The following is a 144,179-nucleotide window of genomic DNA, read 5'->3' as shown; positions in this document are numbered from 1 at the left end:
GGATTATTTCTTCATCTTTAATTTCAGACTCAAATGTAAAGCTTCCTTAGGATGGTTTATCAGGATGAACAGAAGCCTTTCCCCCTGACATTTAAAAGCCTCTAAAATGTACATTCTAGAAGACAAATTCCCCCTAACTTACATGGCCTAGAACAGATTTGGAAACTGGAACAAACTTCTTTATTCTGAGTTTTTAGATAAATCTTTTGTGTCCGTGGGGTCAGATGAGCAACTTTTCCTCCTATCTAATCACACATGCTACCTCAGTGGATCTTCACATATGGGCCCTACACCAAGAGTATCACCATTCCCCAGGGAACTTGTTAGAAATGTAAATTCTAGGGCCCCAGTCCAGAAACACTGAATCTGAAACTCTGGTGGTGGGACCTGGCAATCTGTGTTTTAACAAGCCCTCCAGATGATTCTGATGCTAAAGTTTGAAAGCCATTGTCTTAGATGCAACTAATAACCAGGAGTGAGGTTGGGCCATGGAATCTAGAGTCTGGTGTCTTTAAAAGCTTTGCCATCTCCTAGCTGGGTAACTTTGGCCTAGTCACTTAACTTCTGTGGACTTTAGTTTCCTTTCCTCTAGGAGATAAAGTTTTTGAGTCAGTTGATCTCAAATTGTAGTCATTTTATTCTATGGCTTTGTGAACACCTGTAAAGATAGCAACGGCAAATTCCTATTTCGTTAACAGGGCAAAACTTCAGGGATGGCTAGGCACATTAAAAGGGCTAAGCTGACTGGGGACCAGGTGCATGTCTACCTCTGGTTTCCTCTGACTTTGCTCAGAAACAAATCCATCTGGCCAGATGTTGGACACCTGGCCTCCGTTAATCAGAGGCTAAAGTTCTGTGTTGAGAGAGGCAAAGCAAATGATCTGTGACATGTGGGTTCTACTGAATCAGGCTCTCTTTAATCTGCACAGAAAGATCTGTTTGCAGACAGCACTAGCTTAGGAAGGCTGGTGCAAAAGCAATGATCAACACAGGTTTCCACAGGCAGATGAGTTACCCAGATAGTGACTTGGTGTTGCCGTGTCATAGTCACTTATAAATTCAGTAGAGGAGCTTGTTCATTGTGCTCTCAATTCAAAGAATTTAAACTATAAGGTCACTCTGAAAATGAGTGCTGATTCTTCCAGAGAAGTAAACCATGTCATTAGCTGCTTGTGTAGTCAATACAATTCCTTTGGAACACAATTCAGCTTCTGTTCTTTTAATGCATATTCATGCCAACACTATAATTCTTCAGTTGGGATAAATGTTCGCACAAGAAAACAAAATTAATTTATCCATAGCTTTATCTGAGTCATGTATAACCTCCTCTGGCCTTCTCTCCACTGCTTAGTTCTGAGAACTGCTCCAAAGTCATCCTGAAGATCAAGCGTGATTGCTGCTGATTGGGGTTAGCAGTTTTCCTAATAGCACAGTTGCAGTCAGCCCACTGCATTTGCAATCTCTTACCTCCATCCCTGTGGTGCCATGGGGCTGAAGCCAGTTCCTGAGATGGGTAAGCTGCCCACCATGCATTATGCCCATCCCCTAGAGTCCTTCCTTCACTGCTCACCTCTGCCTGGAGACCTCAAAGGCGATAGACACAGCATTTGTACTTGGAGCTCCATATGGTAATTCATTGCCGAGTTTTTAAGAAGTTTACATGAGTGAGTAAGTGGAACATGTCTGTGCATATTTGATTTTTGAAATCTCTGTCTTATCAGGGTCAGCTGAGGGAATATTGATTTAAAAACTCAGCTGGGACTTCTGTGGACAGGGGATAGTTTGAATTTTTGGTGTCAACAGTTTTTTGAGCCTTCTAAACATCTCCCCACTTTCTTATACTAGAGCCATACACAGATCTGTCCACACCCACCCTGGCTGTAAGTGAAGGCTGCTAGGCAAAGAAATAATATTTCACTTGAGAGGCAAAGTAATGTTAAGAGGAATAGTATGGGCTTTGGATTTTCAGAAAATCTTGGTCTGAGTCTGACTTTGCCTGAGTTTGCTTTGTACTAGATTGTTTACTTGTGTTTTCTTACACAACCGAGGCTTAGTGTCCTTATCTGTTAAATAGTGACAAGAATAGCATCTGCCTGTTAGGGAGGATTGAATTCAATAGTGGATAAGAAGCACAACACAGTTTATGGGCTATAGTAATTCATGAATACTGGTCTCATCAGGTAGAGGTGGAAATGGGGTTGGCAGACCTGCCCTAATTTTTATTTGAGCACTTTAATCTTTGGCTATGTTTGTTGTTTGACAGAGAAAGTTGCAAGCCCACGGCTGTCTGGATCCATCTTCCAGCCTTTTGATAGCAATCACTTTATCACGACTCATTTTAAGACCCATTTCATTTTTGCTCTGAATGCAAATACAGTGTCAACAATATAATATGTAAATCCATCAGAATTTGGATATTTATTAACTTGATAGTTGCCTCATGGTTTATAAGCATGTAGAAGTATAACAAGTTAGTATGGCATTTAAATGATGCCGCCATTTATTTTAGTGGGACACGCTATGCTAAATGGCTATTGCACCAAGTAGTTTGTGAAAATAAAGGCAGTGAATTGGGTCAAGGAAAGAGAGTTTTGTTGTGTCTGTTAATACCATGAAATATGAAACTTGGTCCCCACCTTTCCTAACTATGCAAGGGTAGGGCTCTGAATAATCCTCACTGGGGGCTGGGCGCGGTGGCTCACGCCTGTAATCCCAGTACTTTGGGAGGCCGAGGCGGGCGGGCAGATCACGAGATCAGGAGATCGAGTCCATCCCGGCTAACATGGTGGAACCCCGTCTCCACTAAAAATACAAAAAATTAGCCGGGCATAATACAAAAAATTAGCTACTGGGGAGGCTGAGGCAGGAGAATGGCGTGAATCCGGGAGGCGGAGCTTGCAGTGAGCCGAGATCGCGCCACTGCACTCCAGCCTGGGAGAAAGCGAGACTCCGTCTCAAAAAAAAAAAAAAAAAAAAAATCCTCACTGGGGAGAGGGAAGGATTGGAGCTGAGCCTTATTGTTTATTATAAACTGAAATAGAACTGTTTAAGTCATATTTATAGATTGTGTATAATTTCAGCTCCCAGCAAATTGGTCAAGCGTGACTGTTGCATCAGTTGCCTTTAAACTTTTCCCTAAGCCTTGAACTTCTGCAAATTCAGAAGCTGATTTTTGGCAGACTCAATGACTGTGTGTTCATAAATGGGGAACCTGGATTCTGGGCTGCAGCTAGCAGCATGCCACCTGACTGTGAATGAGGAGAGGAACAGCATTCATGTATGGATCAGTAGTTCCAAAATGTTCTAATATGACATTGAAGTTCTTTCAAATGTCAAAAAATCCTGGGACCTGAACTTCTAATATCTACCTATTTAAAAATAAATTTATAACAAAATGTTAATAAAAAGTCAGTAATGGCTTGAAATGACTTTGTATTTTATTCTTTTAAATTATTATTTGAGACAGGGTCTCACTTCGTCACCTAGGCTGGAGTGGTGTCGTGTGAACACAGCTCACTGCAGCCTCGACCTCCTGGGCTCAAGCAAACCTCCCACCTCAGGCTCCCAATTAGCTGGTACCACAAGCATGCACTGCCACACCTGGCTAATTTTTAAACAATTTTTTTTGTAAAGACAATGCCTCTTGGCCAGGCATGGTGGCTCACGCCTGTAATCCCAGCACTTTGGGAGGCTGAGGTGGGTGGAACACCTGTGGTCAGGAGTTCAAGACCAGCCTAGCCAACATGGTGAAACCCTGTATCTATAAAAATACAAAAATTAGCCAGGCATGATGGTGGGTGCCTGTAATCCCAGCTACTCAGGAGACAGAGGCAGGAGAATCGCTTGAACCCAGGAGGTGAAGGCTGTAGTGAGCTGAGATCGCGCCACTGCACTCCAGCCTGGGTGACAGAGTGAGACCCCGTCTCAAAAAACAAAACAAAACAAAAAAAGCAAAGACAAGACAATGCCTCTTCATGTTGCCCAGGCTGGTCTCAATCTCCTGAACGCAAGCAATCCTCCTGCCTTGGTCTCCCAAAGTGCTGGGATTACAGGCATAAGTCCTCATGCCTGGCTTGTATTTTATTAATCAAATGTGTGTATGTATGTTTGAAAAATAGTAACCCATTTCTGGATGAATATCAGCTCCAGACCACCTGAAATGCCTAGGCCAAGGATTGGCAGGCCCTCTGCTGTACCTTTGTGCCCTCATACTCTGGAGGCCCAGAGATAGGGAACAAGAGTACTATCTTCCCTTGGTCCTGAAGAAAAGCTCTCGAGGGTTCTCCTGCCAGTGCCTACATAGATGAGAGCATGCTGGGACTTGGGGAGGGAGTTCAATCAGTGAGCGAATGCTTTGAAGGGTGAAGTGCAGTCCTAGATCTTGGCTACAAGGAAAGTGTCTAGCATAACTGTCCTTGAGCAAGTGAAGCCTCCTGTTTGGAGAGTGTGTCAGGAGCAAAGGTTATATACTCGGAACCAGAGGCATGTCATAAAGGGCTGTGTTGGTGGTTCCAACTGAAATTGCCCAACACACTTGGGAAATGGGGAGCTCTCAGTATTCAGTTGTGGCATTAAAGAAGACTTTGTGGAGGAGATTTCACTGGGGTTTAGAGCAAATGATAAGATGCAAAGATACAGAAATGAAGCAGGGAGGAGAAGGGAGTTCTAGCACTGAAATTTTCATTACCCTTTGCCCACTTAGAGACTGTTTTCACTTCCCCACTTTCCCTCCTTCCCTCTCTTTCCTGCCTTTCCCCTTTATCTCCCACGTGTCCATCCTGCAAGCTTGTTGTCACTTGTACCACGCTAGTGACTCTAGCAGAGACTGTGAGGAAGCATACAGCAGGTAGATCTTCCACAAGAGTATATTAAGTCAGATGTGGTTTGCTCCTGCTTGGCTGGGAGAACAGGTTAAAGTAGGATCCTGGGCCTTCTAGACCATCCAGGGGCTAGTGTCCATAGGCTCAATGCTCAGTTTTTAGGACCCCTGGCACAGTTGTTCTGGAAACCCTCTCCTGCTAGATACTTCTTGATTTTGCCCCACAGTTATTGCACTGGGTGCCACCTGAGCAGCTTTTAGAGCCAAATCGGAGATTAAGATCCAAACCTCGATGGCAGCCAGACTGTGCCCTGACCTGAGCTCGCGGGAGGAGTCTGCACTGTGCCTGCTGCCCTTACCCAGACCTCGTCCAGTCTGGAAGGAACCTCCTCGCCTCCTCTAGGGCTGTCTGCACAGGCCCACGGAAGTCTGAGCAGGAATGGGCCTGGGAGCCGGTAGCTAGTGGGGAACAGGAAGCATGCTTGGGGCCCTGGTACACCATGTTCGGTTGGATTCTTGGCTGGGATTTGCCATTCAAAGCCATCAATTTTACTTCATGTGTTCCTTCAGTCTAGGGCTTGAACTTTCTGGGAAAGTAGTACAAAAAATGGTACAAATGAGGTTGGGGGATTATCTGGGGATTTCAACAATAGTTGATTCCCTTTAAGAAGGATAATCTGGACTTGAAGGTATAAGGGTTGCAATTTCAAATCTCATGCAGGCTGCAGGGGGCTGAGTGAAAACAGTGAATACAAGAGAAACGTATACACAGAAGGGGATGTGTCTCTTCTTAGGACTGTGGAAAATTGGTCTTCTCATTGTGGCTTCCTCTGAGCGCTAGGCTGGAGCTGCCAGATCAGCAGGGAATCTGCAGTGAGAGGCTCTCAGAAAACACCCCTCTTCTCTAAAGACAGAGCAGACTCGTCGTTCGATGCTGTCTTGCTGGGCTATCGTTGTGACTGTGACCATTTTGGGTGTTTGCATCTCTGTTTACCTCTGGGATTTCTCTCATTCTTTAGGAGAATTCATTATCCTCTGTTCTTGCAGAGAAAATCTCCTTAGGCAGCTGCTGAGAATAAGTGTTAAGTTGTTCGTAGTATTTCCATGGCTACCCCTGTCCCAAGTAGAAGACAAGCTGGGGTCTCCTCTAAGTAGACAAAGGTAGGGTGGGGTGGAGGAAGGATCAGGAGCTGTGAGTCAGACAGACCTCGTCCAAACCCTGCTTTTACCACCTTCTGGGTGTGTAGATGAATCTCAGGTCTCCCAGAGTTTCTGGTTCCTCCTCTGCATTGCTGAAGATTGGTAAAGATTGGGAAGAACAAGGCCTGGAAAGCACGGGTTTAACAAAGAATCGGCTCTCAGTCTATCCTTATATTTCTTCACTTGAATGGCTTCTTATAAAACCTCTTTCTAATACGTTGCCTTCTTTCAGCCAAGTCTTGTTCCTTGTCTCCTATATACTATTTATCCCCTTTATCCTTGTGTCTCCTCAAATCTTCCACCTGACAGCTTCCCCAATGATAAACATCTTGCATCAGTGCGGTGCATTTGTTGTAATTGATAGCCAATATTGATGCATTATTCTCAACTGAAGTCCATCGTTTACATTAGGATCCACTTTGTGTTGAATGAGGTTTTGACAATTGTATGATAACACATATCCGTCATCACTGTATCATATGGAATAGTTTCACTGCCCTAAAATCCCCTTGTATTCCACCTATTTATCCCCCTCTGTTTCCCTACCTCCCCTGCAACCCCTGGCAACCAACGGTCTTTTGACTGTCTCCATGGTTTTGCATTTTCCAGAATGTCAGATAGTTGGAATCATATAGTATGTAGCCTTTTCAGATTGGCTTCTTTCACTTAGTAATACGCATTTAAAATTTCTTCATGTCTTTTCATGGCCTGATACCTCATTTCTTTTTATCGTTGAATCGTATTTTGTTGTGTGGATGCACTACAATTTGTTTATCCACTCACCTATTGAAGGGCAACTTGATTGCTTCCAAGTTTTGGCATCAACTATGCCAAATTATAAATAAATAAAGCTACTATAAATATTTATGTCCAGGTTTTTGTGTGCAGGTTTTGATTGGCAGCTAGAATGACTGACCTAGCTTTAAGAATGATCTTAGCTTCTCCGATTATATGTGTTTATTTTAGCATGGTTTGCATCATCTACTACATAAAGAGATTTCTCAGTTCTCTGAGCTAATGCTTCCTCGTTTAGAGAGAAACAATCATTGTCATATAACTGCAGGCATGGTGGCTTATGCTTGTAATCCCAGCACTTTGGGAGGCCAAGGCAGGAGGATCGCTTAAGGCTAGGAGTTCGAGACCAGCCTGGGCAGTGTAGTGAGACCTCATCTCTACCAAAAAATAATTAGCTGGGCATAGTGGCATATCCCATAGTCCCAGCTACTTAGGAGGCTGAGGCAGGAGGATTGCTTGAGCTCAGGAGTGTGAGTCTGCAGCGAGCTGTGATCAAGCCACTGCACCCCACCCTGGGTGACTGAGTGAGACTCCTTCTCAATTAAAAAGAAAATTTAAATGAAAGTCATATAACTTGCAGAATTCTGGAGTTCGGGAACCTCTCAGGGCCCAAGTCCACACAATGTCCTTCAGCTTCCAGGATTGATTAGACTTAGGGGACTCTATCACTCTCACAGCAATTAGCAACCATGGAGCTTTAACCCAGAGAAAGATCTCACATGGGGGTTTCTGGAACATGGCAGGCCATTCATAGCATTTGGCCATAGGCTAGCTCCCTAGTGACTTTCAATCCCACTCTTCCTTCTCCTAAAACTGGCTCAAGCAAGGAGAGCTTCTCACCAGCTAATGCACCCCAGAGCACTGCTCAGGTTTAGGTGAACAACTGTGAGAACTGTTAGGGAGGAGTTTTTACTGGTGGGGGACCTAATCCACATGTAGACCAAGAGGGAAATGCCTGAATCTTGTTTGTCCCTCCCTATTTAGGCAATAGGGCTGTGGAATCGGTTTCCTGATCACTCTGCTGACTTAGCCCTGCCCTTTTCTTTTACTTGAGGGCTGAGATGGTAAGATTATCATTTTCTTTTCTTCTTTTTTTTTTGCACTCCTAGGTGTGATCTTGGCTCACTGCAACCTCTGCCTCCCGGGTTCAAGCGATTCTCCTGCCTCAGCCTCCTGAGTAGCTGGGATTACAGGTGCCCACCACCACACCCAGCTAATTTTTTGTATTTTTAGTAGAGCCAGGGTTTTGCCATGTTGGGCAGGCTGGTCTTGAACTCCTGACCTCAGGTGATCCACCTGCCTTGGCCTCCCAAAGTGTTGGGATTGTGGGCATGAACCACTGCACCCGGCCATTCTCATTTTCTGTTTGCTCCTATTTTTACATAGCCATTTCTTCTCTTCTAACTTTTAATTGCCTCAATAAAAAAGGATCTTGCAGGCCAGGCATGGTGGCTCACGCCTGTAATCCAAATACTCTGGGAGACCGAGGTGGGCAGATCGCTTGAGGTCAGGAGTTCGAGACCAGCCTGGCTAACGTGGTGAAACCCTGTTTCTACTAAAAATACAAAAAATTAACCGGGCATGGTGGTGTGTGCCTGTAATCCCAGCTACCCAGGAGGCTGAGGCAGGAGAATCACTGGAACCTGGGAGGCAGAGGTTGCAGTGAGCTGAGATGGCACCACTGCACTCTAGCTTGGGTGACAGAGTGAGATTCCACTCAAAAAAATAAAAATAAAAATAAAAAAGAATCTTGCTAGAAATAACTCCCCTGGATGGAGGTATTAGTAAACAAAATTAGCTAATACATGTTGTTCCAAGCTATTAGGTTTTTCTATGTCTTATTATTTTTCATTCTTTTCTTTTCAATAATTTTAGTTAACTTTAAATGAAAATAAAAATATGGTACCGAGGTCAATTGGGATTGATTTTCTTGGTTGAATTAAAATGCCCCTTTCTTGAGTTGCTAGTATCAGAAATAAAGGAGCCGAGGTGAGCAAAGGCAAAAATAAAATGAAGCAGACGCCTTTTTCCAAGTGTATAGATAAAAGAGACCCAGTGACACACACATTCTAACAAGCTATGTGTGAAAATGCACGTATATATGTGTCTACATTTATAAACCTGGATGTCTAGGTGTCCTACTCCATTTTGTGTTGCCATAAAGGAATACCTGAAACCGGGTAATATATATAGAAAAGAGGTTTATTTGGCTCATAGTTCTGTAGGCTGCATAAGAAGCATGGTGCCAGCATCTGGTTCTGGTGAGGGCCTCAGGCTGCTTCCACTCATGGCAGAAGGTGAAGGGGAGCTGGTGTGTGCAGAGATCCCATGGCCAGAGAGGAAGCAGGAGAGAAAGGGCTGGTGCCAGGCTCTTTTTAACAACCAGTTCTCGTGGGAACTAAGGGTGAGAACTCACTCATCCTCAAAGGAGGGCATTCATCAGTTCATGAGGGATCTGCCCCCATCACCCGAACACCTCCCACTAGGCCCCACCTGCAACACTGGGGATCAAATTCCCACATGAAGTTTGGAGGGGACAAATATCCAAACGATAGCACTAGGTGCAGTTTACCACTTGGAAACACCTACGTAGAGGGACCCAGTCAGATTTGGAGTAGCGGGTGGGTGTGAAGGTTGTGGGGGCATAGGGTAGGCCAGAAGAAGCAGCACTCAGAGACCTGGATATGGATTCCCAGGGCAGAGGGCAGAACGGTAAACCTTGCCAGGCCTGCCTGCGGAGCTGACAGTGCTAGATCAGGGACTAGCTCAGGTGCAGGTAATGGGGAAATGCTTCACGGCCAGGCCCTGTTCTTCTCTGGCTAAATAAGGCAGTTAGAATAATTTGTGTGCAAGTGTATTTAATTTAATGTCAGAGTTGAAGCCAAGATTAAGGTCCCCAACCAGGAAGAATGATTAACAAAATTCAGGCACCAAGAACCTGCTTACTTTTCATTGTGAAGCATAGTGATGTGCAAATTCAAGACAAATTGGATGTCCTAATTATAACTCATAAAATTATAAATACTGACTGAGATCAGGGTTTAGGTTTGAAATTGATGGCAGTGAAATTCTCACCTGTGCCCACTGTGGAAGTTTAACTACATTCTCTATATTGATAATGACAGCATTTAGCACGTAGTGGAAGAAAAAAAAATCGTTTGTCAAAGGCATAATATCCTTTAACAGATATCAGTATTGCCCCAGTACTTACTGTAGAAGACCTCCACATAAACAAATACATGACTAGAGTTAACACAGAGGAAGAGTCTGGGACTCTAATGAATTTGGTATTATTCCTTCTCTGGGCATTGATTTCTTCTTGGTACTATAGCTGATTTTTCAAACTTTCCCCTTTTTGGTGTCTATACATTCAACTCTAAGGAATTACATAGGAGAAAATATTGTTTTTAATTTTATTTTATTAATTTTTGAGACAGGGTCTCACTATATTGCCCTGGCTGGTCTTGAACTCCTGGCCTCAAGTGGTCCTTCTGCCTTGGCCTCCCAAAGTGCTGAGATTGCAGGCGTGAATCACCGTGCGTTCAACTGAAAATATATTGTGATCCTAGAAAAATTCCCATGAAGCTTTGTTATACACAGTCCTATGGACTAGTTCCACGTGGTCTCCATTCATCTATTTTATGCCCATAGGAGGAGTGGGTTGGGACAGGTTTGGTGGGCATGAGGTAGATCCAGCTTGGCAGTGTCAAGGCTGGGGCATGAGGTTACCTGCGGTGAAAGGATGCATGGGGCAGGAAATGGACTTCTTATTCTGAAGGAGAACAAAGGGCAAAGTTGTGTTAATACATCCAAAGCCTGATGATTGAGTCAGCAGAAGCCAAGGTTCAGAGCAAATCTCTGGCAACAGAAAGTAGCAAAGCCAGGAGATGGCAGAGTCTGGCAGGAAACATGAGAGGTAGCCTGAGGAAAGCATGGAGATTGCATACAGAGCATGTGGGTTTTTCTGTGGCCCTAAGTGGGCTTGCTTGGGCACTCTAGTTAAGTCCAGTGGGCTGCGAAAAAGCAGTGAATCCCTTGCAAAACTGGAAATGTTAAAAATGTATCAGGCCCAAGAGTGGCTTGATCATCTGGCATGAGAGGAATCAAGTAGTGGGTGGTTGCAGGTTGTCTCACAATGTCAGCAGTGTCACAGGTCTGGGTTTTGCTTCTCTGTGATTCTCCTGACTTCTCTCACAGCTCTCAACATGGCCACCAGAGCTGTCTTCTGCAGAAGGCTGAGGAGGGAAAAGGATGTTTCTTTTTATCTGGGAGAAAGCAGCACCTTTTCACAACTTCCCCTCTGATGCTGGGAGCCAGGATTGGGACACAAGGCAGGTCCTGGCTACGTGTGATGGTAGGACAGCCAGTGCCTGGCATTTTGGGCTTTTATCATCCAGAAAGGAAGACGGTCCAAGGAAATGGCTATTGTAAGAGTGAATGACAGCCACAGCATTTCAATGTTCTGGAGCCTTTAAGGTCTTGTTTAGAAAATACAAGGAAATCGCAGCCACACTGCAATTTCATGTCACAGCCAACCTTTTCAATTGCTCTCCATCCTTGTTGAAAGAACAGTTATTGATTCACCAGAACTATTCTTGAAACCCTGAATGCGAGGCACACAGGAAGCTTGGAATTTCCTCTTCCGCCACTGTTTGTGAATACTGGAGGTGGCAGATCCTGGTTGAGAACTCTACTAAGGAAGAAGGAAGGTTTGGGGAAAATGTTGGTATCAGCACAGCATGTGTAGGTAATGAATTATATTGCTCATCGGAGAATCTGTTACATGTCAGCTACTATGTGATGAATGTTCAGTGCATGAAAAAAATTTTAGATAGAAAATATATTGGGTCCACTTCCAGAGTCATCTTTCCCATGGCCTTCTCTGAATTCAACCAGTGCTATTTGGCGCTGCCACGTGATCATATGTGTAATAACTTTAAAGCAATAAATCCTGGAGCAGGATTGAAATGTACTCAGTGTGCTGGATTGTTCCACAGTCACCTCTGGCTATGTTAGGAACTGTGTTTTTCAGAATCCCTTCCCTCTATGGATCCTAAATAGAGTTGGCCAAAAGAGACACTTGCATGAGGTTTGAGAGGCAGAAGAGAAATAGTGGTCGTTTTTCTCTGGATCCCTTTGCAGGCTATCAGATGGGCAATGCCCTGTGGGTCCCAGCCCGTCTTTGCTCTGTTCGTCTCCATGTCCAGGTCTTCTTTCTGATTGTTGGCCCAGCACCAGCCACTTGGCCGTAGACCTGCCGTGGCCAACACTCCCTACCCACACATCCCAGCTCTCCTACTGTCATCCTGTTTCAGCAGCCCAACAGCACTTGGCCTTCCTTCCCTGATCTCTAGCAAGCTCTGATCAATACACTTGGCCAGGGCTTCAGGAGGACTGGACAGTGAGTTTTCTCTGATACTCTCACTTCCCCTTCCAGATCTCTGCCTTCCCAGCTTCTCCCACAATTGTGTCAGGTCTAATCCCTATCCTGTCTCTTCTTCCACGATATCCACAGTGACTCTACTTTCTTGAATACATGCTGATAGATACATGCTGTTATTCAAATCTGCATAGATTTGGCCTTCATTTGTCTTCTGTAACTGCTGTTTAGAGCCCCATTTCTACCAATGTTGGAGGCTGGGGTGGGATACTATTTAAACTTGCCAAAGCAAGAATATTCTGTTTCTTATGGTTTAAAGTAGTCATTTCTGGATTAACTTAAGCTGTCTTGCATCTCCCTCCTGTTTTCCTAAAATGCCTCTGGGTGCAGGGAGAGACCTACCCATACTCCTGGTGGGACAGGCCTCTCCCGGCATGCTGGTCTCTGCTGTGGAATACAGAGGCTGTCCTCGAATGTTCCGCACCATTCTTTCTTGAGGTGTGTCTAATTGCACTTGTCCTTTGGACCAATATGCTGAGACTTGCTGCTGAATTTCAAGGCCCCTGATGTTTTGCCTCTATTGATGAGGGGGCCACCCTCTCTGGACTCAATTCCTGACCCTAGGCCTCCCCTGAGCCACCTGTTCTCTCTGCATCTCCATGTTGCCCTCTGGGACACTCCTGGCTTCCTAAATTTCATGCCAAGGCTGTGAAGGAATCAGGGTGCTATCTCAGGACCACTTAGAGGGTGTCTGCAAGTTAGGGGGCATCTGTAAGCAGGGAGGAAAGGTTTTCTAGAAATCACTAGAAAGTGGAAGAGAAGAGGTGATGGGAATAGAGCCATACCCTGGGGCTTGAGATAGAGGTTTCTGAGGTGGAACAGTTTCAGGAGCTAACAGCCTCATGGATCTGATCCAGGAGAGGGGAGTGAACTGGAGTATGTGGGGAAGTCCAATAATTGGAGTCATCAGACCTTGTCTGTGTGTCTAGGAGAGAGTTCAAGGAAAGCAGCGGGGAAGCACTAGGGTTTGCAGAGAAAGCAGAAGGGAGCTTAGGAGAGTAGAACAATTGTGAACTCTGTAAGCCAGCCTCCTGAGTTTAAATGCTGGCTCTAAGGTCAAGAGTGGATCCTTTCTTGAGCCTCCCATTCTCCAGGTTTTAAATGGCTAAAATGATATCCCTTTTGTGGACAATTGTGAAATATTCAGCATATAGCAGGGACCGGGTGCATGGTAATCCCCATCGTTAGCTGCACTCACTACTCATCATCAGCTGCCAACTGTTAGAGAGAAAGTAGTGAAAAATGAGCATATTTCCTTAAGATGCCCCTCACTTCTCCTAGCATTTCTAAAATCCAGATGATGTATATATTTGTTGTATTTGTTTCCATTTTTGGTCTTTTTGTTCCCTTACTAAACCAATGGTTCATCTTACAATTTTTGATACCTTGAATCCAGGAAATATATTCCTTGTTCTCCTCCTTATAGATACAAGGATGCCGGTACAGTTTGGTGTTCTTTTTGTCTCATTTTGCCACTAGATGGCAGGACCATTCTATTATTCCTGCACCCCACCCCCCACCCCAACCCCATCAGTGGAATGAAGAATTAAATTTTGTAACAAAAATATAGCTAAAATTTTGAAATGGAAAAATAGGGTAATCTTGAATGGACAGATATCAAAATGCAAAGTTTCAAAAACAAAGAATGTCAGAACTTTACACAATAACACTCTGCTGCCATCATTTCTTTAAACATCTACTTTACTCCATGAAAACATAAGCTCCTTGCAGCCAAGGGCTGTGTTATAAATCTTTCTATGTTCAGGACTTAGAAAGTCCAGTCCTGCTGCCAGCCCCAGTGGATTTAAAAATTGAACCTGGAGAAGAGAAAGGTCTTCACGAATTCATTACGCACATCAAGCAAGACTAAGATAGCTCTTAAGAAAGATTGATGCCTCTTTTATGAAGAGTTACAAGAAGAGATTAGCTGGAAATAGTAGCAAGAGGGACTCCAGTGAAACTTAAGAAAGAACTTCCTGATACAGATGCTGTGAACCCTGGGAGTGGATAACCAAGAATGATACATAGTGGCCCCCTTCCTCCTTTCACTGGTCGGGAGGTATGTCCTAACGGGAGGATTGGACTAGTTGATCTCTCAAGCTTCTTTTAATTCTCTTTGTGATTGTAAATGTGTTTTCCTCACTTATTGCAAATTATTGCTGTTATTTGCTCCACTGGTGAAAATCTATTGTACAATTAATTTTTTTGTAGAGACTTCAAAGCATTTCATAGCCGATCTTCATTATCATGGGCTGATGTAGATTTCTGTAGAGATAGAAAAACTGAGAAGCTCTACTGAGCAAGCTGGGGATCCTTCCCACAGTCCAGGATCTGTTCTCTTGCAAAGATCTTATGAGTTTTTTAAACCAAATAAACAAAGAAAACTTGTTTTGCTCTGAAGGAAAAAAAAAAAGACAAACAAAACGAACAGCGACTTTGTCTGACCTTTCCATCGCCTGTAAGCCTCAGAGCTGTTGGCCGTGCCTTGTGATAACTCTGATCTTTCGACTAAAAAAGAATGCTAATCTGCTGGGCTTTGCCAACCTCCATTTGTTACCCAGTTGCTAAGTGATCGCTAAAGATTAGCCAGTCACAGGTGAATGGAAATTTCTACCCTGTGCTTTTTTTTAGAGATGAAAAATAGCTTAGGGCATTTAAAGAAAAACAAACAAACAAACACTTGTATGTCTTTGGTTCTTGAATTGTTTTTAAACAGCCTTTCTCTGTCCCAACAAATCCAAAAATTGGAAGAGGCAACAAATGTTTTTCTGAAGTTCTGAAGTGCCCTTAACCTTGGCTTTTTTCTTGTTCCCGTCATCATTTCTTTAGCTGGGGTGAACTGTCTGATGATGCAAAAGCCAAGAGACAAACCACCAGCTTTATATATTGTATAGCTTCTCCAACTCACTCATCAAATGGGGGCAAAATAATAGATAGTACTGATCACTAGGACTGTTGTGAGGATCAAATCAGACAATAGTATGAGAAATGCTCAGCATAGGGCCTGTCCAGAGAAGGTACCCAGTGCATACTGGATCCTTTACTAGTGGTGTGATCACCATCACCCTTGTCGTGTGCCAGGTTCTCTCTGTGCTTCAGAGTATTATTATTCCAAAGGGAAATGCACATTGAATTTTCTCTCTTAAGAACTACTTGCAGTAGAACACCCTTTGACTGGGGTAAGAACCCTTGAGTAACAGAGGCCACTGTGTCCGAAAGCTTTACCTGTGTATAGGTGTGCCACAGTTGCATGAACCTCACCTTGGCTTGCTCATCTAAAAAGTGGACCAATAAACCTTGCAACTGACACACAAGTTTAGAAAGGTCAGAAAACATGGTGGGTAGATCTATTCCAGGTTCCCTTGCAATTACCAAAAGGATTGTAACTTTCAATCCTTCATTAATCCACATGTAGCACTGCACAGAGCTGATTTTTTTCTCTTTTTTTTTTTTTTTTGAGATGGAGTCTCGCTCTGTTACCTAGGCTGGAGAGGAGTGGCGTGATCTCGGCTCTCTGCAAGCTCCGCCTCCCGAGTTCAAGCAATTCTTCTGCCTCAGCCACCTCAGTAGCTGGGATTACAGGCATCCACCACCACACATGGCTAACTTTTTGTATTTTTAGTAGAGATGGGGTTTCACCGTGTTGGCTAGGCTAATCTTGAACTCCTGACCTCAGGTGATCCTCCCATCTTGGCCTCCCAAAGTGCTGGGATTACAGGTGTGAGCCACCACACCCGGCCCACAGCTCATTTTGAAGGAACTCTACCAATAACCTGCTGTTTACAATTTTTACATGATAAACAACATAGTAACAAACATCCTTATATACATATCTTTTCATAATTTTAAGACTCTTGAGGTAAGATCCTAGAAGCTGGGCTGAAGAATTTGGTTCTCTTTCCATGGGTCGGGTCATTGGAATGTTCAGAGGATGCACCCGGTAGCAGATGCTCTTCATCCCTAGTTATCAGGACTATGTCAGGAGGAGGGGGAAAGAGACATGAGGATTTTGTTTGCCTCTATGTTCCTTTTACTTCCTTGATAGTTTGTCTTGGTTTATCCTATTTCTTTTTCTAACCCCGTGGCTTCTACTTTTGGCCAAATATTACTGGAGTATGTATGAGAGTAGAGGGAGACGCAGACGGGTCGGGGATGCAGGGAGTGGAAATATTGAGGGAATATTCCTTTTAATCATTATCTTTATTTTTATTTCATTCCAGCTTCTCAATGTGGATCAGGTGGGTGGATTTTTCTAATTTTTAAGACTATAAATCTTAAACGAATTTCTCTAATTTTTAAGACTCTAAGTCCTGTACTAGCAACAACATGGATTTTTCTACCCTTCCTTAGAGTGCTCCAGATTATGTGGGAATTTTATTTCTCTTTGTTTGCAAGAGAAACTCCTAAAGAGCTCATTCCTTAGAAAAGCATGAATTTCCGCATGTCTCTTTAACCATCAATTTAGCTGCTCTCAAAGAAATCTGAAGAATGCTTTGCTTGTGTGTCTTTTTCCTTCTGTGTCCACTTTTAACTAAATGTCTCTTTCCAGTGTCTCCATTTCTAATTAATAAGAAGGGAGTTAACTGGACTGATTATTCTTTGTCATCCCATTGTGGCCAGATCTTTGAACAGTCTATCTCTTGGGCTTCTAGACAACCTGCAGATGGCCACTTTTAGGTTCAGTATCTCTCTCATCCAGTCAGCTGTTGGTTGAGTGTGTGGTAGGGTGTGTATCATATGGAATGGAAAGATCCTCGGATGCTCTAGAATTCCGAGTGAGGTGAAGGGCATTCAGCGGACCTTGGATGCTCTTACTCAGGGATTTCTTTTAAATTGGCAAGCTAGTCCAGGGGCAGTGCCAGCACTTTGGGAGGCCGAGTTGGGAGGATCACTTGAGCCCAGGAGTTCAAAACCAGCCTTGGCCACATAGCAAATCCCCATCTCTACAAAAAATATTAAAAAAAAATAGCTTGATGTGGTGCGTGCCTGTGGTCCCATCTACTCTGGAGGCGGAGGCAGAAGGATCACTTGAGTCTGGGAGATTGAGGCTGCAGTGAGCTATGATTGTGCCACTGCACTCCAGCCTGGGCAACAGAGTGAGACCTTGTCTCAAGAAAATAAATAAATAAATAAATAATAAATTGGCAAACTAGGAGAGAAAAAGCATGGTAAGTATAGCCTGGTATTTTTGTAAAAAAAAAAAAAGCTTCTAAAAAATGTCTACACGTACATTTACCCCATGACCCAGCAATTTAGGTATTTGCCCCAGAGAAATGAAAACATATGGCCACCAAGGCTTGAACATGAATGTTTATAGTAGCTTCATTTTTGATAACACAAAACTGGAGACAGTCTGGGTGTCCATCAATATGAGAATGGAAAAGCAATTTTGACATAATTATACAATAGAACGCTACTGCATTCCATTGCAAAATAGTTTCTTTTCTACAAAAAGAAATGTGTTACTGGTACACACAACCTAGATGAATCTCAAAAAATTATGCTGAGTGATAGAAGTCTATTCCAGAGTCCACACTATATGACTCCATTTATATAAAGTTCTAGGAGAGGCAAAACTAAAAAAAAATTTAAATAAAAAAGTCATTCCTCTCAGAGATAGAGATGAGGCCTGAGCAGGAAGAGGTATTGGTATTTTCTGGGGTCATGATCATTTTCACATCTTGAAAGGGGTTTGGTTACACGGGTGTATGCATTCTTCAAAACTTAGCAAATGTACACTTAAAATTGGTGCATTTCATGCTATGTGATTTTGCCTCAGAAGAAAAAAAATGTAAATAAATCTTGAACTGTAATTCAACTCTGATGTGTTCAGCGTACGGATGTATTTAAGTATACTTATGGCTATAATTTAATTTGAAATTCACCAAGAGAAATAAGATGGATTGATCAATGGATAGAGACATGGATAGATATGTAATAAACTAAGAACAGTAAAATATTCATAGTGAAATCTTGGTGGTAGAAATTCAAGTGTTCACTGAAAATTCTTTCAGTTTGCTATGTGTGTGAAAAGTTTTCCAATAGAATGTTGAGGAAAATGTCTATTGAAATATGATATACCATTCAATTAACAACAAATAGTCATGCACGTGTCATATATAAAGCATTATGATATGTACTAAAGATGCAAGAATGAAGAAAGACAAAGCTTTTGGCTCGGAGCTTTCACAGTTTCATAAAGGAGACCAAAGTACCAAATTGTTAGGGGAACAAACATGTCAACAATTTTCTGGAATCGTCTAATTTCAAGTACTTTACTTTTATTTGTTTTATGTGTAAAAGAAATGCATTTTATTATTATTTAAGTTTCTGTTTCTATTTTTATATATTTCAGGGGTACAAGTGCAGGGTTTTTAAATTTTCATTTTTTTAAAGCATAGTCTTTGTCATCTAGGCTGGAGTACAGTGGCACAGTCATGGCTCACTGCAGCCTTGAATTCCTGGGCTCTAGTGATCTTCCCATGTCAGCCGCCCAAGCAGCTGAGACCGCAGGTGTACACCACCATGGCCACCTAATTTCTTAAAATTTTTGTAAAGACAAGGTCTCACTATGTTGCCCAGGCTGGTCTAGAACTCCTGGGCTCAAGCAATCCTGCTGCCTTGGCCTCCCAAAGTGATGGGATTACAGGCATGAACCACTGAGCCTGGCTGCAGATTTTTTACATGCTCGGATTGCATAACAGTTACATCTAGGCTTTTTAGTGTACCCATCACCGGAATAGTGAACATTGTACCCAAGAGGTAATTTTTCAATCCTTAGTTTCTCCTACCTTCTCACCTTTTGGAGTCCCCAGTGTCTATTATTCCACTCTGTATGCCCACGTGTACCCACTGTTTAGCTTCCACTTATAAGTGAGAACATACGGTTTTTTTTTTTTTTTTTTTTTTTTTGAGACAGAGTTTCACTCTTGTTGCCCAGGCTGGAGTGCAATGGTGAGATCTCGGCTCACCACAACTTCCGCCTCCCAGGTTCAAGCGATTCTCCTGCCTCAGCCTCCCGAGTAGCTGGGATTACAGGCATGCACCACCGCACCCGGCTAATTTTATATTTTTAGTAGAGACGGGGCTTCTCCATGTTGGTAAGGCTGGTCTCGAATGACTTTCTGTTTTTGAGTTATTTCACTTAGGTTAATGGCCTCCAATTCCATCCATGTTGCTGCAGAAGACATGATTTCATTCTTTTTTATGGCTGAGTAGTATCCCGTGGTATATATGTACCACAGTTTTTTAATCCAGTTGATGGATTAAATTGGACACTTAAGTTGATGGACACGTAGGTTGATTCAATATTCAAGTACTTTATTTTTAAACGTAAGGAATTCTTTAAGTAAATGACTCCATGTTATTTTGATTGACTAATTTTGTAAGTGTTTTTATGTGATCAAACTCACAAGTTAGGAAAAAAATCTTTCATCAAATGCTGTCTTCTAATTTTGTTTAGGGAAATGTTTTTCTCATAACCATACCTTGCCTGTCTGTTGCCTCTGTGACCTATTGACATAATATTTAAAATTTACTTTATAGCAAGGAAAAGGGCACTGAAAATGCACGGAAAAGTCAATGAAAGTCAGAAGAAAAAAAGGTTAATATTTAAGGTTGACTTTGGATGGAGTTAACTTCAACTTTCCCCCACCCTCTTCCTGCAGAATCTCCTCCTTCCAGCTGAGGATTCTTTCTAAAACCTGGTTATAAGGTGTCTTGCTCACAATTGTCTGTGGCTCTTTACTGCATAAAGAGTCTGGCCCCACGGCCTTAACTGCTGTTCCAAGTCCTCCACAGGGTGGCCTGTACCTGCCTCTTCACCCACACCTTCTGCTGTGCTCACCGCCTCTAATCCCTTACCCGCTAGCCACCCTCACCTGTGTGAGGTAAGCTTCTGATCTAGGTGGTCCTTCCTCCTGTTTACTTACTCTCTGGATTAGTTCATTTTTGCATTACTATAAAGAAATACCTGAGGCTGGTCATTTATTTATTTATTTATTGAGACGGAGTCTCACTCACTCTGTCGCCCAGGCTGGAGTGCAGTGGCGCCATCTTGGCTCACTGCAACCGCTGCCTCCCAGGTTCAAGCGATTCTCCTGCCTCAGCCTCCAGAGTAGCTGGGATTACAGACGCCTGCCACCACGCCCGGCTAATTTCTGTATTTTTAGTAGAGACGGGTTTCGCCATGTTGGTCAGGCTGGTCTTGAACTCCTGACCTCAGGTGTTCTGACTGCCTCAGCCTCCCAAAGTGCTGGCATTACAGGTGTGAGCCACTACACCTGGCCTGAGGCTGGTAGTTTATAAAGAAAAGAGGTTTAATTGGCTCACGATTCTGCAGGTGAACCAGAGGTGTGGTGCTGGCATCTGCTTCTGGTGAGGGCCTCAGGAAGCTTCCAATTATTGGCCTAAGGCGAAGTGGGTGTATCACATGGTGAGACCAGGATCAAGAGAGAGGGGAGAGAGGGGCTACACTTTTAAAAAACAACCAGATCTCGCGTGAACGACCTGAGCGAGAACTGGCTCATCACCAAGGGGATGGCACGAATCCGTTCCTGCGGGATCGGTTCCCATCATCCAATACCTCCCACCAGACTCCACTTCCATCATTGGAGGTCACATTTCAACTAAGATTTGGAGGGGACCATATCCTAACTATATTAACTTCCAATTTTCATCAAAAGCCTACCTGTCTAAGAAGAGCTCCTAAACATTCCCTTTCCCCTTCAACTTGGAGGAATTGGGAATGACAAAGAGAAATTAATCGAAAGAAGAATTAATCTCTCCAATCAGCCTTGGCATTTTCTTTCTATCTTTGATATGTTGTTTTTTACATTGGTTTTCAGAATAAGCTGTTTGTAACTACTTCCTCCACTGTATTGTGAGCCTCTGGAGGGCAAGGCCTGGGTCTTACTCATCTTTGAGTAATTTTAAAGCCACTAAATAGGGCTCTGCACATAGTGAGAATTCAACGTATGCTTAGTTGAATCTAATATTTCAGAAAAAGTGTCAACATCTATTCTTTAAGATAGCCCACAGCAGTCTGAGTGTGTTATTCGTAAATCCATTGGCCAGCGTCATTTCCTCCAAAGTGCAGCATTTTTGATAGAACCAAAGGCTCATGACTGACCTTCAGAAAGACATTTTGTATTTCACCATCAAAGAGTGGTACAGGTTTTATTAGACTTCCGTAATCCAGGTCTCGTTTCTCAGGCAACTCTGAAGCGTATCACACTTTATCTGAGAGGGTCACAATTAGTGAAGGAAGGGATTGGCCTTTGCAAGTTTGTGTTGCTCACGAACTTATTAAATTGCTTGATTTTTTTTTTTCTTCCTAGCTTTGATAGATTGACTTTGCCTCTTTTACTGCGTGCATAGTGCCATCTTGTGGCCATAAAGCTTATAACACTCATAGTTATGCCACAGTGCTTCTGTTCCATCTTATTTCTGTAGTCCAGAGGATCTCTTAGTGTAGAAACACATGGATTATTACTAGGTGAGCATACATATAGTTTACTGCTAAGCCAATTCAACCTGGTACATCTAGCTGGGGTATATCTAGAAGCATTTAAGATGCTTGTATTTTGTGCGTTTTCCAACTTCTTTCACTGAAGTATCCCAATCCAGTGTTTTTCTTTGAAAAAGAACCCATGTAAACTAGGGAAACAATAGATGTGGTCCTTGGAGAGGCTGGAATGAGAAACTCAAGATTACTTTAGAAGGGTCCAACTCAAGAGGGGTTGCAAAACCAAACTTCCTGCTAGAAGAAGCTGAAAGCCGTAGACGAGGGGCAGGGGAACATATAGGGTATGTCTTAATGTATAGCCTCGGGTAAAAAGAAAGAAGAATAAAACAGATCTTTAATACAGTGAGTAAAATCTCCAACAATCCAAGTAACCAGAATATAGGAACTGAAAGAGATTTTGAACCACTGCAAATAGATCGTGTCCTGCACTGAAACCTCTGTAGTTTTCCTCAGAATCCCTCAAACCCATTGAGAATCCATCAATTCAGACTTAACAATGAGAACTAACTTGGGCTTGGGATGCAGCAGATTAAATGTTGTCAGTTAAATGAATCATGGGCAGGTTTAGAAAACCAGTCTGAAAATTTTGTTTGGATTTTTGCAATTGTCCTGCTTAAATGTACCAAAAACCCTTAACCTCTGAGACAGGTAAATTCCTCCCACCACAGTTCACCATTCTTCCTATGACTGGCCCTCTGTTCATTCAGTCACCAACTATTTCTTTTGTTGGTTGATACTGGAGTAAGTATGAGGTGACAAACATCAAAAAGGCCCATTCCTGCCTTCATTTATCTCAATACCCACTGACAGTATGCAGGGGAACAATGCGGGGTGCAAATCAATTCTTCAACAGCTTTATGACCCTAACTTCAGAGATCCTATCTATTCGAACAATGGAAATGCAAATGGTCAGTACCTGGTGCTACCTGACTTTTAGCAACAATAAAGTGGGCCAAAGTGCAGCCTGATTAATGTTTAATTACAAATATATTTCTGTTCAGAACTCAGCATGCAATCCTCGTCAACACTGGGGGACCGTTTCAAGTCTGGTAATAATTGAGAAGGAAGCAACCACTACTAATAGGCCTAAAGGAACAAGGAGAGAGCGTGGGTCCAGGAACTCAGAGAGGGAGTTGCTCTATAGAGAGATGCGTGACAGAGGGAGGTAGAGGGAGAGATGCCCTGATCTCATTTTTCTCTTTCTCACCAATCTCTAGCCAAGACCATCACTGGCCAAGCCCATCTAAAAGCCAGAGGCAGCAAGCAGTGCCCGTCGAAACATCCATAAAAGGTAAGCTCCTGGGTCTCAGAGCAGGGTGAAGAAGAGCAGAGAGTGAGTATGAAGAGGCAAACGGAAAATACCTGGCCCAGGGCGTATCTGGATTTTTAACAGAGACACACATTCCTCATCACATGGTTTTTCAATCTGGATAGGTGGGTTTTTGTAATCTGTGGAGCAATGTGAGTCCATTCCCATCCACTGATGGACTTGATACTGTATGTTTCATATCATGCCAATAACGCATTATAGCAAGTGGGGCAGGGGTATGATGGAAGGTGTGAGGGACAGAGACAATGCTGGAAGCTTCTTGATTAGCATGAGGGTAGAAAGAAAGTCAGAGATTGAATGGCATAGCAAGATCCACAAAGTGCAAGCTCAAGGTTCACATATATCATTTGTGAAATAGTAGAATATTTGAAGGTTGACTGTGATAAATTAAAGATGCATATTGTAATTTCCAGAACCATTGTAATCACCCAGTGGGTTCTTCCTGCCACTGCACAGACAAAACCAATTCACTGAGACCATGACATTACAATAAAGAAAGAGTTTAATTGAAATGGGCTGGCCATACCACGTGGGAGATTGTTATCAAATCAATCTCCCTGAAAATTCGGAGGTGAGGGTTTTTCAAGGATAGTCTGGCCAGCAGGGGGATAGGGGAATGGATGCTGCTGATTGGTTGGGGATGCAATCATAGGGGTGTGGAAAACGGTCCTAGTGCACCAAGTCTGCTACAGGATGGGGGCCACAGGAGCAGTTGAGCCAAGAGTCGTGGGTATCCAGTCGTCAAAAATGCAAAAGTAGCAAACGACATCCCAAAAGGCCAGTCTTATTTTCTATTATAATAATGTTATCTGCCAGAGTAATTGGGGAAGTTGCAAATTTTGTCACTTCCCGAATAATGGATGGTAATTGTTTACTCCTACACCTTAGCAGACTAGAAGCCCCTTTCATCCTCCTAACCTGGTGGGCTTTCATTAGTTTTATAAGGGTGGTTTAGTTTTAGGGAAAGGTTCTTCTCATTTAAACTATAACCTAAATTTCTCCCAAAGTTAGCTTAGCCTAAGCCCAGGAAAGACCAAAGGCAGTTTGGAGGTTAAAGGCAAGATAGGGTTTGGTTAGATCAGATCTCTTTCATGTTGTAATTTTCTCATTGTTATAATTTTTGCAAAGGTGGTTTCACTCTGAAGTTCCCCCCAAATCTTTACACAATGATAGAAATGTTCTAGATTTGTGCTGTCCAATTGGTAGCCGCTTGCCACGTAGAGCATAGCCCTAGAGTGTAAGTACAAATCTAAATGGGAAAAAACTGAATTTTCCCTAGTGCAAACAAGGAAAACTTTCCCTTGCCATCTCTCATCTCTCTTTTCTTAGAGTATTTAGTTTAAAAAACTTGCAGTTGTTACTTCTTTCTCTATCTCCTTTGCCAGCTTTATAACCAGGGATGTCCTTCTGAAGGACCTGGGGCTATCTCTTTGAAATGTTAACATCAAGGAAGCTAGTCTCCCTATCTTCCCATCTCCATGGGTGCTCGCTCCAAATTATAACTAGCTACCTATCAGAGAGATCTAAGAAGTTTTATTATTTCTTTGAATAAAGGCAATTAGCAAACACAATAGCCACCTCAATTACTAGATGAGTTTAAGATGAGCTATGTAAGACAAACGGTGCTGTCAAATCCTCTGACTTGAGGACAAGCTATAGTTTATCTTGTGAACAGGTATGTTCTAAATGGCTACATAAAAAGCAAGAACTTTTTGTCTTTGCAATTTCTTTTTTTTTTTTTCTTTTGTGAGATGGAGTTTCACTCTTATTGCCAGGCTGGAGTGCAATGGCGCGATCTCAGCTCACCGCAAACTCCACCTCCCGGTTCAAGAGATTCTCCTGCCTTGGCCTCCTGAGTAGTTGGGATTACAGGCATCTGCCATCTGCCCAGCTAAGTTTTTTATTTTTAGTAGAGATGGGGTTTCTCTGGTCAGGCTGGTCTCGAACTCCTGACCTCAGGTGATCCGCCCGCCTTGGCCTCCCAAACTGTTGGGATTAAAAGCATGAGCCACTGCGCCCAGCCTGTGGTTTCTTTTCTCTCTCTCTCTTTTTTTTTTTAGACAGAGTCTCGCACTGTTGCCCAGGCTGGAGTGCAGTGGTGTGCTCTCGGCTCACTGCAAGCTCTGCCTCCCAGGTTCAAGCAATTCTCCCGAGTAGCTGGGACCTACAGGTGCCCGCCACCATGCCCGACTAATTTTTTGTATTATTAGTAGAGACGGAGTTTCACCATGTTAGCCAGGATGGTCTTGATCTCCTGACCTCGTGATCTGCCCGCCTCGGCTTCCCAAAGTGCTGGGATTACAGGCGTGAGCCCCTGTGCCCGGCCTGCAGTTTCTTTAGGAGCTACCTGTGATGTGCCTCACCTTCAGGGCTTAATGCTTATTCAATGATAACACTGTTTTCTTTCTCCTTTACTTTGTGGAAAGGTTTTTTAGGTTGACAGGAAATTTTGTTGTTAGTTATATTTCCTCAGTAAGAGCAACCAATTGAAAAGTAAACACAAGCGGGTGTAGGTGAAAGGTCAATAGAGGTGCTACAGTGGAATCCTAAAGCATGCAGTACACAAAAGAAGTGAGGAAACAAGAGTGGAGAAAACCAAAAAACCAACAGAAAACCCAGGTGAACAAAGATAAAACAAATACAAAGATGGAAGCTTAAACTTATCCATATAAATAATTGTTGTAAAACCTTCTGATAAAAGTCAGAAATTGTCAAAATGGGAAAAGCCAAGACCTACCTGTATATTGTTTACAATAAATGTACTATAAAGGCACAGACAGGTGTCAAGCAAAAGGATCAAAAAGATATACCACGGAAGCACTAACCATAAGAAGGCTGGTATGGCTGTATTAATGTTAGGCAAAGTAGATTTCAAGACAAAGAATGCGTTAGAAGAAAAACTTCAGGCAAATTAAATTTTACAAAGTTGGCTGGGTGTGGTGGCTCACGCCTGTAATCCCAGCAGTTTGGGAGGCTGAGGCTGGTGGATCACTTGAGGCCAGGAGTTCGAGACCAGCCTGGGCAACATGGGGAAACCCCATCTCTACTAAAAAAAAAAAATGCAAAAATTAGCCTGGTGTGGTGGCGTACACCTGTAATCCCAGCCCAGCTACTCAGGAGGCTGAGAGGAGAATCACTTGACCCTGGGAGGCGGAGGTTGCAGTGAGCGGAGATTCTGCCGCTGCGCTCCAGCCTGGGTGACAGAGTGAGACTCCATCTCCAAAATAATAAAATAAATAAATATATAAACAAATTTTACAAACTTTAATTGAGCAAAGAATAATTTGCAAATTGGGCAGCACCTAAACCAGAGTAGATTCAGAGCCACGCTGGCGCTGCCACGTGGTCAGAGAGGATTTATGGATAGAAAAAGGAAGTGAGGTACAGAATAGCACGACTGGTTACAGCTCAGGGTTTGCCTTATTTGAATGCAGTTTGAACAGTTGGCTGCCTGTGAGTGGTTGAAGTATTGCGGCCGTGATTGCCTCAGACAAGAGTAGGTTACAGTCTGTTTACACATCCAGTTAGGTTATAGTTCACTAAGTATGGAGAAAACTTCAGGCCAAACTTAAAATATGTAACAAGGGCCAGGTGTGGTAATTCACGCCTGTAATCCCAGCACTTTGGGAGGCCGAGGCAGGCGGATCACCCGAGGTCGGGAGTTTGAGACCAGCCTGACCAATATGGAGAAACCCCGTCTCTATTAAAAATACAAAATTAGCTGGGCGTGGTGGCGCATGCCTGTAACCCCAGCTACTTGGGAGGGTGAGGCAGGAGAATCATTTGAACCTGGGAGGCGGAGGTTGTGGTGAGCCGAGTTTGCGCCATTTCACTCACTTGAAACTCCGTCTCAAAAAAAAAAAAAAAAAAGGTAAAGAATGTAAGGAGGCAGCTTTAGGCTAAAGGTAATTAGCAGTTATAAACAGAGATGAAGAGAGGCATTTCATAATGATAAAAAGATCAGTTCTTCAGGAACACAGTAATCCTAAATGTACTTGTACCTAATAACACAGGCAAAAAGTTTCAAAACACAGGAAACAAAAATAGAAAGAATTAAAGGGGGAAATAAGCAAAGCCACACTCGGGAGACTTCAACCTCTTAGTAATTAATGGAAACAGTAGACAAAGTAATTGGGAATGATATAGAGGATTAAAATAAAACATAATGAAACTAATAAATTTTGGTCCATTAAGAAAGTCAGATTTAATGATCTGAAATGTCTCATTTTTAGGTGATGTTTGGTTAGCAACGTCCTACTGTAGACATTTTGATGTGGTGGTGATTGGAATATGGTCTGCAGAGATCAACCAGAATTAGCTCCATGTGCCACTGGGAGTGGGAACTGAAGTCACGCAGGAATAAACCAGTCTTCATGCTTTAGGATGTTCTGATGTGCCATTGTCGTGAAATCTTCATTCATGAGACATTCCAGTTTATCGGCAGTGTCGACTAGAATATGCTACAGCCCCCAAAATACGTTTTTAGTATAAGGATTATTTTGAGCTGATTATTTTGAGAAATAGCAGACGCAGGAGAAACTCTGAAGACAGAACGTAAGTTTACCTTTGTAAAGGGATTTACATTTATAAGGGAAATGTCCATTTGTAAGGCTGTCTCCCTCTGTACCAGAAACACAGGATGACTATAAGTGACAAAGAGATTAATTTAAATCTGCATGACAAATCTTACTCAAGCTTACCAGACTTTTCCTGGTCACCTTCCCATAACTTGTTTCCCCTGCCCAGAAGCCCCTAATCCCCTTTCCTATGTTTTAGCCCAAGTTGGTATATTATTAAATTAAATTGGGCCTGAGGCTGCCTCCATACCTTGAGTCCCCACATGACGAACTGCAGCCTAGCTTGGTACATAAATGAACTGAAAGCCTAATTTAGGAGTATATTTTTGTAATACATAGCTGAGCGTCAATCAATCACAGCAGCTGAGTTTCAGCCAGTCACTGGCTGCCAGCTGATCAGCCCACCTCCAAATAACGCAAAGGCTCAGCTGTAACCAATCAAGCAGCTTCCCTACCTCACTTCCATTTTCTGTCTATGAATACGGCCTGCTCATTATTGTAGAAAAGAGTTCTCTGAACCTTTTCTAGTTCCAGGGCAGCCCAATTTTGTGAACCTTTCTTTGCTTAAGTAAACTGTTAGATTTAATTTGTTTAAAGCTCTTCTTTTAACATTTTACACCCAAGTTCTAACCACCCCTTTGAGCTGCTCATTCCAGTTACTCCAAAGCATGCATGAGATACACGTTAACAGACTAATGTTTGTTTTTCTCTTGTTAATCTGTGTTTTGTTAGAGAGCCCCAGCTGGGGACCTAGAAGAAAATTTGTTTTTCTTCTCTTATAGCAGCAACTCTGATCTTTTCCCTTCTAAACTATAACAAGCAATTAAAACAGCCTCTCAAACATTGGTAGAATGATTTCATCTCTTTGGGTTAGATATACTAGCCTTCTTCTGCCAAACCCAACAGATTTCTCCAGCGTTACTCTGGGCAGAGAGCAACCTTCACTTCATTAGGAACAAGGTTGCCAGAGTTGGACAATGAAAATGCCAAGTACCCAGATAAATTTGAATTTTAGATAACCGATAACTTTTTTTATTGCAAGCATATCTAATTAAATAACAAAGTCCAAGAAACACCTGCCTTTAAGGCACTCTCCCTAACAAACTCAGTTATATTCCTTGTAAAATATAATAGAGAAATAAAAATCTATGGGGAAAGGGTCACTCTAAAGATAGTCTTTTTATTTAAATATTTTATGATGATACATATACAAATATAATCTTCCAAAAAACAAATGTAAAACTAATACAAATCACTTTTTCAGGAACAAAGAAAATCATTTAGAAAATGTGATTATGCTATAAGAGGCAGGTTAGGTTTCCAAGGCTGCTGAAGGTGGAAGCTTAAGACCAACTTTTCTTTGAGTACATATGTGATATTTACATTTTCATATACTAGTGATATTCCTGTTGCATACTTGGCAAAATAAAACTGATAGTAAGTCTACAATAATAAAAGAAACAACAATTACTAAGTAAACAATTCTAGATGATGGAAGAGTAACCTCCATTTAAGCTACAGACTTAGATGTCTAAAAATATGTGTCCTGATCTGTACACAGTTAGTGGGAGCACACTATATAAGTCCTTTGCATAACACCATTCAACAATATTTTTTAAAGTCTACAAAATTTTAAAGTTTCACTTCCCTAGCAAAATATCTTCAGTCAAGAAATTAGTCTTTGAAAATTATGAAAATTGTTGTGGGAAATATTTATACAAATTATTACTGATAATGCACATATATTTTGAAACACTGTTTCTAGAAGCAATAAAATATAACCTATTTAGGAGATAACCCAAATGATTTGTAAAAAAATTAACTTGTAGAAAAGGGAAGGATGTTGTGTAAACCTCAATTATTTGAGGTTTTTATAATATTGAGTACTTATGTACTAAGTCACACCCAGCCAGTCAATAACTGAGAACTCAAAATAAAATAATAATTTCAAAGAATTACAGAAATACAGGGCCTTTTGAGATTTTTGGCAATTGTAAACAAAAACGAATGGTTTTTACAATTCAGTGTAATTCTACGAATATTTATTTGGCACCCATGTTAGGCACTGAGGCTACACAGCAGTGAAACAGGCCTAGTTGTTCTCACAACTAGAGAACATAGTTGGTTAATGTAGCTGCACTGAATTGTAGCTGTTTAGAAGATAATATACCCTGAGGCTTTTTTTAAGTATACTATTACTATAAGAAGTAAAATTATTTTATACTTATAAATTTTGTTTTGGATTATTCAACTGAATTTGGAGTGTTCAGAATTTTCATGGCGGTTGAGACGAGGAAGAGGTATAATGCTATTTTTTTTTCCTTTTCTTTTTTTTTTTTGAGATGGAGTCTCACTCTGTTGCCCAGACTGGAGTGCAATGGTGCGATCTCGGCTCACTGCAACCTCCGCCTCCCGGGTTCAAGTGATTCTCCTGCCTCAGCCTCCCAAGTAGCTGGGATTACAGGTGCCCACCATCACGCCCAGCTAATTTTTGTATTTTTAGTAGAGACGGGGTTTCACCAGGTTGGCCTGGCTGATCTCAAACTCCTGACCTCAGTTGATCCACCTGCCTCGGCCTCCCAAAGTGCTGGGATTACAGGTGTTAGCCACCATCCCTGGCCAGTATAATGCTATTTTTAAGACTATACAGTATGTACGTGCACACACACACACGTCATGTGCACAGAAACATACAATGTGTATTCTTATCATCAATGGTCCAATTTAATGAATCACACACAGATTAAAAGGGTTCAAGTCTTAAGGAAGTTATGAGCACCATAACTGGTGCTCAGACTGTGCATGTATCTTCGGATCAATGAGTTGTTGAAAATCTGCTAGATGCAGTAAAGTACAGAATACAGAACATCAATGTTTAATGTTAATATGGTAGGCAAAGAGACCCAATCAGTTTCCTGGGTTGCTTTACTGGACGGCTGATGAACTAGATACTCCGTTCACTTGGTAAATTCTCAGAAGCCAGATTGACTCTCTATGTATCTTGTTTTATCAGGATTGTTTGCATAGCTTGCTAAAAGGCACGTAAGCAGCAGCATCATCTCTATGTCCTCAGTAAATCGTGGAACATTTCTAAAATACACTCCTGGAAGCAGAGACAGTGTGGTCCTTTGCATATCAGTGACTGAGAAAAATTTTAAGATCAATGTGTATGTGTCTCTGTGTGTAAGGCTCATGAAAAATCAGGTACATTGGAAACATGAAATTAGTCACTGCTAATTAAACTCTGGGTCAGTTTGTGGCTGACTGCTGTTTAGGAGTAAGTATGCTGTACAGTGCTATGCTTGGTGACTCTGGTGGAAGATGTGGTTATGGTAGAATTAGAATGACCAGATTCCTCTAAACCAAAATCTGGCAGAGGGCCAGGGACTCCAGCTCCAGACACCATGGTGTTCCTAGCCTTCATAGAATTTTCAGTGGGAATCTGGTAACTGGATTGCAGAGTGGAAGCAGGTGCTAGAACTCTTTCTGTCACTGTCACATTCTGTCCTACTGCTATATTAGGCATGGCCAGAGTAGGCTGCACACCTGAGCTGGGGGCAAGGAAGCTCTCTCTTTCCCTCACCATGACGTAAGGTGCATCTTGAAGATGCTGAGTGCCTTCCAGAGGATTCGATCCACCCCCATGAGGCTGTATTACTCTTTCAGTGACCACAACTGTACCTTCATTAGCATAAGGCTGATCTACCAAGGTAGAAGCTGGAGCATACACCCTCTCTGTCACAATAAGGCTCTGTGGCTGGCTAGGACCCAGGATCACAGTGGTTGGTGGCATAGTGGACCCTGTGACATAGGAAGTTTCTGTTGCTATCACATTTCTAGAAGCCATTGGGTCAGGAAGAGGTGTCGCTACCTTTTGCGCCTGCCTAGAAGACACAGATCTTTCAGTGACTATTTCCTGAGTTACTTTCTCTGCATTGGCTTCTTGCAAAGATTTTGGAACTGGGAAGCTACTGCCAGAGGAGTAGGTATTCTCTGAATTAACCATAGTTTGCTCATAGAGTGAATGTGAAGCTGTGTTCATACTTGTTTCTGTGGCAGGTTTTTGTCTCTGCTCAATTTCCATATTTATATCTATTTTTTGACCCAGGCAAACTTCAGCTAGTGTCTTGAATTTAAGTCCCAAATCATCTAAGAAGCGGTCATCTAGCTCTCCTTCAATAAAACTGCAACAACCAATAGAAGCATTCAGCGATTCAGTTTCTTCCTGAGAATAAACCAGAAGGCAATCTTTGGCTGTGTAATTTTCATCTTCCTCAGTGTAAGAGGCCACTTTCTAAAACGAAAACAAAACAAAACAAACACAAAACAGACAAATAATTAGCAATATAAATTCATTTTAAAACAAGACTCTATATTCCTGTTCAAAATGCAGTAATGTGAATTTAATTACAAGGAACCATCAGGGAAACACAAATTGAGAGAGATCCTACGACACAACTGGACTGTATTCTTAAAAAAAATTAATAACAGGGAAAAAATAGAAAGGCAGAGGGGACTGTTTCAGATTAAAGGAGACTAAAGTGTCAGGACAACTAAATGGAATGCAGGATCCTGAGAAAAACAAAATTGCTATAAAAAAGAATAGTGTGAGAGTTGGCTAAATTGAAATATGGACTGTGTCAATATTAAAGTTCTACATTTGTTAACTGTACTATAGTAATGTAAGAGAATGTGTGTGAATGTGTGTCAGTGAGAGAGAGACAGAGAAAATGGAAAAGCAAATAGCAAATGTGGCAAAATGCTTATTGGGTTCAAAATTTCTATTATTCTTGCAAATTTTCTGATAACTTTGAAATTACTTCCAAATCAAAAGTTAGTACATGCATACATAACCAAGAATGACTGGAGCAGGATTAGAGTGGAGAGAGGGAAAACTTATCAAAAGAAAACAAACAGGACGCTAGAATTGAGCTTAGCAGTGAGACAGGAAAGGCCAAGAAATGGTTTTGCTTGACACCACCCACATCCCTGCTAAGCTAATACTTGAAGGTGGGCGAAGGATGGTATGAAAGATGGGAGGTTAAAAAGGAGCAGAAAGTGGGAAAGCGCACTAATAATTTGCAAATTTAGAAGAGGGGGACAGAAGTAACTTGCTTTCCTCAATGGAAGCCCCTCCCCTTACTCCTCTCTAGGGCCCTTCAGATGCCTTATATTCCAACTCTGTCCATTCTCATGGGAGCAAAGGGCCTTGTTCTCAAGAAAACCACCCAGTCCTACTTTTTAAAAAATTATTCTTACTATGTCTGTAAGATCTGTAGTAAAGTTCTTTATTTTATTTCTAACATCCATAGTTTGTGTTTAATCTCTTAATATCCTAATTAGTCTGGTAAAATGTTTATCAATTTTATTGACCTCTTTAAATAATAAGCTTGTGGCTTCAATTTTTTTTCTTATTACTTTTTGCTAAATATTTCATTGATTTCTGCTCTAAAATTCATCATTATCTTATTTCTGCTTGTTTTGGGTTTAATTTGCTCTTCTAACTTCTGAGGGTGGAAGCTTAGGTCACTGATTTGAGAACCATCTTCTAATATAACCATTTTTGCTACAATTTCCCTTCAAGCATCACTTTAGTAGTACCCCACAAATTTTCATGAAGTATAATTTAATTTGCAGTCATGTGTATTTATAAATATTTGAGTATATTTTATATATCTCTTTGTTACTGATCTCTGGTTTTAATTTTTTTTTTGTCAAAGTACATTGTATGACTGCAGTTCTTTAAAAGTTATTTACATTTATTTAATGTTCTAGAATACAGTCTATATGAAAAAGCATGTGTATTCTGCTTCTGTTGCATAGAGTGTTCTGTCAGTATCAACTAGATCCATTTGGTTCACAGTACCAAGTTTTCTATATGCTTACTGATTCTGTCACTTGTTCTTTCATTTACTGATAGATCAGGTTGAACTCTCCAACCATCATTATGAATTTGTCTGTTTCTCTTTCAGTTGTTTTTGCTTTAAGTTTTAAAAATTTCTGTTATTAGGTTCTGACATATTTAGGAGTTTCAGGCCTCCTGATGAACTGACTCATTTTTCATTATGAACTATCCCTCATTATTCCTGGTAATATTCCTTGTTCTGAAGTATACTTTATGTTACACTTTTTTTTTTTTTTTTTAGACAGAGTTTCACTCTGTTGCCCAGGCTGGAGTGCAGTGGTATGATCACAGCTCACTGCATCCTTGGCTTTCCAGGCTCAAGTGACCCCCCTACCTCAGCCTTCTGAGTAGCTGGGACTACAGGTGTGTGCCAGCATGCCCGGCTAATTTTTTGTATTTTTGGAGAGATAGGGTTTTAACATATTGCCCAAGCTGGTCTTGAACTTCTGGGCTCAAGTGATCTGCCTGCCTTGACCTCCCAGAGTGCTGGGATCACAGGCAGGAGCCATTGTGCCTGACCTCTACATTATACTTTTATTTTCAGTTCTGCTTCTAATTCCTCAATTCTAGCATGAGCTTCCTTATTGCATCTGATCATCTTCCTGGAACTTTTCTCATCATTTTTTGGTGGACGCTCATAATAGCAAAGCCAAGTACTCTCATAGAGAAGGTAAAATTTAAATGGACTTAATAGACTGTGTTTTTTAGGTTATATATTCTCTGCCTCTCCTACGGAGCTCATCCCTACCAAGCCTGCTCCTGCAGAGGGATGGAACTTTCTGACCCACTGACATCTGTCTTGGTCATATGACTTGCTTTGGTCAATGAAATGTGAGTGTAAAAAGGTGGAGGCTTTGAGAGCCATTGCCTGGTTCTGCCTTGTTCTTTTCTTTGGGTCACAAGGACGGCAGCTTCCCAGGTACAATCTGCTCTCTCAGTGTGCATCTTGATATGAAGACATCATGAAGGAAAGCAGAGCTGAGCTGACTGGCAAAAACATAACTGTAAGTGAGAAATATGCCTGTGTGAGAACTAAGATCATGGGGTGACTTGTTACTGCAGCATAATTTAGCTAACACCGACTGATTCTGTGGGTCCCACTTCTCTTTCCTTATTGCCTATAAGTATTCCCTGAAAAAAGAAAAAAAAAACCCAAAGTCTCATTTAGATCCAAGGCAATGATTACCCTAATAATATCACATTCATATACAAATGTTCCCCCCACCCCCCACCACCAATACATAAACCTCATCCTTACATCAGTGAAATAATTTCTTAAGAATTCTTCGTTCAGTGCAACAGCAGCTGCCTGAGCTCCGGCCATGTCTCTGGAAGCCCCTGTGGCCCTTGTGGTCTTCGTGGCTTCAGTGGTCATGATAGCACCTGTGGCCCCTGTAAACTGGGTAGCTCTACCAGAAAGCAGGCTTCTGTGTTCTTCCCACCTTCCATCCATTTCAGACATCTCATGTTGCCCTTTGGCAATGGAAGCAGAGCTACTTCCTTTTATCGTGGTTTCCTTGGCCATACCTCCTACTCCATTTCTTCCTACTAGACTGTCCCCTTGATCCACTGGCAGAAATGATGGTACCACCTGTGAGAGCAAACACAGCTGAGAACTGAGTCAGGAGGATGGAGGGAATCCTTCATCCTTGGTAGAAGGATCTGAGTCAAGTGGGCATAGGAAGGTATAAGCTATTTCCACTGAGGCCAGTTAGAAAAAGTATTTTGAGTTGAATAACTTATGTAAGTCTTATGAAGATCTCCTTTCTTCTCTCTTCTTGTTTTATAGGTGGATAGAACCCAAAGAGAAAACAAAGCCCAAACAGTCACAGCTCCTTTACTCTATGGGACCAATGGCATTTCAACCTCCCTCTACAGTTTGATACCTTCTTCTATAGTTATAGAATTCTTAACTTTGTTTTGACCTGGATCCATGGCCACCCAAAATAAAGACTATATTTCTAAGCCTCTGATGCCACTAGGTATAGCCACCTGACTAAACTGTGGTCAATGTGAATGAAGCAGAAATGGTGTACACAAGTTCCGGGAAGTGTGCTTAAAAAGGGTTCTTCACTTTTCTCCCATCTGCTGGTTAGAATGTGGGGAGGGCAGCTAGGTAGCTAGAACTAGGACATGAGGACAGTGTGGGAATGGAACTCAACCATGGAAGAAAAACAAGGAAGAGGGAACTGGGGACCATGCTGCGGATGAATCATCACGTTGATCTTGGAATGCCCATCTTAGGATTAAGCCACTGTTATTCTGAGTTCTCTGCCACCTGATGCTAAATCCTATCCTATTAGAAATGGTGCTCATAACAGATGGTGGTGAGAGGTCCAGGGTGAAGATGAAATAGAGAGACAAAGGGATATGGCTATGAAGTAGTTGGGAAATGGGGTTTTGCAACATTTTACAAGTGTCATGGGGGTTGTGGGCTTACCTCTGCAAACCCTATGTATTGAGGGAAATGGAAATGAAGCAGTTCCTGGTTATGAAAACTGCCCATTTAATGTTGGGACAAAAAACTTAGATTCCTACACACTCTTGCTCTTCCTGAACCTTGCTCTACATTCTCTACAACATGGGAAGTGTCAAAACAGAGTAAAACTATCTCAATTCTGCCCCGGCAACAAACACAAAATATGCTGTCATTTGGACTCTTTGCTTAACAAAGGCACATGAGTGAAATCCATAGTGATCACTTTACTCACTCAACCAAACATGTAAGAAACACTTCCCTAGGCCCCTTTAAAACCCAAGAAGAAGACAAGTCATATTGACATCTGATCCACTGACCTTGTCTTCAGGTGGTGCTCCTTCATTATTCCAAGGATGCAGCATCTCTATGGTGCCAGGTATGGGGGTAAAGCCTTTGGCGCCCTTTCCGCAATGGCACATCAGCAGTAAAAGTGGTACCACTGTACAGACACAAAATTGAACACAGATAAGGTTAACCTTGATATATTTCTAAATTTATATTGCACAATTTTGGAATTTGCATGTCCCTTCCTGGAGTTGTCTTCACTTATTTACAGCTCTATTTTTCTTTTCTTCACCCTGATTCAACCTTACCAAGCTTGTTTTGGGTGAATTACTCCAAAACCCGAAGGCAGGATGAGGAAGTCTTACAGATTCAAGGCCTTGTTCATCAAAAAGAGGCTGGCTGTGGTTGCTGAGTGGAATACCAAGACTAGGTTCAGATAGTATCCAAATCATCAAAACCAGCTTAAAGATTAAGTTTTTTAAAACTATGGTCCAATTAAAAAAAAAATCACTGTTGCAAAAATATATGTACTATTGAAAACAGTAATTAGAAATAATAAAGTGAAACATATAACAATTTCAGAGCCCTCTTCTTAGATTTTATTTTACCCCTAGGAGGAAGCAGAGACCAAGGCTGACCCCTTGATCAATGCAGTAAAGAATTAAACACACCTGCATGCCCATCTGCCACTCCCATTTGGCAGCTTCCAATGATGAACTGGCTACTGCCTACATTCGTTTTTATGTCAAACAGTCAACAGCACATTAACTACAGCTACTATGATTAATAAGAAGACTGAAATCAGCCAGTGGCAATTCAACAATTTTAACAAACATTCATCAAGTGTCTATTATGTGCCAAGTACCACATTAGGCTCCAGGGAATCTGAGATGAGAAAGCAGTGCAAGGAATCCCTGAGCAAAAGATATAGTCCCAGCTCCAGTACCTACCTACAAACTTGGTAAGCTGAGACAAGTCATTTACTGTTATGTAACTGTATATGTAGCCATAGCATGGAGATGATGGTATAAAAGTACACTGCAGACTGTTGAGTGCTGTGCATTCAATTGCACATCTACCAATGGCTCTAATACAGCAGTCCCCAACCTTTTTGACACCAGGGACTGGTTTCATGGAAGACAGTTTTTCCACAGGGAAGTTAGGGGTAGGGGGGTTGGTTTTGGGATGACTCAAGTGCATTACATTTATTGTGTACTTTATTTCTATTATTATTACATTATAATATATAATGAAATAATTATACAACTCACCATAATGTAGAATCAGTGGGAGCCCTGAGCTTATTTTTCTGCAACTAGATGGTCCTATCTGGGGGTGATGGGAGACAGTGACAGGTCATCAGGCATTAGATTCTCATAAGGAGCACGCAACCTGGATCTCTTGGCGTGAGTAGTTCACGATAGAGTTTGAGCTCCTATAAGAATCGAATGCCAGCACTGATCTAACAGGAGGTAGAGCTCAGGTGGTAACACGAGCGATGGGGAGTGGCTGTAAATACAGATGAAGCTTCACTCACTCTTCCACCACTCACCTCCTGCTGTGTGGCGGGGTTCCTAACAGGCCATGGACAGGTGCTGGTCTGTAGCCTGGGGGTTGGGGATCCCTTGTCTAACAGACTTCTCCTCTGTCACTGCACTAGCCTAGGCTGCCTTGGAGGCAGCCCTCTGTCCATATTCAGTGGTCAAGTAGAGTGATATTTCATGTGACCTCAGGATGCAGTCCCTTGTTCTTTTATAAAAGGAAACCCAAGGTCTTTGGAGTGTGGGTAGGGCAGGCAGGACTGGTTGAGAACATCTTACGGTCAGGAAGGACAGGAAGTGCTCAGAGGGTCTGCCTACTTTTGGTGCTGATGAAGAAACAAGCCAAGCAGGGAATATCAGGGAGGCGGAGCTCTGATAAGTTGAATGTACAAAGCAGGATTAATTGGAATAAGCTGGGTTTGTAAAAAACCTTGTGCCCATAACCCAAAGTCATGCAACACATCTTTTTTGAGTGCTTACTACATGCAAGGCTCTGTTCCACACACTGGGAATACAGCAGTGAAGAGAACAGACAGCATGCTGCCCTCACAGAGCTCATCGAAATGGGAATACCAGCGAAGTTTATGCCAATAGTTCTAAGTTACTGAAATCAGAAAAGGATATACATTTATAAAACAAAATTCTGAAGAGTCTTATATTATGCTTTGGTGATCTGCCAATCATCAGTTGTTTCCCTATTCACCCTCAAAGTGCTCTAGTGTGGTTAAAGAATAACTGTGAAGAAATCAATGACTACCATAGTAACACATCTCCAGGAGTACACTCAGATTCCCAAAAGCACAACAAAGTGGCTTTTAAAGACTTACATAGCAGGAGCAGAAAGGCCAAAATCATGAGCGCAATTGCTGCGGGTCCCAGACCCACATAGGAGTCATGCTGTGCTTCCCTGCAGCCGCTGCCATGTAGACACTCACAAACTGTGAGTGTAAGGATCTGCTTTTCAGGACAACTAAAACCCTGATTGTCTGAAATCAGGAACTGAATTTCACTTCTCCCAAGCTCTTTCTCATTTTGTTGCAGCAGCACACTGGTACCTACAAGGTTGGGAGGCAGAAGGAAATAAAAACGAATGATTACCAAGGATGAGGCAACATTAAATTCCACAAATGTTCCTTCATTGCTGATTGTATTTAACTCCAATTAGGTACTTTGTTCTTCCTTCACTTATTGAAGTGTGCTCATTAAAATTTGTCTATAGGCCCTGAATATGCAGTTTAAATAGCAAAGGTTCAGACCTGGACACCTTACTTTCATGATGATTAGCTGTAACCAATGTGTGTGGGTCTAGGAAAGCTAGGAACTGTTCTATACACTGGGAATACAGTGACAAACAAGTGGTGAGTTAACATTTCTACTGAATGACCTTTATTTTACCATTTCTTTAAAAAAAACCTCATTAAGGCAATTTTTCAAACATAGTAATAGAGAGAAGAGCATAACCCCCATGGTACCCATCCTCAGCGTTAATCATTTTCAACAATGGGCTGATCTTGTTTTCTCTAGTCCCTTCTTTTTTTGTTCTCAACAAAATATACATTCAAAATCGAAAAAAAATTCAAACCTACAGAAAAGTTGAAAGAATATTTTAGTGAATATTAACAAACCCTTCACTAACTGTTTACATTTTGCAACAATGCTTTCTTGCCCTCTATATACCCACTTCTTCTTTTTTTTTTAAAGTTTCTTAACTATTTCAAGGTAAGTTACAGATAGCACGACATTCTTCAGCATGCACCTTCTAAGACCAAGGAACATTAGCACTCTTACACTTCTTCCTCTTCTTATTTTTTGAAATGGAGTCTCGTTCTGTTGCCCAGGCTGGAGTGCTGTGCTGCCATCTTGGCTCACTGTAACCTCTGCCTCCCAGGTTCACCTGCCTCAGCCTTCTGAGTAGCTGGGATTACAGGTGCCCACCACCATGCCCAGCTAATTTTTGTATTTATAGTAGAGATGGAGTTTCACCATGTTGGCCAGGCTGGTCTCAAACTCCTGACCTCAAGTGATCCACCCGCCTCAGCCTCCCAAAGTGCTAGGATTAAGGCGTGAGCTACCATGACCGGCTTCAACTTGTTATTGATAATATTCTCTAATATACAACTCAATGTATTTGTAAGTTAAATTTATTAGAATTTTAGAGTATAAGGATCATAGGGACTTTTTTTGTTGAGATAGAGTCTCGCTCTGTCGCCCAGGCTGGAGTGCAGTGGCACAATCTCGGCTCACTGCAAGCTCTGCCTCCCGGGTTCATGCCATTCTCCTGCCTCTGCCTCCCGGGTTCATGCCATTCTACTGCCTCAGCCTCCCGAGTAGCTGGGACTACAGGCGCCTGCCACCACGCCCGGCTAATTTTTTGTATTTTTAGTAGAGATGGGGTTTCACCGTGTTAGCCAGGATGGTCTCGATCTCCTGACCTCATGATCCGCCCGCCTTGGCCTCCCAAAGTGCTGGGATTACAGGCGTAAGCCACCGCGCCTGGCTGGGAGGTTTTGTTAATTCAGATCACTGAAATATATAAGGAAACTAAATATATTAAATCTGTAAATACAGTTTGAAATATTGATGGTGTTTAATTTGTTAATTGGACTAAACATTATTCAAACCCTCTTAAAATGATTTCAAACATTTGCTAGACTTAACACAATAAAGCTGTAAATTAAAAAAAAAACCTGACTATTGTCTTTGAAATTTTACTGAAATGAACCCTAGTTGTTTAAAACAAAATAGTTTTCTGGATAGACTTTTCTGCATTCAGAACCACCCTGAAGGACATCTGAAAACTCACATCAACACGTCATATGGTCCATGTATCTAGATGTCCTGGATGTGGACATATGGACATGTCCACTGACATAGGGAAGGGGGGAATCAGATAACTCCCCTGTTATGTTGTTTCTATCATGTTCTAGGTTTGAGCTTTACTTACCTCCAGTTAAACCAAGGTATCCTCAGCTTTAATCAGGGAATAATGTTGAAGGAAGGATTAAATATGGTAATACATAGGATGGGCTAGCAGAATGCCTAGCACATAGCAAGTGCTCAATAAATGTTGTTTTAAATGGAATTACTGTTACTACAAGATTTTTAGAAGGCAAACTACTACGATTGTGGTGCTGACAAAGGCTTGGTACTCCTCACCTTACCAGACAAAACTACTTCAAGGGCTATTTAGGGAATACCCAGCTACCTTCAAGACATTTTAGATTATTTTTCTTCTCTCCATAAGCATATAAAAGATACTATATGTCAGTAGGTTCAGGACCTCATTTCATAAACTCCTTTAAAAAACTATATTGGAAATATAATTTATGAGAAGAAATACAACTTACAAATATTTTAGATATCATGCTTAATATTTAGATTTCTATGTAGTCCAGTGATTTTGCTTACTTTCTTGGCGTGCTATTTTCCATTTTTCTGCCATGCCAGGTGGTTTGTCAATGACGGAGAAACTGAAAGGGCCACTGTTTGGGTGTCCATCCAGGTCCTCTGCAGTAACATTCACATACTGTGCATCGTGACAGACTGTCTGCACAGGCTCTATCAGTGTGGGACAGTTGTCGTTGATGTCTTCAACATTGATAAGGACTGTGCCAGTGATGGTTTTTCTAGGATAATCTTAAAAATAAGAGAGAAAAAGTATGTACATTCTGTTCCTATTGCTGACAACAGACATAGTTTGAATTCCCTTGCCAATTTGGAGTGGAGAAGGTACTAACCACTTAGGACATTTTCTATCCTAGATATGTTTCAAATTTGGATGAAGTAATATCTTTTAATCCACTTACCAAGTAGAAATGTGAGATTTATCTACTGGAGAAATTAGGTGCTTATTTCATCTTACTAAAAAATTTTTTTAGACATCTATTTTTTAATTTGATCTACCCCTCAGTTTTTTTTTGAAGATGGTGTCTTGCTTTTTTGTCCAGGCTGGTCTCAAACTCCTGGGCTCAAGTGTTCCAACCATCTCAGCTGCCTGAGTAGCTGGGATTACAGACACAAGCAACTGTGCTGGGGTGAGATTAGGTTTTTGTTTTTGTTTTTTTTTTTTGAGTTGGAGTCTCCCTTTGTCTGGCGCGATCTCCGCTCCTCTACCTCCTGGGTTCAAGCAATTCTCCTGCCTCAGCCTCTTGAGTAGCTGGGACTACAGATGCATGCCACCATGCCCAGCTAATTTTTGTATTTTTAGTAGAGACGGGGTTTCACCATGTTGGCCAGAATGGTCTTGATCTCTTGACCTCGTGATCCACCTGCCTTGGCCTCCCAAAGTGCTGGGATTACAGGTGTGAGCCACTGCTCCCGGCCGAGATTAGGTTTTTATACACAATCAAATCAATGGTTTCTGATGTTGGAAAATAAAAATCTAAATACATATAATCAAGAAAAAGATCTATTTAATAACTTACCTTCTGATATGGCCACAATCTGTACAGTGTATGTGCCATTTTGAACATATCTAGATTCAAAATCAGGAAGTTTTGCAAGTTTAATTTCAGATGTGACAGAATCCACAGAGATCCAATTATCTCTATCTTCTAATTTTACATATCTGTCATAAAACAAACATAAAATTAATTTTGAATTCTGCATGAATTGGAAATCTCTAACATCTACAGCTCTTTCAAGCTTACTTTTCTTCTCTTTAAATATGTTGTTATTACAGGCATTTGTTTTGAATGTTTTTAATTTTGTAAAACCATCCTAAAAGCCCCTCTCTTTACTGCATGTCACACTTAAATTGGACCTTCCTTATTCCTGCAACATACCCAAGACATAAAATTAAGGGTGATTCTCTTGAGCCCACTAACCACTAACTCAAGTTTTTAAGTTGCTCTGCAGTCTGTCCTATGGCATTTGATTTAGTGTCCCTTAAAGTTGGGTTAAACTTTTGGGGAATAACTTAGTTATACAATAAGCACTGGTGGAGAAGAGCAGTCTTATGTTCTGTTGTTTATTGGGGGCGTTAGCAACATTTACAAACATCAACTTTAAAAATCAATGATCGCAGGGGCCAGGTGTGGTGGCTCACGCCTGTAATCCCAGCACATTGGGAGGCTGAGGCTGGTGGATCACTTAAGGTCAGGAGTTTGAGACCAGCCTGGTCAACACGGTGAAACCCCGTCTCTACTAAAAACACAAAAAATGCCGGGCATGGTGGCACGTGCCTGTAATCCCAGCTCCTCAGGAGGCTGTGGCAGGAGAACTGCGTGAACCCAGGAGGTGGAGGTTGCAGTGAGCCGAGATCGCGCCACTGCACTCTAGCCTGGGTGACAGAGCAAAACTCCTTCTCAAAAAAAAAAAAAAAAAAAAAAAATCAATGATCATTTTAAACGGAAGCATCTAAAAATTTTCTGATACTATTGATTATTGGGGTAATAATTTTCTTTCAGGTAGAACTGGTTAAAAGTGGAAACAATGCCGATAAAATCGTTTCTGGGTTTCTTCCCTCAAAGCAAGGAGAATTAGTGTGGAAGGAGCCAATGCTGGGAGAGCAAGGCAAATGTCCATATTATGTTTTCAGAAATGTATGTAACTGGCCGAGCGTGGTGGCTCACACCTATAATCCTAGCACTTTGGGAAGCCGAGTCGGATGGATCACCTGAGGTCAGGAGTTCAAGACCAGCCTGACCAACAGGGTAAAACCCCATCTCTACTAAAAATACAAAAATTATCTGGGTGTGGTGGTGGGCACCTGTAATTCCAGCTATTTGGGAGGCTGAAGCAGAACTGCTTGAACCCGGGAGGCAGAGGTTGCAGTAAGCCGAGATCGTGCCACTGCACTCCAGCCTGAGTGACAGAGCAAGACTTAGTCTCAAAAAAAAAAAAAAAAAAAAAAAAAAAGAAATGTATGTAATTAGTTAATGAATACCAATGAGTTTAACATAAAAATACCAGTACCAACCAAACATATGAGTATCTTGGTTTGCTCAATCAAATTGTTAATTTATTTTCTATTAAGTGGCTTCGAGGCACACAGGAATGAGTGGCCAATTTATAGCAATATTTATTTATAGTGCTATTTCCAATTATACACTTGAACTAAATTTTTCTGCCTCTTAATATTGCTACCAGTAAATAATAATACATTTTGATTTTCACAATTAGTTTTGAATTTCATGTCTGAAATTTTAAAGCTTAGACATAAGTTGCTGTCTATGGTTTACCAACATTCATACCGATAATAAAGGCAGAGTCTTAGAAATACGGATTACGTTTCACAATGTGTTTGTTTAATCTCATTTAAGAAATCTTCTGTTCTCTGTTGTAAAAGCTAGACATCATTCAAGTAGCATAGCTGCTTACATGTTATATCAAATATCTGTAAACAGCTGATACACATGAATAATCAATAAAACAGTAAATTATGACAAACAGTCTGGAATGCAGTGGTGTGATGGCAACTCGCTGGAACCTTGAACTCCTAGGCTTAAGCAATCCCCCTGTCTAAGCTTCCCCAGTAGTGGGGACTACAAACATGTGCCACCATGCCTGGCTAATTGAAAAAAAAATTTTTTTTTGTAGAGACAAGGTCTTGCTGTGTTGCCCAGGTTGGTCTTGAACTCCTGGCCTCAAGTGATCCTCCTGCCTAAGATTCTTGAGTGCTGAGATGCCAGGCATGAACCCACCACACCCAGCCCCTTATCAGTGTTTCAAAATAACAACCACTAATTAGTTAGGTAAACATTTGGAAAATAATTTAACTTGGCTGTGCCTCCATTCCTTATCTGTAAAATAATAGGTTTGAGCTGGTCTTTAAGACCTTTTCTTTCTAAAATTCTGTAACTGCATTCTAAAGAATACAATAAAACACTAAGAAATAAAAAAGGCAGGGTTCATTATTCTTCCAGGCAGAACACACAGTCTTTTGATATATTCATGGCCCCTAAACAAACAAACAAACAAACAAACAAACAAAAAACAGCAGCCAGAAGTCAATACTTTGGTGGGAAACAGAAGCTTCAATAAGTGGCCACATATTATTGGTATATAATTAGTTTAAACATATAAGTTTCTCCATAGACAGCAGTGAAAAATGATCATATAGAAAATTCATCCTCAATTTTGTAAATTCAGTTGGGTATACTGTCTTGTGAGGTATAGAGTTGAGAAAATTAAAACTAGACCAACTAGACCACATAACTCAAGAGGAGCACAGCGGGCCAAAGAATGTCACCAAGGCACTACAGAAAATATGGTGGAAGCTGTTTGTTAACATTATTTTGGAAAAAACATTATTTAAGGAATTCCATGAAAAGCCGATTCACTAAAAGGAAAAAGGTTGTTGAGGAGCTTCTTCCACATTTTCATTCTTGCTACACTTGGCGATGCACTTAAATACAATGTTTTAGGAAGCACTGGTACACCGGGACTGCTATGATTTTCATGTTTGTAACCCTCGGAAATTCTTATGTTGGAGTCTAATATGCAGTATGATCATATTAAGAGGTGGGGCCTTTGGTAAGTGATTAAGTCATGAGGGCACCACCCTCATGAATGGAATTAGTGCTCTTAAAAAAGAGACTCCAGTGAGTTCCCGTGCTCCTTTGGCCACGTGAGGATGCAGCAAGATGGTGCCATCTTGGAAGCAGACAGCGAGACTCACCAGATACCAAATCTGTTGGCTGGTGCCTTGATGGACTTCCCAGCCTTCAGAACTGTGAGTAACAAATCTGCTGTTTATAAATTACTTGGTCTAATGTATTTTTGTTACAGCAGCTCAAATGGACTAAGACAGGGACACAGGTGTATAAGGACACTCAAGCAACCAGGCAGCTCTGGCACTGAGCAGGAAGTCACTAAAGTTGTGTCTGGGACAGCAGGTGGGGATTCTTTAAATTCAACTGCAGTAACAGTAACTAGAGCTCCATAAATAACAGCTCTGTAGAGAATGGTCTTTCCGTGGCACGGCACTCAGATCTAAGATGTAAATTTACTTTGAAAATTTGAAAGCATCACACAATAAGGTGCCACTACAGAGTGGACACAAACTAGTCTCTTCCAACACAGTGAGCATCTTGTAGGTTCTCAATAAATGTACTCTGAGTAAAGGTCACCATGATCAAGACAAACATAAACAATGTAGAAGGCTCATTAATCTCTGAAACAAATAGGTTTAAATGAAGATTCATTCCCAAGATTTATGCGTTAAGTAAAGCTGGTTTCCCCATATTAAAATACATTATGTAACTTGTATAAAGTAAATCTTGTGGATGTTATCTGCTATGTTCTCACCCTCCAATAACAATCTTTTAGGAAATAAGACAGGTTTTAAAAAGTTTTTTCCTGAACTTTTCCTTTGTTGCTTTTTAGCCATCTCTAGCCAGAACTGTTTCAGTGGTGAGTAAACCAGCTTCCTCCTCACACACAGGTGGTTGAAGAAGGTGGATTCTGGTGAAAATTCCCCGTCGTCTCTCAGTTATAGACACATCTTTGGAAAATTTAACTTGTAGACCTTTGGGGAACTATAATGCTGGATTTGAAGGAATGAAGTGTTCAGATTTGATTATGATTTTTGAAAATAGGCACTGAAAATAATTTAAAATAAAGAAATACACGTGTCACTCTCTCTTACCTTGCATGGGCTGGTAGTCCAGTGTCCTCATCAAAAGCTTGAAATTTTCCAATTATTTGGCCTTTGCTTGATCTATCCATGCTCTCGCTAACATAAATTGAGATGACGCTGCTTTTAAAATGAATGCCTTCTTTCACATTTTTCACTTTGACCTTGATGGGAATGGGTGTAGGCTTGTATTTACTCGTAATTGACTTGTGAAAAGCTGCTTTATTAGCGACAATAACACTGAAGTCAAGATTCTTCATTTCTTCATAATCTACTTCCTGAAAGGGAAAACCAAAGGGAATTCTTTTCAAAGAGAAAACAGAAGACATACACACATATACATATACACGTGTGGTTTTAATGTTAGATACAATAATTTAATGAACAGGAAATATAGCAGCACTGAATAGTCCAACTCTTACACTGACACCAAGCAAATAAAAATTCTGTCAATCTGGATAGTCATAAATGTTAAGGATGTTTAGGAAGTATTACCAATTTATTTTCCTAAATGTTGAAATTACTGTAAATATATATATATATATATATATATATATATATATATATATTTTGTTCAGGCATGGTGGCTCACGCCTGTAATCCCAGCACTTTGGGAAGCCAAGGCAGGTAGATCACTTGAGCCCAGAAGTTTGAGACCAGCCTGGGCAACATAGGGAGTTCCCATCTGTACAAAAAAATACAAAAATTAGCTGGGCATGATAGCTCGTGCCTGTGGTCCTAGCTACTTAGGAGGCTGAGGTGGGAGGATTGCTTGAGCCCAGAGGGTTGAGGCTGCAGTGAGCCATGATCATGCCACTGCACTTCAGCCTGGGCAATAAAGTGAGACCCTGTCTCAAAACATACACACACACATATCTATAGATATGTGTATATATATTTAACAATCTGAAGTGATTTTTTTTCTAATGTAAAAAATTAGTGGGCATTCAGTATAAATCAGTATTCCTTAAAATGTGTTCTATGGGTTTATTTTAGTGAAAATAAGTAGTGGTAGCTCTGTGAGCTCTGTCCCTCTAATATAGCTATATATTACACATTAGCATATTAAAATACTTGAATTCCTGGAGTAAAGAAGAAACCTGGAGATTTTCAAATCTGTTTAAACAAAGAACCCCACTCTCCTCTTTTTTAGCATAATACCTATTAATATCTGGTTTGCTGTTAATTCCATAAAAGATTAACCTTTCTTCAAATAGTTCTTTGTAATAGCACAATTTCCATTTGAAATAATCAGTTCATTACTGTATACATATTTTATGTTCCAACTTTTCAATGTTTCTTTTTATAAACATTTCCATAGTATTCTACTACTTAGATATAGACAGTCATTCTATAATTAGGCATTTGGGCTATCACAATTTCTAAATATAATAAATACTGCTCTCAGCATTTTTATACACATTATTTTTCCTCTGTTGACCTATATCCTATTAATAAAAGAACTACCTAAAGTTTACTTAGGTCCTGTTGCTTTTTATTTCCAGTATCTCTGACCATTTAGATGCACTAAACATTTTTGCTTGTTTCTTCAGTATAAAATTAAATATATTAGGCATGTTTACATGAATTACAGCAAAGCTTTTCACTTGTTTTTTGGAGAATTCATTGTGAATTTCCTTCCTTTGGAGCTACCACTACTTATTTTCACCAAAATAAGTCAGTCAGTTTTCCCCTCTATTGGGCTCTGGATGGATCACAACTTCTGCACCCTTTAAAAATATGGATCACTGTGATGTTGAGACAAGGACACAGGAGAAAAAGACTAGAGAAAATACATCCTTTGTGATTGTAATATCTTTGTGAAAGCTTGTTAGTTTATTTAAGTCACTCTTGCACTTGACATGCTTGTTTGATGGCATGATATATGCCGGATGAGAAATAAAATCTTCCAGCCAGATGTCATTAGTATCCAAAGGCCAAGACCATGAAAAAATAAATAAATAAATAAAAGCTAGGTATTGGGGCCATAAGTGTTTCATAGTGTTAGTCATAAATAGCCATAATGCTCCAAAGCAAATGGAAAATTTTCAGTATCAAGAGCACTGTGTGAGGGAATAGACCTCTATTTTTTACAACTCTAAACTTATTTTATCATTTCCATTTTTGCTATTTTTTAATAACATTAAAGATTGTAAGTTTATTTGTTAATTTGTTAACAAAGCTGTGAATTTTTCTCATGTGACTATTTACTATCTCTATTTCCATATTTAAAAATATCTGTTCATCTCCTTTATCCTTTTTGGACAGCTTCATTCAGGTATAACTTATATACAATAAAATTTGCCCATTTTAAGTGTACAGCATGATGAGTTCTGGATTTGCAATCATCACTATGGTCCAGTTTTAGAACACTCCTTCACCCCCAAAAGTTCCTTTACATGTGTTTGTAGTCAGTTCCCACTCAGACTCCCCACTCCAAGCAATCCCAGTCCGCTTTCTATCCCCATTGTTTCACCTTTTCTAGAAATTTCAAGTAAATGGAATCATGTAATATGTAGTATTTTGTGTCTGGCTCCTTATACATAGCAAAATCAGCAAATTTTTTTTTTTTTTTTTTTTGAGATGGAGTCTTGCTCTGTCTCTTAGGCTGGGATGAAGTGACATGATGCTGGCTCACAGCAACCTCTGCCTCCCGGGTTCAGGCAATTCTCCTGCTTCAGCCTCCCAAGCAGCTGGAATTATAGGCATGCACTACCAAACCTGGCTAATTTTGTTTTAGTAGAGACAGGGTTTCACCATGTTGCCCAGGCTGGTCTCAAACTCCTGAGCTCAGGTGATCCCCCAACCTTGGCCTCCCAAAGTGCTGGGATTACAGGCGGGAGCCACCGCGCCCAGCCCATAGCATAATGTTTTTGAGGTTCATCCGTGTTGTAGCTTGTATCAGTACTTCATTCCTTTTTATTGCTCATTAGTATTCCATTATATGAATACACCACATTCTGTTTATCTACTCACCAGCTGATGGACATTTGGACTGCTATTAGTTTTTTTTTTTATTATGAATAATGCTGCTATGAACATTTGCATACATGTCTTTGTATAGACCTGTTTTTATTTTTCTTGGGTGGAAACCTAAGAATCAAATCATTGGGTCATATAACTACTCTTGTGTAACTTTTAAAAGAAACTGTCAAACTGCCTGTATCATGTTACAATTCCACCAGCAATCCAGTTTCTCTATATTTTTGCCAATAATTGGTGTTGTCAATCTTTTTGATTGCTATTGTCTGAATGTTTGTGTCGCCTTAAAACTCACGTGCTGAAATCCTGACTCTCAAAGTGATGATATTAAGAGTGGGGCTTTTGGGAGATCCCGGGATCAATGCTCTTTTAAAAGATGCCTAGTGGAGCTTGTTGGATGTTCCACTATGTGATGATACAACAAGAAGGCACTGTGTATAAGCCAGAAAGCGGGACCTGCCCAGACATTGCATCTGCTTTGATCTTGGGCTTTCCAGCCTCCAGAACTGTGAGAAATAAATTTCTGTTGTTAATAAGCTACCCAGATGATGGCATTTTGTTGTAGCAGCCCAAACGGACTAAGATATTCATTTCTGCCATTCTAGAAGGTAAAGTGGTATCTCTTATAGTTTTAATTTGATTTTCCCTAATGACTAATGATGTTGGCATCTTTTCATGTGGGTATTTGCTACTTGTATATCTTTTTTGTCTAAATTCCTTTCGATGGAATCTGATTGCTGCCCTTATAATTTGGAAGCAATTCATTACATAATTGAGACAATGGCTTTGTAATTATCTCACTCGGTTGCTTTCATTGTAATACTCATTCTATTGTTTTTTTATCCACATCCCTCTTGATAGAAATAACTATATCCCTTTTTTGTGCTATCATAGTACACTAAAAATACAGTCATGCATTGCTTAATGATTTGAGAAATGAGAAATGCAGTTAGGCAATTTTGTTGAGGTGCAAACATCACAGAGTGAACTCACACATACCTAGATGGTAAAGCCTACTATACACCTACACTATATGGTATAGCCTATTGCTCCTATGCTACAAACCTGTATAGCATGTTACTGTACTGAATATTGTAGGCAATTATAATATAATAGTAAGTATTTGTGTACTTAAACATGCTTAAACATAGAAAAGGTATAGTAAAAATATGATAGTAAAGATTTGAAAAATGGTACAGCTGTATAGAGCACTCACCATAAGTGGTGCTTGCAAGACTGAAAGTTACTCTGAGTGAGTGAGTGAATGGATATGAAGGCCTAAGACGTTACCGTACACTACTGCAGACTTTGTAAATACTGTACCTAGGCGACACTAAATTAAAAAAAAAATGAAACTTTCTTTCTCCAATAATAAATTAGGCTTAGCTTACCATAACTTCTCTATAAACTTTTAAATATTTTCTTAACTTTTTGACTCTTTTGTAATGAGCCTTAGCTTAAGACACAAACACACTGTGCAGCTACACAAAAATATTTTTTTTCTTTACATCCTTACTCTGTATTTCTCAGCTCCATGATAATTTAACGGGGCCATCGTCATATATGTAGTCTGTCACTGACTGAAACGTTCGTATGTGGCACATGACAATTCTATGCTAGCACCTCTGTCATTCATCAATATCTGACTGTTTCTCCTTGCAAGTATAATTGGCTTTTCTATCTCAGGTATCTGGCATGGTCATACCTATAAATTGATGGCTTAAAAATTATATTTCTACACAAGCAGATAAACAGATTTTGTCTCAAATGACATGATCCATTTCTTCAATAATCATGAGTTCTTCTCTTTAAACATGAGGTAATGCTACTCAATTTTACTCTGCTTTTAAAAAGGTAGCTTAAATGCATATAGTAGCTGTCAATAAGTGGTGCTCAATTATCATGAAACCTCAAGTTAATTCTTCCCTATTCTGTTATACATTTATATCACCATTATTCCTCTTTCCACTGTCAGAGTTTTACCCAGTCTGTTATATATTAAGTTTTCATAAGAATTTCGAAACTTCTGGAATCAATTTTTGCCTATGTGTAATTTAATGAAATAGTATTTTGGAACTGTAGCTTTGCATTTTATTTTAAAATCTGGTAAGGCAATTCTAATATAAGCTACTTAAAATACACTGATATTATTCCTTACCTATATTTCTTGAGACGGAATCTCACTTTGTTGCCCAGGCTTGAGGGCAATGGCGCGATCTTGGCTCACTGCAACCTCCGCCTCCCAGGTTCAAGTGATTCTCCTGCCTCAGCCTCCTGAGAAGCTGGAATTACAGGCGTGCACCACCACACTCGGCTAATTTTTGTATTTTTAGTAGTGGAGATGGGGTTTCACCATGTTGGCCAGGCTGGTCTCGAACTCCTGACCTCATGATCCGCCCTCCTCGGCCTCCCAAAGTGCTGGGATGGGATTACAGGCCTGAGCCACCACACCCGGCCCATCCTGTAATTCGACATAAATGCTTAATATCCCTATTTAGTTCAATTTTCCCTTCTTTGACTCAATTAAGCACAAGAACTTAGTATATTGTATTTCCAAATGTGAGCCTCATACTAATATTAGAATCACAAGTGGATTTTTGTTAAAAAGACAAGTTCCTGAAACCTGCCCAATGAAACTTTTTGTTGATGAGACCAGGAACCTACATTTTTGGCATGCAGTTTTATGAGGTGATTCTTAGGCACACTTAACTATCAAGTTATCACAGCTTTTATTTTTAGATGTTATTAGTGAGGCCTGGGTTTACTGGTTTTGTTTCGGGTTTTTTTTTTTTTTGAGTCAGGGTCTCACTCTTGCCCAGGCTGGAGTGCAGCAGTGTGACCACGGCTCACTGCAGCCTCCGCCTCTTGGGTTCAAGCTATCCTCTCACCTAAGCCTCTTTAGTAGCTGGGACTACAGGCATGTGCCGCCATGCCCAGCTAATTTTTGTATTTTTTTTCATAGAAGCAGGGATTTGCCATGTTGTCCAGGCTGGTCTCGAACTCCTGAGCTCAAGCTATCTGCCGCCTTGGCTTCTCAAAGTGTGGGGCTGGCTTTACTCTTAAGTAGATAAAATCAGAGGTAGTAATTGAGGGGATACTCAGTAGAGGCAAGAGATTGTGATGTGAGAATGTGATCGCCAGGTATGAGCTGCAAGAAAGCCTGGAAATGAGCTAAGCAGTAATGATGGTGGTACCATGCTGTCTGGCTAGGATTAGAGTCCCCTGATATGAATTTGAACCATAGTGTGACCACTTCCTAACCATAGAACTTGGGCAAATAGGGATGGCTCCTTTCTCAAACAACTGTAGTGCTAGTTAATTGAGTATGTAAAGCACTTCTAAGTGTTCAGGGCTCAAAATATATTAGATTCCTTTCCAGCACCAACTTGGCCCACGCCAGTTTTGAATACTTAGTACTTACCTTAATAAGGGTCACAATTCCTTCATTAGTTTGAGCATCTGTTTCTATGTGGAAATAACCTCCTTCATTTCCTGATGCAAATGTAAAATTTGCTAGCCAATTATCAGAACCTATTTCGTCTGCATCGAACACTTTTATGCGCGTAACTTCTACATTGACTTGATTTTCTTCAACCATCCCTTCAAGCTGCAAAACACGAACACATGATTTTTATTTCAATGAAATACAAGTGATATATTTTTAATCAGGACTAAAATATAAATAAATAGGTACAGTTATTAGAAGAATAATAGTTACCACTTTATTTTCTACTACAGGTATATTGTCATTGACATCCAAAATACGAATCTGAACTTGAGCTTGTTTTACAGGTTTGTCTGTAACTTCTCCATTGCCATCTCTTGCTTCTACTGTCAAAGTGTAGCTGCTGTGTTCCTGCAGAGCAATGAAAAATGTCCAGCTGGGTGAAAAGAGTCACTCTTACATCTGGCTTTCTGGTTTTAGTCCAGTTTATCACGTACCACAGTATATTTTATTTACAAATCTGTTTTATGATCTGCTATTATTTGTGTGAAGATACTATTTACTTGCAGTCAGAGCTTTTGCAGAGGAACAGAAAAGCCTCGGGAGTTGTAGATAGTCAAATTCTTCAATAAGTCATTGGTGATATTATCAGGAGATAGTCTGCACAAAGGAGCCACTATTGAAAATGTAGCTTATTCTCTACTGAAAGTGAGGTGGAACTGTAGGAATTGGTTCTTTCTGTCCTGCACTTCATTCTTAGTGAGGAAAAGCTGGTCCTAAATAAACTTGGTTAGTGAAGGCAAAACTGGGTGAACTTTGTCCAGAATTCCCCAGAGATTTGATTCTTATAGTATGTGTCCTAGAGAACGGCTTCTCAGATGTCACTTCTTCTCTTCCATGAGGTCCCCTTACTATGGCTCTGTTCAGTGTGGCTGGAATTTAGGAGGGCAGGTAGTGCCAGTGCTTGGGGTCCTGCATAGGGCAGAACCACTCAGTGCACAGCAGGACACCAGGACCCTGGAGCCATCTGCCTGGGTTCCAATTCTGGCATCGTCACTTACTGACTGTGTTGGACATGCACTTATTCGCTTTGACCTTCGGGTTCTTTATGTGTAAGATGAGGATAATAAGTGAATCTGCCTCACAGGGTTTCTATGTGGATTAAATAGGTTAATCCATAAAAAGGCTTAGAACAGTACCTGGCAGAAGGTAAATGGCCAGTAAGTTAACAGCCATTATTATTGGCTAAACTTTCTGTCCTTTAGAAATAGCAGCTTGTTTAAAATCACACTACTAATGCAAAGTAACACTTTTCCATTTTAATTTTATGTGAAAAGGTGTAGAGTAGAATTTTAGGTGTAATCATATTCTTTAATTTTATAAACATTCCCTTAAGCCTGTTGGGCACAATCCTTCCAATTTGGGCAGAATTAAATCATTTTTCTTTTCTTTTTTTTGGATATGGAGTCTTGCTCTGTTGCCCAGGCTGGAGTGCAGTGGCACCATCTCAGCTCACTGCAAGCTCTGCCCCCGGGGTTCACACCATTCTCCTGCCTCAGCCTCCCGAGTAGCCGGGACTACAGGTGCCCGCCACCACGCCCAGCTAATTTTTTGTATATTTAGTAGAGATGGGGTTTCACCGTGTTAGCCAGGATGGTCTCGATCTCCTGACCTTGTGATCTGCCCACCTCAGCCTCCCAAAGTGCTGGCATTACAGGCATGAGCCACCGCGCCCGGCCAATCATTTCTCTAAGAAATACTGAACGTAGTGCACTTGGATGATGATTTATATCTGATGACAAAGAGTGTACTTTATGATCAACTACATTTTACTCTTGTACGCTGTTAAAACCTTTATGTATACAGCATTTAAAAAATCTTCTATCTCCCCTTTTTATTTAAAAATTTCCCTTTCAGTTAGAAATAATAAAGTGAAATGTTCGAGAGAAATGCCTTCCTAGTAAACCTACTCAAATTTTTCTTCAATTTGGGATTTAGAGTAATTCTCTCCTTTACAGATACTTTTATTCTCTAACTAGGATTCCTATTTTCATCCCTTTCCTCACTGCCTCCTATGTACTAGCCGTGGAGGAGCCTCCTAATGTTTCATTAGAGAACTGCAAACTGAGAAATGTTTTAGGAACCTCTAGCAAACAGAACCCTGATAGGAGAAGCCCTAGAATGGTTCTGTTTTTATGTAATTTTAAATCTTCTAGTAGCCACATTTTAAAAAGAAACACGTGATAACAATTTTAAACAAGTATATTTTATTTAATCCATGATATCTAAAATATTATTTTAACATGCAATGATCACAAAAAACATTAAGGTCATATTTCGCATTTTTCACATTAAGCTTTTCAAATTTGGTGCATATATTACACATTCGAAGTGGAAACGGCACATTACAATTTGGGCCAGTCACATTTTAAGTGCTCAATAGTCACATGGCCCATATTGGACAACACATCCCTAAAAGAGAGTAATTCCAAGAGTTATCCTATGGATAAGGAATACAGAACAAAATAAGAAAATTAGAAAAGAAAAAGAGAGGAGAAACTGGAAAGGATAGAGAGTTTAAAGATGGGCAACATAACATATTAACTTACCTCTCTGTCCAAGGTAACACTGGTTGTATAAATCTCTCCTGTATCTTTATTTAGGTAGAACACTGGAGGATAAGCAGGCTCCAGAGATACGATTCTATAGGAAATTTTCGAATTCAGGGTATTGGGCTCATCTGCATCTGTTGCATTGATTTTCATCACAAGTGTATCTGGCATTAGAAATAAAGATGTCTAAGATGAAATTCAACTTTAAGCACATTTACCTGTTATTTTATTTATAATTTTAGCTTGTTCCAAAAAAGATTTCAGGTGCTTATCAAAATCACATACAGTTGAGCACAATATAACATTTAACTGGATGAGGACATAAGCGTGAATGGGATATAACAATAGTAAAAACAAGATGAAGGCAAGGCTGAGGGTAGAGTCCTGAAAAATTGCTGTATAAGGGGACAGATTTGTTTATAATAGTATTAGTAGCCAATACAAAGAAAGTAACATGAGCAGGTACATGATCCTGATATCTATTAAGATACAAACAAATCAGGAGAAGCGTAACTATTCTTTGTATCATGGTCAAAAAGAAATCTCTCATTCGGGTCCTCATGAAGAGCACTGTGTTGAACAATGTTGTGAATAAACCTTACAGTAAAAATAATACAACTTACAGGTCAGCAAACTATAGCCAAAGCTGTAGGGCCAAAGCTAACCAGCCACCTGTTTTTGTAAATAAAGTTTTATTGGAACACAGCTAGGCTCATTTGTTTACATATTGTCTATGGTGCTTTCCTGCAGACAGCAGAGTTGAGTAGTTGCTACAGAGACCTTATCCGTCACATTAATCTACCCTATCTGTTCTGAGGGTAAAAGCAATGGCATGTAAAGTCCTTTAAACCTATAAGGAAAGCAGTTCTGAACTGCTTTCTTATCATTTGTTCTGTAGGTAATACTCAACTTTCATTAAGATATGAAATTTAGTGTTTATTTACAGTGGGGATAAAGTAATCTTAGGTATTTATTTATTAAAAAAAAAAAAAGACTCTTACGTGCTGCACTCAACTCTTCAACAGACCCAACAAAGACATCCTGTGTGAACACTGGTTCGTTGTCATTGATATCAAGAACCTTAATGCGTAGCTCTAAGGGTTTCTCTACATTGTTTCCTCTTGCATCCAAAGCGTAACCTGTTAGCTGAAATCATGACATAAATAATAAATAAGATTAGATTTAAGCTAAGAAAACTAAATTACTATACTATGAAAAAATAAAACAAATGATACTTATTATGACAGAAAAACTACAAACTAATAAATGTAAAATTATTCTTCTTACCAGAAAAAATGGTGTTTCTTCTCGATCAAGAATGCTGGTAACATTCAGTTCTCCAGTGTCTTTATTAAAGACAAATATACCAAAAGGTGGCTCTGTAATCCCTTTTCCAGTGTATTTGTAAGTAATTTTGAGTCCTCTTTCTTCTGCAAGATCAGAATGTATCTAACATAAAAATAACAGGAATGTTTCAGGTTGAACTCTCTGTAATTTACTAGATTTGATCTTAGCCAAAAGCCTGAGAAGTGATTCTCTATAATTACAGGTAAATATTTTTATGGACAATTTCCTTCTGAAGTTCTTTGGTAATACAGGCCAGAGATGACATGACTTGGACTAGGGGAATGGCAGTGGAGTTGAAGAGAAGCAGCAGATTTGGAATATATTTCTGGAATAGAACTGATAGTGTGTGGTACATTTTTGGCTTGAAAAACTGGAGGGAATTATAGCGTCAATTACCAAAATGGGTAGAACTTATGAAGAAAAGCTTTGGGGGGGAAAAATGAAGGGTTTATGTTTGTGCATGCCAACTTTGAAATATAGAGTAGCAACACTATCACATAATTTATCAAAAAAATTGGACCCCTTGAGAGTGAAAACACAGATATTAATTATTAAGCCAGGACAGCAGGCATAAACCACGACTGTCTCAGGCAGATGAAGATGGTCCCCCTACCTAGTAATAGACACCAGTTCATCTTGAATATGACATTTTATGACATCCTCTTTTGAGCACTGAATATTTTGTGTTACCAGTGCCAAATCCCTTTACTCTTAGTTAAATCAAAACTCAAAGTTATCTATATTTTTGCCAATGATGCTGCATCTTCTGGAATGGGAAAGAGAATCTTAAAGTTGATACTTTATGCTAAAAAGTAAGCTCTGCTAATTTTCAGATATATCTTGAATATTTAAAAATTCTGTAAGCACATCATACATTTTCCTTAAATTTTAAAGTAGACATAAAAGTCCTCTCACACCACATTTTAGTCATATGCATATATTTCATGTTCCTCTTTAGGAGGTACCTTGGCAATTGGATTCTTTTTGGACAGATCCTCTCCCTCCCGAAGAGCCACGGGGGCGGTAATCCAGGCGCGCTTTTGCCGCACTAAATGAGGATGTTTAGGAAGCAGCTTATTTTCATTTCTTGTGCTTAAGACCTATAACAATAGAATATTGCCAAAATTTATTATGTGTCATAAATATAGAACATTAGTATGCTGTCCTATAACATAATAAACTTTTAAATAGTGCAAATTTTAAGGTATGCTTCGTATTTCCTATGAGGCTTCATTGTCTAAAAGGGAATGTATATATTCCAGCAAACTGCATAGGGCCTCAAGAGATTGTCTCCAAGCTAGTAAAGTGTAGGGTTTTTTCTGGTTTATTTTTTCTTTTGAGACAGGGTCTTGCTTTGTCACCCAGGCTGGAGTGCAGTGGCATGATCTTGGCTCACTGTAGCCTTGACTTCCCCGGTTCAAGCCATCTTCCTGCCTCAGCCTCCTAAGAAGCTGGGATTACAGGCATGCACCACCACATCTGGCTAATTTTTGTATTTTTAGTAGCTATGGGGTTTCACCATGTTGCCTAAGCTGGCCTTGAACTCCTAGACTCAAGCCTCAAGCGATCCGCCCGCCTCAGTCTCCCAAAGTGCTGGGATTACAAGTGTGAGCCACTGTGCCCAGCCAGTAGAATTTTGTTTTTAACTGTAAGAAATGATTTCCCAGAGTGAGAGTTTGAAAAGTTTAAAGAATCATTTAGTAGCCTTACAAATTGGCAAAGTAAAAAATAACAGCTCATGTCAAAAACGTTTTTTTTATTAACTGAAAATGAAGTTTCATTTTTCTGTGGTGGTTTGTGGTTTAAAAATAAATTACTAAATGTTTTTTAAGGCTAAATCTTAGTAATCTATTGATATAAATTTGACTAAAACCAGGGAAACTGCCAGTTAATGAATTTACTGTTTTCAGGATTGGGTAAAGAATTAAATTTCCCATTTCATTTTCAGAACCTTAGGCAGAAAACCATTCTATAAATTTCCAGTTGGGTTTTACAGGTGAATATATATTTTATCCAAGGGAAATTTCAATACAGCTGACCTGGGATCTTAAGATCAGAAATAATCCTTATACTAGGTTTGGTTTATCATTTTACTCATTTTGTTGCTCTATGTAATAGGTATTTTACTTCAAAATATTTACACTGGTTATCACTAGGTCATTGATTTTTTTTTTTTTTACTTGAACAAAATTTTCTATGACAAAAAATTGAAATTACTTTTTCATTTATACTTCACAAAGTATTCATTAACAGCTTGATTAATATCTTTTATGATTTTTCATAACTATACAGTTGCACATATATACACAGATGCATAAAGGTCTTTTTGCATCTTACACTATATCTTACACTATGGACTTACACTATATCTTATTTTGCCCCCGATTTTCATTCAGCACCTCGTCATGGACATTCTTTCATGTACCATAAATGGTTTTAACATTCACCTATTGGTGGATATTTACATTGTCAAAAACTGCTGCACTGAATACCCCTGGATAAGCTCCGCTGCACTTGTTTGAATGGGAATGGCTGGGTCTAATACAACATGTGTCTTTAATCTAGTAAAGCCCAGTCAACCTGTTTGCCATGGAATTAACCCTCCTGAGTCAGAAGGCAGAAATAATCCCTTTGTTTCCTCACCTGTAAGTGAAGTCCACTTCCAACGTTAAAGCAGATCTGTAAAATAAAATTATTTGATATTTAGCCAATTTACTGCTCAATTCAGTGTGAAAACATTGTTCATGAATAACCTACCGCATTGAATATTATAGACATAAAAAAAGTTTAACCACTACTACTATCCTTTGTCAAGAGGAAACTAACTTTTCCCATTGCCTTCCCTAATGGGAAGTGCCAGAGGAGAAATCTATATTCTCCTGGATCCACACTGACTCCTCTAGAAAACAGTATCTTAAAAAACAAACAAAATAATCTGCCTTGTGAAATCTTAGACATTCTCTCATCCTTTACTCCGCATCCTATGGTTTTTATCTTGTGTTCTCCAGGACCTGCTTACTTTTCCTCGAGGCCACCAGTATGTAATGTACCCCGCACCAAGCTAACTCCCACCATCCCTATGGATGTGTGTGCATTATACACACACAAAAAAACACACACCACACACACACGGACAGCCCATGTTCTGACTTCTCAGTTCCTCAGTATCCTCAGTCCCACCAACTCTTTTCTTTGGTTCTTCATAGGCACTGTCACACTTGGGACTTCATCATGACCCAGTACTGTTCTAAGTACAGTTATGCTTACTCTTAAAATTTGCCCAAAAAACTCCCATCTTGCTTTCTGAATATTTTGCACTGTAAAATAATAATTTTAAAAATTGATGTATTAAAGATGTGCATAGTTTTGGAATACATGTGATAATTTAATACATTCATATAATTTGTAAAGATAATTAGTGTACTTGGGATGTCAATTACCTTAAATACTTGTCTTTTCATTATGCTAGAAACATTCAAATAATTCTCTTCTAGCTGCTTTGACATGTATAATAGGTTATTGTAAACTATAGTCACCCTACTGATCTATCGAAGTAGTGTTCTTATTTCTAACTAGTGGTCTTATTTCTTCTATCAAACCATATATTTGTACCCATTAATCAATTCTTTTCTTCCCCCACCTCCCCACTACCTTTCCCAGTTTCTGGATTCTATCATTCTATTCTCGATGCCCAAGAGATCAAAACTTTTAGCTCCCACATATGAGTGAGAAGATGTTGTATTTGTATTTCTGTGCCTGGCTTATTCAGTTAACATAATGACCTCCACTTCCAGCCATGTTGTTTTGCTGCAAATGGCAGGATTTCCTTACAGTTCATTAATCTCCCTGCTGGCTTCCTTCTTCTCTTGGCTCAATCTGAACCAGCACTTTCTAATATGGTAGCTACTTGTGGCTATTTGGATTTTAACCGCAACTATTTGAAATGAATAATCCAGCTGCTCAACAGCCACATGTGCTAAGGGCTACCCATTTGGACAGGGCAGACAGAAAACATTTCCACTGCTGCACACAGTTCTACCGGAGCAGCTAGCAGACTGCTGCCTGCCACTCTGAAGATGTTGTCAGTGACCACCAGGGAGGCTTCATTTTCATGACTGCTATTCCTGCCTCACTTTTCCTCTCAACTCTAGAAACCTATTATTCTCTTTAGTTCTGACCATGTACTGGCAATATCGCTAGAGGAGGCCACAGTGGCTGAATAGATCCCTTACACATTCATGCTCTCAAATAGCTGCTCTTTCCATGGGGTGGCGGTTCCTTTCTAGTGTGACCATATGTCTGCATTTGCTCAGAAGAGTCTAGGTTGACACCTGTTGTGAGGCATTCCATCTGTTAGCAACCCTTTCATCCTCAAAAGTGTGCTCACACTATAAATTATATCGTCACCTTGTCATTGCCTTACCCTTATTGCATTTCTAAAATAGGCATTCCAAACTTTAGGAGATGACTCTAGTCACACCTCTGTACCTATTCACTCTTATGAGATGACCCCATGTATTATTTGACTGAGACTATCTTCAGTCATCCTCTCCTTCCCTTCTTTCCCCAGGGAAGAGGTGTCCTGACTCCTTTCCAAGGCAAACCATCATTTGTGTGCTTTATTTGCAACTCTATTTGTTCTCCCACATTTATCTTCAAGAACCTTAATCCTTCCACTAACCTTTTATCTTCCTTCTCCATTGGCTAATCAACACATTTATTTCCTTCTGATTGGCAAACCAAATATATTTAGGTTTTCCTTATCTTAAAAAAAAAAACCAGATCCCTCTCTTGTTTCTGTTAACAATCTATTGCTCTATATCCCTCTCTTACTTAATTCCAAATTGAAATTATTGTCTATATGTATTGCTCCCACTACTCCACCTTCCATTTATGCATTAATTCACCGGACTCTGTCTTTGGTGTAGCTTGTCTCAGTTGTTTGCCTTTTCCCATCTGCATGGTCACATGGATCCACGAAGCCCCAGTTGGTACATCATGGGAAACAAGGCATTCCCTAAAATTTCAAAGTCTCTTTCACATCCTTTGCATTCATTTGAAAGCTTCCTGTAGGGTCCATTCCACAAGTGAATCTTTCAGCCTCTTTCTTTCCTTTCAATTGTCAGTTCATGTTCTTGGCTCTCCATTCCAAAGAGAAACTCAAGGAGAGCAGATGTTCAGCTTCTAGTGTGGGCTTCTCTGGGGCAGATGAACAATCATGGCTAATTCTCTATTTTATGATCAGATCTATGATCTCTTCTTCATTCTGTCTACTATTAACTTGTCCAGCTAGCAATGGCCAGAGAAGTCTCTAACCAAAGTGGTGCTCCCCAAATTTACGTATTTTCAAAGGCGGCATGGTATGAAAAGCAAGGGAAAGCAATGCTGAGATAGATCACTTCTCTCTGCATGTTCCTTGGGTGGGAATTTTTGAAGAGAAAGATCAGTGCCTGGATCAGAGAGGTCCCAGTGTCCACATCATCAGGGAACAGCCTTAAAATTTAGTATATTTAGGCCGGGTACAGTGGCTCACACCTGTAATCCCAGCACTTAGGGAGGCTGAGGCAGGCGGATCATGAGGTCAGGAGATCGAGACCATCCTGGCTAACACAGTGAAACCCTGTCTCTACTAAAAATACAAAAAAATATTAGCTGGCCGTGGTGGTGGGTGCCTGTAGTCCCAGCTACTCGAGAGGCTGAGGCAGGAGAATGGCGTGAACCCGGGAGGCAGAGTTTGCAGTTGGCCGAGATCGCGCCACTGCACTCTAGCCTGGGCGACAGAGTGAGACTCCGTCTCAAACAAACAACAAACAAAAAAATTTAATATATTTCTTGCCCATCCTTCTAACCATCAGACTCTTCTCTTTGATACAGGCCATATTAAGGAGTTGGCTGCACTGAATATTTGCTACTTTTATTCTTCCCTACAATCTTACCGGCCCTAGCAAGAGGGTATAATTTACATGTTATTTTAAGTAAATATTATTATTCTGACCAAGTGTCATGTGTTTTACCAGGATATAAGAAACAGAAGTAATTTATAGTCCTCTAGTCAAAGGTGAATTCATCATATGAGCATCTTCACTGATTTTTATTGGAATTTACTTTCTAGATGTGATTTGCTCAGAAATGCAGAAAATCACATGGTTACCAACAGTGCTTCTTAAACTTTAATGTGTATTTTGTTCACTGGGGACCTTGTTAAAATGAAGATTCCAATTCAGTAGGTCTAGAGGTCAGCCTTACACTTTGCATTTCTAACAAGTTTCAGATGATAGCAATGTTGTGGGTTCTCAGACCAAATTTTGAGGAGCAAGACTGTAGACTGTGACATGAAATATCATTTGTTTGTTTAGGTACAAACAACAGTCAATGAAGTCTGCCTTATCCATTATTGTTTCAGTAGTCAGCACAAGAATTTTTGTTACTCTTGACTGCTAGTATCTCGAAGGCGGAAACTCATAAAATATATTTCATTAATGTATGTATTTTTAACATTAAAATCATTTTAAATTGCAAACATGTATAAAAGCAGAGTGAATAGTAACATGCACACCCATATAGCTAACATCCAGTTTCAACAATTACTTAGCACACATTTCTTTTAAAATATGTTTTTACTTACGAATAGTTTTAGATTTACAGAAATGTTGCAAAGATAGTACCAGCAGTTCCTTTCTCCAATTTCCTCATATGTTAACATCTTAAATAGCTGCTGTACATTTGTCAAAATTAAGAGATTAACATTGGTGCATTTAGTTAATGCACTGTTAACTAAATTCCATACTTTATTCTGATTTTACCATTTCCCCCACTAATGTTCTTTTGCTGTTCCAGGATGCAATCTACGATTCCACATTGCATTTGGTGATCACTTCTCCTTTATATCCTCTGGTCTTTGACAGTTTCCCAGTCTTTGTTTCTCATGACCTTGACGGTTTTGAGGAATACTGGCTGAGTATCCTGCACAGTGTCCTTCAATTTGGGTTTATCTGTTGTTTTTCTCACGATTAGATCAGTATTATGCATTTTTGGAAAGAACATCACAGAGCTGAAGTGCCCTTTTTGTCACACCATACTAGCTGGTGTGCAATAGCCACATGACACCACCGGCTAAGGTACTGATTGCAGTTTCTCCGTTGTAAAGTTACTATTTTTCCCAGTCCCTATTCCATTCTTTGGGAGTGAGTCATTAAGTCTAACCCATCCTCAGGGCAGAGGGAAGCGGGGAGGAGATCCTCCCAGACAAGGTGCTTTAGTCTGAATTTCCTTATCTGTAACAGGAGAGTAATACATACTGTGGCAGACATTTTCAATTGTCTAGCTTATTGGCATTTTCTCTCATCTTCAGTGTTCATAAAACTCTACTTTGTACTCTCAGGTAGACCCTGCCTAGCTCATGGAGCTGAATGACTGGCATGACAAAGCATGGTATGTATGCCCATTTACTTTGATATTGGCTGGTTTAGGCATAAATGTGTAAGAGAATTTTGGTCAATGAGGTATCAGGAAACCCTACAAAAGATTCTCCTCACTGATTAGAAGAGAAGCGCATGCATACCCTCCCTATTTAAGTGCCTCTGGAGACTGTTGAGTGAGGAGTGACATTTGGAATAGCTACAGCCATGCTGTGACCATGAGGGGAAAGCTAATGAAATGCTAGAGAAGCCAAACTGAAACCATAAAGGCTTTAAGTTACAGAATCGTTCAAATCTGGACCAACTCTCTCTCTAAACCTTTTCTTATGATTGATATTCAACATTCTTTTCTTTAACCTAGTTTTAGTTGGGTTTTGTTACTTGCATCTGAAAGCCACCTAACTAGGATACATCCATTTTGCAGGGCTGATGTGCAAACTAAAGAAATATATGAAATGTAACTATTGCAGTGACTGGCATTCAATAAATGGAATTTATGAGACATTTCCTCAATTCTAAGTTTTGCATGGTCCTTATCTTAAAATTTCTGCAAGTTTGAATTAATTCATACCCTCAATTTCCTGAACTCGTAGGATATGTTAAGTAACCCAATATTCTTACCCTGTTGGATGTTTACATACTGGGGAGACAGACAAAGACAGACCAGGTTTTGATAAGAGCAATAAAAAAAATTAAAGCAGGGTCAGGATAGTAGAGAGTGATTTGGAAGTGTGGGAAAACTCTCAGAAGGGGCTGCATCTGCACAGAGACGTGAATGGTATGAGGAAGCCAGTCAGGCAGAGCCCTGCAAAAGGAACGCCCAGGCCATGCGGTGGTGAATCAGTGACGATGATGTCACAGGGATAGGCCAGTACCCAGTCAGGGAGAGGACTTTGGGTTTTATCCTGAGTGTGAGAGGAAGCCACTGGAAGCTTTTATGTTTGGAAATGATACAACCAGTTCATGTTTGAAAAAGCTCGCTGGTGCTACTGTATGGAGAACAGGCCATAAAGTGGCAAGAACAAATGTATAGAGACCAGACTGTAGTCACTGCATCATTGCAGAAGTGCGTGCAATACATAACACTAGCTTAAACCCTGGGAGTTGCAGTAAAGATGAAAGAGAGTAGATATCTCCAGTGTTTATTTTGAAGGCAGTGGCAACAGAGACCTGTGAATGGAATGAATGAGGGCAAATAGAGATGACCCTTAGCATTTTGACCCGAACACCTGGGTGAGTGAAGGCACCATTTCCAGAGATGAGACAGAATGGGGAGAGGGATGGGGTAAGCTGAAGGTGGGGCAGGAGACAGGGGTGGTGTTGAGGGAGGGGTGAAATGGGAGGTAAGAGCCGTTTTTATGTGTTCTGTGTGAATGGCCTTCTGGATACAGGAGTTAGTAGCTCAGAAAAGAAGTTATGCCGGGAGATAAAAATTTGGGAGTCATCAGTTGGTTTTAGTTAAGGAACTGGGATGCATATTAGAGGTTTTGTACATCTTTAATGTAATGTTTCTTTTCTTCTCTCAAAAGGCTGGTATTAAATTGCTGAGCATCTAGGGAGCCAGTGTAACACAGGCAAGGCTAATCTGCTGTGAACTGGGACAGCGGCTATCAGGGGGATCGTAGGGACTGAAGGGAGCACAAGGGGCCTTCTGGGATGCTGGCAATCTGTTTCTTCACCTGGTTACTGGTGACATGGTGTTTTCAGTTTGTGAAGATTCAGTGCACTCGTGATATGTGCACTTTTCTGGATGTATGTTACACTAAAACATTAGAAGAATTGATGTGCATCTTAAAGTCAAGGTTGTCTTGGAATCTAGGTAAGAGGGTTCTGCTATCTGCATTTTTATAGCACGTATTGCAGTAGCATGCTTTTAGTAAGTTGTGATGGACTGAAATATTTGCTTCATTCATTGTACAAAAAAAGAAAAAAGAACTGCACTAACATTTTGTCAATTGTGGAACTGTTTGTTTATTTGACTGAGCAAACAGTTAAGATCTCAGCCACTGCTTTCTAAATAATTTGGATCTGGTTCCTTAAGATCCTGTATCTCACAGAACACATTCTTAATTTAGACCAATCATTCTCCACTAGGGGCAGTTTTGCCCTGCCCCGCTCCTCCTGCCACTGGGGATATTTGGTAATGTCTGGAGACATTTCTGGTTGTCAAACCAGGGTTGGGCTCGAGGTAGGGGAGATAAATGCCAGTGGCATCTAGTGGGTAGAAACCAGAGATGCTGTCAAACATCCTACAATGCACATGACAGCCCTTACAACTAAGTGTTATCTGGCTGCAACTGGCCAAGTGCCAAGGTTAAGAAACCATGGATGCGTTTCTCTGATTGGAAGCTACTGTAATAACTAGGGTCAGGACAGTAATACAAGCTGCAGAGGACTGTGGAGATTCTGTACATCTCTAGTGGGTAGTATACTGCAAGTAACATGAATGGAACAAGCAGAAACTCTCTGCCTTAGTCCTCCATTCCCACTCCCTGGCACTTTTTAAAAAACCTGTCCACTCTGTAAGTTTGAGTCACCTCCTGTGGGGATGCTGTGAAGAGGTTTTAAGCATGGGAAGGGTGGCTGGACAAAATGGCCAATAAGGTTTCCTCCAAACACTAAATCTGTGACTTTTTTTCTCACCAGGAACTTGGTGACAGAAAAATGTCACCTGCAACATGCCTTTAAGACTGACGAGGAAAAGTAAGCTGCTAGTTCCTGTATCCAAAGCAGTGTTTTCAGATGAACCAAAAAATTCTGCAAAAGCTTTTCTAATTTGCTAAACTCTAAAAACATTATTTTATTAACTAGTTTTGCTGCTTTGAAAACATGTAAAAAATTTTCTACCATTGGATCCTGCACATCTTATAAAAACTGGACTTCCTGGTATCTGGCAAAAGATTTTTTTTTTTTTTTCCTGCAGAGGCATGAGGGAATACCAAACACCATCAATCAATGTACTCTTTGTTTTCAAGGTCAGCACTTTTAGAAAAGACTTTCTGTTCTGAAGTCACCTTGATGAGTTTAAACAAGAATCCAGGAGGACTCATGAGTCACTGGATGACAGCTCCTCCTGGCTGACAGGTTCTCTGTCAGAAGTCTTTCCTTTAAAGTAGAGAATCTTGAAGTGTTCAGTGGTTTTATGGTGAGGTGATCCCTTAAACTTTAATAGATCAGACTAAGAGATACCTTATTAAAAATGGATGTAGAGAAATACAAATTAGTTTAAAACATTATTTCAACTTTCAGTCACTATAATGGCTTCTAATGTCCATTCAGCGAGAAATTACTAGAAGGTAAGCAGTGTGCTCAATGGACTATCTTTAGAACTCAAACACAGAGGACGTGGCACTTGCCAGTGGTTCTTTAAATTCATGCCCACCTCAGGCCCATCATCTAACATCTGTGTTATTTTCTTTCCTTGTGTTACTCAACCTTCCAACCAGCAGAATGTTTTATAATTCTTTTGTTTCTCCCTTTTATTGTATAGGAGGTCAAATCAAAAACTGCCCAGAGGATCCCTGGTTTATCCCCAATCCATTCTTAAAGAGCTTTCAACTTTGGCTGAAATAATCTGAAAGAAATAAAATGAGATAAAATAAAGGGAGTGGATGCCACTTGTTTATTTCCTCTGGTCACACATCCTGATTTTTCTATTTGTATTGGCAGAGCTGGTGGTCTGGTCTGTAGTAGCGTCCGTAGCCACAAAGAAGGCTCTGTAGTCTACAGTCATAGAAATGTACATGTTCAGAAGAGTTCAAGTGACCCAGTGCAGTCAGGGTGGACCAGTGAGTTTGGTGATCTGCTCTGATAAATCTGACGTGGGTCAGATTTATGTTAGAATTCACCTACTGCACTTTTTTCTTCTTAATCTTATTTTGGGGACAGGAGGAAGAAAAGACAGTTTTTATAACATTTATTTTAAGGCTAACCAGCACAACTTATTTAGAAAATTCCAACTTACAGATGATCTAGACATTTATATACTCCTATAGCAGTCTCACTCAACAGCTGATTTAAATATGTAATTATATTTTTCACAATTGCTAATTTAAAAAAAACAAGAGCAATATTTTAAACTTTTAATTTTTGAACTCTGAATTTGAACTTTAGATAATAATAAATATTTTAAGTCTGACAGTAATAAAGTACATGACTTACCAAAATCTTTCACCTGTTCTTCGGATGTTTGGGCTAATCTGAATGTAACAAATATGATTTTAGGTGAGTCATATTGAAGTTAGTTACAAAGAGGAAGAGTTTCTTTGAAAGCTTTTTATTAACTCATAGAATTTTAAAATATGCATTTAGCAATGCTTTGCTGCACTTGACTTGTTCATTCATGCTGTGAATTCTTATTTCAAGTAAAGTTTTGTATATTCATGGACAGTTCCTATTTTTTCCCTTGACATAGGGCTTTTTAATATTTAATCTTCTTTTCTACTCCAGTTATTTTTATTTTCTAATTGGGATGTTAACAGTGGTTTTCAAGCTTGAGTAGCATTAGAATCACCTTGATAAAACAGATTACTGAGTCCCGCCTTAGAGTGTCTGACTCAGTAGGTCTGGACGGGGTCCAAGAATTTGTATCTAACAAGTTTCTTGGGGATGCTGATGCTGCTTGGCCCCAAAAGTGGGACCACACTTTTGGAAACCACTGTGTAAAATCACATGGTAGCATAGGAAAGGGAAGAAGAGGAGAGCCTGGATAATTCATAAACTGGATATTGAGCCCCTAGTTACAGAGAGATGTGTGAAAAGATGTGTTCTAAATCAGGCAGTTCAGGCCGGGCTCAGTGGCTCACGCCTGTAAGCTCACACCTGTAATCCCAGCACTTTGGGAGGCAGAGGTGGGCGGATCACCTGTGGTCAGGAGTTCAAGACTAACCTGGCCAACATGGTGAAACTCCATCTGTACTAAAAATACAAAAATTAGCCAGGTGTGGTGGTGCATGCCTGTAATCCCAGCTACTAGGGAGGCTGAGGCACAAGAATTACTTGAACCCAGGAGGCGGAGGTTGCAGTGAGCCGAGATGGCGCCACTGCACTCCAGCCTGGGTGACGGAATGAGACTCTATCTCAAGAATAAAGAAAATAAAATAAAATAAAATAAAATAAATCAGGCAGTTCAGTAACTGTGAATTCTCCCCATCACAAAAAGATTTTTCATTTTACAAGTATTCATCAACTACAATTGAATTACTTTAGGTAGTGTTTTCCCCTGGTTTATACCTCTTCTTCTAGTTTAACTTTTACTGGTTCTAAGCATTTGTCACTTAAAAAATACCATTTTATGGTGTTGGGAAAACTGGTTAGCCACATGCAGAAAACTGAAACTGGACCCCTTCCTTACACTTTATACAAAAATTAACTCATGATGGATTAAAGACTTAAATGTAAGACCTAAAACCATAAAAACCCTAGAAGAAAACCTAGGCAATACCATTCAGGACATAGGCATTGGTAAAGACTTCATGACTAAAACACCTAAAGCAATGGCAACAAAAGCCAAAATTGACAAATGGGATCTAATTAAACTAAAGAGCTTCTGCACAGCAAAAGAAACCATCACCAGAGTAAACAGGCAACCTACAGAATGGGAGAAAATTTTTGCAATCTATCCATCTGACAAAGGGCTAATATCCAGAATCTACAAGGAACTTAAACAAATTTACAAGAAAAAAACACTCAGCCCTATCAAAAAGTGGGTGAAGGATATGAACAGACACTTCTCAAAAGAAGACATTTATGCAGCCAACAAACATGAAAAAAAGCTCATCATTGCTGGTCATTAGGGGAATGCAAATCAAAACCACAATGAGATACCATCTCACACCAGTTAGAATGGCGATCATTAAAAAGCCAGGAAACAACAGATGCTGGAGAGGATGTGGAGAAATAGGAATGCTTTTACACTGTTGGTGGGACTGTAAATTAGTTCAACCATTGTGGAAGACAGTATGGCGATTCATCAGGGATCTAGAACCAGAAATACCATTTGACTCAGCAATCTCATTACTGGGTATATACCCATAAGATTATAAATCATTCTACTATAAAGACACATGCACACGTATGTTTATTGAGGCACTATTCACAATAGCAAAAACTTGGAACCAACCCATATGCCCATCAATGATAGACTGGATAAAGAAAATGTGGCACATATACACCATGGAATACTATGCAGCCATAAAAAAGGATGAGCTCATGTCCTTTGCAGGGACGTGGATGAAGCTGGAAACCATCATTCTCAGCAAACTAACACAAGAACAGAAAACCAAACACCGCATGTTCTCACTTATAAGTGGGAGTTGAACAACGAGAACACATGGACACAGGGAGGGGAACGTCACACAATGGGGCCTGTTGAGGCTGTGGGGGTAGGGGAGGGATAGTACTAGGAGAAATACCTAATACAGATGACAAGTTGTTGGGTGCAGCAAACCACCATGGCATGTGTAAACCTATGTAACAAACCTGCACGTTCTGCACATGTACCCCAGAACTTAAAGTATAATTAAAAAAAAAGAAAAAACAAAAAAGCAAAACAATACTTTTTCTTTTCATTGAAGTCATTGTTGGATTGCTCAAACAAGCAAACTAACTAAAATACAATTTCAATTCAAAATAGCATTTATTAAATGACTAGACATGTAAAAAATATTTTACTGTTTTATTGGTAGGTGTTTTCTGTAATGGCCACAAATGCTTTTGGAATTAGGCAAAATATAAATAAAGCTGTATAACAGACTTCACAAAATTTGATAAACAAAAATTATAGGTTGTCTCCACTCTTTTGCTGCAATATATTCCTGAACACTACACTGAAAAGTAAAATGAAGAAAATGATTTCTTTTCACTGGGCAGTTTAAGAAAACCAAGAGCTTCAGACTGTCCTTTTTTACCATTAGATGGCACTGGCCTGTCAGTAAGGCAAACTGCAGGAACTACCAGAAATTAACCGACAGGCAACTCCAAGGTCCAAAGTGGGAAGCAGGCATTTCACTGGTCTCAAATAAGTGGATCAGCAAAATTGAAAAGAGTGAAAATCAAGGGCTTTAGAAAGTTATATGTACAGTTTTGCAGGATTATATCTCTGAAATGAGGTAAATCTTAATTTACATTTCTTGTTTTTTTCCTTTCTAGAATGATTCTAATTTGCAGTGAAATTAATTATCTAGTTCCAGAAGTTCGGACCTTATTGATGACTCACTGTAGCAAACTGCTGTAAGGGGAATTCACGATGATGCCTCTGGGTTGACAGACAGGCATTTGGTGCCAGGTGAACCTGGGTTTGATTCAGTTTCACCCATTATTAACTTTCATTAAATCCAGTGACTGGCACACATCGGATATTCAAAAAATGTCAAGTTCTTGTCCTAACACTCCTTTCTCCACTGTAAGCTCCAGGATTGCAGGGGGCAGTTCACATGTCCTTAGAAGACTGTTGGTCATATAGTAGACGCCCAATTTGTGACTGCTAAATGCATAAAATTTAAACAAAAATTTACTACTCAGCCAGGTGCAGTGGCTCACGCCTGTAATCCCAGCACTTTGGGAGGCTGAGGCGGGCCAGGTCAAGAGACCAAGACCATTCTGGCCAACATGGTGAAACTCTGTCTCTACTAAAAATACAAAAATTAGATGGGCGTGGTGGCGTGCACCTGTAGTCCCAGCTACTCGGGAGGCTGAGGCAGGAGAATCGCTTGAACCTGAGAGGCGGAAGCTGCAGTGAGCCGAGACTGCACCACTGCACTCCAGCCTGGTGAAAGAGAGAGACTCCATCTCAAAAAAAAGAAAAAAAAAATTACTACTTAACCTACCTGGGCATTAAATAATTCTCTTAAACACATGAAATCCATATCATTATTCCAGCTTTTCTAAACATAGAAAGATACTTTAACTCACATTTTTAAAGAATACGTCCGTGCCCAAGGCATTTAGCTAGTTTATAGATAAAAGATACAAAGATCTTGCTCTGAAGAAGCTTACAGTTTAATAGGAGGATCAAACTACTATGAGGTAGGAAACCTTAATTGTGTAACTGACGGCTATAAAAATAGTTGTGGGGAACTCAGAAAAGGCAAGATTACTTCCTTGTGGGGAAATCAGGAGAGGTTTAGCAATGAGATAGCAATGGGCTTGGCCTTGGAAATGGAAGATAATCTGTTTCTGTGCATACAGGAGGAAGGAAAATGCACAGATGAGGGACTGCATGTGCCAGAACATGGAGATATTTGGACAAAAAATGAGAAGTAGTGCAGTTTGGCACCTAGAACTATACGATGGTGGCAAGTAGAAAATAAGGACAAAGCGTTGAGCTGAGGCTCTTCACTGATCTTATAAGGAGTGGAGAGTCATTGCCAGCTTCTGATTAGGGAGACTATGTTGCTAGTGATTCTGAAGATTTTTTGGCAGTACTGTGCAAGATAAAAGGCAGGAGACAGTTCAGAGATTAAAGTACTAAGTCAGGGAGATGGAATGAGGAACAGTATCAGGGGAATGGCAATGAGATAGACAGGTAGAAGTAGGAGTCTTTATGGGGACAAAAATCCTTGGCAATGCCCTGTGTGGGGATAATAGGGAAGGAGTCAGAGGGTGCCAACGTTTTCAGTCTGAGTGGCTAGAAAGATGCAATTTCCAGAGGACAGATTGTAGACATGTTAAGCTTAGGTCCTGGGGAAAGTATCTGAGTAGGGCGGAGAGATGCTAGGTAACAGAGAGCAGGGCAGTGCAGCTCAATGACAAGCATGGATTGCCTGGCCACTGGGGACATTCTCAACATCCACATGTACACTGTACTAAGGGCAGCACCCTCTTGGCCACTGCCATTGTCTCCCACCCCTACTTGATGTCTCCTAGTAATATATGTACTGTGTCCCCCCCTCCGCCGTCCGCCCCATCATGCTAGGCCAGATAAAAAGGGGTGAGAAGCACTGCAGGTTCCTGTAAGTGAAAGGAACCCCAGAATACTGAGAAAGCAAAGGAAGGTGATATCTGAAACAAGAAATGATATGATTAATGGTGTTAAAAGAAGATGATGACTGAGCTAGGACCCTTGCCCAGTTTCTCAATTAGCACTTTTGGGGTCTAAGGAGACTGGATCATTAAATTGAGGCAGTGGGTATCAAACATTGTTTAATGTTTTTGTTTGCATTGTAGGGGGCTTGAAAGAGTGGTGGGATGGAGGTGTTTTAGACCAAGGGAAATCTGAACGGTCTCATCTCCTCTCATCTCCATCCAAAACATTCCCCAGTCAGCCAGCTGGAAACTCCTTGACTGATGAAAATAATCCACAGTCAGGTGTGATTTCGAGGTGAGACCTGGAACAGTGCTCGGCACAGAGTAGGTGCTCAATATTTGTTGAGTGGACGAATGTATCAAGGCGTAATCAACCCAAGAGATATTTGCCTTTCAAAAAGAGGGTCCAGACAAGTAAAATAAATCCCTACTTAGAACCTCTTACTTTGCCTATCACTGTTTCTCAGTGCGGGTGCTATAAGCATTTTGGATAGAAAAATTCTTCACATGTGCCCAATTCTTGAAGGTTCTGCAGCATGTAGAGTCTTAGCATCCCTGGACCTTGGGAACTAAATACCAGGGGCATCCTCAGGCACTGTGACAACCAAAATGCCTTCCCACCCCTTTGGCTCCCAAACCAATCTCCCTGTGGCAGTCAGGCTGCTTCTCCCTCCCAGGTACCCCATGGTCTCTGGGCTTTTCTGCCTGGCTTTGATCTCAGCTTACCAAGTCCTCAATGCCTCTTGCCTCTCTTTTTAACTGGGCGAAATTATACTTAATTACTCAAATCCTATCTTTTCTTTCTTGACTCTTTCCTGACCATCTCAACCAAAGTCCATCTTTTCATTTACTTAGTGATGTGAATACCTCCCTGAAAACACTTCCTTGGCAAGTAGCTTTTCTGGGCTTCTGTTGGCTTGAAGGCCTATCTTCCTATACATTCTTCTGCCTCACTTTCTATGTTCAAGCAACAATGAACGTTTAGGTTCCTCTGCAGAACCATGAACTGTCATTTTCAGGCCTTTTAGATGCTCTTCTCTCTACCTAGAATCTATTTCTCTTCATATCATCTCACTAATTTATAATTATTCTCAGATACCAGCTGGGATACCCAGTGCTGAGATAGTTGCTCCTTCTATAGGCTCCATGGTACTATGTTTCTCTATTATTACTCTTCTTATCGTTACCCATTTGGAAGTTAGCCATTTACTTGTTACACCATTCATTAGACTGTAAGCACCATGAGGGCAGAACACGTCTGGCTTTTTTATAGTTCTCCAGTGTTTAGCACATTGCCTAGCATCAAGCAGGGATTCACTAAATAGGGGTCATGTGTTTGGTTTCTTTTCTTATGGACATTTCTCATCTCACTATAGACCATGGTAGGAATTCTGTTGTTCCAGCTTCTTCACTCTAATCACCAAGCTTTGCATATGATAAAAACTTAATAAAAAACAAAACTGAGAAGATAGTTTCTCATCATATGAAGACTATATGTTTATAAATTGTTGTCAAAGCTATTGAAATCTGTGTCAGAGTGAAAGACAAGGGAAAAAAGCTGTGATTAAAAATTGCTCAAATAGATCTAAAAGTCCTTTATGCTTTCAGTTAAAGTTCCTTCCTTCCTTCCTTTCTTCCTTCCTCCCTCCCTCCCTTCCTTTCTTCCCTCCTTCCTTCCTTCTTTTTTTTGACAGTCTCCCTCTGTCACCCAGGCTGGAGTGCAGTGGCACAATCTCGGCTCACTGCAACCTTCGCCTTCCAGGTTCAAGCGATTCTCCTGCCTCAGCCTCCTGAGTAGCTGGGACTACAGGCATGTGCCACCACACCCAGCTAATTTTTTGTATTTTTATTCGAGACGGGGTTTCACCATGCTGGCCAGGCTGGTCTCAAACTCCTGACCTCAGGTGATCCGCCCACCTTGGCCCCCCAAAGTGCTGGGATTACAGGTGTGAGCCACTGTGCCCAGCCTAAAGTTTCTAATTTTAAATATAATTTGGCAGTTTTCAAAAACACTTATCCCTATTCAATGTGTAATTTTTCCCATGTAAATTTTTCAACGTCATAAATATAGATTTTTTTTTGCAAAATATAGACCAGTAATTCTCATGCTTACACTTGTCTGACAATTAGATCAATTGGGAAGTTTCTATAAATACATATTTATATTGCAGTGAGCCCGCCCCAGGGCTCACTACACTCACACACCACAGAATATTAGCCTTGGAAACTTTAATTTAGCTTATCGGGGATTTCTAATAATCAGAGAGTACGTAGGCCAATGAATGCTCATGTCTTTTTGTAAAGTACTTGCCTTAAGTTATAATTAAAGAAAATTTCTGTTAAGAGCTGCCATTTTCCCATTACCTACCAACTTTTAGAAACAAAAACCAGTAAGAAATCCATGTTTCTAAAATCCTTGGATATGATAATTGATTATTCTTACGGCTTCAATATTCACCATCTAATTTATACTTTAATGTATTCTTTAATATGTGTTATTCAGTTGTATATTAGAACACTAAGCATAACTCTGATATTATTGATAATTTATAGATAGTTGAATCCACTTGTTATGGATCAAATTATGACCCCTAAAAGATAATATATTGAAGTGCTAACCACCAGTACCTCAGAATGTGACCTTATTTGGAAATAGGGTCTCTGCAGATTTAACCAAGCTGAGGTCATTATTTTGGGGCATAATCCAGTACAACCGATGTTCTTATAAAATGGGGAAATTTGGACAAGGACACAGACATGCACAGAGGGAAGATGATATAAAGAGACAAAAGAGAGAATGCCATGCGCGGATGGAGGATTGGAGTAATGAATGCACCTACAAGAGAAGGAATGACAAAGATTGCCAACAAACCAGTACGCACTTGGAAGAGGAAAGGAGGGAAACTGGTTTCAGAGGGAGCATGGCCCTGCCCATATCTTGATTTTGGATTTCTAGCCTCTGGAACTGTGAGATCATACATTTTTGTTGTTTTAAGCCACTCAGTTTTTAGCACTTCGTTACAGCAGTCCTAGCAAACTAATACCCTACTAAATATATCTGCTCACAGTGTGATCTGCTGTCATTGAATCCTTAAAATGTAGTTTGATTTTAAAGCACAAGCTTCATTAGTCGAACCCAAAATTGAAGCAACCATCAGGAAGTCTCTCACCCACGAGCCCTCCTCGGCAATCTGGCGAGGCCTATGAACCCCTCCTCAGATTAATGATTTCAAATGTATAAAATAAAATACAGGGGATTATCAATGAACCCAATTATATTGAAATAGTTATCAGCATTTTTAAAATACCAATTTGTGATTCAGCAATATCATGTATTTTATTAACATATTAAGTAAAAGATCTAGTAGAAAGTCTATTAGTGATGTTCAGAATAAATGGTATTTTGCGATCACCATAAGATGTAAAGGAATTTGTGAATTCTATTGTGATAGTCACAGCTACTGCTCACACTACTGTGCAGTGTCTTCCCCACACTCATAATTTAAAGAAATACTAAACTGCAGTCTGAAGTTAGTTAAAATATATATGTAATTAATTCCTTGCCATCTCTAGGAACTCTTTGAATTCTATCTGTGAACCATTTGGGAGTTGATGGATTGCAAAGAACCCTTGAAGAGGAAATATACTCTGATTTTATTCAGAAAATTATTTCTTTTTCCCATTTTGATACAGCTGGCCTAAATGTGTGATAGCTATGTGGGTGACACAGCTACCTTCTGGTGTGTCTCCCTGTACTGCTGAGGAAAGCGAAAAGACCATGTGTCACAGACTCCACTGCAGGCTTCGTTCTGAATGGGGTTTGGGTTCAGTTAGTATTTACATGAGATTTGAAAGAAGGAAGTGAAACAGAGCTCTGTGCCTCCTGGCAAGCAGATATGGATGTATGGAGCTGGGTTCTTTGTAGTCATCTTATTATGGCTCTAGTGTCCAGTTACTAGATTCGTGAACACCAAGAGGCAAGGTACAAGCATCCATGTTGTTATGCATCCTAGCAGATGTGGCATGCATGGGTCTGCAGCTGGTAGCAAAAGTAGCACCCTGATCACAGCAGTTTTTCAGACTGTGGGAGTGGCAGTGCAGTTCCTGGTCACAGGAGAGGCAGCAGCTCCCTAAGCGGTGTGGCTCTGCTGTGTGGCTTTGAAGTCATTACTTACAGCTCAAATGGCAGTCTTCTCAATCCTTCCTACACTTAGGTAGTCAGTTTAGTGCCCCGAAATAAACCTATTCTTGCTTTAAATAGCTAGAGTAAATTCCGTTATCTGCAACTGAACTCTGATCTAACAGACTACAATTTATATTCCTTCCAATAAAGGACCTGTTCCCTTGGCAACTACTTCTGTCAGATGAGCTGCTTTCCATTTTTTTTTTTTTTTTTTACCAAAAAACTGCAACTGCAAACATACTGGGGGTAAAATTCTGCATTGCCCACTACTCTCTGGACAAAAATAAACATATTCAAATTTATACTGCAGAAAGTTTTATAGAAAATACATAGAACAGTCCAAGAATTTTGCTCCTGTTCCATTGGCTATAGTCGCTTTCTAAAGGAGATGTTTATTACTGCCCAATAAGGTAAAAGTATCAAATTGCTAAAATGAAAGATATGCCTAATTTGCTTACCTGCTACTCTGTGAGTGTACAAATTGGCCTGATTGCTATATTATTTGAAGATTAAAGGTCATTTATTTTCATATATGGAAAGAATATGTAACTCTCAAAGTAAGCTAGGTGTTACATTAGCTTGGAATTCTCCTTAAACAAGGAAACATCAAGGTGACAGGATTAGTTGTTTTGCCATCCCAGAGGCTAAAAACGACGTTCCAGATCACGTCTTAGAGAAGTTTTGTCAACAAAATGAATTTTCATTGAAAGTTACCTCAAGGACACGGGGAAAATGAAATGGATAAATAGAGCATGAAAATGAACTGTGTGCTAGGCCTGGACGCCCTAATTATCATGCTCTTCCACCTGAGAGTTCATGGAAATCTCTAGACTGGATTCAGTCACGCCTTTTTCCGTTTTGAGACACACACACACACACACACACACACACACACACACACACACACGATTTTCTTCCACATCCCACCAAAACTCGAGGATAGAAGGGCTCATGTTTTGGAAGTTAGAACTTTGAATATAGTGAATGTATTTGCATTTTTAATTATTACATAAGAAAACTGAGTATGATTTTGCATCTAATCTCTGTAAACACATATTTGTGAACTCTCTGGAAGGTGAACTCACACCTATATTTGCAGCATAACTGTCACTTTATTAAAACCCCTTTAGTAAACCCCTATAAGTAAGATACATACCTGCAACCCCTTAAACAAACAGAAAACCAACAGTTTAAAATCCAATTTGAGCAAAAGAACTCTAAATCCAGGGACTGAACGTCGTTTCCGGGGAGTGAGGGGTGGGGCGTGGGGGAGGGGGCGCTACACTTCCATTTTCTGTAACCTTTTAATGAATACGCCTTCAAACTATTACATATGTTTATTATCTTTAATATTGGAAAACTTTTGAAACACCAACTTCATAAACTTTAAGTTAAAACTATATGTGGGTAATCCACTTAAAATTAAGCTTTGTAAATTACACCTTTTTAAAAAATTTTTAGCCAACTTTTTGCACTCTAAGAATACAAGTATGTTCCTGGTTTCCCCAGTTCACTGGCTTGTGTCGGCGGCTAGAGGAGCTGGGGAATCCTAGGGAAATTTAAGGAACGTGGAAGAAGCGCGAGGTTGTTCCCTATTGCCCCCACGTTTTTCGTCCCAGAGACCCTCAACAAAGCCTCCGACCCCCAGCAATGGTGTTCCCCGCCCCAGGGCTCAGTACACCCACACACCACAGAAAAGGGCGCTGGGGCCTGGGTGACGCGGGAAGGAAAACACAACTTCGATAGGTCGCAACTTACTCTCCTGGCTCCAGCCAAGAGGATTTTCCGAAGCCCCAGGTCGGATCTCGCCGCAGCCTGCCCGGCCCTTTTCCCCCCTCGGGCAGCAGGAAGGAGCGCCGGGTAGGTAACGCGCACAAGGGCGGCGGGCAAGTCTGGTTGCGAGCTCTAGACCTCGCCTACCGACGCCCTCCCCGGCGGTGGCTCCCCTGTCCCGCTTGCGGCACTTACCAGGAGAAGCAGCAGGGCGTACGCGCGTCCCGGGCTCCGCGCCATCGCACCCTCGCCTCCGCCTCCCGCCGCCGCACCGCTCCGCGTCGCCGCCTGCCCCGAGCGCGCACTCGGCTCCTCCCTGGCCCCGGCCTCCCCCAGGCCCGGCCACCCTCTCCCTCCCCGCCCCGAGGGCTGTCTTCCCCGTGGCGGTTGCGCGGCCCAGCCCAGCCCAGCCCAACCCAAAGGCGCGGCTCCAGGTGTGGCCGCCGCGAGAAAATGGAGCCGGCGGCCGGCCCGGGCCGCTTTTACAGAGGTGGGGAGTTCAGCAGAGGAGGGAGGCGCGGGGTGGACTCCCGCCCGCTCGCACTCGCACCTGGGACCGTGACGTCCTTGGGTTGGGGACTGTGGGTGGCAGGCCCCGCCCCGCCGTTCTCTCCTTCCCGACCCCCTACTCTCTGGAGAATGGCGGGAGGAGGGAGCCTCCTGGCGGGGCTCGACCTGGGTAGCGCGGGTCGCAGGGCCCCGGCCCAAGGACAAAAGCTCCACGGAGCAGAGTCCTGCGGGACCAACAGGCCCAGTGGCTGCGGGGCCAGGCCGCCCAGCACCGCCCAAAGGTCCCGCACTTTGTGATTGTGCCTTGGGCCCGGAGCGCAGGTGTCGCTAGTGACATGGGGACCCGCGTCCTCAGGAAAGCTGCGACCGCGGTGCGTTCGGCCCGCTCTCCTGGAGCGGAGGTTGTGGAGCAGAATTTCAGGTGGCTGTCTCCGCAAAGGCTGCTCTTCCCTATGGCCCTTCACTGCTTCCAACAGGTTTGCACCTTATCTGGCTCAAGGAGAAACAATCACCAGAGGTCAAAAAGGACAATTCTTGGGCTAGGAGAAAACTCTAGGGTGTTACGGGAAATATATATACTCTTTGAAATGATTTACAATTTCTATTACACCACTAGCTAGATCAGAGGCCCCGCTCCAAGAGTGACTAGCTGAGTGGCCTGGACTAGCCTCTCTGGGCCCCAGTTTCCAGATCTGTCAAATGGAGTTAATAGCGACCAACGCACGGGGAAGTTTTGAGAACGAAATTGGAAAATCTTAGGTAAAGCATTCTGCAGTGTCTAGAACTTAAGGGTTCAATAAATAATTGTTAAAATTAGAACAATGTGATTGCGAAGTGAGATGTTAAATTGACATCTTGAAAAGCAGAAACTTAGTATGGGCATCCAAACACTAGAATCAGCACCGGATTACGAAACTTCCAAGAAATGTAACGACTGGAAGTAACGGACGAGCCTATTGTTCTGTGCGAGAAAGGCGCAAGGGGAGAAGAAAAGACACACACACCATACTTTTAAGGGTAAACAACCTTTATCCCAATTAAATGGCAACGTGGATATAATAAGCAAATGATATAATAAGCAAATTGCAATGGGAAGGGGAGAAGGAAAAGATATATTTATATGTACACTCACCAGACTGTGGAGGATTCACCACCAGACCGGGAAGCAACAGCCTGGGCTCCAGAGTCGGACACTACACTTGCCAGACTACAGAGGATTCTCATGAAGTTTCCGCATAGTCTGGGACCCTAGCTCTTATTGTAACAAGTTGTTTGGCATGAGACCCAGTCACAAGGGCCCTTCCCGACTGGACTCAAGGAACACAAAAAGGTCAACTTGTGTTTGCGATTGTCTGTTGTGTTTCACTAACTAACAAATAGGAATTTAAATAGAGATTTATTTGAAACAGCGCTCGATGAATTCCTCAAGGGGCTCACACCACCTGTTCCGGGACTTGGTGACCATTGTTTGTGTCCATGTTCAATTGAGTTCAAATTTAATATTTAAGTTTTCCTCCACATTCGGCTTCAATTTGATACTCAATCGCAGGAAAATACCCCTACAGATACATGGGGAAGGCATAGTTGATAGAGATTACAGATACAGGGTAAGCACAGGAGAATTAAAAGCAAAATTAATAACACACCCATCATGGCTTTGCAAGGAGAGAAATATTGTGAGAATTGTCAGGGATATACACATAACATCCAGTATGCAGTAAGGTGCAAACCCCTCCTTGGGCTGCAGTAAGCATATCTAATGCCTTTCCATTTGCGACACAACAGTACGTAGCTGAGCAAATTCGTCTGATAAGAACATACATCCAGTGCTACTATCATTAAGAGCTTTTCTTAGAAGTGAGCTTAATATTTTAATTTGTTGCTGAAGCAGGATTGTATCGGCCGCAGGGGAGAATGCTGTGATAGGATACCACCCCTACGGAGTCGGGTGCATTCTAACCAGGGATGTTTGTAAGCATCTAGATTACTGGGGAGGGGAATATTATCCTGGATGGTGAATGGAATTAATGGCCACCCCCCAAGTGCATCTCCCCATCCAACATGGGGGCAGGTATCGCCACCCATAGGATCCGCATACCCAGAGGGCCTCGCAGGGGACAGCAATGGAGTTACTGTAATCATAGTGTATTAATGTGTTATAAAAGTAGGAAAGAGATTGTGTTTCATTGGGGGTAATGTTGTTGATTTGGAGCATGTGTTGACAGTTGTCTGGCAGGAGAAACCCCAGAGTACCAAGGCTTGGTTTGGTCAAAGAAAGTCCAGGTTGGATTGCAAGTGTTGTTGTTGTGGTCCCATCGGTAGTGACATAGTCATTCAGAAATGTTAGCAGGGAGGATTCTCCAAGGCAGCTCATTCCCACATAGCCAACATTGACTGCGGTTGGCTTCCTCTGCAGCGGTGGCTACCCAGTTGATGAATTTAATCTTGGCGTCAGACACAAAGACACAGGTGCTGACCATTAGTAGATAGGTTATTCCATGTGATAACAAAAACAGAGGGGAACATGATATTGTTTTTCATCTTTAGGAAATTGTAGTGTGCTTCATTTTCTGCTCCTATAGCTACAAGGTCACCAGTCTTCAGGGTGGGACCTGATGGACGCTGTACCCATATTTTGGCTCCAGGATTTTGGCTCCAGGATCTGAATCCCCCAGTTCTGTATGTAGCCTCTGTTGGGGCAGAGATTTCCTCAGGTGTTAATTGCTGACAAGGTTCCACTAACAATTGAGCAACCTGCATCTGAGATTTTATAGCAGAAGAATCTGGAGTGGTATTGTATAAAATGACCTTTAACTCTCCCCGGTAAGCACTATCAATTATACCACCATACATTATAAAGCCTCTCATTGCAGGTCTTGAACATGTTGTAATCCATTCATCCACATTCAAGTTTGCAGTTATGGTGGAAATTTTGGCCTGTTGATCTGCCTGCTGATGAAATAGTCTGTCAAGAGAAAACAGACGCATGAGCATCAACATGGAAAACAGTGATAATGGTAGTGTGTGCCAGGATTCAGATATCTTCCCGGTATTGTTTACCCCAAACCTCTTTGTTCCCAATTAACCATTTGTTTTGTTGCCATTGGGGCATCCAGGTGGTAAGAACATTTGCTACTGACCAAGAGTTGGTATTCAAGTGGCAAATCCCTCTGGCCTCCTCCTGAATAGCTCAGAGGACCACTACTAGTTCAGCCAGCTGGCTGCTCCCACCCCTTCCTTCATCAGAAGTACTTTTTAACAGGGTTATGAGCCATGGCCTTCTAGCATCGGGTCCCATCAATGTATTTGGTAGATCCGTCAGTAAACCAAGCATGTTTCTGATCCTCTGGGCTTAGTTCTTTAAAGGATTTGCCCCATTGGGCGGGGGAGGTTTCCTTCCCTATCTGTAGGACTTGCTTGGTGGTTTCCTGAGCTGGCAAGTTTTGTATATCCTCATGTAAAAGTGATACCCCCTTTGGTTTTGGCTTAGCCTGGTCTTGTATATACCATTTCCATTTGATGATGCTACTTTCTTGGGTGTGCCCTATCCGGTGAGCTTTGGGGGAACTCATGACCCAAGTCATAATAGGAATTTCAAGCCTCATAAAGATATCATGGTTGAAGCAGAGGTGCTCCATTTCCAGCAAAGCCCAATAGCAAGCTAACAATTGCTTCTAGAAAGGTGTATAAACTTTGCCATCCTCTGGCAGTTTCCAGGTCCAAAACCCCAAAGGTACCCTCTTCCTATCTTGTTCCTGGCTGAGGCTCCAATTAGCATGTTGATCTAGGACAGTTACTTGCAGTTCTACTGGTCCATCTTGTATGGGCCATAAATCTAGGACCAGTTGCACCACTTGTTTAACTTGTTCAGAAGCCATGCTCTCTTCCTCTCCCCAGTGAAAGTCATAGCCTTTTCTAGTGACTGCCTGAAGAGGTTGTAAAATGTTACCCAAGTGGGGAATGTGATGTCTCCAGAATACAAACAAGGCAATAAATTTCTGAGCCTCCTTTTTAGTGATAGGGGTTGCACATTTTAGTATTTTAGCTTAGCCTTTGGTAAAATGGACTATTTCCCTGCATTCCATAGGATGCCAAGAAATTTTACAATTCGTGTAGGTCCTTGAATTTTACTGGGGTTAATTTCCCATTCTTGAGACAGGAGCTGAGTTTTTACCTGTTCTGATCCCTGGCTGACTAGTTCTTCAGTTTTACCCTGACTGGGCCACTTGAACAGCTGCCTTTTCAGCAATAGGCTGATAGATTTGAGCCTGATCCATCAAGACATAGGCCTGGCATTGGGCCAGGGCCAGTTTGGAAATCAAATTAGCATTTTCCTTTTCCAGCTTACATTTTTATTTTTCCTATCTTGACACATTAACTTATAAGCAGTAAGCAAGCACCATCCATGCCAGAAAATTCCCTCAGTTTCCACTTTACCAACTGGGATTCCCTGCAGCACCTCATGCACAGCCAATGGTTCAAAATGCACTAATTTAGATTCCCAATTTTCACAAAGGCCAGTTCCGTTGGACCACTCAATGACCAAGGAGGAGAAGTTGTGGAGTTCCCATCCCGGAATATGGGGACCTCCCAGCCCGGTCCTTGTGGTGGAAAATGGCATGCTTTCGCTTTCAGATCCTGTTCGTGATGCCAAAAATGTTCTGTGTGGGAGACCTGTGAGGGGAGAAGCCACGCACAATACTTTTAGGAGTAAACAACCTTTATCCCACGTAAATGGCAATGCAGATATAATAAACAAATGATACAATAAGTCAATGATATAATAAGAAAATTGATGTAATAAGCAAATTGCAGTGGGAAGGGGAGAAGCGAAAAGATAAATATATATGTATATGTGTGTATATATATGTGTATATGTGTGTGTGTATATATATGTATATATATGTATATATATACATATATACATATATACGTATATATATGTATATACACGTATATATGTATATATGTATATATACATATATATGTGTATGTATATATATGTATATACACACACACACACACACACACATACACACTCCTCAGACTATGGAGGATTCATCACCAGACTGAGAAGCAACAGCCTGGGCTCCAGAGTCAGCCACTCATCTGTACACAGACAAGAAGATGTCTCTTGAAGCTTCGTTGCAGTCTGGGACCCTAGCTCTTTTTGTAACCAGTTGTTCGGCATGAGGCCCAGTCACAAGGGCCCTTCGAGACTGGGCTCAGATAACACAAAAGGTCAACTTGTTTTTGCGATTGTCTGTTGTTTTTCAATAACTAACGTATAGGTATAGATTGAAATAGAGATTTCTTCGAAACAGTGCTGGATGAATTCCTCAAGGGGCTCACACAACCTGTTCTGGGACTTGGTGACCATTGTTTGTGTCCATGTTCAATTGAGTTCAAATGTAATATCTAACTTTTTTTCCACACCTGTATAAGCATAAAGGGTTATTTGGAGACTAGAAAGAGAGGTTTGCCATTAAATTTGGCTCAAATAGTAGAGTTCCTTCTGTGGTCCAAAATGCCCCCTCTCCCTCTGGTAGCATCTCTCACCCTTCTCTCCCAAGTGCCAATCTTCAAGATCCAGTACAGTCACCACCTCCTCATTACACTCTTTCTTCTCAGTTCCCCAAGGACCACTGCCTATTTGAGCTGAGAGAAGCACATTCTCTATATGTTTGGGGCTTAGCTGCTGAGTGGATTTTCTCATGCAGTTACTTAAGTGACGGTGGCTGAATTAGTTGAGGACTTAGCTCATTACTGTGCTCAGAAGTGCCCCAAACTGTGCTCTGTACTATGGGATACTCTCAGTAAACTTTTTTACATCATTGAATCTGGAGGAAATATGTCTTAATTTCCACTCCTTTCTCTTGAGCTAGATGTGGGTATTAGCACACCTGGGGGATACTTCTCGTTTGCCATCATGCTGGGAGCGCTCCTGATTTAAGAAGTGAGGCTTTACCAAATCACTTGCAGAAATCATTGTAGGAAACTATGTGTCAGTCCTGCCTTAAATTTGTGCCCTTGCAATTGAGTCCTATAGAGAAGTATTTATGCCTCATTATTAAGACTTTGGTTTCTATTCAGCAATGAAGATAATCATAGCTTCCAGAATGAGAAATAGCCAATGCAAACTTTATTTCTGTTGTATTATTCAACCTCCCCTGAAGGCTATCAAAGTTAGTTTCAAGGCAGTATTCCTTCTATAAGACATTTTCCCCAGGACTTTGAAAGAAGGTGCCAATATGTCATCCAGTGCCATAGAATGTCACTCCTGAATTAGTTCTACTTTAAAAATTCGAAAACTTATGACTCAGAGAGATGAAGGAACTTCTTGAGAATCAGATGTTTCACAGCTAACTCTCTGGCTTCTAACTTCTTTATGCTGGGGTTAGAGTAAATCTGTTTCATACATCTCTGTGCACAAAAATAAATGTAGCCATTGCCAACAAAGGACTAAGGATTTGTTTAAAATAAATTGAAGTCTTAACAGGATGTGAAAATTTTAACTTTCATGTTTTCCTCCCCCAAGTTAGTTGAACATTATGGTAAATGTACTTTTCTTAAGACATTTAGAATGGATTAGTTCAAAACATATTTTGTGTGAATAATAATTACCTTTAACATCTAGATATATTCAAAATATCTACCTGAATTTATGTTTTCCAGAATACTTTGCTTCACACACATACACAGATAAGAATAATCTTCAAGTGATTAGCTCATTAAAATCACCTCTTTAATATGATCTAAAACAAAAAATACTTTAAAGGGTTTCAGAAAGATCAATGAAAATTAATATATCTCTTTTCTACTAACACTGCTCCTTACTGCCAACACATCCTAGCATTAAATATTACTTTAAAAATGGACAGTTCTTTGCTAAAGGTCTGATAAGTCGCTGACCACTTAATTCCAGTGAAAATCTCATGAGTATATGTATTAGAATTAATGTTTCAGAGGTGAGAGCTAAATCTGGTTGCTATCCTTTTAAAATGCTTTATAAACAAATCATAGAGTTGTGTAGCTGTTATAAAAAAAGGTTATCATGGTCAGGAGGATTACTCATAGAATGTTGATTAGCAAAGGGCATATGGACACAGGACAAAATGTGAAATACTCCCCGGTAATCTGAGAAGGGAAATACGAGGAGGAATCTGTTTTTTTGGTTTAGTTCTACTAGTTTATTCAATATTTACCTTGTCCCTGTTCAACAAACATTTAATTTGCATTTTACTAGAAATGCAAAATTAAATGTTTTCCTGTATCGAAAGAAACAAGAATAGGTGCTTATAAAATAATATAACTATAATTACTTACAAAATAAAATAATATAACCGCTGTGGTAGAACTACACATGCAGTATATGAACAATGAAGGTTTCCCACCTCACACTTTGGACTATGGGATTAGAAAAGGCTTCTTGGAGGAAGTTTGCTGAAGTGATTCTTAAAGGATGAGTAATTGTGAACCAGGTGTTGAACCTGCCAGGGCAGAGTGACTCAAAGCATAGACACTGTTGATGAAGAGTCAGGGGCTTTCGCTTTAGCTGTGAAAAAAGCTTTCTTTTCATCATGTTGACACAAACAGGGAATCAGAAGTAAAAACTTTTCTTTTGGTAAAAACATGTTGAATTTGAGACATTAGAACAAAATCCAATTAGAAAAGCCTAGCAAGTCATTTGAAATGAGAAAGGACAACTGCATTGCAAATAGATTTGGGCAGCAGAAATAGTCACCTTATTTTGTTCCCATCTCACTGGCTGTTCTTTCTCAATCCCTTTCTTGCCCTCTGCTACTTGTAAAATGTGTGTGTCTTCTGAGTTCCAAACTTTGCTTCTTTTCTTCTTACTTAGTAGCAGGTATGATTCTGTGGTCACTTTCATTGTGTAAACTTAGCTTTCTTTCTCAAGCTCAAATTATGGGACCTCACTATTTGGATATTTCATGGGAACCTCACACTTCCATAATAATTTTGTAGGGATATCAAACTCAGCATATTGACAAAAAAGCTTTCCCTCTGATATGGTTTGGCTGTGTCCCCCACCTAAATCTCATCTTGAATTTTAGCTCCCATAATTCCCACGTTTTGTGGGAGGGACCTGGTGGGAGATAATTGAATCATGGGGGCGATGTCCCCCATACCGTTCTCATGGTAGTGAATAAGTCTCACAAGATCTGATGGTTTTATAATGGGTTTCCTCTTTTGCTTGGCTGTCATTCTCTCTTGTCTCCCTCCATGTAAGACATGCCTTTGCTTCTCTTTTGCCATGATTGTGAGGCCTCCCCAGCCATGTAGAACTGTGAGTCTACTAAACCTCTTTCCTTTATAAATTACCCAGTCTCAGGTTTGTCTTTATTAGCAGCATGAGAACAGATTAATATCTCCTCTCTTTACTTTCTCTCCAGTGCAAGCTTGCTGCTTTCTCATATGCCCCACTCAGTCAATGGCAGCCTTGCGAACTTGGCCACTCACTTTAGGACCTGAGTGGCATCCTCTATTCCTTTTTCCATACTCTCCATATCCAGTTACTTACCTCTCCTTCAGTACTCTGTGGCTGTATCCCAGATGACTCACACAACCTGCATAGCAGCAATCACATTATAGTTTATGGTTATTTCATCCATGTCTACTACTCCACCCATTTCTTTTTCTCAAAGCTGTTCCTTCTTTGGGAGCAGAGGCCATATGATATTCACGGTGAGCCCAACCCTCAGCATCCAGCACATATCAGATGATCAATTAAGACTTGTTGAAATAAGCCCACACACTGGAAGGGATTAATTCTAAGTGAAAAAGGAGTATTATAAGGAAAAGTGTTTGGAATATCCACTGTGGGTGAATTAGCAGAGGTTCTGGTAAGAAAATGTTGGTCTGTGGTATGTATGTGTACATGCATTTGCACACATACACGCACATGTTAGTTTGTGTATGTATGTTTTCCCTAACAACACTGCAGCCCAGAGCAGAATAAGGATGGCAGCTGGTAGGTGTAAGTCAGGGTTGTAGAGTGGCCCAGATGACAGTTAAGAGGTGTAAGTATCCAGGAAAGATCAACTATTATTTTGATGTTTTTCTAGGTCCAGATTGACGACATCTTATGGAAATATCTATGTAAAACATCTATAAAGAGAACTGAACTAGGCACTGAGGACAATATCACACATATAAAGATGATAAACAAGATCTATAACAAAAGGCTGAAGGTGCTGGGAATATTTAACCTAGTAAAGAATAAAGTGGTCAGGTGCAGTGGCTCAATCCTGTAATCCCAGCACTTTGGGAGGCCTAGGTGGTGAAATCACCTGAGGTCAGGAGTTCAAGACCAGCCCAACCAACATGGTGAAACCCCATCTCTACTAAATACAAAAAATTAGCTGAGCGTGACGGAGCATGTCTGTAATCCCAGCTACTTGGGAGGCTGAGGCAGGAGAATCGCTTGAACCTGGGACGTGAAGGTTGCAGTGAGCCAAGGTTGTGCCAGTGCACTCCAGCCTGGGCAACAAGAGTGAAACTCCGTCTCAAAAAAAAGAATAAAGTGACAGTATCAGAAAAAGAATGTAAAAGTCCTAAAAATCGTTTCTGTAAGGAATATATTCCTATTGCTTCTTTAAGCAGAAACATGCTTAAGTTTCAGAGGAAAAGGTTTAGGTTAGAAACTGTAACTTTCCATTCCATAAAAAAAGCTTTATCAAAATAAAAGAAAAAAAAGAGGTGTAAGTATCCAGGATACTCTTGGAATTGAGTGTGGTTAGGAGGAAGACAGACAGGGTGAATGAAGCCAGAGGAGCTCAGGGCCCAGCTGAGAATAGACAGTTTGTTACATTGGCCATGGAGAAATGGGAGAGGATCGTCCTTCTCCTCAATCCTGGAGAAAGACCCATGGTCCTATTCCATGGAAGTCAAGGCATGGATGACAGCACCAACATTTGGAGTCAGGATCTTGAACTTCTTATGGACTCTCCAGTTAGATGGACCAAGAGCCACTTCTGCCTTAGGTGGTGAGAGAGGAGCATTGGCCAACGTGGGGGTGGAGGAGGCCTCTAATAAGAGAGTGGGAAAAGTTATGTTGACTTTCCAAGTTAGAACTCACAGGATAATAAAGCCCAGCAGACTCCAAGCCCTGTTGTCTAGCACAGAGAAGCCAGCATGTCCTTAATGAACAGTCCCCTCATTCTGGGGGAGCAAAAATAGGCAGCCCTGAGATCACAGCCTCAGACGTCAACATCCCGAAAGAGTGAGAATCCCAGTGCCGTGAGTCACAGTGTCTCACTGAGCTTTCCCCACATGTTCCTCCTTGTGAGTCAGTATACATGGACTGACTGCTTTGGATGCAAAGTCTCTGAGCCAAGCTGTTTTAAGGAAATTGTTAACATTGTTCATGAGGCAGAGGAGAATTAGGGAAAGACAATGACAGTTGCAAAATAGGATTTGGTGCAGTAGAGGAAACAAAATGGTCTATTCTTGGGAATCAGTAGGGTGTTGAACACATCTCATGCAATCTTTTTTGAACTAAGTCACAGTAGTTTAAAAATGTGATCAGAATATAATAATGCTGGATTGAGGCAATTATGAAACAGGCAACTGCCTGGGAAACCCCAGCAAGGCCTGGAGGCCCCAGCAGAAGGCCTCTCCCATTCACTGATTAATGTCAGCATTCCTTCAGCAGAAGGCTTCCTTGGAGTGCATATTACTGGGAGGGCAGAATGTTGATCCACTGTCAGTTATTTACATCTTAGTCTAGTGCCACAGGTTCACCAGGCATGCCCCACCTCGGAGCCTTGCACTTGCGGTTCCTTTTCCCTGGAAGTTTCTGCTCCAGGAATGTACAAGGTCTTTTCCATCACTCTTCACTTTTCTCCCCTCAAATGTTACCTTCTCAGTAAGGACATTCCCTGACCAATGATTTTAAAATTGTAATTACCCTCCCCCCGCCCCCCGTGCCCAGAGCTCCCCATCCTCTTTTTCTCTTCTTTATTTTTCTTCTTGGTACATTGTAACCTAAAAGACTGTGTTTTAACTTATTTCTTAGTTGCCATTCCCTAGGATATAAACTTTGTGAGGGCTGGGATTTTTCTCTGTGAACTGCCGTGTATCCTGCAAATAAAACAGTGCCTGGCCCAATGTAGGCTTTCGGTAAATCCCAGCTGAATGTGTAAATACATGAATAAGTGAAGAAATTTTCAAGGTTATTTTGGAATTGAGAGAGAGAGAGAGTGTAAAATGAGGGTAAAGGGGAAAAGGGGAAGAGAACATTGGATTCCTGAAAGGATATGAGGGACTGTCACCAAACTGGGGTGGGGGTGTGATGGGGGGCCTGGCTCACTGTGGATAAAATTGCTCTACCTCACAATTTCGTCAAGGGCGGGCATTGCTAAGACTGCCGGGACAGGGTGAAGTGGAGGAGTTCAGATGCCAGTGGAGAACACGGCTGTTCTTCCTCTGCTTTAAGGCTCCCTTCCTTGCAGGGGGAACCAAGGAAGAAATCATCAACAACATGAAAAATCCTCCTTCTCCCTGGAAATGAACAAAATGTGCATTCACTACAGGAGTGCAACACTGGGGAAAGTTAATTTTATCTACACATGACAAATCTATCATTTCGGTTTCACCCTAAGTTTTGTTTATGGAAGTTCTTGGAAAGATAAGGGAAATAGCAAAGAAAGAGAGCAGGGGAGTCCTCGGTTGCTAACAGCAGTCCTGGACTGGAATCCATCACTAGCATGACAGGGCTTGCAGGCTTTTAGGGCAGGCACAGCAGTACTTACTGAGTTTCAGAGGGAAACCATCACACTGACCCATTGTGACTAATGAGCTTAGGGAGATACACAGAAATAAATAAATTTTAAAAACCCCTCAGAAGACAGAAAAAACAAACAAAACTGGTTTTAGGCAATTATCTCATTCATTCATAGATAGATAAATGACAGTCTTATGTGCAATGAAAAAGTGAAATAGAAACAATGCAGTAGCTTTGGAGAGTGAACCTGGAAGTAAAATAGTGGGTTTAAAAATCTTTCCAAATGACCTAGAATGATAATTGTAAGCACTTTGGTTGAGAGATGCAGAATTTCAAAAGTACATGATTTTCATTCTAAAAAAACCCAAGAATTTAAAGTAATTAAATTATTTATTTTAATTTACTTTACAAATTAGTCTTTTTGGTGGTGGCTTGAAAATTTCAGTCACCGTAGTAATTTGTTAATATCATTCTGAAATTTGTGAAGGATTTCCTTTGTTAAAATGATTGGAGCGCATTTAAGGCTATTCAATAACGAACTTACCCACTTGTGTTCTGCTATTCTTCTCAGGTTGAGGAAAAACGTGGGTTCCATCAGGGAAGGAGATGGGAACCTTAGCCTTGATCACAGGGCTTCTCCGTCTGAGGGCGTGAGCTTGTGAATGTCATCTACTTTGGAGGACACACTTCATGAACTGTGCTGACTACAGTTACAATATTGTTATTCTTGAATCCCAGGTTAGATATTGTGAATGGCAAATTACTTCTATCTAGTAACTTTATTTCCATAGCAAAAGTAATTGAAAACCCCATAACATGATAAATAATAATTTAATTAATTTTGGCATCTATATACACCCAGGGAACTGGAGAGTCAAAGCATTCTTTCAGATATTATAAGAGAAGAGAACCAAAATGTTGTCTCTGCTGTCTAGAATTTCAGGATTTTTTTTTTTTTTTTTTTGAGACAGAGTCTCACCCTCTTGCCCAGGCTGGAGTGCAGTGGCATGATCTCGGCTCACTACAACCTCCGCCTCCTGGGTTCAAGCGATTCTCCTGCCTCAGCCTCCTGAGTGTCTGGGATTACAGGCTTGTGACACCACACCTGGATAATTTTTGTATTTTTAGTAGGGACGGGGTTTCACCATGTTGGTCAGACTGGTCTCGAACTCCTGACCTCATCATCCACCCACCTCGGCCTCCCAAAGTGCTGGGATTACAGGCGTGAGCCACCGCCCCTGGCTGAAAATGTTTGTTTTTAAACCCATTTTGTTCAAATTGTATAGCTTTTTTTTTTCAGTAGACCTAGATTGAGTTACATCACCTCTTCTAATTCTCACTCCAAGTAGAGGTTTTATGAGACAGAGATGTGTTTAAAGATTAAGCAAAGTGATAGAGCAAAAAAGTTTGATACAAAGAAGGCAATGGGAAAAAAATTGCTCTGGATAGTTTAGATATAATGCTCACAATGACCCTTTTCAGCTTGTCTGAAGACAATTGTGGTTAAAATTAAAAAAAAAAAGATTGTGTTCATTATGAACATTACTGTGTATCTTGAAAGCTGACCCCTTACTTAGCTAGGCAATTGTCTGCACATTTACTGTAACATCTTCCTCCTCCCAATGGCTGAATCTTCAGCTGGAACAATATGTGAATGACATTATACCTTTGGAGAGAGTTACACCCATTTCATGCAGAATCAGCTACAATAAAGTTAAGTCAGTCCACAAAGACTGCTTGTGATTAATTCTCTTATGGGTATGAGAGAGGATGAAAGTGTATCATTGTACTTCTTTCTTAACTGTGGGATTACAACATGAATCTGAAGTAAATAGTTATGTTGATGACAACAGGTTAAGCAGGACAGTATTACAGAAAAGATTCAGAGTTGGATAATGTGAAATCCATGTAAAAGCTCATGTGAAGAATTGCTCTATGGTTCATAAAATTGCCATGGCTAGTTTTCATTGTTTGACACTACAGGAGAATTAGTCTACTGTATACCCCAGAATTTTCAATCATTGAAATCTTGAGTCTACAGAGTATGCTCAATGGGTCAGAATGTGAGGCCTGAGTCCCAGGTGTGATCATGTGCACAGAAATGGTCTAAATGGACAGATGTGAAATGTGTGATTGGAGGGATGCTGGACAGTGTGTGTTCTCAAGTTGCTTTACCTCCTAACCTATTGCTCAATGATAATGAAAATTCACTTTGTTTATGCAGTCAACAAATATTCTAAACATTAAAGACACACACTTCAGGGAGGAGTAACAAAGTGTTTTTTGTGATTTATACCTTACTGTGAATTAATTTCTCAAACAATTAAAAAACTTGTCAACTAGTTATAGCCAGTTTTTAGAGGAAGCAGGTAGCAGTGAATATGAAGACATTAGGCATGTCATGTGCTAGAAATTAAGAAAAAACATGCAAAGGTAAAGACAGATTTCACTTCCTTCCATTTTATGATGGGTCAGCTGGCATTTGCAAATAAGCTGATTTTCACTTGCCCAGCAGTGATAATGATCCATAAATCATATAGAAACTGAACATAAAAGTGTGGTCTTTTTTCATGCAGTTTGTCACTATTCTAGTAACATTAAAATATATATCCAATGGAAGTGGGGTTGATTAGCGTCATTCTTTTCATGCTAGTTTTCAAGTAACTGGGTTTTTTTTTTCCCCCCCAAAGCCACCTGGATGTCCCATCTGGCTGGTAGAAATGACATAGTGAGTATTCTTTGGGGGAAGAAAGAAGCCATCCATCCTGCCCATGACCCTATTGCAACACGATAGAAACAACCTACATGACCCCGTCACAGTTAATATCCACCTGAACACAGGAATTCAAGTCTTCATTTAGAAGCCTAAATTCACTTTTCCAAGGAAGCTGAATTGAAAAATGGCAATCATCTGGTGATTCTGATCGGCTTGGGTATACAAGATAACAATTTGTTATGAACTGGCATGTCTTCATTGGACTGTCCATTCATCGGAATTTCCAGTGCTGAGAAGACTAGGGCAATCCTTGTGGCTAAGGCAAAAAATTAATAAAAAAGACATATTATGGTGGCAGTCTAGAGTAGCAGAAAGAGAATCAGCCTAGCCAATTCTTAACTCTGAAATTGATCCACGAGTTGCTTCTCAGCCTCAGTTTAAGCATCTATGTAAAAGGAGGGCTTTGGATCATACAATAGGGATATTTCGAGATTCTGTGGTTTCAGTAGTTTGTACGTCAGAACTCTTAACTTTGAGATGATTGTGTTCATTTTGAAGATTTAAAATACAGTAAAAAAATGAAAACAAATCTTTATGAGCATTTACTATGTTCAAAGCGCATTCTCTTAACTTTACAGAAACTCTGTGAAGTAGAAGCTATTATTATCTTCATAATAATAGTCCAGAGAGGTTCACAGAGATTAAGTAACTTGCCCCAAACCATAAAGTTAGTAAGTTGGGAAATGGGGATTTGAACTCAAGCATGTAGTTTGTCTTCAAAGCCTGAACTCAACCATTAACTTAAATGCACAAAAAAGACAAAACAGAAACCTTTTCAAGTTTAACTTTTGTTTTTTGTTTTGTTTTGTTTTGTTTTTGTTTTTGTTTTTTTTGAGATGGAGTCTCGCTCTGTCGCCCTGGCTGGAGTGCAGTGGCACGATCTCGGCTCACTGCAAGCTCTGCCTCCTGGGTTCACGCCATTCTCCTGCCTCAGCCTCCCTAGTGGCTGGGACTACAGGCGCCCGTCACAACGTCCGGCTAATTTTTTGTATTTTTAGTAGAGCCAGGATGGTCTCGATCTCCTGACCTCGTGATCCGCCTGCCTCGGCCTCCCAAAGTGCTGGGATTACAGGCGTGAGCCACCGCGCCCTGCCTTAACTTTTGTTAATCATTAAAATATAATATAGTTATTTTGATTGATTAACAGATGGAATGAGATTTTTAAAAATTCTCTTAGCTCCTTCAGTAGTGATTTTTTTTTTTGCAAACTTTAATAGGTTTTCTTAGCTTGACAACTCATTCTCTATATTCACGAACATCTCCTGACTTGTTCCTTCAGTGGAGATACCCTTTTCTAGCCAGAGTTGGCAAAAGTAGCAATAGCATGCATTGGCTTGTTTGAGAAGCCCTGGGTGAGCCTTTGTTGCATAAAGTAGGAGGTCTGTTATTGTCTTGGTAGCATATGCCTTCATTATAAGTTTGCCTCTTTGAAAGAATATTCAAAGACCAACACAAAAGAGAACATTTCCAGATCCAAGAGAGTGTATGTAGAAACAGTGGCAAGTTAGAAAATCAACTTAGGTATCAGATAGCAGCCACAAAATATGTTCTGAGGAAAAATTCATAGCAATTTATAACAGCTGAGAAAAAGAGGGAGGATGCGGGAAGGTAGATTTTGTCAGAATTTACTAGACTAAGGATTTATTGCATATTTTTTACTAATTAAATGTTGGGGATGTCAGACCTGGTTGAAAATAATTAAAAGTCTGGTTAAATAAGGCTTTTTCACCATAGCTTACCTAAAGAAATTTAGGTGCAAAATCTAGGTGATTATTATTATTTTCTAAAATAATAATGCTAGATAGCAGAATTCTTAAATGCAGAAACTTTGTGTCTGCAGCGCCCACTAAGCATTAGTGTCTGGTCCATAGATTTGATAATGGAAAGACCCTGCTTTAGCTATGCCAAGCCATGAGGTTACCTGAGGCAAGAATGTGGGTGTGTGTGTGTTTCATCTGAGTTAGGACCATATAAATCTTATTATCAGTAGAAGTCAGTTGGACATGAGAAGACATGACTGAAGTTAATCTCATATTTTGTGTTTAAATACTCATTTTTCACTTAGTAACAATGTCTCCTTGCAGGATTGAAAATCATGTCATTATGCCATTTGAATAAATACAGGATTACCTGATTCTTTACAGCTTTATAATCAAGAAAGTTCCTTGCAATCCTTCTTTTGATTATGAAAGAACATAAATACTTCTTCTGCCTTCTGGGGAAATGAGGACATACACATTGTTTCAATATCAATGTTTTGCTTATATTATCATCATTTGATTCTCTGTGTTGTCACATAAAATTCACTGTTTGCTAACTTAGTAATGATGAATTCTGCACACAAAAAACATCAGAGATGTTCTGAGGCATAAAATTGAAAATATAGTCATACCATGTTCCTCAGGAAAATCAAAGTAGAAATGAAACTGATTTCAAGGAGTAAAAAATTTGTAGTTGTTAAAATATGTTCTTTTCCACAAATCATGGAAACACTGAGCTGGAAGGACATGTTTAAGGTAATCATTTCATATCTGGATACATTTCATACAATCTCTTCTAAATAGTGTTTTATCAAAGTAATTCTTAGGGACTTGACTGAGAAAGAGATTCTAGGTAGTTTTTTTCAGTACTTACAACATCAGTTATAATTGTATAAAATTGCATTTTAATTTTATATTAAAATACAAAAATTGTAATTTACATTCAGCTAAATACTTGTTTCTGCAATTTAGGCTTTTGGCTCATTCTTATTAGTTATTGGTTGTGGAAGAGACCTGGTCACTGGCCCCTGAAAGAAAAACCTCCACATGTACTTCAAAATAGCAGCATCATGTATTAGCATTCTCTCTCTCTCTTTCTCTCTCCCTCTGTCACTCTCTCTCTCTCCGTCACTCTCTCTCTCTCCCTCCCACACACACATATGCCTACATTATACTACTTATTTAATCTTTAAAATTACATCTAGATTTGTAATCCTTTTTATAATTTTCATTTTCTTTGTATTCTTTCTAATTTTTAATATTCTACTCAAGTCTTAGACTGGAAGTGAACAGATTATTCTGAGAGTAATAGTTATTATTTCCAGACAACTATTGATAAACTTTCACATCTGTGTCACTTATTGTGCAAACTTGAGAAAGTTATTTTGCTTCTCTGAGTCTCTGTTTCCATGCCTGTAATCTAAGGATTACTCTAGAATTGAATTAGAGTATGTAGCTCTCTTGACCACTTGGTAACCCTCACCAATGTCTCTTTTCTTCTTGCTCTGATAACCGCATCCATTTGTACTTGTTCTTCAGACATTACCCTCTTGAGTTTTAACTATATCTCTATTGTGTCTAAATTTTTTTGTTTTTTATTTGTAAAAATGAATCAAACTGTGGAAGAAAAAGAAAGTAAAGACACCAACCAGAGAACAGCCTGATGTCTTTGGCCAGGGAGGGAATCTCAGCATACTCTGGACAGCAAAGCAAGAGGAGTCTCAGCGTTCATCGTGGAAAAGGTGTGGTTTCTGGCTTCTGGAATTTACATGATTGTTTATCTTCTTGTCTTATCAATTATCCCCTTTACATAAAACCATCTCAGACTATGTTACTGAACGCTGTGAAACCATATAATCTCTAATTCAGTATTCCTCTTTGTAGACCCAGAAGAAGATACGAGACAATGTGGAAATGCAAGAACAAGAAGGATTCTTAACTTTTACTTGTTTCTAAATTGTTAGTTGTATTGAAACTAGTCAGTTGAATGTGTCCCATTCACACTCTTACCTGACGTATGAAGGTCCTCAGGTTAAACTAAACCGATTTTGTCACTTTCATTCCTTGAACTTTCTATGAATAGAAGAAGCTGGTAATATTTTTGGATTTTATCTACATGACTTTCATTTTCCTGGAATTGATTTGAAACATTTGAGTTAAGCCAACTACCATTCTTTACTCAATATTTGCTTTAATCCAGTTTCTTTTTCTCCCCATACTCCATGTCCAAGCCTCATTGTCCAGATTTAAGAAGGAGGAAGGTCAGCCAGAAGAAAGTTCTGAAGTGTTGGAGGGACTTATTCTGTGGCATCTTTTAAAAGGAGACATAAGGACTTTAGCATTTACAGAAAAACAGTTCCACTTCTGGGGCTGATGGCTTTCACCAGTGACATGGTACGCATTTTTCATCAGGCTAGATTGTAAACATTACCTTCTCTTTACTCCAACTTTTCTCCCCAAGTCATCTTAGAATGTCACAACTTTCGAATGTCACAACAATGATCTCTCAGTTACCTGAGAGACAATTGCAACTTGCAAAATAAACAGTAAATGACTTAAAGCATCCAGTTAGTAAAGTCCCTCTGCCCTGACCTCATCCAGCACTTTCTCCTGCACTATGTCCACCTGAAGTCATCCCGAATCTTGAGATACTTCCTTCCTGCCTGGAAGATGCAGAAAAGGAATCAGCTAGAAAAAATAGCTAAAATACTGATAAAAATACATACGTGAGTCATTTTATATCAGGGGTCCCCAACCCTGCCCCCACCCCCAAGAGTACCTGTCTGTGGCCTGTTAGGAACCAGGCCGTAGCAGGAGGTGAGCTGCGGGCAAGTGAGCAATCCAGCTTGAGCTCCGCCTCCTGTCTGATCAGCAGTGGCATTAGTTTCTCACAGGAGCGTGAACCCTATTGCGAACTGCACATATGCAGGATCTAGGTTGCCTGCTCCTTATGATAATCTAATGCCTGATGATCTGAGGTAGAACGGTTTCATCCTGAAACCATCCCTGCCGCCGTCTGTGGAAAAATTGTCTTCCACAAAAGTGATTCCTGGTGCCAGAAGGGTTGGGGACTGCTGTTTTATAATCATATTTCTTAATAACTATTAATATAGAGAGTAGTTCAGCTTTTATTTATAAATTTATTGCCTGTTTTATTATAACAACATTATACTGTTTATGGTTTAATACATATGGTTCAAAATGTACAATACATCAAGTAGTACAGTTTTAAAATTTTATGCTTAAAACAAGTTTTGTGTAAAAAATGCAGATACATTTTACATGGCAAATCAATTTTTAAGTCATCCTAAAGATTGGTTTTTTTTGAAATTTAAAAACACATTTAATTTCAATTTCTCTCTTATATAACCTTTATTACTATAGCATGGTTTCCACTACAGTTTAACAATGCAGCAAAATTCCCATTTCATGGTAAATTGGGTTTTAAGCGGCAAGGTTAAAATGCTTTGAGGATCCTGAATACACCTTTGAACTTCAAATGAAGGTTATGGTTGTTAATTTAACCCTCATGCATAAGCAGAGGCACAAGTTAGCTGCATGTGCTCTAGACCGTAGAGCGAGCCACCGTTGAGAAGCAAAGGACAGCAGCAGGAAGAGCAATGGAACCTCCTCAGGACTTACCAGGCTGCTGCACAGGATCTAGCTTCTCCCACCTAAGATGGGCACATTGAAAGCCTTGTTGCAGCAGCACCCCCATCTGTGGAAGCACAGGCTGCCTGCACTTCTCCAGCTGCTCTAGCACCTGCCTTCCTGGTAGTCAGGGTACCAGGGAGAGGGAGGAGCACCAGGGTGGGGGATATTTAGGGGACCCCTTTCCTTCAGGACCACACCCTTCTAGGTGAAAGCACACTTGATTACTTTGCATTCCATCTGCAAAAACAAATTTAGGTTTTGAATATGGTGAAAAACGAAGAAAGGAAAATATAAAACTCTGTATTTTATATACAGTAAGGAATAATGGAGGCTGATAATGATCTTGCGATCAGCTAAGACAATGTCAGTAAGCAGGTGAGGTAGGGTGCTTTCTATGGGCAAAAGGGCGAATATCTTGAATGACCAGAAATGACTCGAAGAGCTGCATTACTATCATGGTAGAATGCATGAAGTAATACATCTAAATCTTTGCTAACCTAACATTATTACTCTCAAGCTTTATTATCCTCAAGGCTTAAGTGGCTGTAGCTGTTTAATTTAAAAGCAAGGCTTAAAAAAATAGAGGTTACTCATAATTCCCTTTCCATATCCCGTTTTGACTTGAAAATTATTTCACCAACTACTTTTCTGAAATGCTGCTTATAATACATATTCACAGATTGCCCTATGTGTTATTCTAGTCATTGGCCCGTTTTGCTTATAAAAAAGGCCATGTTTTGTATTCCTACAAAATCTGCAGACATTGTTAACATAATACACGTCATTATACATCATATGTATGCTACATCTACTCACTGACATTTAAAAAATGAGCTATTTTCAAAGACTAACACAGGATCTGTTACTGAGACATGTGTAGGAAGGAGCTCAGTGTAAAATATTTTCTTTGGATAGATCCCTTCAAAGGGATTAAAACACACAAAATATTATTTATACTAAACTTTCTTAAATGTTCTATGATATTTCTATTTCAAAATTCTCTTATTGTGAGAATATGTGAAATATAGATGTAGCAAATTCAACACATAAGCTTATACCCCTTAGCTTGAGTAAAAGACACATATATGGCTTCCCAGCACCAAGAAGATGGAAGAAACTCTACTGCAACTACTTCCCTTTTTCCAAGCAGCTCAAAATGCTTTAGCAAATACCTTGTGATTCTTACATCATTATCAATGATATAAGAAAAGCCAACGGAGACAAGAACCAGCGCTCCTGCTTAATCCACTAAATCACATTGCATTTTAAAATGATAAACACCTTCCTTTGGCAGGGGAAAAATAGAAGCTTAAGAATGTTTAGGAAAATTTCCTGGCGAATATGATCTTAGGGTTTTGAAAAACTTTAAGATTTACTACAATTTGAATAGTACTTGAGAATTAGGAGTGACAACATATTGCTTTTGGGGTATGAACCCAAACATTTAATTTATAATCGTGATCAGTTTGTGAGAGAAGCTAATAAGTGCCAAATTATTAGCCCAATACAGTGAGCTTTGCTATGCTATTTTGAATACTTTAGTCCAAAGATCCAGATTTGGTCAGTGTGGTATTCCAGCTCATTCTGGTCATATTAGACGGGAGCAAGGATCCTCTGTACAGAGCATAGTATGTGACCCTCGTAGCTGCGTTGGGCCAGCTAGGTTGCCAGGAACACTGGAAATGGGACAGATCACCCTTTCTGTCACTATCACATTTTGTGTGAGAAGTGGATCAAAGCCTGCAGTGGAAGGTTGCACGAGGGAACCAGAAGCCGAGTAAGTCTCCGTTACTAAATAGTTACCATGCTGCAGAGGGTCAGGGATGGAAACAGCTGGCTGGACAGACCCAGAGGCGGACAAAGCAGAAGCTCCTTGACTTCCTGACAAAGTCTGGCACTTAACAAATCCTGTCTGCTGGACTTCTATGGGATGGCCACAGGATTCAATCCCATAACCGCTGTCTTTAGAGGGTGGCTGAACTTGTTTGCCTTCACCATCAACACCAAGGCTTATCTCTGCAAGTTTTTTAAATTTGGGTCCAAGTGAGTCCAAGAAGCTGTCATCCAGGTCATCAGCAATAAAACTGCAACAACCCACGGAGCCCACAGGAGAACCAGTGGCATCTGCGCCTTCATTATCATAGATCAACAAGCAGTCATTTGCTTCCTGGCCATCGTCTTCCTCCGCACAGGCAAATGCTTTCTAAGACAGAGAAAAAGTGGGAAAAAATGAATTTTAAGAAAGAGTCAGTTGAACAATATAATACTGTTTGTAGAACTCATTTGGATTATGAATGCCCAAACTAGGTAATCCATAGAAGTAAAGGACACTGTCTATTAATAATCTTGTTCAAAAAATTATCTGGTGTTTGGACAACAGTATGGTTGACATTACCTCAAAATTGAGCTAGAACTTTTGTCTAGATTCTACAAATCTTGTGGGAGCCTGACATGTGACTGTAACACACATCCCACCTAGAAATATCCCAAGAGTCCTCATCTCAAACAACCCCTCCCTTTCTCCCCTGCCCTGCAGTCTTTCTTCAAACACAATATCACTCTTTGTCTGCTTGGATACTAGGTCAGACCTTGGCACTTACCAGTATCGATACCAAAACTTAATGTGAGATCCATTCTAACCATGCCTCTCTGCCCACCAATCTTTGGTTATCAAATGAGAGGCAAGCATCCTACTTTTCAAAGTCTTCTTTGTTTTCGTACCTATGTTCCTTTTCTGTTCTATGCTTCCTGACATGTCATTCCTCCCATCACTGATCTTCCATCCTATTCTTTTTGCCTCCCCTTTTTTGGGGGTCATTAATTCAGTGGTTCTTCAACTTTTTTAGACAGATAATGTGAATACTCTACCCCTCTCTCAGGAAAATATACACACAGGTATTTGGATATCCTTTATGATACAGGAAATACAAAATGAACTGCTTTGTATTCTTAAAGAAGATGCTAGAAATTCTCACATAAAAGAGATTTGCCCTCAGTTGTTTGTTCAGTTGGAGGAATGAGATGCTACTTGCTATATGCTCTCATGTTGTGGTTATCTACTCATTCTTCTTTTATTATTAATTTGTTTATTTTAGAGACGAGGTCTCACTCTGTCACCCAGGCTGGAGTGCAGTGGTGCCATCATAGTTCACTGCAGCTTCTACCTCCTTGGTGCAAGCAATCCTCCCACCTCAGCCTCCCGAGTAGCTGGGACTGCAGGCAGGTACCACTGTGCCTGGCTCCCATTCTTCTTTTGATCAGTGACCCGATTTTGACAGCTACCTTAGGTTATCTGTATTATTTTGGCAAAAAACAAACAAACCATTTTTTTCTTGCATTTTAACAAGCTGTAAATAAAAACTGCAAAACTGAAGTATATAATCAAATAAAAACATCTCTAATGTAAATAAGATAATCAAGCCACAAAGTTTTTCACCAAATTACCTGAGAAAAGTAGGAGTCCAGAAAATTCATGCTTATTGCCCCATCAGCGTAGTCCTTATTGGTTCCTCCAGTGGAATGCCTTGTTCTCATGGTTCCAGACTGCCCTGAGGAACAGATGCCAACTCCAGTGGCTGCTCCGAATCCTGAAGCAGCTCCTGACACTGTCCCTGTTGCAAAGCCTGCAGCACCTCCAGATTCAGTGGCTGCTCCAAGCTTAGTGGTCATTTCCATTCCTGAAGTGCCTTCCACCGCTGTGCCTCTGGCATACGTATTTGTACAAACTTCTAAAAACAAGGGAGAACATTCTGTAATATCTTATGCTGTTATTTGTTGCATTTTTATAAAATGGGTCTTGGGTGTCTATAAGCAGTCACCATGTAAACAAGTAAGTGGGAGAAAATACAACTACATGACTAGAGGTGATAACATCCCACAATGTGTTATGTGAGAGTCACAAAGGAGGGCATATAAACGGGTGAAAAAGCTCTAAAAATATACTAATTTTAAAAGTGTACAAAGAAATAAGATTTTCAGTGACAACAGCCAGAAATAGAAAAGACAGGATATTTAGTACACAGCTATGGGAAGCTTCTAATGCAATGCTTGTTTGTTTTCAAGAAAAAACATTATAGTTAAGCAGTCATATGAGCTCAGTATGGAAACCAAAGAGGAAACATACATAATGTAATCATGCAAATTAGCATGTCTTGGTACCTAAAGAGAATTTAACAAATCACGACTATTCAGCCTGTTACCTTTACATTATGCTTTCATGGAAAGTTACTTTTTTCTAGATAATTCTTTACATAGCTCTTGCTATGTAATTCTAATGGGAAAAGCAGGTGAGGATTGGAGCATCTGATAAAGGAAGACAGTTACATATTTGGGGAAATCTCATGCGGATTTTGCAGGATGGACACTTGAAAACAATCTATGGAATTAAGCAAAACTTTAATATTAGGCATTAAGTATTATTGTTCTTTTAGTTCACTGAGTAGTTGTGGCACTCAGATAATATTAATGCAATAGCCACTTGGTAAAACCAAAGAAATAAACAAATTCACCTGTATGACCTGTATGACAGCATAAGTGATCATGTCCTAGTATGACTGAATGCAGGAATTAGTAATTGAACTGAAATCAGGATACTGTTAGTTCTGGGGAAGAAAGAAGGGGAACAGGATCAAGGATGTGCACATGAGACTTTAACTGAAAATATGACTAATGTTTGGAAAAGACAAAGTTGGGTGGTGGATACATAGATGTTCGTTATATTTTCCCTTACATTTTTCTATATGTGTGAAGTCTTTCCTAATTAAAAAATTAGTAATTGATTGCCTGAGAACTACACGTCACTAAAGTTTGGAAAAAGTATAACAAATCTTTAGATATTGACAATGGTGGCATCAATGGATAAATTAACTTATTGAAGCCAGACATGTCAGGGAATTGACTAATATAAAAATATTAAAACAGCTTTTCTCCATTTCAGTGGTAACAGCTCCTGACATGTGCACACAGATGCAAATTATTAAGAAGATAATTTGAACACTTCTTATTTTTTAATATTTACCACTTAACTCACCATTGCTTTCAAACATTTTATGTCCACTTACCAGAACTTTCCATGAAATCGGCTCCATTGGCTGTTACAGGAAGCACACAAATATTTGTGATTTCCTGCAAACCATGTGAAAAAGAAATTCATTTAAAAGTGAACCAGATTTCAGAGCAATATAGTGACATGTGGCCCTTTGCAAATTTGTAAATGATAACATTACAAGAAGTGCAAATTCTTGCAGCGATAACCATTTCTATGATTTGACATCTGAAGAGCTAAAATCCTAAAAGCCTCCATCTATTCAGCACTGACTCTGAAACTGAAGGTCAAGAAATCTCTTATTTTTATGTTCCTTTGCCTCTTTTCCTATCTCAATGTAAATCAAACATTTTCTCTATGTAATTGAAATACATAATTTATGAACTGGATGCTTACCTTGTCTTCAGGATGGGCTCCTTCAATTCCCCACTGATGAATTGTTCCTTCTGAGCCATCAGGAACTGGGATAAAACCACCAGTCACTCCCCCAGTAGAACCTGCCCCACAGTCACAGGTCAACAGCAGAAGGGGGGCCACTAGTGAAAAACAAAACAAAACATCAGAACACGTGACTAATTTAGGAGCTATTTAATGTGATAATTTTTCAGAAATGTTACAAAGAAAATACAGTATCTTAAATATTTGTAGAAAATTCCTAATGAAAACCAAAATTAGTTTCTACAAATGAAACTTGGTACAGTAAGCACACTAGAATTTCATGTGATTATGAAACTGAAGAAGACAGATCAGATCATTTCTTGTTTTTTTTTTGGTATATTGTCTTAAAATAGGCACTGATGTATGAATGAAAGTGGCTGTTTGGCTCCTCAATCCTTTTCCTTAATACATTTTTATGATTATTACATTTATTTGCACATGTTGGGGCTATGTATGTTGTGTCAGGTGAATACACAGATAAATATATGACCAGAATGGTCCAGATTTTAGGTGGGCACGATGGTGTTTTGGTAATCTAGTCTCTAATTATCTCTCAGTAAACAGTAATTAACCAGAAAACTCCCTCAGTAACTAGGGTGATAGCCTAATAAATGGCTATCAATGCATTCTTAATTGTAATTTAAGAATTTCTTAGTTGTGGCTTGAGCTTGGAGGGCTCTTCTGGCAGTGTAAATATCTTTCTGTGCACATCCTTGGCAATAAAGATTAATGTCATTCTCATGTGAACTGACCAAGAGTGAAATACTTATTCTTGAAAGCAGGTGTTTCCCACACTTTGTTGTCAGTGGCCCCACTGCCACCTCTGCCCTGCCAAGGCCACCTGAATCCTAATGTTTCAACTCTCTTCACTTAGAGGCAGCTTACTGAGGGGTTTGAGCATGCAGCCTCTGAAGTCAGATTCCAGGGTTTAAATTTCGGCTGTACCACTTAACAGCTATGTAATGTTGGGCATGTAATATCATCCTTCTTTGCTCAGTTAACTCATCCATAAAATGGGGGAATAAATAGTATCTACATCATAGGTTGTTATGAGGATTGAATTAATATAGGTAAAGGCCCAACTCCTTAATACTATATTTTTAGGGTTTAAGTTTCAATATATGAATTTTTTTGGGGGGACACACACATTCAGACCATAACAATTAATCTCCCAATCCTCTCCAGGGGCCACTGTAATGCACTGCACACTTGTCCTTTCTTTTCCAGTCTCATGTCACAGCTCTAAATCTGACCTTCATCATCTCTCTTGAACTCTTACAATGACCTCTTAAGTGTTCTTTCCTTTCTAATTTACACTGTTATACTGTACACACTGTTGCCAGGGTTGTCTTTCTAAAATACAAATATGATCATGTTAGTCTTTTATTCAAATGCTTTTAGCAGCTCCTCTTTCTCATAGGATAAAGTACAAACACCACAGCATGTGTATGTAGCCCTTTCAAATTAGTCCCAATGCATTCTCTGTTGCTCCTTCACTTTCCACAATTTCCCCACGCTTTAGCCTTCGAAGGCTGTGTGATTCCTAAAACAGAAAATACTAAGTGTTTTCTGGCCTTGGCTGATGCTGTCAATTTTTGGAAATGCCTTTTCCATTTTTTTATACTGATTATATCCTAATCATTCTTCAAGGCTCAATTGAATGATTCCTCTATTCGGAGAAATGTTCTATAACTACCCCTTTGTAGTAATTTCTATTATAGCTTTATCATGGTATTTTTCCCCTATAGTTAGACATGCATGAAAACCAAAATCAAGTTTCCTTTTCAGCTAGAAGCTAGCATAGTGATTCACATAGAGGTACTTAAAAATTTTTGGTTCTTGAACTTGATTAATACGATATTGAAAAACCAAACATCTGAGTGTCAATTTCAGCTCTTAAACTAAATGGTGTACTTTAGAATAGTAAATGCTTTTGGAGAATAAGGAAGGGAAAAATATAGCATGTGTGGCAATTAGCTGTATCTATAGCAATTTATTTCTTTTTAAAAAAAGGGACCTGAAAAAATATTGCAAAACATTCATATCTGTTCAGTTGAAGTGATGGTTGTATGTGTAGGTGTCTACACATTTTCTCTACTTTTTGTGGTTTTAAAATTAATAATCATATAATTAATTTTAACTCTAAAACTGTGATTTTTATAATAAATTAAGAAAGTGAATTTAGCAAGGATTTCTCTTGTTTATACAAGAATTAGGAAGTTCTTTTAAATAGAGACCTCTTACAATCAAAATACTATTTGATTTACAAGATTTTGATTCAAATACAACTTTTCAGAAACCTATCTATTGAATAAATTTTACCTTTATTGGAAAAGGATACTTATGCATAGTTTTCTAAATGTGTTTAATAAACTTAGTTATATTAAAAGTGAAGGTATTAAAGGGGATGCATATTCAGATGGCAATCTATTTTGAGGAAGTGCTAGATGAAGCAATAACTTCTCAGAACCTATGCTATCTTAATAGCATATGATATTAATATTAATATATGCTATTGATTAATATTAGTGGGGGTTAATTAATTAATTAATATTAATAGCATGTGGTGATCTCTTAATAGCCTATGATCCCCTATTTGTATTTCCCTAAGTTTATTTGACTAGTGTTCTCTTTTTATCTTAGAATCTCATGAGATGTAATGAATATAGAGAAAACATCTTAGAAAGTGCCACACTCATGGATAAAGCCATAATTTTGACCATGAACATTACTAACAGTGTGTAGAAAGTCTTCATGATTTGCTTTTCTCTTGATTATCTTGTGCTGTCTTCTAAATGTCTGACATATATAACTTGTGTTGCTATATGAATATAGACTGTTAGCAAGCGACATGTTACACATTTCAGATTCTTTCTGAAAATGCAATTTCCCCCTAGCTTTTCCTATAAAACATCAGAGAATATTCTTTCCCCATTGCACAGATGAGCAGAACAGCATGGAGGCCTTTGCAAATGAGGACACCTAGTCCAACAGAGAATGAAACATTGGCTACTCACACAGCAGCAGCAGGAGACCAAGGAGCAGCAGGCCGATGGCGGCAGGCCCCAGCCTCCCTGAGTGCGGCCTGCCATACCTGGTCCCAGGGCTTGTGGTTGGGTAAGAAGTTCCACAGATGCCCCTGTTGTCACACTGACAGACTTCCAGTGTCAAGCTGCCTGGCATCTCACACCGATTGTTCTGACTGTCTGTAAGTACCAGGGAGATGTGGTATACTCCAGGAGCTATCTGTTCCTGGGCTCTGAGGAGGGCCGAGGTAGCTGTAGAGAAAGAATCGTGCAAATCAACAGTAGGACGAAGTGTCTTTTCAGTCTATTTTGTGTTACTATAACAGAATATCACAGACTGGATAATTCATAAAGAAAACACATTTATTTCTCACAGTTTTGAAGGCTGGGAAGCTCAATATCAAGGTGTCAGAATCTGACAAAGGCCTTTGGACTTCATCATCCCATGGTGGAAGGTGGAAGGACAAAAGAGCATGAGAGCAAGTGGGGGCTGAACTCACCCTTATAACAGCTCACTCTTACTGTAATGAACCCACTCCCATGGTAACACCATTAATCCATGCATGAGGACAGAGCCCTCATGACCTCATTTCCTCTTACAGGTCTCACCTCTCAACACTGTTGCAGTGGGGATGAAGTTTTCAACACATGAGCTTTGGAAGACCTATTCCAACCGTAGCAGTGTCTTACACTCTTACTACTTATTTTCATTAGCAGAGTTAGTTGCCACAAACAATAGGGTTGATAATAGAGTGAGGTTTGAGCAGTGATGAGGGCTATAATGGGTTCAAGTGGGTAAATCTGTCTACACCTGCCTCCTTGTCCTCTCTGTTGCAGGTAGGCCAATTATTCTCTCCCATGAAACTCAGTTCTACTCTGCTTTTCCCACTAAAGAAGATGGGCGACAACATCATTTAGAGTCAGGCACTCCTCTTCTGGGGCTTAACCACTCTCTTGTATGTCTGCACCAATCCTTGGACTTGTGTGGCCCTTTGAGTGTTTGTGTTCCTGACTTTGTGTTCTTGTGTTTTACTTATCAAGACTTTCAACTTTGGCTGCTACTACCTCAAGTGCTCTTCCTGGTTCTTATCCCATGAGCTGCAGGTCTATGATATGGGATTTCCTTGTGGTGATGGCCTATTGCCTATCTGAGTCCTGAGCATAGACTGTTTTCTATCTCCCATTGCTATGTTGCCTTTTTAAAGCGGATCCCACAACAGTTCTTGTAAGGTTCAGTATTGCATTTGTTGAATCTTTCTGATCCCACCATATCCTTTGACATTGTGCCTTGCCCACCTAGTCCAATCACTGTTGCCTTGCCCAGCCACACCTGGGCAGGTATGTCTTGTGACACATCCTGGCCCTCTCTGATCTTTCTTTGGCAGCCTCTTCATTGGCCACGTATCCAGTAAACTCATTTGGAGCAAAATGCTACATGCACAGTTTGGAGATAGATCTTTATGTCAGAAGTGTGAGGGCCCAAGGAAAGATGACCATGAAGATCAAGATCCCTTTGGTAACTCTGACAGTGGCTGCTACTTAGGACTGAAGGACATGCTTTAACAGCATGTACATTCATGAAAGGAAGCAAGGCTGGTTCAGAAAGGAGCTAGGGAAAAATGAGTTTACTAAGGATTTGAAGTGGTCTCATCGTCAGTATAAAATCCAGAAAGGATGGAGACTTTTAGGGAGTCTATTGTCTGTTTCTATGACACTTCTGGAAAGCACAGACAGTGTACAATGAGTATGATAAAGGTTGGGAAAGAGAAAGGATGAATTAGCTCCTCCCTGTTGGATAATGGGTTTGCAAATTTCAGTCCGCTATGCTCTCAAGGTTCCCGACTAGTGACAGTGTAAGCGGCACTCCCTGTGAGCCTTGAGCAGACTGACTTCTTCATGCTACGTGTCTGCTCATAGACTGCTCCATCAGAACAAGTTTATGTATTTAGTATTTAGAAATCTAAACAGCTCTGTGATAAATAGATACCTGACTTTTTTTTTTTAGATGGAGTTTTCACTCTTGTTGCCCAGGCTGGAGTGCAGTGGCAGGATCTTGGCTCACTGCAACCTCCGCCTCCTGGGTTCAAGTGATTCTCCTGCCTCAGTCTCCCGAATAGCTGGGATTACAGGCATGCACCAGCACACCTAGCTAATTTTTGTATTTTTAGTAGAAATGGGGTTTCACCATGTTGGCCAGGCTGGTGTCAAACTCCTGAACTCAAATGATCCTCCCACCCTGGCCTCCCAAAGTACTGGGATTACAGGCGTGAGCCACCGTGCCCCACCTAGATGCCTGACTCTAATCTTTTTTGGGTGCACTATGGAAGTAGAAATAAACAGATTTAAAATGTTAAAATATCAAATGAACCCTAAAAAGGATTCAAAATAAAATATGAAATGGTGCTAACAGTATATCATTCCTTTTCTCTTCTGAAAAGAGAAGTAATTCACAAGGCTACAGCCACATCTTCATTGCAAAGAATTTTTCCAGTTACTTTTGGAAGGACCTGCTCTTAAATGATCTTCCTTATTCTTCTGGAAATACAAAGGAGCAGTTTGCATTTATAGAAGCAACTTTACTGTTACTCACCATTGAGGGTTGTGATACTCCATATGGCAGGCAACTTTACAGGTTGATCTTCCAGTGCAAATGTATAGGGGCCAGTGTATCTATTATTCAGTGTTCTAGCGGAGACAACCACAGAAGGTGAAGAACTGCAAATTGCGTCTTTTTCGAGGACAACTGTTGGACAATTGTCATTGAAATCGGGTACTCTAACATATACCGTGCCTGTAGAAGTTTTACCCGTGTATTCTGTAAGAACAATGTTTTAGAGTTAAAGAAATGTATAGAACAAAGTTGTACAAAAAAGGAGAATCTTTTACATTTCTCTTTTCTGTAGCCAACTTAGTGTGTCTTCTCGTGGAATACTATATTATCCTCAGAAGTAAAAATAGTCATCCTATTTCTGCATCTTGTAAAAAGCAAATTGAAATTTACCAAATAGGCTGATGTCTCTAACTATAATTAATTGAAAATTAATTTAATACGCTCGAACCCAAGACCGGTAAGATGATGAATTCACCAATTTCAAATAAAATCAGCACAAAAATAATAACTTTCTTAAATGTGTTGATTTCACTTGTAATCAATGTGTGAAAGGTTTTTGCTTCTAAAGCACACATTTTTTATTTGGAATAAAAAATTGTATATTTTTATTACTCAAAATGTTAAAATTTATTAAAGAAAAATTTTAAATGCTGAAAATAAAAAATAATGAAATAAAAATCTCTCTGTGGGGGCATTATGTGTCATTTCTGTTTTTACCCTTACTACTTTTTTTCTTGTTTTCCCAAATGGCAATCTTTTTGATACTTATTTCTTTTGGGGGGTGTTATCTTTTTTATTACCTTCAACATAAAGTAATTTTATACTTGGGGAAACACATACACTCAATGAATATTATTTTAAAACATTCCAGAAGAGGAAATTTCACTGTTCAATGATAAAAGTACACGAGGTCTCTATAGGTACCTCACAAAAGCACCTGACGTTCAAGTTGAGCTTCCCTGATGCGCTTTGTCTATGAATCATTATCCATTCCCTCAAACCCAGGGATTTCTGTCGGTCAAAAAATTTCTGCTTCAACCACAGCAAACCATAGGGACCTAACACAGAATTCGCTGGTTCAAACTCCACTGAGAAGTTGAAACTCTTAGTTTTCTCTCCTGGATTCAGCTGCCTCAAACTTGAGGCCCAACACTCCTAAGATAATTCTCTCTCTCCAGTGGTAAAGATAATATGTTGAATAATCATAATCATCTATGCATAAAGAAACATCAATTACAATAACATTCCTCTGAAATGATTCAAATATTTTTCTTACCATCTATGGCCAGAACCTCAGCTGTGATTGTTTTGTTAACTATGAAAGCAGAATCTCGGTTCATATTTTTGACAAATTTGATTTCAGCAGTTTTTGAATCAATCATTAGGTATCCACCATCGTTACGTCCCATGACATATCTGTTTCATAATATTAAAAAAAATAGTTTTCTTTCAAATGTGGAATGTTACATATTTAATGAAAATGACTCATTTTATATTTAGTATATTCATATTTAATATATGTTGATATTGAAATATGCTTTTATAAAAAGCAACAGAAAATTAACATAGCATAGATGAGCCATATTTCATAATTCTTTTTTTTTTTTTGAGATGGAGTTTCGCTCTTGTTGCCCGGGCTGGAGTGCAATGGTGCCATCTCGGCTCACCACAACCTCTGCCTCCTGGGTTCAAGTGATTCTCCTGCCTCAGCCTCCCGAGTAGCTGGGATTACAGGTGTGCACCACCACGGCTAATTTTGTATTTTTAGTAGAGATGGGGTTTCTTCATGTTGGTCAGGCTGGTCTCGAACTCCCAACCTCAAGTGATCCATCTGCCTCGGCCTCCCAAAGTGCTGGGATTACAGGTGTGAGCCACTGTGCCAGGCCCATATTTCATAATTCTTAAGCATATATTAGCAGAGTTTTCCAATTCTGCTGTGCACAATAAAATAAAATACCTGTGTTCTTGCTCTGTATAATATAGCAATTATTTTGCATGGTGCCGTTATATTTTAGGCATATATGTCTTTGTATGTGCTGTTTTATATGATAAACACATGTTCTCATGGTGCACTTCTACTCCTTTGTAAGACTCAACTGTAAGTTTCCATGAGACATGTTCCCAATTTCTGTTGATAGGCTAAGGCATTCTTCCCTTGGTTTCCACTGTAACTTGTGCTTATGTTATCTTTGCTTCTAGTACAGTTAGATGATCACCTAATGATTTAGCTAAATGTTACTTTTTGAGTTACCCAGTTTCTTGTTTTTATCAATGTCATGTCTCTATTCTTGGCACATAATAGTTTATGTGTTATGTTGTGATAGCTTATAGATTAAAACCTCATCAAGAAATAGGATATAAATAAAAATAGACTTACTTGACATTTGAGGCAGCTTTGTTAGTGTCCTCATCGATGGCTTGATATGTTCCCAGGATATAATCCACCAATTTTTTGCTACTTATGCCTTTTTGCACAGTAAATGTCTTGGAAGCAGGACGGAATGCAATTCCTTCTCTTACATTTATTACCTGAATTGTGACTGGGGTTGACTGAACTCGGTATCGAGAGATTACTGATTGATGAAATTCAGCTTTGTTTTTGACAGCAATACTAAGTTTCACGCTTTGTAGTTGTTCATAATCTAGAGCCTGGAGAAAAAATAAAATTAGAAGGCAGTTTCACAAAAATACACTCCCGCAAACCCAGTAAATGATGACAGCACACTATGCAAGATGCTGTGAATGAATTCTCTCATTTTTAAATAGCAAAACAGCTTTGGAAATTATTGTAATGTTGAGATAGAGAAAGCTTTAGGATTCTTAACTCATGAGACCTCAGTTTGGTACTAATAAGGGTACCTCTTTCAGACTAGAAAGACATCATCATAGTCTTTTTAGGCTATGAGGTGCAGTGGAAAGAACCCCAAGTTTGCTATGGTAACATGATTTGAATCCTGGTTCTGCTGCTTAATAGCTGTGTGACTCAGGGAACAATGTTTGTTTTCTCTGATCCTCAACTCTCCACTTCTGAAAAAAAAGCCTTACCTCATCAGGGTGTAGTGAGGACTGAACAAATCAAGCCCCCTAATACGTTCTTATAACTGGCAGTTATGGTCATTTGCAGAATCTTCACTGGATTTATGTACAATGGTATCTTTCCTGACTTTAAAAATTCTTAGGTGGGAAAGGCAAACTACCTTCATAATCTTGGCTGGCAAATAGGCCCCTGCAAAGCAGTGAGTGGGTGGCCCAGCAACTCTTTGTGGACTCATTTTCAGAAGGTCTTGCATGACAGCCATTTGTTTGATCCCCTTATTGAGGTGGCCCAAATCAAGGCCTGAGGAATCCCAGGATAACTTTTCTTCATTCACTAGTAAATTTTTTTGAGAGTGATGAGATAAGAAAATGCTCATATTGGTTACAACTGTATATCACTAAAAATGATTCAAGTAAGAGATCTGGATTTAAGTTTTAACTTTGCAATGACTGGCTTTGTGTGCTCAATCATTTTCCAGTGAAGTGGAAGAGAAAGATGTCTAAACATGGAACTATAATACAAGGGGTAAGAGGCAAAAGAGATGATAGGGTCTATGTGTGAAAGCAAAGGAATAATTCTACTTAGGAGAGTTATGAAGGGTTTCTGAGAGGTATTCATCTAAGCTGAGTGTTGAAGGATGCCGGGAAATTATCCAGGCATAGGTGAAAGCAGTTGCAGGCTGAATACAGATGACAAATTGCCTTGTGAATTTCATCTTAAAGGGCTAGGAGCTAGCAACCCTGGCTGACTGTAGAGTCACCTGAGGAGTCTTAAGGACCCACTGCTGCCTGGGCTTCTCCAATAGTTCCTACACCCTTACTGTCAAGGGAAAGTTGCAGGTAACTTGAGTTGGTAATTAGGGTTGAAGGCCAACTTCATAGCCAGTGTAGAGCCAGGGATGGTTTTAAAGAGAAGAGTAAGGGATCCAAATCGTTTTTAAGAAAAATGTGGTGGTGCACTGGTAAGAATGAGGAGAACAAAGTCAATGGAGACAAGAGGTAGGGATATCTAATAGGAGGGACTGCAATCGTCTAAGAGAAGAGAGGAAAAGCCAGGCCAGGGCACAGGCAGTAAGGAGGTAGAAGAGGGTCAGACTTCAAAGACAATTTCTAAGGCTGTATGCTGTGAGGAAATGTCACAATTCAGGGTAAGGCCCACGTTTCTAGTTTGGGATACTGAATGACACCAATACACAAGATAGAGAATAGCTCACTCCCAGGCATTGGTGGGAGTTTATAACAAAACCCTTACAAGTGGGGATGGCTGTGGCACTTGTCCCAAAGAGTACAGTAACAAAGGACTGCATGTACAGCTTTCAGCAGCCCCCTTGTTAAAGGATTATATGGTCTGTCACTCAACTGAATTTAAGGTTTAAATAAGGACGCTCTCATGGAATGCAAAATGCTGTGCCAAGGGCCAGATGCGATGGCTCATGCCTGTAATCCCAGTACTTTGGGAGGCCAAGGCGGGTGGATCACTTGAGGTCAGGAGTTCGAGACCAGCCTGGTCAATATGGTGAAACCTTATTTCTACTAAAACTATAAAAATTAGCCGGGCATGATGTCACATGATGCGGACCCGGCTACTCAGGAGGCTGAGGTGGGAGGATCATTGGGGCCTGGTAGGTGAAGGCTGCAGTGAGCCAAAATCACATCACTGCACTCTTGCCTAGATGACAGAGTGAGACCTTGTCTCAAAAAAAACAAAAACAAAAACAAAAACACCACAACCACAACCACAACAACAAAAAACAAAAACCAACCAAACAAACAAAAAACCAAAGTGCTGTACCAAGGAAGGGGCCCAGATCACACTCTCAGATAAGGAGTCTGTCATAGCCAAGCATATTAAAAGCTTTACCCAATTATTTATCTTTTATTTTGCAGATTTTGTTCATAAATTCCCATTTTGTAGGAAGAGTTGCCATTTATTCTCTATTGACTGTAGCTAATCCATTTAAAACCGATTGACAAATGGGCAAGACGTGATTCCATCTATTCTTATCTTGTCCTAACTTCAATCTGATTGTTGCAAATGAGATTAAGTAAAGAAATATGTTTTGCTTTCTTGTGCTTAAAGTATGGACACCCATAATATATTACCATGTGCTTAAAGTATACATCATCACTCCCATAGCATGTTAGTGTGTTTGTGTTTACTATAGAAAGTTCAATAGCTTGGAATGAGTTCAAGATGTTAAGAGAGGTTGTCCTCAGGTAAAGCGGCTCTATGGGGATTACAAAAAATTCAATCTACTTTTATGTGTTTTCTGTAATAAAGTGATATTAACAAATAAATACATTTTATCTGTAGAAATGATCATTTTGGTTAATACAGAATTTTTTTTTACCAATGAAGGGAAGTCAGACCTTACCTTCACCACTTTCAGGATGCCTTCATTAGTTCTAGGATCAGTTTGTATTTCAAACCAATTTCCTTCATTCCCAGAGGTAAAGAAATATACTGCAAGCCAATTATCTGTGTACTCTTCATCCAAATCTGTTACTTGAAATCGAAGTAATTCAGAACTTAAAATATTTTCCTCAATACGTGCTGAATACTGAAAAGGCGAGAAGCAGAATTAAAGACCTAATGACAGGTTTTACACGGAGGGATTATGTTTCTTCTAAATGGTAATCCTTATTTCTCAAATTATGTATTTCCTTCTTCTGATTACTGAATTCTTATATTTTTTAAAAAGCATATTTCTTTAAAGATAAGTGCAGAGAACTTAAATAAAAGCCAACAAACAGGCAAGTCCTGAATTAGGATTTCAAAGTATTAAATATATATCTAAATGATTCTTTAAGGAGCAATGGGTGTACCTGAGAGTTTCTAAACATTGGGAAGTTATCGTTGACATCTTTCACTTTAATATTACATTCACATTGAGTTGATAGTCCTTCTCCATCTTTGTCTGCACCACTCACAACCAGACGATAGCTGCTAGCTTGCTAATTTTGGATAAAAAATAAAGAAAAATAATTAATCTCTAAGAATTATAAATGGAAACTACTTGATTCCTATGGGTAAGGAGGTAGAAATATTCAATTTTATGTAGAAGACATTTGTGGGACTCTGGATGGTTGGGTGGAGGTCTTTAAGGGGCTAGGGCAGGTTTTGTTTTGTGAGCTTCTTATGGCAGGACTGTACTCTACTGTAACCTTAGAGCAAAAATGGGCAATGAGTAGGGTGGGAGTAATAAGCTCACTTATGGAGCTTCTCTGTTAGTCTATTGGGAAAGACATTTGTACAAAAATAATATGGAGTCTGACCGGGTAGCCTGTGGTAATGGAGATAGAAGGTGGTGGTGGTAGGTAATGAGGGGGATTGGAGAAGGAGATTCTTTAGTGCTCTGGAAGCAGGGATAAAATTAAGAGAAGTCAGGAGAAAAAGTGTGATATAAAAGAAGGCTTTATTCCAGACAGAAATTTCTCCCTTCATCTAAGACACTTGCTTCTCCTCCATCACATGAGGAGTTAGCTGCAGTTCAATCTTTGTCCATGTATGTCTATGTCAATGCCTTCTTTCATTGCCCCTATTTAACTTCCACTGGTATGTTCAGGGTACAACTGATTCTGCAGGTGCCCGGTACACATCTCGCCTCACCAGAATCACACTTAAAAATGCAAACAATTTCCCTAGATTAGCCAAGTTAAGTACTGAGAACCTCTTTTCTTTTTTAATTTTCTGGTAAAATGGAGTCACCTCTCTTGGTTTTCTTATAATCAAACCCTTTAATCTTGAATGTTCCCCCAAGTGCTTTGCTGTACCTCTCGGTCAAGAGAATTGGTCAAAGTACGGACTTCCCCAGTGTTTCTGCTTAGGAGGAACATGGGTGTGCCTGCTGGTTCCTGAGAGACAATTTTGAAGGCAATTTTAGAATTCAAGTGGTTTGGTTCATCTGCATCTGTGGCATTTAGTATCATCACCAGTGAGTCTAGAAATACAGGAAAATGTTTATTAAAGAATATGTAACAATTAACATTATGTTTAAATATTCCAAACAAGTTCACATTGATGCTAATTTTTAAATATCCTAAAATCATCTATGTGTTCAAAAAATTGTATATCACTTGTGATACCTCTTTCTGTCTCTCCCAACCAGGTAGAACTGTGCTTCCTTCCATACAAACTCTTCGGTTCTCTCTAAGCCTTACCTTTGCTGAGATTGAGGCTATATTCTATCTCAATTTTCTCCCTTGATAGATTATCATAATTCTCCCCTTTCCACAAATTATCCAAGTAATGTGAGTGTGTCTCTGTCCTTTATAACCTGAAAGAGCCCAGCTGATGCATCCAGACTACCCAAAGCTGCCTGTTTAGCTTTGTGACTGCCAAATGCTAATTGTATATATAGAATAAGATACTATTGACCTGAGAACCAGACTATAACTAGAAATACAGTGATAGTAAATAATTAGCTCAAATACACATTTTAGAAAGGAAGACCCAGATTTATCTTAATGAATTTTATTTTTCAAAACTACTGATTAAACTAAGAGCATAAATTAGTTTATAAGAATGACATATTGTAGTGGGACTCATATTTGAAAGTAGTTAAACTGAAAGTGGTAAGTACTGTAAAAGACTTACTTGAGGCACTATTTTCTTCAATTTCACCCATGAAAATTTGTTGTGAAAATACTGGAGGATTATCATTAATATCCAAAATTTTAACCGTTAGTATAAGTGGTTTCTCCACATCTAGTCCTTGGGCGTTTAGAGCCCGACATGTGATCTAGGAACAGAGGGAAAATGTGGATTATTACTCTGCAATCAGTTTTCATACTATTAAAACTTGTAGAAATAAGGCCTCTGTTGGCATGGGCATCACTTTTGTGCAAAGAAGAAGTGTTTCCCCAAAGGGTAGACAAAGTGGAAAAAGGTGCCTGCTCTGGGCAGACCAACTGGGCAAGTTGCCCCTTCCACCAGGCTAATGCTGTGTCATGGCAAACTGAAGCACTTGGCATGCTAGATTTCAGCCCTCACTCACGCACCCTCTGCTGTGTTCCCTCAGGCGAGGCTCTGTGGAGGGACTACTATTGTTATTTGCTGGTGGACTGATGCATGTACTGAACTCTCCTCTAAATTTACCAGTAGAAAAGTGTCACTTTCTACAGCGATGGTATACAAGGAGAAGGGTAGCCCAATGTTGAGGACCCAAACTTACCAGGAAGCTTGGAGTTTCCTCCCGGTCAACTATAGCTGTTATGTTAATATCTCCAGTGTTTTTGTCAACAACAAAGATTCCAAAAGGCGGCTGATCGATTCCCACTCCAGAGATTCGGTAGGTGATTTTCTGGGTTGCTTGGTAATCTGAAGTAATCTACAGCCCCAAATACCAAAAACGTTGAGGTGACCATCACTCAAGCCTTTCCCTCTCCACCCCCACTTCCATAGTCTAAAGTCATCTGTTCATTCGATTCACTCTTTTTGACATTGTGCCATTTACTTTTTGCCTTGATAGATACTAGGAATATGAAATAAAATCAAACCGTTGTTTTTGACAACCAGCCTGAACCAATGATGTGCGCTAATCATTTTAGTGTTAGAATATTTGCTCAGACTGTGGCCACATGATAGTGTTAAAACGTTAAAAGAAAGTCAAAGACATTTAATATTGACAAGCCTACTCCTGAAGGCTCCCTCTTTACCTGACAACATTAAAAAACAAAAGATATTTATTTAGTTTAAATAGGGGGAAGTGGAGAGACAAAAAGGGAAAGAGATCGTATGGTAGGGTTAAAATATGTATTAAAATAATTTACTTTTTATTATTGTAATTTTAAAGCTTTTTAACATGAAAAATGTGAAATATATGTAAAGTTAGAACAGTATAACAGGCTGGGTGTGGTGGCTCACGCCTGTAATCCAAGCACTTTGGGAGGCCGAGGCGGGCAGATCATGAGGTCAGAAGTTCGAGATCAGCCTGGCCAATATGGTGAAACCCCGTCTCTACTAAAAATACAAAAACAATTAGCCGGGCATGGTGGCGCACGCCTGTAATCCCAGCTACTCAGGAGGCTGAGGCAGGAGAATTGCTTGAACCTGGGAGGAGGAGGTTGCAGTGAGCCGAGATCGTGCCACTGCACTCCAGCCTGGGAGGCAGAGTGACTCCATCTCAGAAAAAGAAAGAAAGAAAGAAAGAGAGAAAGAGAGAAAGAGAGAAAGAGAGAGAGAGAGAGAGAGAGAGAGAGAGAGAGAGAGAGAAAGGCAGAAAGAAAGAAAGAAAGAAAGAAAGAGAATAGTATAATAAACCTGATACATCCTATCACTGAGCTTCAACAGTTATCAATACATGACCAATCCAAATTTTGCTCCCAACCATTTCTCTGTCTTATACATGCATTATTTTTCCTATTTGTTTGCTAGACTCTGTATCCAAGTAAGCCTTCTATATTAAAATTGGTCAATATGTCTCAATTCTTCGTCTCAATTCTTTGTCTCAATTCTTTTTCATAACCCTAGAAGCTACCTTCCTTTCTCTCTTTCTCTCATTATTATTATTATTGTACTATTTTGTTGAGGATACCAGTTCACTTGTTCTGTGGACTCCCCAGTCTTCATTTTGTTATTTGGAATTGCCGTATTATTTTAATTTACACCTTATACATTTATTCTAAAAACTCATACGCTCCTGTCGATATAACTTACCTTGGCAATTGGGTTTCTTTTTGAGTTATCTTCTCCTTCTCTGCAGGGTTTGGCAAATTTCACCCATTCACGTTTTTGCCTTCTTTTAGCTTGTTGCATAGCCATCTCTTCTTCGTCATATTGACCTTTAGTCTTATGTAAAAAGGGATTCCATTTGTTATGGAAATTAATGGCAATTTTTGCTTAGAATATTGATTACAGACACCTAGTTGAGGAACCCCCTATGTTTCAAGATCACTAAGACTGTTAGGTATCTAATTAGCTCTACCTGACACTTTGTCAAGCAAGTAATAAATGTTAAATAACTAAAATAATTACAAAGCTATGTGATTTTTAATATTAGCATTTAGTCGTATTTTATATTTTCTTTTTTTACTCCACAGTATCTTACTGGGCCCATAGGGCTTGACCAGCTGATTTGTTTAAGATAAGAAGAAAAGAATGCATGAAATAAATTATAATAATGACATTTATGGATGACTAGTTTTAAAATATTGTTATCAGTTATTAGAATTTTAATTTTATATATTTTCACAATTAAATTATTGAATAATTTTAGAAATTAAATATTCATTTCTACTAAACACAATTTAATTTTTTAAACTAAACTATTATTTTAAGTACAAAAACCTTTTTCATACTTTACCTCTATTCGCAATTCTCCATGAACCAATATGACCACCTGCAGACATTTAAATAAAGTTGAATTAAATGTGAATTCTTCAAATAAGGAATTATGTACAATGAATAATCCTGATTATTATATTCCATTGTTCATATTGTGATTTGTTTCTATTTCAAAAGAAGTAAGTTTCAAGAAGCAATAATCAAAGGGTAAGTTCCTACTAGGAAAAGGAATTTTACTGTCAATATAAACACATTCCACCAGTTTTTTAATTGACTACAGAATTTTGATGATATAAAGAAGAACCTATTGGACTTTGCAAAAACTATGCCTAATAGTCAGTTGCAGCAACCACACAATTCTTACCTGGCTGCTTTATACACAGTTCCTGGAAGCTATGAAAGTCATTGCTTTGTGAAACATTGGTAAGCACCATTGTGAAATGCTTCAGAAAGGGGCCACAGGGGATTATTAAAAACCATCAGCCACCCAACTGATTTGTAGGAAGGCGATCCTGTATTAGTCCTCTACAATTACAGAACATTTTCTTTAATTGTACAAGTGAAAAGAATGGAATGGAACCAGTCTGGTTTAGAGAACAAAACGTAAAAGATGAGGATATGCTATTCCAATCACAAACCCTGTTTGCAGTGAGACATGGATCTGTTCATCTCTGCTCTATTACTTCAATTTAAATATTGAACTTAATTTTCAGAGTGGCCCCAAAAAATTAAATGACAGTAAAATGAAGCCATGTAGGCTAGGGTCTTCACCTTCTCAAGAGCATATGAGACGTTCATCTGTGTCATTTTTCATCTTCTGTTCTGCCTGGCATGCATTACCTCTTCCTACTCCACACACTTAAATATTGCTCATCCTTTCAGATCCATCAAGTTCCAAAAACCTCCATGAAATTGTCTTTACTGATGTCTCTTTTTCTGAGTTTGTACAACACATATTCTGTACCATGAAATTTAGCCCATGATGGTTTACCACAGTTTATTATTTCTTGTTTTATGCGCATGAAAGAATTTCTGTGCTAAGCCAGGAGTATTGTAAACTTTCCAGTTCAGTGCTATTAGGTTATTTTTTTTTTCTTGTAACCCTCACAGGTACTTAACAAGTATTTGCTAATCCACTGATTATATGATGAATCTGGTCGGAAAATAATGGTGGAAAATAAGTCAGAAGAAAAGAAAAACTAGAAGAGTAATAACAGTAGCTAATGTTTATTGTGTAGTTTCGGTATCAGCTGCTACTCCTAGAGCTTTATACTTACTGTCTTATGTAACACTTACAGCAGGCACCTGAAGGAGATTCTAGTATTATAATCCCTAGTATACAGATGAAGAATTGGAGACGCGAGGGAATGAATACTTTGCCCTAGCTAATGGCCATAATAGGATAGCGACCGCAGTAGCCTAACTCCAGAGCAGGTACCTCACTACTACTGAATTCTTTTTTTTTTTTTTTTTTTGAGACGGAGTTTCGCTCTTTTTGCCCTGGCTGGAGTGCAATTTTTGCCCTGGCTGGAGTGCAATGGTGCGATCTTGACTCAATGTAAGCTTCGTCTCCCGGGTTCAAGGGATTCTCTTGCCTTAGCCTCCCGAGTAACAGGGATTACAGGAATGGGCACACCACCACACCCGGCTAATTTTGTATCTTTAGCAGAGACGGAGTTTCACCATGTTGGCTAGGTTGGTCTCGAACTCCTGACCTCAGGTGATCCACCCGCCTTGGCCTCCCAAAGTGCTGGGATTACAGGTGTGAGCCAACTACTGCTAAATTCTAACCAAAGTTGTCATAAAGAGAAAAACAAACAAACAAACAAACTAATGGTACAAAGAAAATTATATGACAGTCAATTTAGATTTCTATTTGGCAAAAGACTATGGTTGCTCCTGAAACAATGTAGATTTATTACATTGTTTATTTTCTAGGGTTATAATGAGTAGACTAGTCCAAGTCTGAACCAAATGAGTAATTATGTCAGACATAAGATGTCAGGACTCTTCCCTTCTAGACATTCCAGCTGAAACCTTGATTCCAAAGAGTGTGTGTTCAAATTTGTCATGGAAAAGAACCATTACTTGTGGTTATAACATGTCTCAAAATTATTTTCCAACATTGTTGCTCTTTTTAAAGCAATACCTTGAGTTACTTGGTAGAAAAGACCAGAGCAATGTAGTAACTGCACAATTCCTTTCTCAGAGCATAAGAATGACTCAGCTACACGTGAGAGGAGGGATGGGCCAGGCAGGCTCCCCTTTACAGGAAAACTGGAGAGTCATCCCGAAAATATGAATCATGCTTGGACTAGCCCTACAGAGAATGATTCTTCTAATACACAATAAGGTAGAATTTCTATTTTCCCTGGAAATAGGTGATGGGAAACATTTCTGAATATTGCAATGATCTTCAGATTTTTAGAGGACAGCACAGCCTTACATTATTTAGAATAGTATTTTTTTAAAAAAATTATTTTAGTTAATATTTATATAATGGCTACTTGTTTTAGTTAATTTGCTAATATAATAATTTTGGATATTTTAAAAACAATTTATGTGTTTTTATTTGTAAATCTATTTTCATTGACAAAATTGTATATATTTATCATGTACATGTTGTTTTGAGATATGTATAAACTGTGGAATGACTAAATCAAGCTAATAAATATTTACATAGTTTTCTGACGATTTGAATGAACTAAGTTGTCACTTTTGGTGGCCTGGATTGGAAATACCAATGTGGAGAGAACCTCCCTTATCTTGAGAATTACTGTACTTTTCTTTCTTTTTGTTTTCTGGTTATTTTGTAAATTTTAATTATATGATTTTTAAAGCATTGATATAGCCTTAGTGCCTTGGTATAGATATGAATTACAAATATTATCAAAAGCAAATCTAATTATTAAATTTAAAAAATATATGAAATAAAGCAATTTGATATCCATATGCTCTATTTGTTAATAAAAATGTATATGGTTGTATCATTAAGGTTCCTATTGAATATGGTATGTACACAATAAATATAATCTGAGGATATGGGTAGCTAGATTAAACAAAAAGCAAGTATAATAGCACCTGCTCTTTAGTTTGGCCGAGATCTTGTTTGGGGTTACCTCATGCTTTAGTGTGGCAGGGGACAGAACATAAAACTATGGATCAGATGCAGGTAGCTCATCCCAGCCAGGCCTAGGGCCTGACTACACTTCTGATTTCTAGAATGGGGATTCTTGGGGAAATTTGTAGAATGAATTAGATAATTCAAATAAATCAGTCCAAATTTTAAACATGATTTTGTATTTATTAAATTTTTTTGGGAAAAATGTCATGAAATATACACAGGTAAGTAATATCATTCATACTAGCATCTTTCATAATATCTCATAGCTTTCTATATATATTGAAATTTAAAATTTAAAAACTCTGAAACATTGTGATAAACTTTGTATTTATCAAAGCAAATTCCTTAATTGAACAAAGTTGATATATGTCTAATTACTTGGAAATTATTTAATTGTGAAGAATTCAATTTCCAATAACTGATTTTTAGAGTAAACTCAATTAATTTAGAAAGTTAAGCCTTGTATCATGACAGAATGCTAAGAAAAATAAATATCCCTGGATATTCTTAAATGCTCGTTTGAAATGCTGTGTAGGCTGCAGTCAAGTATGATAATATAAAATTGGATACTGGATTCTGAATCACTGAATTTAAATCCAACTCCCAACCATGTACTAGCATATAACTTGGGAACATTCCTTAATCTTTCAGTTTCTTCATCTGTACAAAGGAATAATAATTTTACTTACCTTATAGGTTTGTTGTGAGGATTAAATTAATAGGTGTAAAGCACATAGGTGAGCCCAGCCCAAAGTAAGTTAGTTTTATTAAATTGCCATTTAATAAAATGTTAACCAATTCTGGCACCAAACTTCAAAAGAGGTATAAAAGAGCTTTTTTTTTTTGAGATGGAGTCTCGCTCTGTCACAAGGCTGAAGTGCAGTAGCGCTGTCTCGGCTCACTGCAACCTCTGCCTCCCGGGTTCAAGCGATTCTCCTTCCTCAGCCTCCCGAGTAGCTGGAACTACAGGTGCGCACCACCAAGCCCAGCTAATTTTTGTATTTTTAGTAGAGATGAGGCTTCACCATGTTGGCCAGGATGGTCTCAATCTCTTGACCTCGTGATCTGCCTGCCTTGGCTTCCCAAAGTGCTGAGATTACAGGCGTGAGCCACAACACCCAGCCTAAAAGAGCCATTTTTATATGAAGTGACCTGTAATTATTCACTGTCAAGGTGCATAAGATTGTTCTCTTTCTTGACCATGAGAAAGAGAAAAGAAACAGTACTCCACTGTACAGTTGTGTAGGTTGCTCCTTGAGTAATGCCAGGGCACTGCTTACGCTGTAGTTTATGTGAATGCACCTCCTGGAGTTGTGCAGTGTACAACCTAGCCAGCTGCACAGCAGCTCTCCAAGAAAAAGGTGTATATTAGACAGATTCAATTATTCATCTTGTGATTATAGGTAGTAACCAAATCGTCTATGTAATTTTCTTATGGTGAACTACCCAAAGCAAGGCCTCACCTTAGGCTACCAGCTTGACTCTTAACTGGACAGAAAGAGCCAAAGGCTAAAAGGTTTGTGAGAAACCTCATGAGCACTGAGTGTTCTAGTTCCAGATGAAAACCGGTTTCAGGTATGAAGCAAGAGGGAGTGCTAATTGGTAGAAGTAATTACATCTTTCCTGACTTCTGCCCAAGTAGGCAGGGCTGGAAGAACCATTTGGCAAGGGTATTCTGATTTTAGAATATTAACTTTTTGGGAGGTTCATTAGGACATTTATTTTTATATATATTAGCAGTGCTGGAAACTGGGTCAATCAGGAGAAGAAGAGATATCTTAGAGATTTTTCATTTTGTTAAACATTTGGGCCATTTAGCCTAGAATTCTTTTTCTAAAGATTTTCTTTTTAAATGTTTTATAGAAAACAAAGTGGTTGAAGATAGTTGTGCTGTATTTAGAACACTTGCTAACTCAAACTTGGTATTTAAACTACTTCTCTCTTTTTTTTCCTACCACCAACTTCTTTAAAAAAATTGTACTCTAAAAATCTTTAGATTTCAAACATCTCTATTAATTTTTAGTGAGGAAAGCTTTACCTAATATAGTAACATAAAGTTATATAGCAAATTGTCCGAATGCTCATAGCAGTGTTGGATGACAAACTGTTTCGGATTTGGTGGACTACAAAACACAATGGTTTCCTCTGAAGATAAATTTTTTTTCAAAAGATTAAATTTCTGAAGATAAGCATTTTCAACCATGAGTCCTTTCCTCAAAAACATTTATTTTACATTGCATAAAATGGATCAAACAAGCACAAGAAACTGATAAATACTACATTTTTTTCAATAGTAGACAGTTATTCCCCATGCCTTCTCCTCCCAAATATAGCTTTTATTTTTTCCTGTCAATTTAAAAATTGGTACGACAACTGTTTTTGATATACTTTTTAGCTCAAGACAAATGCAGGCCCTTTCTTGACTTACTAACACTGGTATCCATGGTTATTTAAGATAGTAAGACACAATATGAAGAAGTTATCAAGAATTACCCCATTACTAAAAATAGTACAAGTGATAAAAATTAGAGGGTTTACAAATCACTTCATCTTTCTCACAGCACTTTTTAATTGTTTTGCATGCATTGCTGCTTTATTCTCACTATGACCATTTTCATTAGGCAGTGGGTGGGGTGTGATTCTTATTTGACAGTTGAGGAAACAAAGCCTGTAGTGAGTCAGTGGCATAGCCAGAGATTTAAGTCTATGACTTTGCTATTATTTCTCACTGTTCTGGGCAACCCACGTATGGTCACTGGGTGGTGGATTATTACAAAACCTTCAAACACATCTGCCAACTTTCAGAACCCACCCTGCAACAACAAAAGATGAGCATTCCCACTTGAGAATGCTTTAGAAAACATTGCTTTCCCCCCCATGACCACATTATTTCAAAACTCTGGGTGGCTCCCCACTTGTAAAAGGTTTCCATGAGCCTTCACAAAATGCACTTTTCAATCTGACCCTCAGCTGCCTTTCCAATTCATGTCCAGATTCTCCAAAGCAAACTGTCATGCTAGTCAAACTGGTGTGTCCGTTTCCCCTAGGCAAATCCTAACTGTGCCTGCCTTTGATTATACTCTTCTGACAACCCAAGAGATCTCCTTTTGACCCACCCATCTATACTTATCCCAAATCAGCTCAAATTTCACTGAATCCATAAAAGACTTGATTGCCTCACTCCTGACTGACACTGCTTTCTATCAATAGCATTAATAGTAGACCAGTACTGTCCAATAGAAAGATAAAAACCACAAATGCAAACCACATATAATTAAAAAACTTAGTCACATTTAAAACGTTTTTAAAAGGTGAAATGCATTTTAACAATACGTTTAACTTAATCTAATACATCCAAAATACTATCATTTCAACATGTAATCAACATAAAAAATTATTAATGACATATTTTACATTCTTTTTTTCATTCAAAGTCTTCTTCAAATTATGATGTATATTTTATATTAAGTAGCACACCTCAACTCAGACCAACCACATTTCAAGTGGCTTAAAACCACATGTAGCTAGTGGCTACCATATTGGACAGAGTAGGTCTAGACCACTCAATTGAACAATTATATATGAAGTTATATTGTTGTTTAAACAGCATGTGTATGTAAAATTTTCTTGAGTGGAACCAAATACATGTCATTTCATAGTTTCCTTTATGACTAGAATTGTGGGGACATTGTGCGGGGGTTTTATAGTTTAGAGAAGGCTCATTAAATCATTCATTTATTCATTCTTCAAACAATTGCATGTCCACTCTAAGACAGATATAATAAGCATTGGGAATATAAAAATAAAAATTAGCCTCAATATAAGGATGTCACAGTCACTCCAGAATCAGAGGGGTAATTGAGAGTGGCCTATATGTCAAAGCAGAAAAAAAGAGCCCCCCTTAGCTTATGGTGGCCCAATCCTATGTCCTCATGGCAATACTATCCCGACAGCCCATGCTGCATGGCCCCTCACTTCCTGAGCTTTGCCATTGGCTTGGACATAGGGGTTATCAGACCACCTGGAGTTCAGCCCAGACATTTCCCATCTGGAAAGGTGGGAAAGTCATACAACTGTCACATTTCTCTTTAACAACATCCTCCTTTCAAATAAAATCAGGTACTGAACACAGTTACATTGTCATAATAGAAATAGAATCTTAGAGACTGAGTGCAGTGGCTCACATCTGCAATCCCAGCATTATGGGAGGCCGAGGTGGATGGATCCATTGAGGCTAGGAGTTTGAGACTAGACTGGTCAACATGGCAAAACCCCATCTCTACTAACAATACAAAAAAATTAGCTGGCTGTGGTGGTGCAGGCCTGTAATCTCAGCTACTCAGAAGGCTGAGGCACGAGAATCACTTGAACCCCAGAGGCAGAAGTTGGAGATCGCACCACTGCACTCCAGCCTGGGCAACAGAGCCAGACCTTGTCTCAAAAACAAAAACAAAAACAGAAACAGAAACAAAAATCTGAGGGAGAGCTAAGAAAGTCCTTTCTTGAGATCTATCTCCCTGTGACTTCTTGAAGTCCATTTATCTCAATTTTTTAGATGAAGGAATGAGGTAAATTGATGCCTAGGCCAACCCAGCTTATCATGGAAACCATACAAATTAGCATTAGGAATTGTTTTGACATTCATTTTTAAGGTATATTTAACTATTTTGATATCTCCATGTAACAGATAATATTGTGACTTTTCTTTTTTTTTTTTTGCTATAAGAACACAGTTAAGGAGTAAGTTAGTCTGTAACATCCAGGTTTTAAACAGTCTGTAACATTCCGTTTCTCTTTTAGATAATACTATGTACGACTTTCTCAATCAACAGAAGTATTACTCTTCTGAAAAAAATGGCTTTAAAATGTTGTATGTCTTTCCCCCCATCCCCAAAGTCTGACATTTTCTTTTGGCACATAATAGCTAAACATAAATACTTACTTAATAATCCTCCCAACTTCTCTAGAGTCAAACACTGCTTTGATTTTAATTCTGCGATTTTTTACTTTTAAAAACGTGTCAGGTATCAAGCCCAGGCGTGTAGAGTTCTTAGCTATATGCTAAGAGACATGTAATCTTGGAAAATAGAAGTGGCTCCTGTGTTCTTGTTTGTGGGTTAGAAAAACTAGTAAAAGCATAACTTTAAAGAAAGTGAAAATGTTGTGGAAAATATAACCTGTGATTAAGATTACTTAATTCATTAACTAAAAAAAATTCTACATGGTTTTTAAAACTCATTTCTTTCTGGTTTATTTTTCTATGTAAAATACAACATAAACAAAAAACAACAAAAGAAGGAGATTGGTAATCTTCACGATTTCATTTCAAAGTGTTGATTTCCACTGCACTCCTTTTAGAATTTATAATAAAGATTGTGCAATCAAATATAATATTCTTTAACAAGGGAGGAAGCAGGGAAGTTTGTGATTATTAGGAAAATCCAGAACTTACCATGAAGATGGCCAGAGCCCCTGTAGTTCTGGGGAAGAGCCCCATCATTGTCTCTGATTTCCCTGGTGAAAAAGTCCAAGTGAGCTGCTGCTTCTATCCTGCCAGCCGTCTGCAGATGATGTCTAAGAAAAGCCCTCTGCAGCGTCTCTGCTGCCTTCCGAAGGAGTCTACAGATGGTCTGTTATGCGGTCCCTCCCCACCCTAAACCAAGGGTAGGTCTCACCAGAAACGCTTGCATCACCTTTGCTCCCAGGTAAAAACTTAGCCACACCTCGATTCCTAAAGCAATGAAATCCTTTGTTGGAAGCTGAAAGAAAAGTTCACAGGCTAAAGACAAAGTTTAATAGGAAGGTACCAGATGAATAATAAATTAATCATGATGTGGAAGTGCAAAAGCTAGTCCGGACTACACTTTGTCAGTGTTGATGTCTTATGGCTGAATCTAGTTGACTATGGTTACGATGAAAACCGAAAAGCAAAGCAAAACATACAAAATCCCCCAAAATCTAACTTGTAAAAGAGCATTTATTTTCAGCCTGAGTATGTGTGGGTAGATCTAAAGTTAAGCAAAATGTAGATGTTAAGCAATGATATATTTTATTGAAAGACACTAAAAATATGAAGAAGAAAAACATCCCATTAAGCAACTATGAATGTAGGCTTTGAATAAAAAAAAATAGAAATAAAATTGAACAGTTATATGGTGCCTTGAATATTTGAAATATATAAATAATGCGTTGCAAAATTACTCTGATAATGCCCAAATGACATCTTTTATACTGTATTTCTTTTCATTTATAACTTTCAAAAAAGCCTAGGTTGCCTAATAAGGTAGATTATCTTGGTGCTCTTTTCATTACTTAAGACATTTTCCCCAGTGTGGTGAACCTGCTTGCTGTTACATACTCGGAAGTGCTTAAATATTTCGACTCTAACCCAAGATAAAGCAGAGGGGAAAAATTACCAGCCCCATTTTAGCTACTTTGCTTATAACATTAGAATTTAAAGTACTTTTTACAGTTTCAGAAATATTGAAAGAAAGGTTTGGTAGAAGAGCAATTTTATCTTTGCAAGTATTACACATTAGGTTTTAGAAACCACTTAATCACAGTTTTTTTTTGAATCGGGTTCTCGCTCTGTCGCTCAGACTGGAGAGCAGTGGCGCGATCTCGGCTCACTGCAACCTCTGCCTCCCGGGTTCAAGCAATTCTCCTGAATTGAGGAGGCTGTCTCCTGCCTCAGGCTCCCGAGTAGTACAGAAAATGAAATATTATTCTTATTTATTTATTTATTTATTAAATGTATTTACTTGAGACTGCGTCTCTTTGTGTTGCCCAGGCTGGAGTGCAATGGCGCGATCTCGGCTCACTGCAAGCTCCGCCTTCCGGGTTCAAGTGATTCTCCTGCCTCAGCTTCCCGAGTAGCTGAGATTACAGGCTCCCGCCAACTCGCCCGGCTAATTTTTGTAGTTTTAGTAGAGATGGGGTTTCACCGTGTTAGTCAGGATGGTCTCGATCTCCTGACCTCGTGATCCTCCCGCCTCAGCTCCCAAAGTGCTGGGATTACAGGCGTGAGCCACCGCGCCAGGCCAATCACAGAGTATTTTAAGCAGAAAGGACTGTCTAGTCTAGGAGTTAGAAAAAACATCTTGTGAACAAAATTTTGTTTTTGTTTCTTTTTAAATTGTGGTAAAATATACATAACATAAAATCTATCATTTTAACTATTTTTAAGTGTACAAATCAGTGGCATTAAATATATTCACATTGTTGTGCAACCATGACCATTACCACTCTTCATTTCCAGAAAAGTCTTGTTTTTGAAATAAAGACTTTGTAAATAAAGTTTTATTGGAACACAGCCATGCCCATTTGTTCATGCATTGTGAATGGCTGCTTTTGTGTTGTAACAACAGAGTTGATATGGATAGAGACTGTATGGCCACAAAGTCAAAAATATTTTCTTGTTCTTTACAGAAAAAAAGAAAAATTGCTCATCCCTGAGTTTTACCATATATCTTAAATGGATTTGTGACAAATCTGATGAGTGTTGATGCTAATAGAGAAATAATTAGAGAACCCTTAAAATCTGCTTCCACTAGGAAAGAAAATTTCAAAAGATCAAATTTGGTGTTCTCTGTAGAGTTCCCACTAAATTCTATATATCATATTTTATGCACTTTTTGACCAAAATCAAAAAGTGAACTACTACTGAATCCTTTCCAACATAGGAAAACTGAGACACAGGACAAGGTCTTTTCTGAGTTAGGAGGTAATTTCTCTGTGACTAGACTAGTTAACAAATAAATGTGATGAAATCTGAGCTGAGTACTATTGAATTTGTTAGTGATTTATATAATGTGGAATTCAGTGACCAAAATGTTGGTTACCTTTCTGAATTTAGTGTTTGAATTTGTTTAACAGTGGTGAGAGTTTGGGTTCATGTGGATGTATATGGATGCTTTTTTCTTATAATATAATGTGAGGAAATATATAAGCATGGACAAACCCCATAATATACTGGAACTTATTTTTTCAATGAGGGGATTATAGATGTATTTTTATTTTTTCTTCATTACATCTTTATATATTACATTTTCTGATTTTGTTTTTTAATGAGGATACATTGTTTTTATAATTAAAAAAGAAAGTTATTTGAAAAATAATGTGAAGAAAGCTAGACTTTATGAATAATAGCATTCTAAACTTGGAGGCGGGGAAGAAGAGACAAACAATACACTTAGTTTTTTTCTTTCCCATCATTTAATATATTGCAACTCTTCAGAGTGTTATTGTGATGAAGGCAAAGGAGATTTTTAAAAATGATAGTCAATGAATTATATTTGTAAGCATACTTATTAAATTGCATTGTGGACTAAATTCTAGATATGATTCACTTTGTTATGATCTGCATTTTCTAAAACTCCAGTTTGTTAACAATTTTAATTAATTAGTGCTTAAAAAGGTAATGATCATTCCGCTGTTAGATTACCTGAACACAGGTTAAGGATTTCACTGGTAATTCAGTTTTGTATTTTGAAATACCATCTAGGGATTCTTGGTTAGGTAGTATATTAAGAGCAAATGCAGCCTTGATAGGAGCGTCGTATGGCACACTGGTCTGATGCAGGCTGGTTCCATTTCTTGTCCCTGTACAGGATGATTGTAGAAAGCAACGACAAATCTCATCGTGCTGTCCGTAGGCATTTGGGGATCTCTCATCTTTCCAAGTGCCCTTGACAGCACTCTGTTAAGCCAACACTTCCTTTCCTTTGGAAGACTGGGGACCTCAGTACGGTAATAAAGCACCCTTGCATTGGGGCCACGTTTACACGGTGTTAGGAAGGTCATCTGCGGGTTAGTCCTGCTGGGACGTGCATTTGTGTAGAGCCTCTGGACTTAGCAGTTCTTTCTCTTTTCTTTTCATTTATGTTTGGAAAAGGAAAGAAGAAAGAATTCTCCCGTGTTTTCTAGTGAGTGGTTATGTTATTATTCTCTAGATAATGTCTTTGGAAACCGAAGCCCAACCTGAAACTGGATCTTACTCAAGAGGTTGAAATAAAGATAAGAATTATAACACTATCACAATCACTGAAAGGGATCTTCATTGTGTGTGTAGATTGTGCTTCAATTAATGTGCCATGTTGAAAATATATCAGTTGGAAAGTGGGTACAACACATCACAGGTTGAAAAAGCTGAAGAAACCATTTCTGTCTTTGGTGGAAATTGTACCATATTATATTGTCATATAAGGAGTGAAGCAGTAAGAATGAATATTTATTCCAATGGGCAGTATCTTCAGAGGTTTCCATGATGTTTCTAGAACTCATTATCTACAGAACTTTTATTGCCTATTAAGTAGAGAATGTTAATTAACTTTGCTTTCACTAGCAAGCCTTCACTGGCTTTAGTTTGTTTTGATGGGAAACATGTAATATATCTTATATTTCTCTCACAGGCACATTTTTAATTCTTCCAAAGCCCTAAGCTCTTTCTGCCTCAAGTCTTCACTCAGAACCTCCCCACCATTAAGTGGTAGCTAATGAGACCTTCTCAGACGTTACTACTTTTTGGTATTTAATTATTCTTGAATATCCAGAAATTCATGAATTGAGATCATAGTTCCACATATCATGCATTAACAAAATTATATATACATCTTGGGCTGGGCATGGTGGCTCACGCCTATAATCCCAGCACTTTGGGAGTCTGAGGCAGGTGGATCACCTGAGGTCAGGAGTTTGAGACCAGCCCGGCCAACATGGTGAAACCCCGTCTCTACTAAAAATACAAAAAAATTAGCCGGGCGTGGTGGCTCGAGCCTGTAATCCGAGGAGGGTAATCTTGGAAGGCTGAGGCAGGAGAATCTCTTGAACCCTGGAAGAGGAGGTTTCGGTGAGCCAAGAAAGCGCCACTGCACTCCAGCCTGGGTGACAGAGAGAGACTCCGCTTCAAGAAACAAAACAAAACAAAAAAACCCGAAGTTATACATATATCTTGAAATGGCTTGCAAAAATAATGATCTATCACTTTTTGTTACTCAAAGTAATGGAAATCGAACACCTCTTCCCTTAGGATCATCATATGAAAATATCCAGAAATGTAAAAAAATGCAATAATTGTGCATCCGTAGAGAAGAGTCTGCACTTGAATAATTGGTAAAAGGAGCTGTTAACCCAATTTCCTTTTAGATGGTATGTAATGTGGTTCACCATGCTTCTGTGATCCCTGGAATGATTTCTTTAAAAAGATTTGCAAAATTTTTATCATATGCTGATTTAAACCCAGACTTCAGAAGGGTAAATGTAGATGAACATAACTTTCTAAAAGTTTTACTTATGCTGTGGACCACAGTCAACCTCTTTTTGCTCTGAATTAGTCTGGTCAGGTAATTGCTTATTTGTGGTAGTATATTTGTAAGGTCATAAAAAGTGTGACGAAGGAGTTTTCCAAATGAACCTAATGCTCACTTTAACAAAATGTTTCTTTTAGGAAAATCTCTTCCTCAGTTCTTATTTGTCAGAGGTACAACTGACAAGGTTTGATTTACTTGCAAAATGTATTTTGAATCCACTTTAGTTCTCTTCTCTGAGCTTCCTCATTAGCTAAATTTTTAACATCTCTCATGTAGCCTGGGCAGTGGGCTTATAACTGAGCTTTTGCTTTTTTCTCCCCTCTTGTCCAGTTTGTCCCTCACTTAGCACACTGAGTGCTATTTCTAAAAAGATCACGGCTTCCACTGTGCTTGGAACAGAATAGAAACTGCCTGTCATGTCGTATAGGGAACTGCCTGACCCATTCTCCATTATCCTCTCCCGGTATATTGCACACTCCTTTTCTCTCACAGGCACATTTTTAATTCTTCCAAAGCCCTAAGCTCTTTCTGCCTCAAGTCTTCACTCAGAACCTCCCCACCATTAAGTGGTAGCTAATGAGACCTTCTCAGAGATGTCTTTATTCCCAACACTTGGGCACCCTCATCCTCATTTTAAAAAATCATTTATCCCAATTTGTTTCCTGTATAGTGCTTAGTATACATGGCATAATTTATTTCTTAGTTGGATTGCTTGTATTGCCTTTCTCCACTACATACAGTCCAAATTTTTCGTAGATTGTCATCCATAAGACTATACCAATTTATGTTCCCACCGATAATGTAAGAGAATGCGTGTCCCTCCTCCTTGTCTGTCTCCCTCCCATAAAGTTTGTTATTGGTAAATCTTTTCTGCTTCTTCTATGAGAAAAATAGCACTCATGAGAACACATACTTTAGCTCTATTTAGAAATTTAAATGTTATTTAAATATTCTAATAATTTATTAGAACATAAGAAATTAAAATAAGGTAAAGTATATCAATAGTATACCAATCTAAGACACTAGACTTAGAACTTAGAAAGTTCTGGGTCTTGGTTAGACCCAGGGAACCTGGCATCCCTCCTGGACCTAACATTGTCCTAACTCTTCCATCATCTCAGGTGATAGGATGATATGATATGAAAAGATGAGAACCAGCTATGCAAAGTCAAATATTAATTTACTACACTCTGTGGTTCTGCTATGTCCCCTTCATTTGTATATTTTACATCTTCCTTTTGATGATAAAGAGCACAATTCTCAGAAGTCCTCAAGTATTTTTAAGTAACATGGGAGAGTTGGCTTCTGTTTTTCTAGTAGTCAAATTGTATCGGTCTTATTGTTGGTAATTTCTGAGGAGGGAGATTTTCTTTTTTATGAGTGTTTTAATTTAGATCTCCACCCATGGGAAGAAATAACATGTAGACAGCTCCACCAGCTTCTGAAACCACATGCCTGGAGCCCTGCCTGCTAATGGAAATGTATGAAGCAGCATCTGTGTTTCTTGCCATGCCGCAGACGCCAGTCTGTAGAAGAATGGAGTCTGAAAACAGCATGGAACATTAAGGAAAAATGACCTCCAAGGATTTCAGGAATGACTGCAGTTGAGAACTACTAGCTCTACCATGATGAGGAATGGAAATGCTTCTAAAAGAGGAGGCTGCCATTCTTTATTCCTCAGAGTCAGTGCATTTTTCTACCAAAGACTCATGTATTACTGGCTTTTTACCTAATGAGGCATCATAGACTGATACTTTTATAATTAGTAAGTTCCAAGTTCGTTTGTCAAACCTGTAAAACTTGCACAACTTATTGTACTCTGTGTTTTAGTATTGGTGTTTTAAGAAGGAACTACAAAATCTCCTGAAAGATTAATTTTAGAGCGAACAGACATTTCAAGTGTCTTATTTTCTTTTTTTCTTCCATTTTTCGGGTGACAGAATAACGCTTTCATCTCAGGTGGATCTGTAGTGCTTAGGAAAGCACCAAACTTTTAGTTTACACACACGAATATTTTCTCTGCAGTTTTGGACATGTTTAACCGGCCTTCCTTTGAATAAACACAATATTCTATTCACTGACATTAAGAAGATGATTAGAATCATTACTTACCTGAATTGTTAATAAATCTGTCTCATACTTTAAAATGAGATGGCAGTCACGCCCTACTCTCCCCTTTGAGCTACGTATTCATCTCCCGAAACTGCTTGCTATTGCCACAGGCAGCTGTAAATTAACTTAATAATGCCGCACTGGACACCATAACCTGTAACCTATAGTAAGGGTGTCTAATCTTTTGGCTTCCCTGGGTCACATTGGAAGAAGTATTGTCTTGGGCTACATGTAAAATACACTAATACTAATAATAGCAGATGAGCTAAAAAGAAAATCTCATAATGTTTTAAGACAGTTTACGAATTTGTGTTGGGGCACATTCAAAGCTGTCTTGGCCCACATGTGGCCCACGGGCTGCAAGTTGGACAAACTTATCCTATAGCTTAACAATGTATAGCCAATCATGAATCAATATTATTTCTTTAAACCAGTGAGAATTTCTGACAAACAACTTTGTATCAGCCCATTTCTGGTCCCCATTTTTTGCCTTTACAAATCCACTTGTTGCTAACTGGAGTATATACTCAGGGCAACTTGAATCTATGCTCCTGGGTTGCAATCCTCTAGCTTAACTCAAATAAACTATCTACTTAAATTAAAAAAAAATCTGCCTTATAGAAAAATGCATTATTAGCCTATAGTTTTTTTCTTTATTGTTTCATATTAACATTTAACATTATTTCAACTCCTTTATTGAAACTTCTTAAGATTCCTATGGATTCATTCAGTCTGAATTCTAGTGTGTTTCTCAAAGCACAATCTTTGCAGCATAAATTGATGTTTTTGATCTGAGGCTGGCACAGCTGCAACATATCTGGCCTTTCTTCTGGAAGGTACGCCTGAAAGAGATTAAAGGTAGAGAAAACTCCACCTCTACTCTTCTTCATTAGCACAGCATGTCCATGAGTCAGTTTAGGCTTCCTTTTAGATGCATTAGACACTAGGCCAATTTTATGGATGTTTGTGCATGTTGCACAACTTGTGCAACATGGTGGCTTAATGTCAATCTTTGATGTGAAGTCAGGATGGACAGATTCTCAAAACACCTCTTTATTTCTTTAAACTTGGAAGTGATGCAATTTCTGCTAAATTGGGTTGGTCAGCTTTCATTTGAAGGAAGTGCTTTGAGCTTATGAAATTTTATCTCCAGTTACTAAGTTTTGCTATACTGAAGCTCCTCAATATGCGTTATTTATTACTGTTTTTTGAGACAAGGTCTCACTCCTGTTGCCTAGGCTGGAGTGCAGTGGCATGATCATGGCTCACTGTGGCCTAGACTTTCTGGGCTCAGGTGATTAACCCACCTTAGCCTCCCAAGTAGCCGAAAGTACAAGTGCACGCCACCACACCTGGCTAAGTTTTTGTATTTTTATTTATTTATTTATTTATTTTTAGTAAAGATGCCATTTTGGCATGTTGCCCAGGCTGGTCTTGAACTCCTGGGCTCAGGCTATCCACCTATCTTGACCTCACAAAGTCCTGGGATTACAGGTATGAGCTACTGTGCTAGGCTGCTCCTCAATATTCAATTGATCTATTAAGGTTTTCCTTTTTGGGGCCTACATTTTGATAATTTACATTTTGCAGGAAATTATTTATATCTCAGTGTTTTCAAATTTATTATTACACATGTGCACTTAGTACTTTTCTTAGAAATTTTAAAGTAAATTTTTATAGAATAAATATATAAATGAATAACTTTTCTTTATCCTAGTAATAAGGATCTAGAGAGTGAACTGAAAAAAAGAATCTATTCACAACCTCAGTTAAAGATTGTAAAATTCTTGAAAGTTACTTTCCTAAGAATCCACAAAAGAATATTAATGAAGGACATAAAATAGGATCAAAGAAAATAGAAAGACATTATTAGATTTCTGGATGAAAAGAATTACTATTACAAAATATCAATTACTAAAAAAATGCTTAATGCAATTCTCATACTTTACCCATATTGTAAGTGGGGAATAGAGGTGGGAGAGAATGAAAAAAATCTGGAAGTCTATATGAAAGAAAATATGTACCTAAAAGGTAATAAAAGAATAATTATGAAGAATATTGAAGGGTTTTGTCTTATCAGATATCAAAACTTACTATAAGGATACTATTATTCAAAAAGCAACTGTTAGATATAATTATAGTTTCTGAACTCACATTTCTATGTGGGAGGCTTCAGCTACAGGAAAGCTGACCTTGCTCCCCATCCCTCCTTCACTCCTGTTTTTGGATGCAGGAAGAAATCATCTGATTGGTGAGCTTGGGAGAAGAAACTAAACCTGTTTGGTTCAGCCCATTGTTCCCTTGCCCCCATGAACCCTCATCTAGGGTTTTCTCTCTTTTGAAGCCAGCCTGTTGACAAGACACATCTTGTGCTTATGCTAGCTATAAGCTCAAAGAGGCACCCTCCATCTTTCTGCCATGGTCGTGGGGGTTGTCTGTGACTGGGTGAGTAAATTCAATTCTGAGATGAGTATTAGGATGCTCATTGTGACTGCCCGTCTCAACCACATCACCCACATCTACTATGTTACAAGTTATAATGCTTATATATATATTTTTGTCCCTTTTCTGTACCTTATTTCTCATTTGCATCAAATATGTTGGTTCCCTAACATTTAACAGATATGTCATTATGCTAGGAATAGATACATAGAATACATGAAGTATAATATTTTGCAGGTAATAAAAATAATTAATTAGAGATATACCAGGTGACTTAGAGGTATATGTACTGGGTATTGTTGAGTGAGAAGAGCATGATGTAGAATAGTGTACGTAGTATTGTGTGTGTGTGTGTGTGTGTGTGTGTACTATATATGACTGTAAATGATTATTTGAACATAGAAAAAACTGTGAAGGATCAAGACAGGCTATTAGAGTGGGTTTTTAATGCAAGAAAACACTACTATGATGTGTTTAGCTGAGGGGAGAGGTAACTAAGCTATAAAGGAAATGGAAAAAGATTTCACTGAGAACTCTAGAATACGTATCCTAACACCACATTTATTCATCTATATCAAATTAAATACAGATTTAAAACATTAAAATTAAAAATAATGTTGTTGTTGATATGTTTAATATATTTCCTTTCAAAGTATTAACTATTAAGATGAAAGAACATTTACTATTTGATGTTTAAACTATCTTGAAAAAGATGAACTTTACTATTTGATGTTTAAAACTATTTAGAAAAAGTGTTATATATATACATATGTAATTATTATTTTAGGGTTTTGTCTAGTAACAAAAATAGCATAAAAATACTGAGCTATTGGATTTCTCTGAGTCATGTGTTCTGCACTAAATAAGAACAATGTGGTCTGAAAACACATGCATCAGCTCTGCCTGTGCTGCTGAAGGTATTGACAGAGTGATCACCTGTGTTCATTTATTTGTCATATGACTGATAGAGATGTGCACTTGAATTAAAAGAGACAGGGGCAAAAATAGGGAAGAGCCTTATTTTTACTAGCAGTTTGAAATGAAATCCCCAAAGAGCATCATTCACTACTTCGGAAATAACATTCTTATTGCTAAAGATAGAGGGAGAGAATTGCTGTCCTGACAATGGGTGTCAATAAAAAAGTGACATTACTAGAGGCACTGTGATTCAATAGCAATTTCTAGGAGCACAAAAAGTTTTAAAAAGTGATCCCAGCTGTACCACTGGAAACCCTGGCCCATAGCAGGTGGGTAGCTCGTAGCAGGTGAGCGTGGAGGCTAGTTGTCCTCATCGCCAAGCCCAAGCCAATGATCTGGGAGAGTCTTGTCAGCTGTGAGCCAGCATCTCTCTCTCCAATGGGTCTAATACAAAAGGCTAACCAGGACAGGAAGTGGGGTCTCTAGGCAGTGACTTCAGGTGTGTGGCTGGATCATAAATCAAAGCAATCCTGAATTCACGCAAGCAATGCAGGAAAAAGCATGCAGCCCAAAATAGGAGGTCTCCTTTGGAAGGACTAGACTGCAAGCTCTCAGACAGCAGGGGTCAGGTCTCTCATTTGCCACTTCTCACCTGGTCCACTACTTGGCTCTCAAAAGCTACTTGTTGAGTAAATAAGTGGAAGGATGAATCACTGGATGTGGGAGTAGAGATGAAGGGAACTGAATTGTGATCCTTAGCTGGGCTCCAGATAGAGCCAGTCAGATAAAAGTTAGAAGCCAGGGGTCCCCATAATCCCTGTGAGGCTATAGTCTAAAGATCATTGAACACCGAAACACACTTTTATTTCAAGTGAGCAAGGGAGATGATGTTTACTGAATACGCTTTATATACTTAATTGTGGTGCTAAGTATTTTTAAGAATATTATTTATTTACTTATTTAATTTCCCAAATATACCCTGTAAGGAATAGATTATTAACTCATTTTACAGACAAGGCAACAAACATTCAGAAATGGTGAACCCAGTAATTTATTCAAAATCACCATACTGGTAAGTGGTGTAGGTGAATATTTGAACCAGATCTGTTTGACTTCAAAGTTTATACTTTTCCCGCAACGCCAATGACTCTGAAAGGACATAACTACATAAGAGAACATTTCGTAATTTGGCAGAGAGTGGCAGAGGATTGTAGTTTTTAGTTTTAGTTTTTAGTCTTTAGGTTTTAGTTTTAGTTTTTAGTCTTCATGTCTCCTTATTTGCAGACTGAAAACAAAGTAGTCTTATCTTCCATGACTTTGGTTTTTAAAAATTATGGTATTTATTGGAATTTCATATAACTACAGATTTGTATGTTTATCAAAAAGGGGTGTGGGTTTATAAAAGTTAAAAAATACTGTACTTGTGTATTTTGTGTTCATTCTCTTCTTAAACTTTTTTAATCATTATTTTTGAAGTTGTATTTAAAAAATCAAGGAATTACAATATCTTAATATTTAGCCATGAGTTACTTGTTTTTTTTTCAAAAAAAATTAAAGACAAATTTTTAAGAGAAGTTTTTAGATTCACAGTGAAAATGAGAGGAAGGCACAGAAGATTTCCCCTATACTCCCAACCCCCAACACATATATAGCCTCCCTGATGATCGACATCCCCCACCAGATTGGTGTATTTGTTACAGTAATGAATCTACACAGACACATCATAATCACCGTAGTCCGTTGTTTCCATTAGGGAACACTTGGTATTACACATTTGGTGGATTTGGACAAATGTGTAATGACACATATACACCATTATAGTATCATACAGAGTATTTTCACTGCCATAAAAATGCTCTGTGCTCTGCCAATTTATTCCTCTCTCTCTCTGTAACCCCTAGCAGCCACTGATCTTTACTGTCTCCATAGTTTTGTCTTTTCCATAATACCACATAGTTGGAATCATACAGAATGTAGCCTTTTCAGATTGGCTTCTTTCACTTAGTAGTATGCGTTTATAGTGCTTAGATGTCTTTTTATGGCTTGATAGTGCATTTCTTTTTAGTGATAAATAATATTCCATTGTCTGTCTGTACCAGTTAACTTATCATTCACCTACTGAAGAATATTTTGATTGCTTCTCAGTTGTTTTGCAATTATGAATTAAGCTGCCATAAACATCTATGTGCTGGTTTTCGTGTGGACATAAGTTTTCAACTTCTTTGAGTAGATACTAAGGAGTGTGATAGTTGGATCATATGGTAAGAGTATGTTTAGTTTTTTAAGAAACTGCCAATTGTCTTCCAAAGAAATTGTACCATTTTACATTCGCATCAGAAATGAATAAGAGTTTCTGTTGTTCCACATCTTTGACAGCACTTGGTGTTGTCAGCATTTTGACTATTTTAATTGATACGTAGTATTATCTCATTGTTTTAATTTGCATCTCCCTGATGACATATCGTGTGAAGCATACCTATTTGCTATTTTTGTGTCTTCTTTGGTGAGCTATCTATTAAGGTCTTTGGCTGATTTTTAAATCAAGTTTTTTGTTTTCTTATTGCTAAATTTTAAGAGTTCTTTCTATATTTTAGATAACAGTCTTTTATCAAGATTTGTCTTTTACAAATATTTTCTTCCAGTCTGTGGTTTGTCTTCTCATTCTCTTGACATTGTCTTCGCAGAGCAGACATTTTTAATTTTAATGAAATCTAGCTTACCAATTATTTCCTTTATGGGTCATGCCTTTTGTGATCTAAAGCATCATTGCCATATTCAAGGTCATCTAGGTTTTCTCCTATGCTATCTTCTAGAAGTTTCATAGTTTTGCATTTTACATTTTAGATCTATGATCCATTTTAGTTAATTTGTGAAAGGTATAACATTTGGGTCTAGCAATAGCAAAGACTTGGAACCAATCCAAATGTCCATCAATGATAGACTGGATTAAGAAAATGTGGCACATATACACCATGAAATACTATGCAGGCATAAAAAAGGATGAGTTCATGTCCTTTGTAGGGACATGGATGAAGCTAGAAACCATCATTCTGAGCAAACTATTGTAAGGACAGAAAACCAAACACCGCATGTTCTCATTCATAGGTGGGAATTGAATAATGAGAACACTTAGAGACAGGGTGGGGAACATCACACACTGGGGCCTGTTGTGGGGTGGGGAGAGGGGGGAGGGATAGCATTAGGAGAAATACCTAACGTAAATGACGAGTTAATGGGTGCAGCACACCAACATGGCACATGTATTCATATGTAACAAACCTGCACGTTGTGCACATGTATCCTAGAACTTAAAGTATAAAAAAAAAATGGTTTGTGTCTAGATTCACCTCTCTGCCTGTGGATGTCCAGTTCCAGCACTAGTTGATGAAAAGACTATCATTTCTCCATTGCATTGTTGTTGCTCTTTTCTCAAAGATCAGTTGACTATATTTATGTGGTCTATTTCTGAGCTCTCTATTCTGTTCCACTGATTTAATTGGCTAGTCTTTAGCCAATATCACACTGTCTTGATTACTGAAGGTTCATAGCAAGTCCTGAAGTCAGGTAGTGCCAGTCCTCCAACTTTTTCCTTCTCTAATATTGTACTGGCTATTCTGGATCTTTTGCCTTTCTGCATAAACTTTATTTTGTTTGTTTGTATTTTTTTTTTTTGGAGATGTAGTCTCACTCTGTTGCCCAGGCTGGAGTGCAATGGCACAATCTTGGCTCACTGTAACCTCTGCCTCCTGGGTTCTAGCGATTCTCCTGCCTTAGCTTCCCAAGTAGTTGGAATTACAGGCATGCACAACCACACCCAGCTAATTTTTTTTTTTTTTTTTTTGAGTAGAGATGGAGTTTCGCCATGTTGGAATTAGAGGCATGCACAACCACACCCAGCTAATTTTTTTTTTTTTTTTTTTTTTTGAGTAGAGATGGAGTTTCGCCACGTTGGCCAGGCTGGTCTTGAACTCCTGGCATCAAGTGATCTGCCCACCTCAGCCTCCCAAAGTGCTGGGATTACATGTGTGAGCCACCATGCCCGGGCCTTTCTACACAAACTTTCAAATCAGCTTGTTGATATCAACAAAATAACTTTCTGGGATTTTGATTGGGATTGCATTAAGTCTATAG

General features: G+C 39.5%; 2 protein-coding genes and 1 long non-coding RNA gene across 4 annotated transcripts; 1 reads left to right on the top strand and 2 right to left on the bottom strand.

Moving 5' to 3' along the window:
* Window positions 1–28,847: 28,847 nt before the first annotated feature.
* DSG2 (desmoglein 2) lies at window positions 28,848–79,575 on the bottom strand. Of its 2 annotated transcripts, none has more exons than XM_004059303.5 (15): window positions 79,455–79,575; window positions 59,505–59,540; window positions 57,827–57,961; window positions 56,802–56,963; window positions 56,516–56,660; window positions 55,512–55,678; window positions 53,176–53,313; window positions 52,879–53,064; window positions 46,488–46,753; window positions 42,322–42,464; window positions 41,306–41,533; window positions 38,725–38,952; window positions 36,389–36,510; window positions 34,851–35,183; window positions 28,848–31,981 (listed from the first exon to the last, which is right to left on the bottom strand). In XM_004059303.5, the coding sequence occupies exons 1-15, from the start codon at window positions 79,497–79,499 to the stop codon at window positions 30,959–30,961; spliced, it is 3,357 nt and encodes a 1,118-aa protein (XP_004059351.3). In that variant the 5' UTR covers window positions 79,500–79,575; the 3' UTR covers window positions 28,848–30,958. The 2 variants fall into 2 exon arrangements, with proteins under 2 accessions (XP_004059351.3, XP_063555210.1); XM_063699140.1 differs by lacking the exon at window positions 79,455–79,575 and adding an exon at window positions 68,441–68,459.
* A 12,418-nt stretch (window positions 79,576–91,993) lies between these two features.
* Window positions 91,994–94,243, top strand: LOC129528312 (uncharacterized). The gene is made up of 2 exons (XR_008673548.1): window positions 91,994–92,253; window positions 94,206–94,243. It is a non-coding gene; the product is annotated as an uncharacterized lncRNA (long non-coding RNA).
* A 4,919-nt stretch (window positions 94,244–99,162) lies between these two features.
* Window positions 99,163–129,931, bottom strand: DSG3 (desmoglein 3). The gene is made up of 16 exons (XM_004059285.5): window positions 129,722–129,931; window positions 121,165–121,200; window positions 120,519–120,650; window positions 119,035–119,190; window positions 118,458–118,602; window positions 117,635–117,801; window positions 116,687–116,815; window positions 116,236–116,421; window positions 113,202–113,473; window positions 112,101–112,240; window positions 110,804–111,028; window positions 108,205–108,465; window positions 105,146–105,285; window positions 104,766–104,829; window positions 103,150–103,433; window positions 99,163–101,908 (listed from the first exon to the last, which is right to left on the bottom strand). Exons 1-16 carry the CDS (start codon window positions 129,767–129,769, stop codon window positions 101,294–101,296), a joined length of 3,000 nt encoding a protein of 999 aa, XP_004059333.4. The 5' UTR covers window positions 129,770–129,931; the 3' UTR covers window positions 99,163–101,293.
* Between the last annotated feature and the right edge of the window lie 14,248 nt (window positions 129,932–144,179).

Source organism: Gorilla gorilla, chromosome 17 (genome assembly GCF_029281585.2).
Source record: "Gorilla gorilla gorilla isolate KB3781 chromosome 17, NHGRI_mGorGor1-v2.1_pri, whole genome shotgun sequence".
NCBI lineage: Eukaryota > Metazoa > Chordata > Mammalia > Primates > Hominidae > Gorilla > Gorilla gorilla.
This window is presented reverse-complemented; position numbering and strand designations above follow the sequence as displayed.

Coding starts and splice junctions, on each gene's coding strand:
- DSG2 (XM_004059303.5), bottom strand. CDS start 79,499: ATGGCGCGGAGCCCGGGACGCGCGTACGCCCTGCTGCTTCTCCTG. Junction 35,184..36,388: donor GAGCACCACCTGAAGACAAG/GTCAGTGGATCA, acceptor TTGCTCTCACAG/GTGGTACCATCATTTCTGCC. Junction 31,982..34,850: donor TAAGAAATTATTTCACTGAT/GTAAGGATGAGG, acceptor TTTTCGTTTTAG/AAAGTGGCCTCTTACACTGA.
- DSG3 (XM_004059285.5), bottom strand. CDS start 129,769: ATGATGGGGCTCTTCCCCAGAACTACAGGGGCTCTGGCCATCTTCATG. Junction 121,201..129,721: donor GGGCTCTGGCCATCTTCATG/GTAAGTTCTGGA, acceptor AAATGTCTGCAG/GTGGTCATATTGGTTCATGG. Junction 105,286..108,204: donor TGGTCTCCTGCTGCTGCTGT/GTGAGTAGCCAA, acceptor GTTTTTCACTAG/TGGCCCCCCTTCTGCTGTTG.